This window comes from Globicephala melas, chromosome 3 (genome assembly GCF_963455315.2).
Source record: "Globicephala melas chromosome 3, mGloMel1.2, whole genome shotgun sequence".
Lineage (NCBI taxonomy): Eukaryota > Metazoa > Chordata > Mammalia > Artiodactyla > Delphinidae > Globicephala > Globicephala melas.
In genome coordinates, this window is record NC_083316.1 from 114,367,964 (window position 1) to 114,512,142 (window position 144,179).

At 43.6% G+C, this 144,179-nt stretch overlaps 2 protein-coding genes across 6 annotated transcripts; both read right to left on the reverse strand.

Moving 5' to 3' along the window:
* Nucleotides 1-2,842: 2,842 nt before the first annotated feature.
* On the reverse strand, nucleotides 2,843-112,891 carry KLHL3 (kelch like family member 3). Of its 5 annotated transcripts, none has more exons than XM_030869540.2 (15): nucleotides 112,441-112,889; nucleotides 100,670-100,789; nucleotides 84,487-84,593; nucleotides 72,470-72,591; nucleotides 63,452-63,614; nucleotides 49,506-49,615; nucleotides 37,385-37,501; nucleotides 33,564-33,713; nucleotides 20,556-20,673; nucleotides 19,946-20,143; nucleotides 18,349-18,450; nucleotides 14,982-15,110; nucleotides 11,524-11,664; nucleotides 9,278-9,421; nucleotides 2,843-4,308 (listed from the first exon to the last, which is right to left on the reverse strand). In XM_030869540.2, the coding sequence occupies exons 1-15, from the start codon at nucleotides 112,494-112,496 to the stop codon at nucleotides 4,280-4,282; spliced, it is 1,806 nt and encodes a 601-aa protein (XP_030725400.1). In that variant the 5' UTR covers nucleotides 112,497-112,889; the 3' UTR covers nucleotides 2,843-4,279. The 5 variants fall into 5 exon arrangements, with proteins under 5 accessions (XP_030725400.1, XP_060152230.1, XP_060152231.1 ...); XM_060296247.1 differs by having other exon boundaries at nucleotides 100,624-100,789; XM_060296246.2 differs by lacking the exon at nucleotides 2,843-4,308 and adding an exon at nucleotides 7,937-8,095.
* An 18,566-nt stretch (nucleotides 112,892-131,457) lies between these two features.
* On the reverse strand, nucleotides 131,458-135,378 carry HNRNPA0 (heterogeneous nuclear ribonucleoprotein A0). Its single transcript, XM_030869539.3, has one exon. The coding sequence runs from the start codon at nucleotides 135,056-135,058 to the stop codon at nucleotides 134,150-134,152; it is 909 nt and encodes a 302-aa protein (XP_030725399.1). The 5' UTR covers nucleotides 135,059-135,378; the 3' UTR covers nucleotides 131,458-134,149.
* Between the last annotated feature and the right edge of the window lie 8,801 nt (nucleotides 135,379-144,179).

Below are 144,179 nucleotides of genomic sequence, written 5' to 3' on the forward strand. Positions count from 1 at the left end.
GTATTTTACACATCACATACGAATTAAACAAGAAATTCAACAAGGGTCCTTATTGCCACTAAAAAGGGGGGAAAATAATTTGAAATCTCATAACCAAAGGCAAGAACACCGCACCAGGGCACTTTGTTGCTCCAAATGCCACTGACCCATGCATTACTGCCTTGGCAGATGCTATAGCTACAAGTCACTGAGCCCCACGATGGAGGCTGCACAGGGGCTCTGAGGTTGTGATTATCCACTACAGAAGAGGCCTCAGGCACTCCCAAACGTCAGAAGTGCTGCCGGCTCTCCTGCTTGGTCAGTAGATACACAGCACAGCTGAATATGAGGGGCTTAGGACTCTAAATAGTGCAAACACTTAAAAAAAAAAAAAACACATTCCAACCTCCTCGCTTCTCCAGGCAAACAGAGAACCTCCAGCTAACTGGATTATGAATTTGCTCAACTTCCCAATTTGATCTGTCAAGGTGCAAACGGGGAGCAAGCGTGGAGGCAATTCAAATGGCACCTGTCCCAATAATAATAAAAATAAAGATTTTTTAAAATGAGACTAATTGGCAGATAAATACACAAAACAGAACCTGGAGTGTAGACACAGCTCAAGAAACAAGTAAGCTGTAAGTGTAGCATGAACATCTGCAAAGCACATGCTGATCACATTCTTAGTGGGGAGCATGAGGAACGAGCCCTCTTTTAAAGTTCATCGACAAGATGCTTCCAGAAGGGACATCATCCAGCAGCAAAAGCCTTAAGCCTGAAGCTCCGAAGAATAAGGAGACAGAAAAGAATGAAGACTAGTCAGCTCGATCTAGGAAAACTCCCGGGACTATGCGCTGAAGGGCAGGCCTTTCCCTGGGCTTCTCCATGCCACAGCATGCCAGGCTCCGTGCCAGGCTGTGAGAGATGCCAGGAGATGGGCCAACCAGAGTCCCCCCTGCCTCACCCTGCCAAAAACAGACTCCAAGAAAAGCAGATCGGCAACATAGATGTGGAAGGGCTGAGTCAGGCTTAATGTTAGTCCCTAAACAATTCAGTAAACACCAGTGATTGTGTTTTTTCAGCAATCTCCCTTGAATGTGGTGTAAGAAAGAAGCTTCCAAGTCAACCTGGAGCTACTGAAGTTTGGGGAGGGTGAGAAACAAAGGGAAGATAGCTACAGGCATGAACGATGTTTGAGAGTGAATGATGCATAGAACATAACATTTCATTATCATGGACAATAAAAAGCAATTCAAATATCGTGAAAAATTACTTTATAAAAATATCTACATTAAAATTTTAGCCTGAAAGCTGTAGCTTCAGTTTTATAAAAAGGCAATCTTTGAAAGGATCTGGCTCAGGAATATACAAACATTATACAACAGATATCAAAGTAAGACAGCTCAAAAAGCATCTTAGGGGATATTGCAACTGGTCTGTCATGAAATAGAATTAAGTATTCTTATTGCATAGCAGAAAATGAGGTCACTTTCATTTGCATAATACTGCAACTTATTAGACGGAGAGATGCCATTGGGTACTTATGAGAAAGAACTTTGGAATTCAGAGTCTGACTTCTCTGTTGTCCAAATCAGAATCCAAGTGGTGTCTAAGCTGCTTCTAACCTTGGGCTGCAATTCCATTTCATCGCTGTGATCAGACTTCAGATATCCCACAGGCAAAGCTGCATTCACAAGCAGGTGTGGCCACCAGAAGAGGGGATGCAGGGGGGTTCACCTACCACATGACCAGCACAGACGTGAAAATAAGTCTGTTGTGCCCACTGTGGAGACAGAATTGTACCTGGTGATAAAGGGACAACAGGTTTTGGATGGCATCTGTGGGCAGCTAGAGGAGATTGGCTATTTGGTGATGACGTACCAGTGTTCTAGTCCCCGTGAGAAAGGACACATGAGGATAAAACGAACATGGCCTCAGCAGCACTACCAGCAGGGACAGTGCTTCCTGGGAAAGGGGACGTGAGGTGGGGTCAATAGCAAAAATCCAAAAGCAGGAAACACAGCTGGCTGGCTCTCAGGGAGGGGATCCTTTCTGAGAAGATGACACACAAACAATAGCCTCCCCCCACATAAGCATGATAAGCCTGGAAGTTCAGCTTCCAGGTGTTGGGGGGGAACTTCACCTTTCGTCTGAAATCAGGAGCTGTGTGATGGCACACATCAGACCCCAACCCCATCCCCCACCCCACCCCCCCACACACACCCTGAAACAAAGTCCCAAACCTTCCTCGGAGAGGGAGGAAGAACATTTGGAACAGAAAGCGCATTCCATCAGCTTCCGATCCAGAGGCAGGCAGAGCTTTGAGACCACAGTCACCTCCATGCCAGGTAAGAGCAGAACAAACCAGCTAACAGCATGTCTTGATCCCTTTGGAGCTGTTCTTCCAGGTCCACCAAAGCTGGATATTTCAGCCTCTGCCCAAGGTTACTAAAAATTCTGGGTACCTTGGTATTCTCCAAATGTCTCACTGAAATAACATCTGCTCAACATCAGAAGATGTTTCCCCCTCAGGGGAGTTGAGTGGTTCACGCACAATAAATATACAGTAAATACACAAAGTGTCCAACTCACTGGGGAAAGTCCTGGGTTTATAACTTCAGGGTGAAGTGGGGAGAATGACAGTCTCCTATGAAACCTGCTTGGAAGTTGCCCAGTTGTATGAGAAGTCCACCATCAGAGTTCATAAAGCCCCTTGGCTCCCTAAAGGTGGACCTTGACATCAGGAAGGGTCAATTCCAGCCCCCAAGTTGTGAGACTCTTCTCCAGACACAAGACTTCCCCTCCTTATGCTGGAAATTCCAATATAAGCAACTTGCTAGTTCAGGAACAGTACAGCTTTAAGGTTCTTTTTTTTTTTTTTTAAATGCAAATGACTCCCTGAGCCCTCAAATACCCTCCTCCGGATGCCTGAAGATGTGTCATTAATCATTTTTACCTGTGAATTAGCAAAGCTTTCTTCAAGCTCCTCTCTCAAAATGCAAGTACTCCTGAGAGAGATCACACATTCAGGGCCCACCACCATGTCCTCCCTCATGGGGGAAGATAGGAGGGGGAAGTTCTGAGGATTGGCGAGAGAGTACAGGCCTGGAATGGGGGAAGAGCACAAGGAAAGGAAGACAAGGATGTGAGACAGACTGGACCGACTGCCGAGGGCCAGGCCCAGGGTGCCAAGTATACACCCCTTTGAATTCATCCATGTCCATGTAAATCACATGTGACCCCATCCAGTGCAGGGACAAACCTATCTTTGGGTTTGGAGGTGTGGTGATCTTTTACTTAGCCTCCAAACCAGAACACTTTTGAGAGTAAAACGGGATGCTCTGAAAAATTAAACCTGGATAATAAGTATAAACAGGGACTGTCCTATCCCAGGAAAACCCAGAACTAGGATTCTCTCTGGGACCACTATGGACAAGGACTGAAGCCTTACCACTTTGTTTTCTTGTGTTTTTGTTTTTCATGTATTTTTTTCCTCCAGTGTGTTACTCAGTGCTTCTCTGAAGAGCTAGTTTTCCCAGCTGAAGAGACATGAAATCTCCCAAACCTGGAATCCTTGACCTCAAAGACCAGTAGCCCAGAGACTGGGCAGTTCTGATAAGAAGTTCCAGGAGAAGAGCCCAAGGAAGAGCACCCAGCTGAGGGGCTAGAGAACCTGTGGTCCTAGTTCTAGCACACAGAGGACACGGGGCAGCTTCGAGAACACCCCACTCTTCTGCAGACAATGCGAGTAGTCTAGGCCAGTACATGGGCCTGGTCATTTCTGGACATTCCCGGTATGTCCAACTGCACTTCCAGTAGACAACAGCTCTAGTAGTCTCAAGGTCCCCATGGGGCAAATCCGTAAGAGAGGTTTCTGTGATTTGATTTTTAGCATAGCGGAAGGATCAGTAGTATAGAAATGGAGCAGACCATCACCACCCCCCAATTTAGTGAATCACCACGTTCTGCACACACACACACACACACACACACACACACACACACACACAGGTTCCAGGTTCTCTGATGTCCCTGTAGAAACACACAAAAGAACGTTCAAAGGTGCAGCCGGAGCTATCAGGAACCCATTGCTCAGGGCAGAGGACGAAACACCTTGCGGGAGCAGGAGGTGGGTCACTGTCTTCCCACCCTGACGACACTGCCAAGTTGGAGGAGGGCGGTCCCCGCTCCTCTGCAGACTCCGGCAGCGAGTGGCACCCAGCCAGCGTGGTGGTCCCACCGTGCCAAGTCACAGGCAGCACCCCTCCCTTCCTCCACCTCCTGGCAGCGGGAGTTGGGGTCACAAGGGCTTGTGAATCACAGCAACACCTAAGACGAAAGGGGGAGAAAGTTACCATCTTAGCTTCTCCGAACTTATTCAGGATCACAAGGAGTTCGTGACCCACAACACCCCAAGCCACAGCCAAGGGAAATGGGCGCGATTTGTACCCAAACACTGAAGGGTCCGTGGACTCAGGCTGCCAGCAGCCGGCTGCTTCCCGCTCTAACAGCCACGTCTCCACACGATGGTTAAACACAGAGCACAGTCCCTCAACACCACAGGTGAGTGATCTCACCCCGCATCATCACACCGACTCACATCATATCGTAGTGACTCCCCTTCCCAACCCCAGCGCTCACTGTAATGACACTCGGCACCCGCACTGGAAACCTCACAGCTCTAGATCTGTATCACTTTAAGAGAAGTGATGAGTGATACATGTCTCCTTTTAGAAGACACTGAAATGAAGTAGAAAGAACAATAGACTGACTTCATGGTAGCAAGAACAACTGAATTCCCATCCTAGCTCTGCCACCAGTCAAACTGCATTGTGGCTTCAGGCAAGTCCATGTACCTCTTCAGGCTCCATTCCCATATATTCAATATTTTCTAACTGAAAGACCCCTCCAATGCTAAATTCTATACTTGGATAAACAGTCTAGACATGTCTGTATGTGTTACTGTTTTGCCCAGGTTGAACCATACTCAATAGCTAACTTATGAGCCTAAAATCTTGCTTGTAAGGGGTTACAGTTATGCAGCAGATACTATAGGCTGATTCATCCAACATCCCTTCTATTTGCTGTCCTCTGCTATAGAGACCAGCAAGTTATGAGGTCAGCTTCCCAGACTACCTTGCAGCTGGAGGTGCTATGTGACCCTGGCCCATGAGATTGTAACTACAAGTCTGCCAGTGCTGCAACTTTGGTTTTCTTCCTCGTCCCGCCTGGAAGAAGCTCACGCAAGGTGCAAGGGGCAGCAGCAGCAGCTATTCATAAAGCTGGCAGAACAGAAAACACAAGAGAAACCTGATTCTTCGATGACACTCTGAGGCACCAGGCCAGCCCTGGACTCCTTTCTGCCTGGGACAAATACATACATACAAAAAAAGATACTTCCTTATCTAAGCAAGTATCTGTCAGTTTTTCTGGTACCTGCAGCTGAACCAAATTCTAACTTATAGTTAAGGTGTAACTAGGAGCCTTATTTTAACATATTACCACCACTATCAAATCTTCTGGTTGAAAATGAGATTGAGAGAACGTTGCTAAAAGAAAGTCCAGGACACCCCAATGGTGACATTCTGCTAAGACATGCATTTCATGTTAATTCCTGGATAAAGTCACAGACATAAAAGATTAGAAGTGGGGAGAACCCAAGTCCTCAGACCCAGATGTGTGCTGCCTGACCTTGAGAACATCTTGCCTGCACCTGAGGCTCCTCTTTCTCAAGGGAGCATGTCTTTAAAAAGCAGGCTCCTGTATTGCTTCTTATATAAACTTTCTCTTCTGATTCTAAAAATAAAATATTCTCATTATGGAAATTTTGGAAAACACAGAAGAACACCAAGAAAAAGAACTTTAATCCCTACATACAAAGAGAGTCACCGTTAGCTCTTTTGGAATATTTCCTGGCTTTACTAATAATAACCACAATCATTGACTGAGTGGTTTCTACCTGCCAGGCAGGCACTGTGCTAAGTGCTTTCCACGTATTATCATGTTTCATTCTCACTACAGCCCTAAGAGACTTGATATGATTTTATTCTCATTTTACAAATGAGAAAACAGAGGTTCGGTCAGACTGACTACCTTGCCCAGAGTTCCAGGGCTAGTGGCAGAGCTGGGACTCAAATTCAGGTGTGACTCCAGTATCCATTTCTGTAAGCAGGAGCTACTCTAACCCCCATGACCCAGGACTGCTCGACTGAGTTCACGCGGTACATACATTTTGCATCATCCTCTTCTCAACCAGTCTGTCACAAACATCTTCTCATATTAAAAACATGTCCACTGTATAAATATTCCACAACTTATTTAGCTATTTCCCTCATGTCAGACATTAAGTAATTCTCAGTTTTTTGCTCCAATAAATAACTTTGTCCATAAGTCTTTGCATTTTAGGCCATATCCATAGATTCTAAGAAAAGAGATTCACTCAGTCAATGGGTTTGAACACAAATCGCACCTCTGCTCATCTCCTTCCCACCTACTAATGGGGTGGGCAAACAGTAAAGAAATGGACATGAAATATTCAGCACTTACACAAAATTCTAACTACTCACACCTGCACCTTCCCCTCTCATGAAGGCTCACGTGGAGGCAAGGTGGGATCGCTCACTGGCCTCGCTGCCTCATACAGGAAAATGCCCTGTACTTCCCACTTCAGCTTTGGAGAGAAAATGACAGTGCTAGTTTTTAATAATTAACCATGAGAACAGAATCACTCTAGGACCAAAATGCCTCTAAAATCTTTTCTATTTGATTGAGAAAAATCCTAAATGAGAAAAAAAAATTAAATAAGTTCATTAATTGAAGCCTTGCACAGACAGAATGCGATACAAACCCCTTTGAGCCTGCATGGCATAATCCTCCTTTGCACTGAAATCCAAACAAGATGGAAAACGGAATAAGAGTACCATTGGAGTTATGACGGAGATTATCCATGATAATGGTCATAAATACTTAGGATGATGCCTGGCACATTGTCCATGCTCAATAAATAAACTTTAGCTCTAATTCTTCCAGTTTCTGGAGAACCAAATACAAGGAGCTGAGTTCTTGGGTTGGCCAAAGAGTTCCTTCAGTTTCTAAGTATAAATAAAAGACACATTTTTCATTTTTACCAAGAACTTTATTGAACAACGTATTCACCGTTTTGTTCCACTACCTTCTGACATTTTTCAGGCAACCGCATAATTCCACCTTCCCAAAACCTTGTATCTTTTGAGCAAAGGACTGCTCCAGGTGCTTTTTACAGTCTTCCAGGGAATTGAATTTTTTTCCATTAAGAGAATTTTGTAAAGACCTAAATAAATGGAAATCCGAAGGCGCACTGTCTGGTGAATATAGCGGATGAATCGGAATTTCCCAGCCAAGCTGTAACAGTTTTTACTTCGTCACCAAAGAAACATGCGGTCTTGCGTTATCCTGATGGAAGATTATGCATTTTGTGTTGACTAATTCCGGACGCTTTTCATCGAGTGCTGCTTTCAGTTGGTCTAATTGGGAGCAGTACTTGTTAGACTTAATTGTTTGGTTTTCCAGAAAGAGCTCATAATAGAGGACTCCCTTCCAATCCCACCATATACACAACATCACCTTCTTTGGATGAAGACCGGCCTTTGGTGTGGTTGGTGGTATTCATTTCGCTTGCCCCATGATCTCTTCCGTTCCACATTATTGTAAGTATCCACTTTTCATCGCCCATCACTATTTGTTTTAAAAACAGAATGTTTTCGTTATGTTTAAGTAGAGAATCGCACGCGGAAATACGGTCAAGAAGGGTTTTTTTCCCCCCGCTTAATTTATGTGGAACCCAAACATCAAAGCGATTTACATAACCAAGCTGGTGCAAATGATTTTCAGCGCTTGATTTGGGTATTTTGAGTATGTCAGCTCTCTCCCACGTGGTATAACATTGCTTGTTCTCAGTTAATGTCTCGATTTGATTGCTATCAGCTTCAACTCGTCTATCCGGCCAGGGAGCATTGTCCAGCGAGAAATCTCCAGCACAAAACTTCGCAAACCACTTTTGACACGTTCGATGAGTCACAGCACCTTCTCCATACACTGCACACATCTTTTTTTGCGTTTCAGTTGCGTTTTTTCCTTTCTTGAAATAATAAAGCATAACATGCCAAAAATGTTGCTTTTTTTCTTCCATTAATATTATAAAATGGCTACACAAAAATTCCCCAGTTTTGATGTTTTTTTAAAACTACACGCTGATATGACAGCTGTCACAATACAATCTAACAAAATTGTTTCAAATGATATTAAAGACAACTAACTGCTACTAGAGCCATCTTATGGGAAAAAACGAACAAACTTTTTGGCCAAACCAATACCTCATAGATATCTATGTTTGCTTGTCTCCCTATAGACCCTCAACCTCAGCCCCACTGACTCTGATCCTGTCCCCCACACCTCATCAAAACCATCACACACCCCACCAGGAATAAGCCTCTATAGCCACCTCATTCCTCCTTCTTCCCTCCAGCTTCTTGCTTAGAATGCTTTTTCCCCCAACCCTGAGCTAGAGTAGCACAAAAGGCATGGGCTTGCGACTCAGACCTGGGTTTCAATTCTGACCCTGACATTTTTTTAGCCACATGGTCTTGGGCAGATTACTTAAACATTCCAAACCTCCGTTTCATCATCTATAAAATGGAATGGAGTCTCATTCAACCACAGGGTTGTTGAAAAGATAAGAGTGTATGTATACACTGTACCTAACAGACTGCTTTGTGGCCCAGGGAGTGGGCAGCTGGCAAAGGGCAGCTACCTCTATGACTGTGACCCACCCTCAAAGTTTAATCAGGCTCCAGCTCTTCCAGGAAGTGTTCCCTGGCATGTCATGTCCTAAAGCCTGTGCAGTACATTTCATTTAGAACTTACATGTACATCATCTTGTATTTCCTATTTTTGTAGGTAGGTCTTATCTTTCCATTTAATTTCTGGAAAGCAAGAACTGTATCTTATTCCACCTAGGGGCCCAGCACAAAACAAATCAGGAAGGGCAATGAAATTCTAAAACCTCTTATGACAATTCAGATCAGGAAGTGGCTCCCTGGAACACTGTGTCAAGAAGAATTCTATGGCTACATTCAGCTTCGCTGGGGAAACGAGTGCTAATTATGGGTATCTGCTGTGGGCGCAGAATGAAGGAGTGGTGACATGTGACAATCATCTGCCATGCCTGAAGGAGGCACTCAGCCCCAAGTTAAGCAAGCTAACCTGGCCCCCACCTGCCCCACCCCACCTGGGCCCCAGGATGGGGGTGGAGCACACTGACCTGCATAGCTCCGCCCTGTGCTCATGTTGCTTGGCAGCAGCGTCCACTTGTCAGCGACAGGATTGTAGTACTCCACCGAAGCCAGGTTACAGGATCCATCATCCCCTCCAACCACATACAGGAGCCCATTCACTGCACAGACCCCTGGGGATCAAACAGAGGCCAGAGAAGGCATGACAGCAGGAGCAGCAAGGGGATGGACCAGAGACAAGTCTGGATGGCCCTGGAGGCGCTCTTCCTCCCCTTCCTGCTAGAATAACAGACAATTGGCTCCTAGGGTTTAAGTTTGCTCAACGGAGGAACACACAACAGCCACTGGGATCTAAGGATCCCCCTTCCTAACAAGGTCACGTCTCTGACCAGGGAGCTTTCATGACGACATAGCCCCACAGGTGTTCCCTGCCCTTGACCCTAAGAATAGGCAGAGCACTGTAGGTACAGACCCCATTCTACTGCAGCATTGCCCACTGGTGCATGCAGGCCTCCCACGCCCAGTCTGAGCTACGTGTGGAAGGAGACAACTCAGGAGATTTCATGTACACTACTACTCTGCTTGTTAGCTGTTCCCTGATAAACCATTTTATCCACACTGTGGGGCACTAATGGTTGTGTCTGTGATCCCTTTACACAATTGGGGTCTGAATCCACATACAGTTCCCGGGGAAAAGGCTTCCTACCCACCCTGATCTCAGAGTGAGCTGGTTTGGAGGCACGGTCTCATGTAGCAGGGACTCAAGAGTAGGAAAATGTAAGTACTGCTCATCAAGATTTAAAAGGCTGTAGTCCAATATACTGTGTATTTTTTCAAAATTAGACTCAGGGATTAACGATGCTCAAAAAGTAGTAATTATCAGTGTTGGTGAACATACTCTCAAATACTGGTGAGTATAAAATGCATCACCTTCCTGGGTGGTGTCAAAAGTACATATACTCCCTCTGATTCAAAAGTTTCACTTCTGGTCTTTTATTCTAAGGAAATAATTTTAATGTGTGCATTAATTAGCTATAAAGACTATTTATAATAACCAAAGCATTACTTAGAGAAAAGATGGAAATGACCTAAAAGTCCAATAGTAGCTTGGTTATTTAAATTATGTTATAGCCATTTAGAATAATATTATGTAAATATGTTTAGTGTTATAATAAGATATTCATAAAAGATTGTAAAATGGATTAAAAAGGCAGGTTATAAACCAGTATTACAGTATGATTCCATTTTTGTTACAAAAAATAGAAATATCTATATGTGAATGTGTGTATACACATGCATTTACATCTAAACCTACTTCTTGAATTAGCTGCTTGAAGGTTCTGTAATTCCTCACTTGTGTGGCTCAAGGCCAAATGCCAGGTTATATCACAGCAGGCTTAGACAATGACCAAATTAATAAACTCCCCTCTTTTTCTTGTTTACGCTTTCAACAAGTCAGCTGCAAATGGGTTTAGCAAGCAGGTAATTTGAGTATAAAGGAAATAAGTCTGCCTGAAAGTCACCTGCTTGTATTTTCAGCCTGGGAAATTGGGCTAAGCCAACACTATGATAGAGTAAGAAGGCATAAAGCAAGATATACCAACATAGGACACAACCCATAGGGCAAAGTTCTAAAAGGAAATGGTTTAATAGGGGTGTCAGGCTCCAGGCATAAAAAACCTAAACACTCTAAGGAAAATCATTCCTACAGGAAGGAAAAGGGGAAGGGAAGGGAAGGGAAGGAGAGACAGAAAATACAAAGAAGGGAATAAGGAAAGTGGTCCTATCGGAGAATGGATCACGAATCCTTTCATGGATACCCTTGAAAGGAGGGAAATTGGTTTCTGGTGGGAGGTGAGAGGTTCTCATAGCCAGACACTGGCAAAGAAAAGATAGAACCAAGTATGATTGTCTGACACTGTCCACACAGCCCTATGCTTAGCTACCCAACAAAGCCACTGGGCTGGGGGCACAGATGGCAACCAGAGGCTCTTCTGGGTCTGTGTCCATCTATGTGCAGTGAAAGTCATCATCCTTCACTGGGAGAGAAGGAACCCTCTGCATCTAAGAGGGGGCCCTGTGAGGCGCCCCGTGGCTAGCTTTGTGGGTTCCAAGCTCTCCCCTGCCCAGCAAATGGACACTCCCTACTCAGGGTACAAGCTCAGCCCCAGGCCATGGGAGCCTCTCCCCTCTGCCTCTCTTTTAGAGCTAGTGTTTGCAGGGAGAAAACACCCACAACCTCCCCCGGAAGGAGAGGAGGGAGCAGTCATATTACCTGCATTGCGCCGGCACATGTTCATGTCTGCCACCTGCTTCCAGGTGTTTGTTCCAGGATCGTAAACCTCGACACTCTTCCTCACCAAGGGCCCATCATGCCCCCCTGTGGCATACAGCTGCCCGCTGAGGACCCCAACGCCTGAAAGGCAGAGCACAGAGTCCCAGCCTCAGGCTGGCTGCAGCGACCAGAAACCAGGAGGCCTGGAGTCCAGTCTTGGGCAGCCATCGCCGGCAGGGTGACAGGGGGAGTGCTGTTCTGTCTCCCTGGAACTCAGGGTCCTCGTCTATAAAACAAATATAATGACACCTACCTGCCTTATAAAATCAACTTGAAAACCGCCAAATATAAAGCAAACATAACCTCATTTCTATTCAGACACATAAAAATAAATATTATATATATAATATATATAGGCGTGTGTTTGTGTGTGTGTGTAGTAAAAAGAGTTGAAATGGAAACTACACAGCAGGTGTGCTGAGATCATTATTGCTGAGGCCTCCCTGCTTGTCTTGAAGCAGAAGCTGTTCTTTCTGCCCCCGTGCTCTCCTCCTTAGATGGCAGAGGGGCACTGAATCACTCACGATGGTGGTAAGCCTGAGCTGAGGGCCAGGACTGCATCATTTACAGGTTTTTACCATAACCTTTTAACATCCTCTGATACAAGTCAAGGAAATAAAATCCAGAAAGCCCGAGTGCCTAAAAAGAGCAGCTGATGTGGTGGCCAGGACACCTGGGTTCTGGACCTGTGTCTCTAACCTGCCCGCCAGGTGGTGCTTCCCTTTCGGGGCCTCAGTATTCCAACTGCATAGTGAGGGAGCTGGACTAGATCGGTAGTTCCAGTGGACCACAGACTACTCCACTGCGTGGACAGCTCAATTAGCTGGGGAATTTTTGAAAACACAGATTCCACAACCTCACTCCCAGAGACACTGGTCAGGAATCAGAAAAGGTACCTCAGGTGATTGGAATGTGCAGTCAGGTTTCAGACCCAAGGACTAGATTTCCAGAATATAAACTTCATATGGACAAGAACCATGTTTGTCTTATCATGACTGTTTCCCTGTGCGTGACGGTACGTAGTAGGTTCTCAACAAATACTGTCTGAATGACAAGATGTGGAAAATCCCACCAGCAATTATGCAGGTGTGCAAATGGCTCCTCGCAGTTGCCCTAAACTAACAGCAGATGGTGGTGGTGTATCGACAGTGGCTATCTTACGGACCTGAGTTAAATGAAATTCAGTGTGTTCCCAAGCTGCCTCACCTTCCTCACCTCCATGTGCAGGAGGAACTAGCACATGCTGGGACACAGAGATGGCCTCTTTTCCTCACAGCCATCTGCTAGCACTGCCCACACCCTGCTGAGGAAGCAAACAGCCTTCCAGGCATTCAGGGGCACCAGTGCCCTTCTGCAGCCTGCTCTGCCAATGCCCACACAGAGCTTTCCTGGACCTAGAGCCACAGGAGCCCCTGCTGCCAGGGTCTCTGGGCCTTTAGCCACCAAAGAACACCTACCAGGACGAGTATGTGGGTTCCCAACTCCAGATGTGAGGCTTCTCCAAATCTTAGGGATGTGAAGCACTAAAGAAAGGCTGCCCTGGGAGCCTGAGGCCAGAGCACTGACAGTGACCGGAGGAAAGAAGCCACCTCCGGGAGAGATACCACCCCTTAAATCAAGGTCACTGTGCCTCGTGAGAGGCTTGAGCAGCCCCAGTGATCTCCGCTCAGCAATAACCCCTGGGCAGCCTGACAGAGACAGAGCAGCAAGGCCTCCAAAGGCAGCTCCGTCCACAAGATGAGCCTGAGCTTTCTAAGGTGGGTCTGTGCTTGTGGCTCTGTCCGGAGCTGGCCCTCCACACTTTCTGCTTGAGGCACTCCTAGAAACAGCCACAGACCTCAGTGTGCTGCTCCACTCCTGCTGAGCTGTCCCTGCCTCCTTGGGCTTTGAACACTTTCTTGCACACCTCAAGTCACACACAGGATTTCCAGGAAATACAAAGAAGATTCTACCAGTACCGTAAACCAAAACTACTAAAAGAGTCCTATGATGGCAGGAGAACCAGAGGATCTGTGAATTGAACTGGGCCCTAGGCAACACCTATTGCAACCCATTCATTTCACATCTGAGGAATCAGAGGCCAAGACCACAGGGACATTCGAGCAGACCCAGAACCAAGATCCAGCCCTCCTGACTTCCATGCATTTGCTGCACGTTCAGGAAGGGCCAACCTGTTCAGATCAGCAGAGACGAGCTCCCTAAAAATAGCCTTCCAAACACAAATGTTTCTTAAATGGAATCATACAGCATTTTCTTTTCTAACCAGTGAGCATACAGTGGTTCTTGAAAAATATTAAAATAGCATAATTTTTAAGGAATACTAAGGAAGTGGTCATGTGTTTGGTTGTATAAAATGAGATCACAACTCAACCTCCAAAAATACAAAAAGAAAGATAAGTAATAACATGGTGGGAAAAAGCTCCCAGTTGTGGCTTCCCTTCCCAGAAGTCACATGGCCTTCCTGCCAGCCAGGTTGGTCATCAGTCACCACTCCCACAGGAACCGCGAGCAGAGAGCCAATGCCCGGCCTCCAGCGCCTCCCTCTGCCCTCCCAGACCCTTTCCTCTGGGCCCCTAGATGATGGGGCAGACAAAGCAGGGAAGAAGGGGCTGTTGCTCCACTTCCTGGAAAATCCCAAAGGACCACACAGCTCCTGGCCTTCCCACAGGAGGCGGAAGTGGGCCTCATGTGGGGATTTATTCTCCTCCCATGCGGGGGAGGGGGCTGAAGTGAAGAAAAGTTGGGGGGAGACATAAGTTTATCTCCCGATATTAACACTAATAGCTTGGCTTTCAGCCCCCAAGACAGAGACAGGCGAGTTTAGCTTTTCCAAGGAAGACTGGGACAGCCATGCTTGTCACACTACTTCATGAGAATGAGACTCTGATAATCTGGGGTCCAAAAAATCTAACTTCAAAATGCAACAAACCTGAGTAGGAATCCCAACTTTGCCAGTGACTAATGATATGACCTTGGGCTAATTACTCAACCCCTGGTTGACTTACTTTCTAAATCTGTTAAGTGGAGTTACGTCGTGTCTACCCTGCAGGGCTGTGAAGAGGATTAAATAAGATGAGGCATAGAAAGTGCTTATTAGGACAGCACCTGGCACATAGCAAGCTTCACTTTTCAAGAGATGCAGACACCTCCAAAGAAACGGAAGAGATGACGATGAAGGGAATATGATCTCATCTGTTCTCTACCAAAGGGATCCCCCTGAGAAGGGTTAACTCCTAAGTGCTTGTGTCAGCTGCAAAGGTGCAAATGGGATTATATACACTGAAAGGAGAGAAGAGGGAGGGAAAATAAGGTAGAATGTTAAGCTCTTGGCCTCCAGACCCACCTGTGAGATCAGACACAGCCTGCCCCCTGACCTTGCCCCCCCACACACACCGTACCTGCGCCGCTGCGACGAGTGCTCATGTCTGCCACGTATGTCCACTCATTGGTCGCTGGGTTGTACTGCTCCACGGTGCTCAGGCACTGGCGGGAAGCCCCATCATAACCCCCAACGGCATATAGCTTCCCTGGAACAGACAAAGTGGCTGAGGGTGGTGCTTCAGACTCGCATAGAACTGGAGCGTGGCGGAAACTCCACTTGTAACCCACTGGGGCACCCTCACCTCCATCAGGATTCAGGACACTCTCCCCCAGGAAGACCACGACTCCCTCCCCAACCATGGTAAGCATGCTTCACGACTCTGTCTCCTACTTCCTCTTAAGCCCTGAGTTCCTCCTCAAAGCAGTACTGACTGAACCTCTTTCTCAAAAAGCACACCCCAAACAGCCAGTGCAAAGCGATGGCCTGCTGTCACTGGGGCTCAACATATTCTTCCTAGTGAACTCATTAGATCTTCTCCAGAACAAGGCACCGGAGAGACGGAAAGCTTGAGGGCCCCAGGTGCAGCCAGGCAGGCAGACTTTCTGGGTAAAGGCTCACAACAGCAGACAGAACAAATAAGGAAAAATATTCTCCAACAAGAACCCAAACATTGTCTCCTCCATGTTTTGTTCTCTGTCCACAACCCGGGCAGGCAGAACGTGTGAATGGAGTGCTCTGTGTGCACTGTGGGATGGGTTGGCTGGAATTTATCTGCAGACCCCCTTGCAATCTCTGAGCCATACACAAGACCCCTGAAGCACCATCACCTATTTTAAAAATAAAATACCATAAACGGCTATCAAAGAGCAACAGTTTGTTCTGAGGATGCTGGTGAGGTTGGGCAAGGGGGAAGGAAACTGGTATTTGAATGATCTCAGAGAGAGATTCAAACATTTGGGTTTAACATGTAGTCTTAGAATACAGTGGGAAGGTCTCGTGTGTGTGTGGGGGTGTGTGTGTGTGTGTGTGTGTGTGTGTGTGTGTGTGTGTGTGTGTGTGTGTGTGTGTGTGTGTGTGTGTTGGGTGTGGGTGTCCTACCTCACCTGGGGTCTCAGTCCTATGGGGACCCTGGAATTATAATAAGGATCTTAAACACTAGCTACAGACTAAATAAACACCACCAGATGCAAATCTACTTAACAGGGTTACTCAATCAAAAGATTTTTTTGGTCACTATGTGCTTTCTTAATGGAGAGGTACCAAGAGTACCACCAAGTATGTGAAAAATCTACAATCATTTTAAGTTAGAAAGAGATTCTCAGGCTCAGAACTATGTTGTACCATCAGGACGTTTGCTGCATCAGATGTAAAATTATTCCTTCTTCTATCATTGAGCCTGGGTTTGTGTTCTGCCCCCACAGCCCTCTCAACCAGCCCTTCTAGAAGAAAAGGACACCTCCTCCTGACTCTGCCCTCGCCTAAGCCGGAGGGCAAAATCCTGACTCAGAGCTCCCCCAGGACCCAGGCTACTCTCGTGGTGTGTCTGGCTCAGAGGTAACCACCTGCCCAGCCAGCTGTCCCTCACTAGGGAGGAGACAGGCCTGGGGCGTGGAGGAGAAGAGAAGCTCCTGAGGGCAACCCCAGGCTCTGTAACACACGACCTCCGCTCTGCAGGGAGCTTCTGCCTAATCTCCCAGCCTCACTGTCCCTCTTCCTACATAGAGATTCTTCAAGGCAGCCAGTAGCAGATGATCCTGATTTTCTTTCTTTTTTCCCCAGTGTTATTTAGGCTATGTAGCCATGGTAAGGAGACGATGAGAGGGAGGCGGGTTCTGTGCAGACAGCGTGGGGAGCTGTATCTTCAGGGCCACGGGGAAGGAGCCTCCACTTAAGACCCTCCCTGGACATTCTCACCAAAGCTGTCCATTGGACTCTGCTGCCCCAGGGTGACTCCCAGCCGAAAGAGCTTCAGATTCAGGTTGGACAAGATCAATAAATCCCCAGTCTGTCCTCCGGGTCAACAGGGCGTGCTACCGCACGGCACTTCTGCCACACAGAACGTGCTCGCAGAAGGCTCTGTCAAGGGGAGTATTTCAGATGAGTACCAGGAAGGTATCTCCCCTAATCCACCCCCATCCACCATTCCAACTCTGCGTCAGCTGAAAAAATACCCACTCAGTGTTTCTCCTTTCAGGGATATGCTATTTTTAACCCCAACTCTATTGTTTGATATTCCTGGCTAAGGAAAAAGGGGGGAAATGGGAAGGTGGCTAGACAAAGCACTTGCATTTGGCAGACAAATCAACTTCTGTTCCAACGGGAGGATGAGATTGCAAGAAACAATTTTATCTCGGTAGGAGGACAAAAATCCTTGCACTCACTAAGATGACTCATTCAGTATGTTAGAACAATATACTTTTAAATTAAAATTTAAACTACATAATACTGGTATGGACCAAGAAATGCAGCGAGAGAAAAGAATCCTTATATTAATGTCTAACTCACCGCACATTACACTCTCCCCGAAGCATGTGTATGTGTTGTGTGTGCACGTGACATAGAAAATGCCTGTATACATGTGTGAATGCACAGATTTCCAGCTAAATTCCCACTTCAGGACAGGTTAATGAATCAGTGTTGTCCTGCAAAGTATAGCATTTTAGTCCAAATAATACTCTATGCTTTAATACGTTGAATTCATACATATTTCTAAAATGTCTCTCTATTAGCATTTGCTAATGGTCTGAGTTGGGAGTTAGAAGACCTGGGTTCAAGGAGTGGCTGTGCTATTTACTAGCACAGGGCACATTGATTACCCCTCTGGGACCAGTTTCCCTTTCTGGAGAACAGAGAAAATCTAAGTCCTGCCCATCTCCTTCAGGAGAGTTTTAGGAACAAAATGAGAAATTGGAGATGAAAACCGTTTAAAAACTACAGTGCACTGTCTAAACAGGCCCCAGACCTCACCATTCGCTCCTGTCTCACCGCACACACCTTTCCTGACTAGAGCAGGACCCACCAACCTGTCTTGTAGTGACTAATCAGAACCGGGGAAAGGTGCCCACCTCACTCGGGGCTCTGTTAATAATGCTTAACATGTGAACATGAGGACAAAATTAAACAAACAATTGACTCTCACCCCCTCCACATTATACTCCTGGGTTATATCTTGACTCTGGATTCTCCAACTCGTAACAGAGACAAGTGGCCAAAGCAACAGGCCAGCATCTCCCCTCTAGGCTCCTCCCACGCCCCCCAACCCAGCTCACCCACTTTCTAGCCTTGGGCCAGTAGCTTCACCTTTCTGAGTCTCAATTCTTCTCATCTGCTCATCAGGATACTAGTACCAGACTCAGCAGTAACGGGAGGAATAGAGTCAGGACACCAGGAGAAGGCCCAGGGGCCAGGGCAGGAACAGGCCACCACCCACTGCCGCTCCTTACCCTCTACGACACCCACACCCACACTGCTCCGCCGTGTGTTCATTGGGGCCACGAAGAACCACTCGTTGGTCTTGTAGCTATAGGCTTCCACTGACGCCAGGCCTGGGAGACAAGAGACTCATGAGGTTTCTATGGTGCCAAGCCTCACCCTGCTGTGCGAACAGTGAGGATGGGGGAACAGTGCAGACCTGGGGGCTGGAAACCTGGGTGTATGACTCAGCACTACCTCTGCCTCACTGTGCAGCCCGTGGCACCTCCCTAAACACGTCTGCACTGTGTCTGCCTGAGGGGACCACTAAGACCTGACCTAGAGGGTGGGCTGTGAGAGGCCCAGGGGTATAACGTAAACCATAAAACCGACAGAATGGAATAAATACCTGAGGTTGCCTCGCTGAACACCTATTCTATCCCTCTTTTCCCTTGTCTTCCTCTATTTTAGAGGCTGGAAGTCTGAAAACGTACCTTTCCAGAATCCCTTGGAGCTGTGGGTGACCAAGTCAATGCAATCTAAGCAGGATCTCTGAAACAGACTTTGCTTTTCTGATAAGCCCCCACACCCCTTCCTGCTTCTTGCTACCTGGAACACAAATGTGTTGGCTGGGTATAACAGCCATCTTGTGACCATGAGGATAAGTCCAAAAGACTCTTCAGGAACTTGGCCCCAGTATCCTTGAGCAACTGGACGAAGGTGGCAACTGCCAACCTCTGAATTTCTTGTTTCATGAACAAAGCAAAAGCTCTCATTTGTTTAAGCCACAGTTTAATCAGGTTTTCTACTGTCAGCCAAAAGCAATGCCTAAAAGAAACAATGCCCCACTATCCTTTGTTCTCTTTATTCCCAGTTCCCACTCACTAGAAGCAGCCTCTGGAGGGGCTACAGATCTTGGCATTAATGAAACAGGCAAAGAGAAGGCTGAAAAAGGTTACCAATTGGTGAAGACACAAATGAAATTTCAGGGAGGTAAAATATATTGTTTTTCCTGTCACTGGGGGCCAAAAGATGTCACTTTAGTTTAACAGAGTTGCTGTCAACAGAGACATCCACCTGGAGATAATCTCTCCAAGTCCATGTCCACTAGTAGTTTCTAATGCTTATTTTGGAGCTAGATGAAAGCCAGGAGCAAGGGGACACTTCTGCAGTGGCACAACCTTGCACAGCTTTGGTGGGGCAGTAGAAAGGGCAATGGGCAAAGACTGTGTGACCTAAGCCACGTCTCTTCCCATAGCTGAACCTTAGCTCCCTCATCTGTTCAGAGGAGGGTTCAGACCACAGTTCTGAGACACCATCCAGCTGAGCTTGCTCTAAGCCTCATCTCCACAATAAATGGGTTAACAGACACTGGAAAGGAGAAAAGGGCCTCTTCGGAGGGTGGGGTCCTTCCTAGAGCCCTAGAAATGACAGCACGTGGGCAGTCACATATTCTGTGTGTAGGAAGGTGTGCCTCTGACACGCAAGCTGGGAGAGGAGGAAGGATGGGTATGTTCTCGGGGCAGTAGCTACAGAGGGACCAGCGGTTGGCCCAAGAAATGGCTGACCAAACCAGGGTTGCATGGAAGGTGTGTCCTAGGCTGGATGGGGACTGAGTCCGGGACCTACCAGTACTGCCATCAAAGCCCCCGACGGCGTAGAGCAGGTCGTTGAGCACAGCTGCTCCCAGCGTGCTCCGGCGCTCCTGCATGCTGGCGATGGACGTCCACTGGTCCTTCACCCCGTCATACACGTCCACTGTCCGCACACGCAGTGAACCATTGAACCCGCCCACAGCGTACACGTGGCCAGCCATGAACACCACACCTGAGGCACAGGAAACCAAGGCATCAAGGTCATCTCAGACGGCTGATGACTCACGTTAATGAGTGACAATGGGGGAACGAGGCAGGCATGTAAATAATTCACCACAGAAGGTGATCTCCAACTTTAGATATTTGGGACTCACTGGATTTCTTCTCACATTTGCATTTCTAGTTTTGTTTGATTCAAGCAAGTACTTGGATTAGCCTGAAGTCCCTAAGCACATGAGAACTGACCCCAGAAGGTGCAGCTAGAAACTGTGCAGGTGGGGAAGGGAAAGGAAGGGAGTGTGGAATGCACAGATGCTTTTGGAAACAAGGAGCAGGACTGTGGCACCCAGTAGAGACCTGCGGTGGTGGCAGGGGTGGGGCGGAGTGGAAAGGCAGCCTGCACACCGGGAGGCAGTGCGGCTCACCTGCTCTGCATCTCCTGGAGGGGAGCTCAGCAATCTGATCCCACCGGTCCTCCTCAAAATCATAGCACTCCACACTGCGGATGGCCTTGGGTGCCTGGCCGCCAACCACGATCATGACCTCCAGAAAGACAAGTGGACATTAGCTGGGTCTCCCCAACATCCAGATTCATGGGTCATCAATCCCTGTTACGTCCACATGCTCACTGCCCAGGGTCCGTGGATGATCTGAGATGCCAGTTTACAGAGCTACGTACGTGAAGGTGCTGCCCCTAATCACCAACAGGTCTGAACATTCAAGAAAAGTCTAACGAGCATCTTCCCACAGAAACACAACCATAAAGTCTACGTTTCCCAAGTGCCCCTGCTCAGGGCTGTGTTGGGGGTATAGCCACTTGGGGCATCTTCTGCAATCTGAGTGTCCTTAAGCATTGGGGGCAAGGGGACTAAATTTTAAATCAAAATAAAATATTCCCATATATATATCAAAATATGCATATATTCTGGAATAGAGTACAGAATTTGGATGCATTTTAAGATAAAATTTATTCAAAAATATTTCTGAATGCATAGATTATAGGGAGCACTTATTCACTGCAGTATGGGAAAAAATTTGTAAAACACAGCTTTGTGGTGGTCACCACAAAAATGCATGTAACTGATGATGTACTGAAAACACAGTGCTATAGTGTTATTTCCACAAGTAAGGTAGTAGCTACCACTGCCAGTCATCTTGTGAAGTATGTTGTCATTTGTTTGTCACCACAACTCTGCAAGGTAGATATTATCTATCGTCCACATTGACAGGTCAGGAAAGTAAAGCTCAGAGAACATAGGTAAATTGCCCAAGGTCACACAGCTAAGCGCAGCAGAAGAGAGACTGAGAGCCAAGTGCACCTAACACAGGAGTGAGTGCAGCCCCACCTGTCTCCTGCTCCAGAGACAGGGTCTATGCCAGGACAGCTCACTACACCGTGTTTTTCAAACTGCAGGTCACATTTCATTGGTGGGTCACTAGATCAATTTAACGGGTTTCAACCAGCATACTTTTTAATAGAACAGCACAGAAAATATAGTACGGATGTTATTTCATGAAATATTTGTTCTGGTTATACACACATGTATGTATCTCCTAGAGAGCAATTTAAACACATTTCTTAGCGTAGGATGTAGTATTTTAAAAAACAATGAAAGCCACTGTTCTGCCTGCAGCAACAGAACTTCAGCAGTTCACTGTGGTATCCCCATTGCTGTGACTTTTGTCATGTGTTATTAATAAATAAAAATTAAAGCACCAAAGTTAACAATAGTTTACATATGTCAGTAAGTCTACAAATTCATGGCTGTCGCCACAATGACTTCACTCTCACTCACTCATTCCAAATTGCCTTCTTAAGTGGAGAGAAAGGGATAAAGTCACAGGCAGACAATCAACGTAAGTCACAGGATCTTCTCATTATCTGTGGCTTGTCTTATTTACCACAATGGTTCTCAAACTTCAGTGTGCATCAGAATCCCCTTGAGGGCTTGCTGAGACACAAATTGCTGGGCCCTACCCCACAGAGTTTCTGATTCAGTAGGTCTGAAGCAGGACTGAAAATATGCATTTCTAACAAGTTCCCAGTTGATGCTGATGCTGCATTTCCAAAGTCATACTTTGACAACTCCTGTTTTAACCCACAAACATAGAGATTTCCTGATGATGTACCATCAACCATTTCTGCCGTTATAATTATCACAGTGATCCCTGCTTCCCTGCAAAGCATTTCTGGGGAGAAAAGTGATCATCAAAATCTGTGAGTGCAGCTGAACATTATCCACCATATAGGGAGACAGGTATAGGGCTGACAATCATTGCTCAAGATCAATTATTTATGACCCAAGATTCTAGATTCAGGCTCACCTACTGCCCATGTGGGTGGTCACTGGTCATCAGAGTTAGTCTATAGCGCTTCTGTGACCGAATGTAAGTGACCAATGTTCAAAAACTCAGAATTCCGTTCTGACCTCTGGAACATGCCAAAGGAACCCAGGACACATAGTCCAGACTTAGAGCTGTTGGTGCCTGCATAAATAAATGTTCTGCATTTGACTTTCCTCTGCTCAGAAGGTCCACTGCCCTGTGTCAAGAGCAGCCTTTTTCAGAGAGATGCAGAATTCTACATTCCTTCCCATCTGTAATTCTTTGCTTAGATAGGCATCCATGAACAGTTCAAGGGGGATGTTAATGAACACAGGCCTCTTGGCAAACTTCAGACAATGCCCAACTTATTCCTCCAGGGCTGAATGACCCGCATTCAAAAACATACCTAGAACTTGTACTGTCTTTCTGGTTTTGAGTTGGTAAAGTTGAAATGAAGTCAAACCGTTACAAGGATTTTCTTTGAAATCTGATTTTGGGGCTAACTGGGAATAAAACTAGTTTTTAGTTTTCTTTCTGCAGTGACATCAAGTACCCAACACCCTCTCCTTGAAACACTCTTCCCCCATCTGATCCCCCCCAACAACTGCTTATCTTTCAGGTCTCAGTTTACACGTCACTTCCTCCAAGAGGACCTCTCTGACCTCCAAAGCTGAGTTACAGGTCCTTCTCTGAGAACACATATGCCCTGGGTTCTCCCACTAAAAGTGCCCCACGTTGTGCTGTAACTGTCCAGTAACCTTGTCTCCCTTCTAGACAGTGAGCCCTGCCAGCGCAGAAAAATGTACCTGCCTCAATCACCAAGATAACCCTAGGGCCCTAGGGTACCAGGTAAAAGTGATGACTCAAATATTTATTTGGAATAAAGAATAAATGAATAGTAAAGACCACATGCAAAGAGTTAAATGAAAAAATACATAGTTACAGGGCTTCCCTGGTGACACAGTGGTTAAAAATCTGCCTGCCAACGCAGGGGACTCGGTTTCAAGCCCTGGTCCAGGAAGATCCCACATGCCGTGAAGCAACTAAGCCCGTGCGCCACAACCACTGAGCCTGCGCTCTAGAGCCCATGAGCCACAACTACTGAACCCACGTGCCACAACTACTGAAGCCTGCGTGCCTAGAGCCCGTGCTCCGCAACAAGAGAAGCCACTGCAATGAGAAGCCTGCACACCTCAACGAAGAGTGGCCCCCACTCGCTGCAACTAGAGAAAGCCCGCACGCAGCAACAAAGACCCAACACAGCCAAAAATAAATAAATTAAATAATTTTTTTAATTAAAAAAAAATACACAGTTAAATAAAAAAAAAAACACACAAGCTAGAATGTCTCTTTCTTGGGTTAAAACATGTTAGATACCAGATTACAATTCTGGGGACAGAATTTGAGGAAAACAAACAAAAAGAGAAAGAGAGCTTTTCCCATCTTTTGACTCAACCACCAGAAGGCTGTTTATTCTTTGCATAAGCTATCAAGACCTCTTCTATAAACAAAAAAGGCGAAGCTTCAGGGGACTTAACCATGTCCCAGAAACCATCTTCCGCCAGGGTAGGGAGGTACATTCATACTGGAGAAAATCCAGCACTCATCTCTGAGAATTTTCATAGTAACACAGAAGCGATATTATAGAAATGCAAAAAATTTAATGTTAAAGTAAAACCTGCATAGAAAGACAAAAAAGATACAGAACAAGGTTTTCAAAATAAACTTGCCTTTGAGCTTATAAAACCACTGGTGAGAGACGACTTTTAAAATTCCAAACTTGTACAATAATCTGGGAAGAGCAATTATGAGGTTTCGTGGGGGTAGGACCATTGGTTTCTGAAAATGTAGAGGTAGCTCAAGGCAGAGGGAGGAGTAGGTATACTTTCTCCTTCTCTCGTAGACATGAGAAGTCCAATTTCTATGGCAGGTCTTACAAAAAGCCATCATACAAGGAGCACTACGGTCATCACTGTGTAATTGTACAGCATAAAAAGAATACATTTCCTATCTTGACTACTAACAGATGGTTGTTTCCATAGATACCTGATTTTAGCAACCAATTAGACAAAAACGAGTATTCCCCAAAGTCTACATGTATTACATCTCTGAAACTGTAAACCTCCAGATACTCAAGTCTCTTCTTATCAGGGCAAGAAGAGACTTGAACCATTCTTTCTTGCAAGCCCACATTTGACATTTCCAGAAAAACTCAGGCCCAAAGACTTCAATAGGCATATTTCTTTCTTCCCCTGACACCCCTAAGTCCCACTTTACTAAAGATGTGTAATGTCTTTAATAGAAATTACTGAGTCAAATCAGCTTATTAAATGATCACTATGTTTAACATTTATCCTTCAAGGTAACTCTGAGTAAGAACTACCGGTGGTCATATGGGAATCATAAAATACTAAAGAACTAGTTTCAGGCTAACAATTATGCTAGACCAAACATAACCTCATCACACTCAAGGACAGCAATGTACTTGGGAGCCCTGCAGGGCACCCAGGGTCCTGACCCCAGTCTCAGTCATCACTGTGTTAAAGGCTGCAGACCTCTTGGTGAGTGGAGAGTTCTGGGTGACACAACACTGGTGAGCCAGACTCAACTGTGTGGGACATGGCTACTGGACCACTCCCAAGGAAAACACTCTCATTTTAGAAAGTCAAATGGCCATTTACTTTAGGGACATTAGTGAGACCATGTAAAGACTACCTGAGTCCTTGGGAAGGAAATTTCACTCCCAGCATAACAAGATGTTTTTTAAAAAAACATTTAACACTGTTTCTTTCACTTGGATGAGTCTGAACTCCACCAGCGTGACTGTGTCAGTGCAGGCATGTTGGTCCCTCCTCACAACATGACAACTGCTCTGTGTCTGAGAGCCATCAGGTAGCAGAGACTAGCCAGGAGGAGGGCAGGAAGTGAACAGCGCAGAGCTTTCCAGCCCATTTGTGCATCAGGACCCTAACCCTAAGTCATTAGACTCGGCACTCAGGGGAGTGGAATGACCCAGGCTCTGCACACCTTGTTCATCAGGCAAGAGTAGAGTGTGTGTCCAAACTCTCTTCCATGACCGGTGAACTGGGCAGAAGGCAGGCCCAGCCAGTCGGTCCCTCGGGCCAGGGCAGGAAGCAAGAGTCTCTCTTACCCTGGTGCGTGGGGCCGCAGGGCTAACACCAAAAATTCATCCGAAGGAGCATGTTGAGGTCGAGGCAGAAGACTTGTCCCAGCAGGTTCTGAGCAACAGGTGCTCCAGGCAAGGACTGACAGCCAAGGTGCACGGACCACGAGAGGTGAAGAAGCAGCAGCACGGGAGCAAGACCCACGGAGGAGAGCAGGAGTGGGAAACGGACTTTGGAGTCAGACACACCTGCGCTCAAATACCAGCCCCGTCACTAACTAGCTGTGTGAACCTGGGCAGGCACTTAACCTTGCCAAGCTCGCTTCCATCACCTAAAATATCAGGATAATAGGATGTTTCTCCCATGGGTGTCAGGAGGCTTAAATGATATAAAGCATTTAGCACAGCGTTCGGTAAACAGCACACAGTAAATGTTAACTTCTATTATTAGATCAACACCAGCATCATTACTACCATTTAAAGCAGCTGCTAAAACAGATTCCCAACAAATGGTAGAAAAGGACGCTTATGATCTGTGAACGGGAAAGTGAGCGCCAGTAATTCCAGGGATAATGACGGGGGGTTTTCAGGACCCCAGGGTGTTTCCCAGGGTCTTGCCTGGGTCCATTTAAAGGACCGAGATGCGGGAGGAGCAGTGTCCATCCGTGGGCCTGGCCCAGGTGAGAAGTCATCCTACCCACCCTGCCAACAGCCTTGTTTCCAACACTGTCTTCTGAAGGCAGGACAGACCAACTCAGGAGGAAGCCACCCACTTCCAGCCCAAATGGCTTAATGGCTTTTTGGTGTCATTTTAAAGAGTTGAATAAAGATGTCAACTGCACTGAAATGACAGTGAAAAGTGCCAGATTCAGTACATCTCCAAAGGGTTTATTTGCATCTTCCCGGAACCTCATTTCTCTGCTGCCATCTGCAGCACAAGGTAATGCAGGAGTATCGTGAGTGGCTGGGAGTCAGCCCCTGGTTGTCCATGGCAACCCAGCCTCAGGGAAAGTGCTGGGTGGTGAACGTGTGGGAGCCCAGATGATGCTATTAGCTGTTCTGGCTTGAATATGTCAGTATGATCAATGCATATATGGCACAAGAAAAAAACACCCTTCTTAGCCTCTGCAGCTATCTCAAGGCAGAATCTTGTTTCTTTCAGGGAGGAGGTTTGGCTGGCAAACAGGTTCTCTGCTGAGAATTGCTGAGAACAATGTGCAAATCTCTCTCCACCCCTTTGTTTCTCAAAGTCAGCTCTGTCAGAAAGCCAACTTGGACTGAATTCATGAAAGCACAAGCCAGCTGGCCCTTGGAATTCCTGTGGCCACTCCTCCAAGTAGCCCCATTGTCTCTCAACGTCTCTTCTTCCTCCTTTTATTTGGCCACTTGTATATTTCTACCTTACTTTCTCAGAGGGACTTCTTAAAAGTCCTCAGAGGGTAGGAATCAGGTTTCTTTCTACCCAGTACTCAGCTAAAATGCTTTTGTGAAACGTGGAGGCAAGGTCTGAAGTCAGTCACCCTGGACTTAAATCTCAGCTTAGCTATTTACTAGCTGTGCTTCCAGATACATCGCAAATTCTTTGATATTCCTCCACTCAAGACATGGAACTTAATCACCACCCCCTCCCTTGAGTGTGGGGTAGACTTGCTGACTCGCACCCAGGAAATAAAATACAGCAGATGTGATGGGACATCACTTTGAGAGAAGGTTATTTAAAGACTACAGCTTCTGTCATGGGCGTGCTCTCTCATTCTTTTGCTGTAGAATCACTCACTCTGGGGAAGCCAGCTGCCATGTCATGAGGACACCCGAGCAGCTTATGGAGAGGCCTGTGGGGTGGGGAACTGATACCTACAAGCAACCACAAGCGTAAGCTTAGAATCAGATCCTCCCCAAACAAGCCTGGGGGTGACTGCAGTCCCAACCAGCAGCTCAACTACAACCCCACCAGAGGCCCTGGGCCAGGATGACCCAGCTAAGCCTTTCCAGGATCCCTGCCCACAGAAACTAAGATAACAAACGTTTGCTGTGTCAAGCCACCAAGGTTAGGGTAATCTGGAATGCAGAAACTAATACACGGCGAGTAGGTGACATAACCCGAGATCCAACTTCCCCATGTGTAAAAGGGGGATAACGACAATTTTGAAAATCTTATTAGATAATAAATGTAAATCACTCAGCTCAGCGCTTGGCACGTGCTCAGCAATTAGACCTGCTACTATCATCTTTGTGGGGTTAGTATCATGTGATGGTCAAAAGCAAAGACTTTGAGTTGGCCAGACCTATAAAGAACTCTTACAACTCAATAAGTAGAAAATAATTTTTTAAATGGGGAAAGATTTGAACAAAGACTTCACCAAAGAAGACAAACAAATGGCAAATAAGCACATGAAAAGATGCTCAACATCATTAATCATTAGAGAAATGCACATTAAAACCACAGTGAGATACGACCACATACCTACTAGAACGGCCAAATTTTTTTTTAAATAGATAATACAAGGAGTGGTGAGACAGTTGAGTAACAAGAACTCTCATACGTTCCTGATGGGAAAGCACAATGGCACAGTCATCTTGAAAGACAGTTTAGCAATTTCTTAAAAAGTTAAACTTACAGTTACCATTCAGCCCAACAATCCTACTCCCAAGAGAATTTAAAGTATTTACCCAAGAGAAATTAAAATACTTGTCCACACAAAAATCTGTGAGTGAATGTTCAAAGCAGCTTTATTTGTAATAGCCAAAAACTGAACACCCAAATGTCCATCAGCCAGTAAATGGATAAACAAATTACAGTCCATCCATACAATGGAATATTCCTTAGCAATATAAAGGAATTAACTCTTAATACATGCAACAACATGGATGAATCTCAAAAACATGATGCAAAGAGAAATAAGGCAAGATCAAAAGGCTACATATGGCATAATTACAATACATTTATGACATTCTAGAAAAGAGAAGACTGTAAGGACAGAAATCAGATCAGTAGCTGTCAGGAGCTGGGGGTGGGAGAAGGCGCTTGACTACAAAGCAGCACAAGGGAAATTTTTGGAGTGATTAAAATATTCTATATTTTGATGAGGATGGTGGATATATGACGGCATGCATTTATCAAAATTCATCAAACTGCATCCCTTTTTAAAAAGAGCAAATTTTACTGTGAATAAATTATTGTACCTCAATAAATAGGAATTTTAAAAAATATGGGATGTTGATAATGAGGAAAGCTACGCATGTGTGGGGGCAGAAGGTATATGGGGAATCTCTGTACCTTCCCCTCAATTTTTAAAAAAATAGTTATTGGGGCTTCCCTGGTGGCGCAGTGGTTGAGAGTCCACCTGCCGACGCGGGGGACACAGGTTCGTGCCCCAGTCCAGGAAGATTCCACATGCTGCGGAGTGGCTAGGCCCGTGAGCCATGGCCGCTGAGCCTGCGCGTCCGGAGCCTGTGCTCCACAACGGGAGAGGCCACAACAGTGAGAGGCCCGTGTACCAGAAAAAAAAAAAAAAATTTATTTATTTATTTGGCTGCGCCACATCTTAGTTGCAGCCCACAGGATCTTTGTTGCTGCATGCAGGATCTTCATTGTGGCACAGGAGATCTTTAGTTGCAGCATGCAGGATCTTAGTCCCTGACCAGGGATTGAACCCAGGCTCCCTGCACTGGGAGCGTAGAGTCTTAACCACTGGACCACCAGGGAAGTCCCCCCCTCAATTTTGCTATGAATCTAAAACTGCTCTAGAAATATAAAGTACTAACTTAAAAAAAAAAGAAGTAAATGTATTAGAAATGCATCTCAATGAGATGAATGAGATATGATAGAGCTTTAATTAAAGAATATTTTGATGCGAAAGAAAAAAAAGAAAGATGAAGAGAAGGAAGGAAGGGAGGGAGGGAGGGAGGAAGGAAGGAAAAATAGGGAGAGGGAAGTAACAAGAAAGAAAAGAGAAAAGAAAAGGAAGAGAAAGAAAAGAATCTTTTTTTATCTGCCACCAAAACGTGAAAACCTGTCCCTGAAGGCAGTTTGGTACAAGACTTTGGAGTGGAACAGACCTTGTTCAAACCCCAGCTCTGCACTTACTAGCTGTATTACTGGGCAAGTTACTTAACCTCTCTGATTAAACTCTGTAAAGTAAGCATATGACTAGCACTGGCCTATTATTATCATGATTTAAAGAGATAAGGCACAGTCCATAATCCTCAAAGTGACAGCTCCCCTCAGCACACCCCACTCCTCAAACCCACAGTGGAGATCTTGTTAATTCAAGTGCCCACACAATGGTGACAGGAGTAGAGGCTGAGAAGCAGCATGGACAATATAACCTTAAATCATTTAAGGATTAAAGCTGGGGGAACAATGAGGCAAAGAGCAGCAACGCCTTTTTTTAAATTCCTTCAACAGATTCAAAGGAAGTCATGGTGCCAGTCGCCTGCAGAAGGCCATGTGCTCAGAAACCTAAACATTTTCATTTGGAAAATAAATGGTTCCTAAGGAGTAGAGGCGACAGGGGGACAACTTTGGCCTCCTGAAACAGGGGGTGGACTCTTCTCAATTATAGAATCAATATCTGGGAAGGGACACAAGGTATGTTGCAGAGGTGGGGAGCGGGGGGTGGGGGGAGGGTTGTCTCAAGCATGCTTAGTCCAGGCTCAGATACAAACTTGGCTTTGATTTTCAAAACTGTCTTTTCATGGGTGTGTGCTGTAAAAGCCAGACATGGAGCCTAGAAAAGGAGAGGCCACTGGGTAGGGTCACCACACAAAGAAAATGGGCCAGCTCTGCACCATTTCCTTAGCTCCAGAATACACTCCCCAGGAAAAGACGTCATTAACCTGATATTAGATAGGATGAGAACCTCAGTTTTCAAAGAGAAAAGTCACAGACAAGCAATAAGGCCAGCTGAAAACCCGGGATATAAAAAAACCGCCTGCACACAAAACAACAGTGCACCTTAGAATCAATATTCTCCAGACACAAAGCTGGTAGAAATTTAGATCATAATGAGGGTGATATTCAAGTCCATGGGAGAGAGAGATTATTTAATAAGATAACTTTGAGGCAACAGCCTCATGATCTGCAATACAAATAAACCTGAATTCCTACCCTCACTCTTTACACCAAAACAAATTCTAAGTGCATCAAAGATTCAAACATAAAACAGAAATCATAAAAGTACTTGAAGAAAACACAGAGTATTTTTTTTTTAAATCTCAGAGCAGAGAAAACATTTCTAAGCAAAACCTAAGCTATAAAGCAGAAGATAGATTAATTTGACTACTTATTATTTTTCGGGATTCAAAATGTTACAAACAAGTTTAGAGACAAACTACAAACTAAGAAAAAAATATGTAAAACACATACAAGGGCCTAAACTCTTTAAAAAGAGCATGTAAAAACCATTAATTTAAAAAATACAGTCTAACAGAAAAATGGGCAAAGGACATGAACAGGGAATTTCCACACCTCCCAAATATACAAATGCCAATAATCCTTTGAAACCAAGATTAATCTTACTCACAATTAAAGAAATGCAAACCAAAACAAGATGCCATCTTTTAAAGGATATTTGACACATATATGTTTAGATATTTTAAAAAATGGAAATTATTGCAAGGCCCATCAATAGATGACAGTTACATAAATAATAGCACATAAATATAATTAAATGCCATGCACCTATTACAATTTAAATGATGTTTTTACCCATAGTGATAACATTGAATGCAGTCTGTAGCATCTGGTTGAGTAAGAGAAAAAGATTTCAATCTGTGTAGCAAGAGTCCATTTATCTAAAAGTGTACAGTTTGACCTATTTGTGAATAAGTGCACAGAGATACATCTGGAAGAAAATTCATCAAAATGATAGCAGTGACTGTCCCTGGGTGGAAGGATTTCAGGTGATTTTTACTTTATTTTGAAATCCTTTTAATAATCTACAATGAGCATACATTTCTATAATCAAAGAAAGCTAAGTTATTTTCATTTTGAAAAAGATGAAGAAGTTTTGATGCAATGTTCCAACAAAACAAAACGCATCGGGCTTCCCTGGTGGCGCAGTGGTTGAGAGTCCGCCTGCCGATGCAGGGGACACGGGTTCGTGCCCCGGTTCGGGAAGATCCCACATGCCGCGGAGCGGCTGGGCCCGTGAGTCATGGCCGCTGAGCCTGCGCATCCGGAGCCTGTGCTCCGCAACGGGAGAGGCCACAACAGTGAGAGGCCCGCATACCGCAAAAAAAAAAAAAAAAAACGCATCAACATGCAATAAGGCAAATGGTCCCAGGGCTGAGACCCATGCCCTGTGGCTGACCCTCCTAGCTGGCACTGTGCAACAGGAGGCAGACAGGTAGGTAAAAATCAGGTTTACAAAGGTGGAGCAGGTACAGGATGGTAAGGGTTCAAGAACAGGTTTGGAGCGGGAGAAAGACTCAATTCAAAACCTGATTCCAGGGGGCTTCCCTGGTAGCACAGCGGGTAAGAATCTGCCTGCCAATGTAGGGGACAGGGGTTCGAGCCCTGGTCTGGGAAGATCCCACATGCCGCGGAGCAACTAAGCCCATGCGCCACAACTACTGAGCCCGCGTGCCACAACTACTGAAGCACGTGCACCTAGAGCCCGTGCTCTGCAACCAGAGAAGCCACCGCAGTGAGAAGCTCACGCACCACAACAGAGTAGCCCCCGCTCACCGCAACTAGAGAAAGCCCACACGCAGCAATGAAGACACAACGCAGCCAAAAATAAATAAATTTATTAAAACAAAACCAAAAAAACCCTGGTTCCACCACATTAGCTGTGTTTACTTTGGGCAAGTCAGTTAATCTCTCTGATCCTCAGTTTCCTCCTTCCTGAACTAGGATAACTGCCTCTACTTTCTATACGATATCTTCAGCTCACTGCTTGGCACACAGTAAGTACTCAATAAATGTCAGCTGCTTATATTATTATCTGGGACATTTGTAACCTTTGTTCACATTGCAACCACTATGTTCTCCATGATCTGGGGTCACAGAGCAGAGTGGAGAGAAGCAAACCTCGGAAAATCCAAATATCTGGTCTTGGACAACATGCTTCTCTAGCCCCGTGAAACCCTTCCTGGAAGCAGCAGGTGGGAGTAAGGCAGCCAACCGCAAAGAGGAAGAGAAGGACAAGGCAAGGAATCCCTGGGTGCTGCCTAATTGTAGTGGATGAGCCAACACGACTCATTCCTCTCCTCTACCCTTCCTCCTGGGTTGGCTGGGACCTCCCCCTAGACTTCATGTTAGGATCCTGGAAAGACGACTCGAATGCCAAGGTAGAAAGGCCTTGAGAGACCATCTAGTGCAGCATCCTTCATTCTACATGTGAGGAACCTGAGGACCAAGGAGGGGAGGGGACTTGCAGGGAACCAGAGAGCCAGTACCCAGCACAGACCTTCCATCATGGTGTCCCCTCCTACGCTCATCCTTCCCTCCCCCTGCCTGCCCCCTCACACGCTCTCATTTCCCCCATCTTTCCCCCACTTCCTTACCTGTAGGACTCCTTAAGGGCCCCTTTCTCCTCTGGCAGCCCTAATTGTCCTTTGTGGCTCTGTGATGAGGGGAGAAACCAGACTAGGACTGTTCTGACTCAAAGAATGGCCTAGAAAGAGGACTGCTGTGGCCATCACTACGTCAAGACCCACCCAGCTACTCCTCTGCTTCCAAAAGAAACAGAGCCCAAACCATGGTGTAAAACAGGAAGGGAAGAAGAAAGAGACCTGAGTTATTCACAATCCTTCCTGGTGACAGTGAAGGTTACCTTGAAACCCTTAGGAAAGGAAGACCCCGGAAGAGAGAGGTACCAGCAGATTCACGAGGAACCAGCAGACTCCATCTCCTAGGCGGTAAATACAACCGAGATGCAGGGCAGCCATGGGTGAGGAGAGACTTGGAGACAGGAGTACAAGGCCATTTTCCCAGATCACAGTTCCAACTCTTGGCAGTGACTGGGCTGGGGCTTACCTTGGGCAGGCTAACTGGAGTCCTGGGCTTCGTCCTTGGGTTTTTAATCAAGAGCCTCTGATCCAGAGGGAGAAGATGATATTTCATGGCCTCGATGAGGAAGTCCTTACAGGTGTTGTTATTCTTTATCAAAGCTTCTTCTTCAACTGTCTAGAGGTAATAACCCATAGGTGATCCTGGTGCAGAACTCGGCCCCATTTCCCAAGCCATCTCCCTGGGCTGAGTCATTCCTGTACTCTCATACTCATTCGTTCCCATACCACACCATCTCAGACCCTAAGACAAAGGTCCACAGAGTTACAGCTTAGTGCCCACCTCCTGCATCTCAAGAGAACAATGGAGCAGGTGATTAAGCTCTGGCATCAAGCAGGCAGGGATACAAATCCCAGCTCTACCACTTAACTCCTCTGATCCTCAGTTTCCTCATCTGTAAGATGTAAGATGGGCATATTAAAGTCCCCCACAACCTCATAGGTTGTGTTTGTTTGTTTGTTTATAGGCTTAACGAGATTATGCAAAACAAAGACAACTGATTGTCCCTAAAGCTTCTTTCCACATGCCTTCTGGTTAGAATGTATTATAATGTTTAAGGCAAATGGCCAGATATTTGAGAGAAGGAGAGGGAGGGAAAGAGGAAGACGGTGGGATGCATCGGCCAACCTTTGGAGGCACTGGGTATAATAAGGTGATATTCAAGAAGAAGAATTCATATTCATTATCTTAGAGTGCAAGCCTCAGGGAGAAGTGTCCAGTGAGGCACTCTCCAACAAAGCAGTGGTATCAGAGCAGAAAGAATGTCCTACACAAAAGTCCCACCAACTGACCTCCACTTGGACTGCATCTAAGCTGGGGCTGTGGCTTCTTCATGCCTTATTCTAGAGCCAAGGACTTAAGCAGGTGCTCATCAAGTGTGGGCCTAAATATTTCATAAGCAAAGCTAAGGATGAACCATGCTGGTACTCTGACTCTCAAATCTCCACCCTTGGGCACAGGTCAGATTGCTACGTGGCATAACTGTAAGGGGTAGTGTGGTCTTCAGAGGCTACTTCATGTCTTCTTTGCTGGAGTGTTTGGGAGCTGTTGGCAAGGTCAATTCCATTCAGCAGCTAACGGTGATTGAATGTCTCCTGGCTGGGCAGCTCAGTGCTGGACCCCGGGGAGAAAATGATGCACAAGACAAGGGTTCTGACCCAGAGGCCCTCAGGTCCAGTCAGAGAATGAGAAGGGCCTCCCCACCTCAATTATCTCAGTCCTCAAGCTGTCATGCACAGGCCTGGCTGAGCCGCTCCTGGGTCCCCCACCTGTAACTAGGAATGGGAATGCGGCCAGGGCCATCACCTGCTGGGTAGTGTTGGAGATGGCAGGAAAAGAAGGATCAGTGAGGGCGCCTCTGTTACCTCTGGACACCTCCTTCCCCACAGACTATCCCCAGGGACACTCCGTTTTCTTGGAAGGTTTTTTTCCCTCCTACTGAGGGATTGAGGCAGGTAGGGACAAATCATAAACGTTTGGGGTCAGTTAAAAATGAAAAAGGGTGGGAGAGGATCTCTTTAAAAGCTTGGGAAGAAGGAAAAATGCATGAGTAGCTACTTCTCCCAAAGAACTCATTCGGCTTGAATGAAAAGCTCCCTGAGAGAGTTAGTACTTCATGGGTACAGAGTTTCAATTTGGGATGATGAAAAAGTTTTAGAAATGGGTATGGTTGTACAGCACAGTGAATGCAATTAATGCCACTGAACTGTACACTTAAAATGGTTACCATGATGAAGTTTATATTGTACATATTTTATCACAAGGACAAATTTTTAAATAAGATATGGCATGTTATACACTTGGCACAATATTTGTAAATATTTAATAAAAGCCTAAAAAAGGTTAGCTATTAAAAGAAAACAACAACAACAAAACAACTCCCCCAGAAGTCAGTGTTGGTACAGGTCTTCCCAGAGCTTTCCTTCCTCTCAGCCTCCTCCTCTACCATCAGCCATCCCCAGTGGTTAGACTAGTTTGACGTTTCAAGGTCAAATGAATGGTTTTTTGCGGGGAGGGGGTTGTTGTTGTTTTTTAACATCTTTATTGGAGAAAATGAGTGTTAATGAAACATCTCCTTCCAGAGGTGTTCTGAAAAAAAAAGTCCCACACAACAGTTCTCATGCACATTGTCTCTGAGCTCCTCCTTCTCCAGATCTAAACCTGACCTTGCCCTAATAACCCAGGAACTATTTCCTAAAGTCTTCATTAAATTTCCATTGTGGGTACCTGACGGAGGTTGTGCGCAGGGGTATCTGAAGCCCCTTTAGCTTTCTTCGGAACCCAAGTCCACAAGCCGCCCTTCCTCCTTGTGAAAGTGAGACTGCACTGGAGGCCAGATGTCCGCCTTCACCAGTGGTCAGGCCCCACTCAGGATAGTGGGAGGTTTGGCTCTGACACGGGGAGCTCAGGTGGGTTCGGTGCCTCTGCTGAGGGGGCCTCTCCTACACGAAGGATGTGCGGCCACCAGGTGGCAGTGGTACCATCCAAAGTGTAAAACGCAGGACATGTATGAAGGCTTGAGAATATACGCCCCGGCCCCTGAGAAGAGGGCTGAGGTTCAGAGATTCAGAGACCATTCCACTGACTCCTGAGGCCTGTGATCAACAGCACCACAAGATGAAGACTATAAGTGCTGGTAAGGATACTCTCTCCCGCTACTACCAACGGTAGCAGTGGTCGTGAAGACCATAGAGACATCACTGAACACAGGGTTGTAGGCTTTTACATGGTTTATCTCATTCTATCCCCAAATGACCCTATAAGGGCAGGGGCTATTTTCACCAGATGAGAAGACAGAGGCTTAGCAAGGCTGAGGATTCGCCCAGGGTCTTACGGTCAAGAAGTGACGGAGCTCAGCTGCTGGGCTGCTGAACCTACTCTTATCCCGGCTTCACATCTGCCATTCCTCCCAGGGACTTCTTGAGGACGGCTGAGGGCTGGCCTACTGCCTTGGCACTTGTTATTTGTCTATTTAAGTTTTATCCTCTGCCTGCCTGGAAAACATCTAATGCCACTGACACTACAAAGTTAAGTCATGTAAAATATACAAACAGAAGAGAAAGTATTAAAGGTGGCGCCTGCTTAGGGAAGGTGGGTGGTCTAGAGCCAGACAGACTTGGATTTGAATCCTAACCCTGCCACTTACTAGCTGGTGACTCCAGATAAATCCCAACCTCCGTAAGCCTCAAAGCCCACATTTGTAAAAAGGGTATTTTAACCTCTGCTCACAGGGTTGTTACAAGGATTAAATGAGAAAATATGTGGCACCATGTTTTAGAGGAAGCAGACGCAGTATGTATTCCAGGCACTTGCGAAGAGCTGGTTTTTACAGTCCTGAATTGGGCCCCAAGTTGCCTAACACGAAGGCAAGAAGGGAACATAGAAACATGATGGAAATGACCCTTCTTGCTTCAGTTCTGTACAACAAAAACAGCTAATAACTTCTGTTGAACATGTGTCATCCCCAGCTCCATGCTAACACCTGAACCGCATCCTTACAGCTCCTTTGGTCCTCACAACAACCCTGCTGGGCTCTAGTATAATTTCCCTTCTAGGGAAAAAGAAACTGAGGCTTAAAGCTAAGAAGTAGAAGAGGAGGAACTAAACCTTAGTGTCTCATCCTCAAACCTTACACTACCATGCCTCACACTGAACCCAGTGGGTTGGTGCCCTCACTCCACAGAAAGGACCCAGGAAACTCACCACTCCATACAACCGGGGTTGCCCACTGCTACTCCTAGGAGGCCTGGGTGAGCAGGGAAGCGCTTGGTTCTTCACATAGCACTCACCTGGACAAGGTAATCCCTCGGTAAGAGAGGGAGACGGACGTGTTCCATCAGCTTTGCCATGTGCTCTAAACGGGTTTCTTTCTCATAATTGATCCATGAAATCACAGCTTCAAATACCTGTAAGGAAAATCAACATAGGTAACTTTTGCAAAGAGGCATTAACTTTAAACAGCTTTCAAACAACTTCCTCAACCTGAAAAAAGAAAGAAAAGTTACAAGTCATCCACAAAGGTGTTTAGGCTAATGTAAACACCTTTAAATTTAATACTTAAAATAAAACAAAAACACAAAGTCTCTACTATCTGACGTCAGAGAGTGCTCTCTCTCACACACACACACAGGTACGCTAAGAAAAACCTGCTACCCCAAACACAGAATCATCAAGGTTCATCGCAAAACAAAAATCAATTCCAATAGTTACCTCAGGGTAGAAATACAGAGCAGTAACTGAACCAAATTTTACAAAGACCGTCCAAGAGGACCAGAAGCCCTGGGGGCAATATCATCATACCCATCACACACCCCCGTCTCTTCATCTATCTCCCATGTTCATTTAATGCAGAATAAAAACAATAAAGATATCCTCTGCAAAAGCTGGCTGTAATGGTGAATGTGACACTGAATGACAGAAAATGGCAAAAATTTCTCCTTGGGTCAAATCTCTCCTTTGAGGAGAGATTTCATTTCTATACAAATCAAAATGGGGCTTCGAAGCAAAAAGGGGAATCTATGGTTTGGATGTTTGCCTTACTCAAGGTTAAGTTCAAATTCAAACTCTGTACCACCATATACACAGAGACACATAAACTTCAATGTTGGTAAGACAGCAGGGAAACCACCACTGTTAATGGAAACTTAACTAACGCGGCTTAAGAAGGGAAGGAAGAATTTGGCAATATCAATCAAAAATTCAAATGTGCATATCTTTGACCTAGAAATATCACTTCTAGAGCTCTAGTCAACAAAAACATTCACAAAAGTGGTGCAAGAATATGTGTTCCAAGATGTTTGCTGCAGCGTTTTTGTAACAGGATAAAAAAGGAAACAATCCAAAATCCACTAGTGGAGAAATTATTAAACTAGTATCGATACCATGGGATATTTTCAGCTCTTAAAAAACAATAATAACAATAACAAGTAGTAATAAGACAAAACACTTTCTTGCGCCAGAAAGCAAGAAAGTGCTCAAAGATTAAGGGGGACACGACGAACAGACACAGAGCGAGCTAGATGGCGCTTTTTCACTGCCGACGTCTGGGACAATTTAAACATCAAAAAGAAGAATGAAGAAATCAGTTCTGCGCTGACTGGGAAGGGGCCAAAGGAAACTTCTTCTGGTAATGGATATGTTCTTTATCTTGATAGGGCAGGAGCTATGTAAGCACAGGCACTTGTCAAAATGAATCTAATTTTACACTTAATATCTATACATTTCACTGGGTGTAAATCGTACCTCAATTTAAAATACTTTTAGTTAAAAGAAAAGGATAGTAATGAATCATAACCCAAAGAATAAAAAAAGAGTCCATGAGTCCGTAAGGACACTTTAGAAAGTGTGGGAAGGGCTGCTCTTCCCAGAAAAATGTCTTCTAATAAGGTAAAAGGGATGACAGAATAAGAAAAACATTGTTTTGCAACCACCAATGTAATAACTGATTCAGCAAAGACCGTCCATAGATGCTGAAATCATTGGGTGAAAAGTTGTTGGGAAAAAAGATATTCACGGTTCTCAAAGTGTCACCTGACAGATTACTTATTCATTACATGGGGAGAGTGGGGGTGCTTCAAACGGGTATATCTGACAGATACCACCTTTAACAAGTGGTCAAAGTCAGCACCACTAATAAATAGGACAAATTTATATTATTGTGTTAGCCAAAAAGTGCCTTCGGTTTTTAAGTAAAAAATAAAAGACACATTTTTCATTTTCACCAATAACTTTATTGAACAACATATTCACCGTTTTGTTCCACTACCTTCTGACATTTTTCAGGCAACTTCATAATTGCATCTTCCCAAAACTTTGTATCTTTTTGAGCAAAGAACTGTCCCAGGTGCCTTTCACAGTCTTCCAGGAAATTGAATTTTTTTCCATTAAGAGAATTTTGTAAAGACCTAAATAAATGGAAATCCGAAGGCGCACTGTCTGTTGAATATGTCTGATGAATCAGAACTTGCCAGCCAAGCTGTAACAGTTTCTGCCTTGTCATCAAAGAAACATGTGGTCTTGCATTATCCTGATGGAAGATTATGCATTTTCTGTTGACTGATTCTGGAGGCTTTTCGTTGAATGCTGCTTTCAGTTGGTCTAATTGGGAGCAGTACTTGTGAGAATTAATTGTTTGGTTTTCCGGAAGGAGCTCATAATAGAGGACTCCCTTCCAATCCCACCATATACACAACATCACCTTCTTTGGATGAAGACCGGCCTTTGGTGTGGTTGGTGGTGGTTCATTTCACTTGCCCCACGATCATTTCCATTCCACGTTATTGTACAGTATCCACTTTTTATTGCCAATCACAATTTGCTTTAAAAACAGAACGTTTTCATTACATTGGAGTGGAGAATCACATGCAAAAATGTGGTCAAGAAGGTTTTTTTCACTTAATTTATGTGGAACCCAAACATCAAAGCAATGAACACAACCAAGCTCACGCAAATGATTTTCAACACTTGATTTGGGTATTTGAATAAGTCAGCTCTCTCCCACGTAATACAACATTGATGGTTCTCAATTAATGTCTCAATTTGATCTCTATCAACTTCAACTGGTCTACCCAACCGTGGAGCATCATCCAGCGAGAAATCTCCAGCACAAAACTTCACAAACCACTTTTGACACGTTCGATCAGTCATAGCACCTTCTCCATGCGCTGCACAAACCTTTTTTTTGCGTTTCAGTTGGTTTTTACCTTCCTTGAAATAAGAAAGCATAATATGCTGAAAATGTTGCTTTTCTCCTTCCATCTTCAATATTAAAATGGCTACACAAAAATTCACCAATTTTGATGTCTTCTTTTTTTTAATGCATGCAAATATGACAGCTGTCACAATACAATCTAACAAAATTGTTTCAAATGAAGTTAAAAGACAACTAAGTGGGACTTCCCTGGTGGTCCAGTGGTAAAGAATCCGCCTTCCAATGCAGGGAATGTGGGTTCGATCCCTGGTCAGGGAACTAAGATTCCACATGCTGCAGGGCAACTAAGCCTGCGTATCACAACTACTGAGTTTGTGCGCCTCAACTGGAGAGCTTGCGTGCCACAAACTACAGAGCCCACATGCTCGGGAGCCCGAACGCTACAACTACAGAGCCCACGCATCTTGGAGCCCGTGTGCCACAACTAAAGAGAGAGAAAAAAACCCACATGCCACAACTAGAGAGAAGCCCACGCGCCGCAGCAAAGAGCCCACATGCTGCAATGAAAGATCCCGCATGCCTCACCAAACATGCCATGTGCCACAACCAAGACCCGATGCAGCCAAAAATAAATTTTAAAAATAAATAAATAATAAATCTTAAGAAAAACAAAAAACTAAGTGCTACTAGAGCCATCTTATGGAAAAAACCGAACGAACCTTTTGGCCAACCCAATACATTCCTGAATGTGATTTAATGAGAGGGAATCAGCATCCCCTAGGTAGTATTCTTTCTAAAATGTTTAACCTGAATCTTATAGTGAGGAAACAATCAGACAACTCCATGTGTGGAACACTCTACAACACAGGTGTCCTGGATTCTTCGAAACTGTTAGCATTATGAAAACCACTTAAAAAAAAAAAGGCAGGGAGATAGTTCCAGATTAAGGGGACTTAGAGACATGAGAACTAAATGGGAGGCATGATCCTTGTTTGAATCATGGATTAAAAAGAAACAACCATGAAAGACTTTTTCTGAGACTGTTAGGAAATTTGAATGCTGACTAGATATTTCTTTGGTATGATAATGGTTTATGGCTAGAAAAGGGAATTTCCTTGTTCTTAGGAGGTGCAAGCTAAAATACTTAGGGGTAAAGTGTCATGATGTCTGCAATTTACTGTCAAATGGTTCAGCAAAATAAAAGATTAAATAGAGAGAGAGAGAAAGAGAAAGCCAGTGAAGCACAACGTTAACAAATGGTGAATCTAGGTAAAGAGTATATGAATGTTCATTCTTTCCAACTTTAGTATAGGTTTGGAATTTTTCAAAATAAAAAGTGGAAGGGAGAAGAAAAGGACACAACCAAACTGGTGTAAATGATTTTCAGTGCTTGATTTGGATATTTTGAGCTATGTCAGCTATCTCCCGCGTGGTATAACGTTGATTGTTCTCAATTAATTTCTCGATTTGATCTCAATCCTACAACAAAATTTACAATTTCAAAATTCAAAGTTGAAAGCTATATCTCCCGGGGTGGGTAAAAAACCTCCAATTTTTCTTACCCTAACTATATTTTTGTGTGTATTGATATGTTAATAATGCTTTGGCCCTATTTCCTAAACATATACTTAAGTCAGGCTAAGCATACTCAGATTGAACAAGATATCAGGAAGGAATCCGTCAGAAAGGGAAGGGAAGGGAAGAGAGATGAGTGGAATGGAACAGAAGGGAAGGAGCAGTATGTATGTATAGTTTGCTACCCTTTCTATATAAAATAACCTATATGTGTACAAACATAGACACACCATGGAAATTCTCCTTGTCTAGTTCATTTTTTTTTAATTATTAACTGTCACAGAGCTATGTGTCTCACCCTTATCACATTATTTTGTAAACAGCTGTGTGTTTCTTCAAGTAGCCCTTAAGATCCCTGAAACAGGGACCTTGTCTTACTTGCTGGCGCATAACACACACTCAAATATGTTTTAATGAATGAATGGACAAATGAGTTCAGAATAAGCACGTAAGCAGGCTGGAACAGACAGCAGGACTGGGGAAGCAGAGGCTGGTATCTTGGTGGGGAGGGCAGAGCCAGGCCACAGACCAAAGGATGCTGGAGACTCCTTGCTTTTGCTGTGTTAGGAGGTGAGCAGCCATGGTTCTGTCCTGCCCTGCACTGTGGTTACCCACACTTCCTTCCACTTCCCTTTACTGGACTGTAACTCTTGCAGGGTGAGAAGTATACCAGCTCTGTCTCTGCACTTCCTGCCGCTGAGCACAATGCCAGGTGACTGGTTGAGAAAGCTTTCATGAAGAATGAACTGCAAGGCCTTGAGTAGGTAGGATTTACTGATCACGCCCTTCCCTGTGAACCAGCTTAGTCTTTGCTATAAAAGCTGCAAAGCAGGCTGAGTCTAATGACGTTGATATTTAACCTTATCTTTATTTTTGGCTTGACTTGTCTAACTGGTTCCACTCAGTTGCACTGTTTACCTACTCAGCTGTGAAAGCCACAGCACTCGGCAGCAACGGTGACCTTCTCAGCAGTTAGAGAAGGCCGCATATTTTTTTCATTTAGACGTCATGCTTGGAAAATAAGCAAATAAACTTCCAACTAGCCTATGTGCCTAAAATCGCTCCCAACGGCCCCTGCCATCAAAGGACTGGCCAAGGCAAAGGGGCAACAGGTAGCAGCAGCAGCAGTTCATGTCCATGCTGTGTCAGGCCCTGAGCCACACTCCCCAGAGACACTGTAACCATGGACTCTCCTGACGGCCACTGAGTAGACACTCCTGCCCCTTATTGACTGACTCATCCAAGTCCAGAGGCAGAAAGCAGCAGGGCTGGGCCCACACAAGCCCATCTCCAGGGCTCAGGCTCTTACCCGTTATTCTCAGCAGCTACCCAGCTGGCAAACCTCAGCCAACAGGCCACATGCACCTGTTTTTGTAAATAAAATTTCCCTGGAACACAGCCACACTCACTCATGACAAATCATCTATGGCTGCTTTCACACTTCAACAGCAGAGCTGAACTGAGACTCTGTGGCCCACAAAAGCCTAAAATATTTACTGTCTAGCCCTTTAAAGGAAAACTGTGTCAACCCCTGGTCTGTAAAATCTAAGCAGAGACCCTGTGGCCTCAATCATGAGACAGGGTGATGTCTACTCAGATGACAATACTTTTCATGGGCCCCAGGATGAAATAATTGGCTGCCCACACGGCACGCTTAGGGTTTCACCTTTAGACCAAGAAATAGCATCATTTCCTCACCGCTTCATGTTCCAGAACCAATTTCTTGAGTGCTACGAGGTTGCTATGTGGAAAGGAGATGGAGGAAATTGGATTTCATCGTCCTCGGGTCACACCTCCAACATAAGCACAAGCCTTGGCCAGAAAATACCAGATGAACCTGATCCTTCTACCCCACCCCCTAAGTCACTGAGACAGCCAAGCCAGATGTTCCCGCACACTGAGTAAAGGGGGGAGCCCACTGGCAAGGGGAAAGGTCCAACAGCTCACGGGATCCCAACCAGGGATTCAACCCGGGCCATGGCAGTGAAAGCCCAGAGTCCTAACCACTAGGCCACCAGGGAACTCCCAACAAGCTCTTGAACAGTAATGAGTAAGGGTCTCCCCATCGGGGTGGGGGTTCATTAATAAAGACCAGGGGCCTGGGTGGCAGATACAGTCACCTTCAAATCACAGAGCTGTCTATTGTCAATAAGCCTTAGTCTCCTCCTCTCCAAATGGCCTTGAGAGCCGTTGTATGCATTAGAAATGATATGCAAAACAGTATGCTGGGTAAAAGAAGTCAGGCACAAAAGCATGCACACACCAGGATTCCATTTATACAGAGTTCAAAAACTGGCAAAACTGATCTACTGAGAAGTCAGAATAGTAGCTTGGCGTCTCGGGATGGGGGGCAGTGACTGGGAGGAAAGGCCTGGAGCTCTGTTCCTTGATCTGGGTGCTGGCTTTGTGGGTGTTGCACTTTGTACAAAGTTGAACCGTGCACTTTGCATTTGCTCATGTCTCTGAGCTTACTCCAAGCTCACTTACTCCGAGCTTTTTTTCAACGATGTGTGAAATAGTCACAGTGAGCAGCCAAGATAGATTTTTGGTCCTAGCGTGGTGGTACTCCCGCCCGTCATAGGCACTTACTGAACTGTGCTCTCCAAAGGAGAGCAGTAAGAAGGGTAACACTGACTCAGGGGCCCAGGCCACATCATTGTCTGCAGGCTGAGGATTTGGCAACTCGAATGCTGACCTCAGAGTGTGGCAGGGCTGCCAACAGCTCGGCCTAAGCACGGGATGTACTTCTTTGGGCGCTGGATGATGCCTCAGCAGCAAGCACTGAAGCCCAGCCTACCGGCTGAGGAGCTCCTGCCCACACCCCAGACCGACCACCGGTGCTGGCGGGAGAGGCTAGGCATTCAGACAGGAGAGCCTGCAACACTAATGATCCCAGGAGACAAGGTCCAATCCCTTCCAGGAGATAAAATATCAGAATTTGTCCCCTGATGAGAGTTTTAGGAGATAAAAGTACATAAAAATGTGATCATGCAGAGAGAAACTAACCTGTTCTTCTCATTATAACACATACTTGGCACTAATTTAATTTTTTGAAGAAACTCAACCAATTCCTTCCTGACCTGTATCTAACATGTGGCCATTTCCCCGTTAGTTCTTACTCTGAGAAGCCTCAATAGTGTTTCATAAGAAGGCATGGAATTCTTGAGAAGTAGAAAGATATTTACCACCTAGGAAAGCAAAGATTCCGAAAAGTCCAATAACCAGCAACTCGGTGGCAAAACTGCAGGAGAACGTAGGAGTCATATCTCTTCTCCTTGCAGTGTGTTTGTCCTGGAAGGTTGCTTATCCTGCCCCTGGGTCAATGAGGCTGCCCATGGTGACAGCTGAACTTCGTGTCTCAAAGCGTATGCAAAAAACAGGCTTTCTGCTCACAGGGTTAGCTCTAACCCTGCGACACCTCCCATAGGAAAGAATCGGGTGCCTGGGAGGGGCTTGCTTCTCTGTGTTTTCCCTCTCACTGGGCAGGGGTAAGCAGGGGAGAGGGGAGGAAAGTCCTAACCAAAGAACTAGTGATTTTGTGATTCCTACCACATCCACTTGTCCTCTCTCAAACAACAGGAATTTTAAAACAAAAACCACACGGAGGAAAAACAGGAGAGAAAATGGCAAAGATCCATGCCTCCCTCCGACCTCTAGTTCCCACATTTCTCCTTATTCTCTGGAAAAATATTAAAATTATCCCCATAATATCAGCTGGCTCAGGGCAGAGCCCAGCCCCAGTCTGCCTCTTCACTCCCTCGGGGAACGTCTGCTGAGCACCTCCTAGTGCCTCCCAGGGCTCTGTGTCAGGACTGTGCGTGACACAGAGATGGCTAAGGTACCCTCACAGCCCTCAAGGAGCTTGAGCGTAGTGAAGGGGATGAGTCGTGGGCAAAAGCAAGTGCTCTTGGTGGAAGAACAGCACCTGAGCCCTCAGAGAGGCCCAGATGGTGCTGGGGGTGCTGGCGACCCAGAGACAGCTACCACCTCAGCTCCTGCCTGGCACAGAGCCGCAGGTCACACCAACCACCCAGACCAATATGGGACCCGGGAAGAGCTTCCCCTTGAGAAAGGCCCCAGTCAATGGTTACATGTATCACCTCATTTCATCCTCAGAAGAGCTCTATAAGATAGATACTACACTATCATTACCCGCCTTCACAGATGAGAAAACTGAGACTTAGATTCTTTTATTCATTCCTTCAACAAATATTTTTTGGTATCTACCATGGACCTGACACCACTCTAGAAGCAACCATAAGATAGTCAAAATTCCTGACTATACATGGTGTATACATTCTGGTAGGAGATGAATAACTGGCCCAAGATCACTCAGCTTGTTAAAGTAGTGGAGCCAGGATTGAATTCAGTTATTCTGGCCGCAGAACCCATACTTTCAAACTTCCAACAAGCAAGCTGCCTGGGCCCAGCCACAGACACTTAAAGTCATCATTAATAGTAAGATACTACATTTCCTCTATTTTAAGATGCATAGTTTTAAGATGCATCTGAAACCTGGCTGCATTTTATAATATACATTGAAAGAAACCTGTGGGCTGCTGGTAGAGAAGTAAGTCATAATATAACTGATACTGTGGTTCAAGTGTAAATTTCGCTGAACACAGGTCATTTGACTGCCGACGCAACTGAATTTTCTGCAAATGTTAACATTAAATCAGTTGGATTTTAACTTAAATGAAGATTCCCTGATACTACTTCAAATACACTCAAAAATTTTCACTATATCGCAAGAAAAAGCTATTATGCATGCAAGCGATTATGCCTATCACACGCAATGTAATTAAAGGGAGTAGAAATCACCAAACCTCTTGGAACAGATCACAGAATTTTCAAAGCCTTAAGGGCTAGCGTTCAAATGACAAACATCTAATTGTCAAAAGCTTCCAGCTATTTAACTTCCAGCAATATGTGAGCAATTAAGGGGAAAAAAAATATATGGGTTTTGCCAAAGAGAAAATGCAGGCCAAACCCTACTATTCATTAATAAGACTCAAAATTACATAGCTAACCTTAAACATACCAAAGGGTTCAAGATCATGAGTAATATACTTTCTGAAAGCATCACATAACTCTGAATTACACATAACTTCTGAGAACCAAATATGATACACAACATCAATAATGTGAAAAATACCTACACTCCAAACTGATTCTACAGAAAGAGGAACCCATATGTAAGCATATGAATAAATGAAAGTCACTATAGACAAGTTTTAAGAGTGTACATCTATTGTCATGTTTCTTTGTTTCTGGAAAGATGCAATTAACACCATGCTTTGTTTCACCATTACCAATGGCAAATCAATACAATTACCATTATCACTGGTACCTCCAAAGAGAGAACTGTGATCATTACAATGATAGCTGCCATTTATTGAGCACCTATCAAACACCGTATTTGATTTTTTTTCACCCATTATCTCTAATCCTCGTGACAACTCTATAAGGGAGGCACTCTTAGTATTTCAGTTTTACATGTAAGTAAATTATGGTTCAAAGAAACCAGTGACTTCTCAAGGTCATACGGTCAGTAAGCTGAGTGTGGAACCAGTCCTGCCCAAGTCCAAAACCCAAGTGGTTTCCAGGGCACTATACTGCCCCTCCCTACTAACAACCCACCTCCACCTCTGTCCTGGCATAGCACGCATAGATAAGCCCTCACCTAAAACTTACTATGATCTCAGAGAAGGATGGGCCAGGATGAATTTAAGATCGAAGGGTCTCCCTCTCAATCCAACACCCTAAGTTGATTCAAATCCTGCTACTTATGTGCCTGCTTCCATTTTCTCAAACTACACTTGAGGACATGATCAAGCAGACCCTAAACTGGCCAACAGCCCAACATTCACAGAGCCAAATGACTGGTTCATTCCGTCAAATTGTGCCAATTTGGTAGCACAGTGCAGAGAAGAAAGTACACAAGCTTAGCAAGAAGCGAGGAAAGCCTGTCCATTTCTGAGGCTGGGGCAGGAAGGGGCCTGTGGCCTGGCCAGAAGCATCCTTTCCCCTGGAGGTGCTGTTTCACATCAGCTAATGGAAGCAGAGACCTCCCTAAGCCTACGGGAGAGTCCAGCTTGTGCCAGTCACCTTCTGGGGATCCCCCTGAAGTCTCAGGATAGCCCATCGTTCCAACTGACAACTGCTTTTCTTCTTGATCAGACTTTTGCAGGACAACAGGCAGGGGCTTGTGAATTTCACACCCATTCTCTGGACATGTACCTTTGGATGCAGTTCTCATCTCCAACATAAAATCCTTCTCAAGGGCTTTTCCTTGAATATTCCCTCAGGAAAGGGCCTCAAGCTTGGATGCTGAGATTGGACTAGGACAATTCAAGAAACATTTATTGAGTATCTCTGAGGCTGCAGAGGTGAGTAAGGTGTGGTCCCTACCATCAGGGAACTCACAAGTGAGTGGAGGAGGTAAGACCAGCTCAGAACTAACTACAATATAAAGCAGAACAAGGTTAAGTGTTATCCCAGAGGCAAAAGGGATTAATTCCAGATGCACAGTCAATAATCAATTCAGCTAACACTGACTAGGCACCCACTAGGCAGCAGGTACTGTACTAGGCATTTTATATACCTTATCCCATTCAATCCCCACAACCACCCTGTGGAACATGTTCTATTACTACCCACACTTTACAAAATGAGGAAGTAGATGGAGAAGCAAAATATCTTGCCCAAGGTCACATAACTGATTTGTAAATACTAGAGATGAGATTTGGACCCCAGTGGCCAACATGGAAGCGTATGTTATTTCCAGTATAGTAGACTGAATCTCCTGGAGTAAAGAAATTCTTCCTGGTAGAAGAAAAATCTGAACTGTTTGGGAATTCAACCAGGTGAAGAGGGAAGTAGAGAATATTCCTAGCATAGGGTCAGAGATGAGGAAGGCTGGGAAGTAGGATAGATCAGCAGTCACAGATCAGCTACAGCAGGGGCAGAAGTCAAGCTTCTAGCACAGAGGAAGAGGTGTGTGGTCAGTGAGTCAGGGGACTGGGGTCAGGAGATCTGGGTTCTAGTCCTGGCTTGGCCACCGAAAAACTGTGTGTGACCTTCAGCAGTTTCTATCCCCTCTCTGGGGCTCGGTTTCCTCATCAGTAAAAATTCCAATTCCCTATCGGAGTAGATGTTCCCCAAAGGTATGCTCTGGCTTAAATGCTCAGTGATACTCACAAGAGGCTGTGTGGGACTATGGTTAAGACCAGATGACATGCAAACCAGCTGAGTGACCTTGAACAAGCTAATTAAATCCTCTGAGTCTGTTTCCTCATCTGTAATGTGAGGACAACAGTGATGCCTGCTTCACCTCACAGGCTGAGGTGAAAGCTGAGTGAACTGAAGAACATCAAGCACTTAGCACAGGGCTTGGCAAACTATAAACGCTTAAGAAAGGGAGGCAAAAAAAAGAAAAGGGAGGCAGCTTTGTTGCCATCATCATCATCATCACCATTACTCCTTCTTTAAAGGGTCCATAAAGTGAATGTAGCAGTCGTGGGCCAGAAAGCCTTTTTTTTTTAAAAAAAAAAAAAAAAAAAAGGGACAAAAAAATAAGATCTTTTTTTTTATTTGAAAAAGAGAAAAGGTCTCATTGAACCACAAGTCCTTCCCATGACCACCTCACGAGAGGACTCCTGGTTCAAAGAAGGGCCATGTCATACCTTCTCTTCTGAAGAAACGGTCAGCTTGTCACTGGATATCAAGCTGCACACCTGGTCCAGACTTAGGCTAAGAAATTCTTCCCCCAGCATCACCTCTGGAAAGTGCTGCTCTGTTCCAAAGAAAGCAGAAGTTCAGAAAACAAAGTTATAACACACTCCTGCCCTTCCATGAACCAAGGCCATGACAATCTGTGGGATTCAGAGCAGAGTCCTGGGAGCTCTGGGGGAGGCAGGAGGCAGAGAGAAAGGCAGACATCCTGGCTGGAGGGAAACCAGCCTCTTAATTCAGCAGCAAAGGCATCCCCCTGCGTGACCCTCTGTCCTGAACATCATCACAGAGGAAAACGGGGCAGAGAGATGCGAGGTTATATTTTTTCCATGCTCCATGAGATTAATAATGGTGCTGCAGAGAAGCCTCACAGGGGCCTGCCTACTTAATCGAGCTCATTTCCCCTCAAGGCACAGGCTGGCAGAGTTGCAGACGGTGCCACCTGCAGCTCAGCCAAACAAAAGTGGGTCAGAACTGCTGTGTGGCTCAAAGTCTCTGGGGGTTCTGGTAGGAAGTCAACATTAGAAGGCTGGCAGAAGGGTTCATCCCATCTTGCCCAAGTCAAGCCTGCTATAGTGAGAATCTGGTTCACAAGGAGGCTCAACTAAGCTTTTGTCCAGGTGTGGCACCAACATGGCTGGCACCACCACCACTGGGAACAGTCCACAGCGGCTGAGCCTATAGTGGCTATAAGATGGAGGGGAGTTCGGGGACAACTAGAACAAGATAAAACTCACAGGCCCGAGGACCACACAAGGGAAATGCCAAGGACAATTCCTACCCTGACATTCGCCCAGGCCGCCATCCTGCTACTACAGAGGCATTTGCCAGTGAAAGAGCATGCACTTCAGAAAGAAGGACCTAGATTCAAGTCCTGGCTTTGTCATTTATGAGTTGTGTCTTTGAGCCAATGGCATCTCTTCCCTGGGTCTCAGTATCCCCATCTGTACAATGGAGGTAAAAACCACGTCTCACTCCCTCCCATGCTCTGATGAGAGAGGAATTGAGAACGTGTTTTGCAAGTTCCTTCCAAGTGAACCAGCCCAAGGGCTGACAGTTCCTGGTGTAGCAGACTCTGGAGGTCACAGCGTCCTTTGTCATTTGCCCCATACCTTGCTCCTTCCTCGGTTCTCACAATCCTGCACCATCGCCCCAGGAGCATCTGTGCTCCTTGCCCTCCAGGCCCCTCCCCTTCCTTCTGTGGTGGTCCCGCTCTGCCCTGAGAGCTTCTTGGATAATTCCAGAAGCTCCCCAACCCCCACTTGGCCTGGCTGGCTCCTGGAGTGAGATTCTGAGTCCCTCCATGCCTGGGAGGCTGCTGAAACATCAACTCTGCTGCAGCTGCACAATGAAAAGGAAAATCAGAGCATGCCAATCACACTCATCAACTTCTTAAAAACCAAACAAATGAAGAACTTAAGGTTTAAATAATTTTCTTGCAAAAATCATTTTTAACTTTTTATGTTGTAAGAATTTCAGATCCAAAGAATTCCCGTATGCCTTTCATCCAGATTCCCTAAATGTTAATACTTTACTCTCAATGACTGAGTTATAAATAATCTTTTCCATCTTTCACTGGACAAAGAGGGCTCCCCACTTTCTCCCCACCAGCCTAATGATATAACTGAAGCCACTATTAAAGCTCACCCGTCCTGAGGCTCAGGGATGCTTGTACAAGACAAGACAAATTTAAAAGTCAGATCTTTTACAAACGGAAGCAGCTGTCAAAACGTAAGAAGCTGGTCTTACTTCTCTATATGTCAACAGAATAAAGCCTTTAGTTAAAGCATAGATTTTAAGTATGACATTCAAAACACCTCCCTAACTATGGGAATATTTAAGACTAGATAGTTATTTTTAAAGTGTCCATTACTAAAGATTTTAAAATAAAAGCAAGTAAACAATCTTCTTTGGACAATGGGAATTCATTCTTGGCCTGGAGGCTTGGAAAGTAACAGGATTCTCCCTATACACTCTTTCTAGCCCAAGAAGTCTTTGGACCAGAGTCTCCCAATGTGTTGGCAACACCCAAGAAACAGCAGAGAGAAAACTGACAAAGTATAAGGCAGGGAGGCTCTGTGGACCAGCCTCGGCTGAGCTCAGCAGGTGAATCAGGCAAACCAGTGCCTACATCCCTGTGGCCCAGAGCCATACCTGGTCTTCCCACCTTTATCTTTGGTTGACTGAAAAACCTAACATTTGGAGGAGTGAAAAGAACAGGAGGAGGTGAGAAAGTAAAATTCTGAGCTGTAAGGAATTCTTCCTCAGAGCTCAGAAAGCCAAAAGTAGATGAGCTTGGGTTTTGAAAAGGAAGAAAATAGAAGTGCAGTGATGTGTACCCTAGGTGACTTGGTGAACAAACCAGAAGTCCTCAAAGATAAACCAAGGCAGGAAGTAGTCAGCCCCCCACACCTCCCCATCTCTCACACTCTGGGGCATTGCAGGATGTGAATCTGGGTCCCTTCTCTCTGAAGTCAGCTGCTTATTTGCCCATCAGGAACCTCCCACTGAAAACCTTCAGAAATCCTCCCAGGAAGGAGCATCTGGTGGGGAGGAGGCAACAAGGGAGGTATTGGGCAGGAGCTTCTCACCCAGGGCTGGCACCCCGAGATCCAGGAGATTTGCGAGGCATGAACAGGGGGACACAAAGAAGGGGCCCAGACAAAAACTCCTTCCCTTCCCCCTTTGGTCTGAGGACACAGGGCCCAGAGTCTGGGGACCAGAGCCCCCTTTCTGTTAGCAACACTCAAGACACAACAGGACAGAAAAAACAGGAACAGGATGCTCTGGCTAACTCAGTTTCCTGGGAGACAGGAGCTCCCCAGAAGACTTTGTACTCAAGTCAGCGCTCTTCCCAGCCTCTTCCTGGAAAGAACCCACTATGCTACCAGAAGATACCGCCCTGAGAATCAGCTTCTACCTTTAACACTTGTTTGTTTGGAGCTTTTTTAAAATTTGTTTTGCTTTGCTGTGAATGTGTTAAGGGAGAATGTAGTGACAAACTGTGGCTAACAATCAGAAGACCTGGGTTCAAGTCCCAGCTCCACCTCTTACAGTCACTTCTTTCCAGGCTTTGGCTTCCTGAATCATGAAATGGGGTGGTAATGCCTGACCTCAGTCTCCAGGTTGTTTTGAAGTTCAAAAATGATACTATGTATTAGCCCATTTTGAGATCTATAAGAAACTCTTTAGAAATGAAGGAGGAATATTATGCGCCCATGTTCCTGAGTCACGAAGTCCAGTTCTGTGGGCAGGACTGCTTTCCAACAGAGAAGCGTTTCTGCAGCATCAGAGTCATCCTTTGAGACTGCAGGTCCTGCAGGCAAGGCTGTGGACCTCAAAGGTCTTAAGAGACCCACTTTATTCCACTGAGTTCCACAAACTTTCTAGTGATATAAGTTACTCAATTTCTTCAGATGAGAATACTGAAGGCTTCAGTATTCTCATCTATTAAATAGAGAGAATAATAGCACCTATCTCATAGAGGTGTTATGGGCATTAGATAAGCAAATATATGTAACTCACATTTCCTGAGACCATTGTAAGTGCTCAATAACTGTTCATACATGTGCCAAATACAGTGTTTCTTCAAAAATGAAGAAAGCAGAGCCGATGCCTACAAGGAGGCCACTGGCTTACAAAAGGGTAAAACAAGGCACCAGCAACTTCAACCCAAAGTCCACAGGGCCGTGACTGGGAGAGGCACTCCAAGTTAAATAAAAGCAGGCAAATTCAGAGCATGACTAGAGAACAGCAATAGCTCAGTCTAGCTAGAGGGTAGGCTGTGTCTTCATTCATCCAACAAATATGTATAGAGCATCCTGTGCCAGGCTCCCAGAGATGCAGGAGAGACAGGCAAGGCTCAATCTTGGGGGATGGGTGAAATATGCAGGGGTGTAGTATCTTTCAACCATGGGCTAGCCCCTTGAAGGGGGACTCTCCAAAATAAACTCTAACTTTTCTTGTCTTTTTGCTTTTTTTTCCTTTAGGGAGGAGTATAAACAGGAAAAAAAAAAAAGTCAATTAATTAACCATTCTGACTGAGAGTCCCAATTAACCAGGCTTCACTACAAGTAGCAAACACTGTTTAGGATCCAAGTTTTGGAATGGAAATAGTGAGTTAAGTTATTAGGTATTTAATTTTTCTCTTCATTTGACTAAGTTTTTGCTTATGGAATATAAAGGGAAAACATGATTTAAGAGATTATAATAATAACAAAAAATCATAACATTAAGAGAAAATGCAGAATACAAATTTATAGATACTGTTTGGTCACAAATATGTAAGTCTAGAATTTCAGGATTAAAAGATAGCTCTTTATTTCCCCTCTGTACTCAAATAAAAAGTATTATTATAAATATTTTAAAAATCCAAGTTTTGGAAACACTGCTTTGGGAAAGATCTCCAGGGTTCTCCCTACTTGCTGCAAATAATAATAAAGCCTTCCTTCTCCAAAAAAAAAAAACAATCCAAGTTTTGATTAATGAAACATTAATGGATCTGTTCCTGTCCATTTGGATGAGAAATTTTGGAGAAGGGGAGGGGCACCAGACAACTGCAAATCCTTTCCCTGGCAAGCAACACACGCATATCTTCCCAATGTTGAAAGGAAGAGGAAATTGGGTGGCACATTCCTAGGAAAGGGGGCATATTTGGGTCTTTTCAAGGAAGCAGGCCTGGAGAAAGTTAATGGCTTTTCCTAAAAACAGCTAACACTGTACTAGGTATTTTACATATATTATGTCACTTATATCTTCCAAAAGCCCAGCTGAAGTGAATATCAATATCTCCATTTTACAGATGGAGAAATGGAGGCTTGGAAAGCCTAAGTTATGAGCTTAGTATCATACGGCAGTAAAGTGGTAGAGCCAGGTTTTGAAATTAAGGCTATCTGAATATAATAACAACATTCTGATAAGTATTATAGTCCTCAAGATAATAAAAACTTGTCCTGAGCAGGCCATTTTGGTAAAATTCAATATAGACATCAGAGCACCCTAAGAATCCCTCTTAGGGATACTGCAGAGAGAGAAAGAAACAGGAATCTAAAGATATTTCTTTAAAAAATATCTTAGTAGTAGTGTTCTAAACATTTTGGCATCAGACCTGGATTCAAATCTCAGACCCAACCCTTGGATTGAAATCTTTCTCTAATCCACCTGTCTTCCAGGCTAGATGCCGTGATATTCTTCTGTGTTCCCAAAGCCACCCAAATAGGAAATTAAAATGTTCATACTGCTAGTCAACCTGTCTTACCACCTGAGGTCTTCCTCTCATACTGGGACTATGAGTCCCATGAGGGCAGGGTCTGTCTCATTTGAGTCTGTCTGTGTGAATGTGAATCCTCAGTGTCCAGGACAATGTCTGCAGATGTTGAGCTCTGCAATTACTGCGCTTCCTTGTCCATTCTTCAGGACTGCCTAGGGCTCAGGCAACCTCTCAAGCAAGTCCCAAGTCCATTTCTCCCTCTTGATGGGATGAAATAAACCTAAGCCTTTGATCAGGTTCAACTAAGCTACAAGCCCAGACAATAACCCATCTATGACTTCTTTGACCTGCAGAGACGAAATGAACCCAGTTATTCCAGGGCCAGTGGCCCCAGCATAAAAGGTATGAGTGCCTCTGAATGGAACCACTGATCATGCCCCCAGGAATGAATGGCTGACACAGGTGGACACACAAACAGAATCAAAACATTTTAACAGGGTAAAAAAAGAAAACAGCTGATTTAAATTTCTCTCTCCATTATCCTATTTTGGGAGGGCAAAGGTAAGCTTTCTTGAATCAATATTTGGCTTTCAAGGCCCACAGTTTCCTTGCTCCAGGGAGAAGGCTCAGCTCCCACAGAGAAGTAACACAGATCTACCTTGACCTCTTCCTACAAGGGGTCACGACCACCAGCCCTCAGACTCTAAATTTCACTGACTCCACTCTCCCAGGGATGGTGGGATACAAGCTCTCTTTCCACGTCGACCTAATTCCAGAAGTATATATGTTGTACCTCCCCTTTCTCTCTATCACACACACACAGAGCAAAGGGCTATATCAAAACTACCCAGTTATCAGTGCTACTGATTCAACAACAAAGTTCCCTGTTCTCCAGAGTATGGAAGGAACAGGGAAGTTTCCTAAAATCCCAACAAGTAGAACAACTAACAACAGAAAATACCTGCGTCTGCACTAATACTTCACTTGCCACCTTCAAGGTAGAAGCAGAGGTAGGAGTGAGGCAACCGCCATGGACAGAGAGGCTGAACTGGCCTGGGAAGATGTGAAAATAAACAGTGGGCTCAGAGCACAGGCCCTGGAGACAGCCTCATTATGAATCTTGGCATTGCCACTCACAAACTATGTGATCTGGAGCAAGTTACTAAACTTCTCTGGGGTTTCCATTTCTTCATCTATAAGTTGGGAAAGTAATAACTACTTCTGATAGTTATGTGGCCTCTTATAGTGATGAAGTGTGTAGCACCATGCCTGGCACCTTGCAAGTGTTCAGAAATGGTAGAAACTCCCACCATGATCATCACCACCATTATTCCTTTATGATGCCAAGTTGGAAGCAGCAATTTCACAAGATGACCCTCAGTGAGTCAGAGGTTCGTGTGTTTTAAAATGCTTTGTCAAAGTTTTTTGCTGCCCTTAGTTTAATTACTTCATTCCATGGTCTCAAATGACTCCATCAATCGAAAAAAAAGGCCATTTCTCTCCACAAACACGTGAAATTCGATGGCTTTTCCATCCCATGGCTGGAGGGTTTCAGCTCAGCTTTGGCAGACTGATGTGAACAAAATGTCCAAAGAATTTTAATTGCCATTTCATTAACAGGGTCCCATTAATATCCCTCCCAACCAGCTCTGCTGATGGTCCAGTGCATGGCCATCCAATTACCAAACAACAAAGTCCCCATAAACCTGGGCCCAAGCCTCTGAAGTTAAATATTAAGCAGTCCCTGGAAACAATAACAGTGAGATATAAGAAGTCGCAGGATACAAAATTAATACACAGAAATCTCCTGCATTCTTATACACTAACAACAAAAGATCAGAAAGACAAATTAAGGAAACAATTCCATTTACCACTGCAACAAAAAGACTAAAATACCTAGGAATAAACCTACCTAGGGAGACAAAAGACCTGTATGCAGAAAACTATAAGATACTGATGAAAGAAATCAGAGATGACACAAACAGATGGTGAGATATGCCATGTTCTTGGATTGGAAGAATCAATACTGTGAAAATGACTATACCACCCAAAGCAATTTACAGATTCAAATGCAATCCCTATCAAATTACCAATGGCATTTTTCACAGAACTAGAACAAAAAATTTTACAATTTGTATGGAAACACAGAAGACTCCGAATAGCCAAAGCAATCTTGAGAAAGGAAAACAGAGCTGGAAGAATCAGGCTCCCTGACTTCAGACTATACTACAAAGCTACAGTAATCAAGACAATATGGTACTGGCACAAAAACAAAAATATAGATCAATGGAACAGGATAGAAAGTCCAGAGATAAACCCACACACATATGGTCGCCTAATTTATGACAAAGGAGGCCAGAATATACAATGGAGCAAAGACAGCCTCTTCAATAAGTGGTGCTGGGAAAACTGAACAGCTACATGTAAAAGAATGAAATTAGAACACTCCCTAACACCACACACAAAAATAAACTCAAAATGGATTAAAGACCTAAATGGAAGGCCAGACACTATAAAACTCTTAGAGGAAAACACAGGCAGAACACTCTTTGACATAAATTGCAGCAAGATCTTTTTTGACCCACCTCCTAGACTAATGAGAATAAAAACAAACAAATGGGAGCTAATTAAACTTAAAAGCTTTTGCACAGCAAATTAAAAGCATAAACTTAAAAGCATAAACAAGATGAAAAGACAACCTTCAGAATGGGAGAAAATATTTGCAAACGAAGCAAGTGACAAAGGATTAATCTCCAAAAATACACAAACAGCTTATGCAGTTCAATATCAAAAAAACAAGCAACCCAATCAAAAAATGGGCATAAGATCCAAATAGACATTTCTCCAAAGAAGACATACAGATGGCCAAGAGGCACATGAAAAGATGCTCAACATCACTAATTATTAGAGAAATGCAAATCAAAACTATAATGAGGGGCTTCCCTGATGGTGCAGTGGTTGAGAGTCCCCCGCCGATGCAGGGGACACGGGTTCGTGCCCCGGTCTGGGAGGATCCCACATGCCGGGGAGCGGCTGGGCCCATGAGCCATGGCCGCTGAGCCTGCGCGTCTGGAGCCTGTGCTCCACAACGGGAGAGGCCACAACAGTGAGAGGCCCACGTACCGCACAAAAAAAAAAAGCTACAATGAGATATCACCTCACACTGGTCAGAATGGCCATCATCACAAAATCTACAAACAATAAATGCTAGAGAGGGTGTGGAGAAAAAGGAACCTTCTTTCACTGTTGGTGGGAATGTAAATTGATACAGCCATTGTGGCAAACAGTATGGAGCTTCCTTAGAAAGCTAAAAATAGAATTATCATACGACCCAGCAATCCCACAACTGGGCATATACCCAGAGAAAAACATAATTCAAAAAGATACATGCACCCCAGTGTTCATTGCAGTACTATTTATAATAGCCAGGACATGGAAACAACCTAAATGTCCATCGACAGATGTGGTACATATATATACAATGGAATATCACACAGCCATAAAAAGGAACGAAATTGGGTCATTTGTAGAGACATGGATGGACCTAGAGACTGTCATACAGAGTGAAGTCAGTCAGAAAGAGAAGAACAAATATCGTATATTAATGCATACTTGGAATCTGAAAAATTGGTATAGATAATCTTAGTTACAAAGCAGAAATAGAGACACAGATGTAGAGAACAAACATATGGATACCAAGGGGGAGGGGGTGGGATGAATTGGGAGATTGGAATTGACATATATACACTATTGATACTATGTATAAAATAGATAACTAATGAGAACCTGCTGTATAGCACAGGGACCTCTACTCAATGCTCTGTGGTGACCTAAGTGGGAAGGAAGTCCAAAAAAGAGGGGATATGTGTATACATATAGCTGATTCACTTTGCTGTACAGTAGAAACTAACACAACACTGTAAAGCAACTATACTCTCATAAAAAATTTTTTAAAAAGAAAAAGAAACAGGCTGTGTAAAACACTAGGGTCCTTTTCCCAGTTACCCAGGAGAACTATGATACCATCAGCTGGGGGCAAGGGTCTGAGCAGTCAGCTTCTAACTATGGGACTCACCCTCCCCCAGCCCAGAATAATATATATCACAGCAAAAATCTGGGGGCATAACCCTGAAGGGGAAACTGGACCCAGAGGAAGCAGAAGGGACTGCCACAGCAGGAAGAAAAAGGCCCATTCCAAACAGGAAATCAAATAGGGTGGAAAGAGGTCATGCTCCAGCCTGGCAGAGGCATGCTGTGTCCACCTTCGCCAGGGGTATGAAGACTTATCAGAAGGCCATCGTCGACCTTAAAAGTAGGTCCTCTTTTAGACAGCAATTTGGCAGTATCTTTTTTTAATGCTCACTCTCTTTCAGCTACTTTATGCTGCTAAGATGGTACCCTACAGGTACAAGCTCACTATTACTTACAAAGCAGCAAGTTTACTCCAAAATATTACATAAAGTAATTCTTGCTAAAGCATTAGCAAGTAAAAGAAAAAAACTGGTAACATTAATGTTCATCAAGAGAGGACTACTTAAATAAATTGTAGTTCATTACAGTTCATCCCTATGATGCAGTAGACAACAAGAGTAAGATGTAGCCATACACAAGGGTCTGCCAAGAACTCCAAGATATTGTACTAAGTAAAAAAAAAATTTTTTTATGTATAATGAGTACAGAAGGCTTCTATTTGTGTAAGTTAAAAAGCGTAATATATACATATTTTGTAGGGATACCCAAGAGAGTGCCCTGCTCCCTTAAGAGGGCCTGGGAGAAGATCAGCTGAGCATTTTATACCTTGTGTCCTGTTTGAAACTTTTATCACGGGTACAAGTTGCTTTTATTGAATACATTCTCTAAAGTTTTAAAATAATGGTATAGAAATATGTCTGCTGACACGGAAAGTTGTTCAGAGTATACTGCTAAGATTTTTTTTAGGCTGGAAAACATACACGTGGAATGAAAAAGACTGGGAAAGCTATATACCAGGGCGCTGCCCGTGACTCCCACTGGGTAGGATTGTGGCGCTTTTCCTGCCCTTTCTGCCTGTCGGCTGCTTCTGTAATAATCACAGGTGGTTTTGTATTAAGATAGCAATAACAATAGCAATAATAACAAAAAGAAAGCTCATCTTAGAGAAGGAAGAGGAATGGAATTGAGGCACAGCTTGGGGCTATGGACAGGTGAAGGCAGAGGCCAGCTGGCCAGAGACTAGGGAAGAAGGGGAGGCAGGACATACCCAGCTGTGTATCTGCATACAGAGAAACCACAATCAGAAGCTCTGGAAATAGTCCTCCTCCCCCAAAGTGCAAGCAGTCTGCAGCAGGGGCAGTGGTGGTGACCGAGGAGTCCCATCTCTCCACCAGGTCCCAGCTCTGAGGCTCTCTTACTACAGATGGCGTGAGTGGCAGGGAGGCTCCAGAGCACGGCCCTGGGTGGCACCTACTTCTGCAGGGGGCTCACCTCCCTGTCCCCCTGACCCCGAAACCATCCTGGAAACAAGGCAGGATGAACTACCCCCATCAGAGAGAGAAGAAAACAGGCCTAGGGCCACTCAGCTCCAAAGTGTTGGCTGGTGTGACCCCTGGTTCTGATCTGGAGGGTCTCCTCGTAGTCTGTGGGCTAAAATACCTCCTAACTCGAGGCATCGGGCCAGGGAAGCCTGTGACCGCAGGGGCTGACGCTGCCCCTTGTGTGCGACTCTGGCCGGATCCACACCCCCACAGTTAAAAGGGGACGAGGTGGCTGCTCTGTCTCAGCAGGCAGCAATGGCAGAGCCGCCAGGTTCCATCTCAAGTCAATCGGTGCAAGATCAAAGACACAAAGCAGGTCCACAGCAGTGGGTGGGTGCAAGGCAGTGAGCACAGATAATCATTTTTTATTTCCTTCTCTAAGCACTTCACCGTGTGAAGTCTTACCTTCACACTGCTTCTTCTGTCTCCTCATCACGGTCTCATCAATCTCTGCGTTACCACACTACCTTAAAAATATGACTTTTATTTTCCCTGCTGCGCACAGCTGACAGCTGCAAAGAAAACTATCCAGGAGCTGGTCCCAGGCTCCACAGAAGGCCTGAACGACAGGCAGAAGGCTCTCAGCCCTAAGTCACGCTGACCGAGACAGGGAAAGGAGGAGGACTCATGCGTGCAGTGAGGGGGCTGCCTCCACGTGCTCCTGGGAGGCAGCCTCCCAAGGGGGAGGAGAAGATATCCACGTCTCACTTCTCCACCCCAAGATGACTAAACACCCCACATCTAGCAGAGACAGCTGGCCGTCTGTCTACACTACTTGGTTGTTGGGATTTGGTAATTGCATGGCACAGACTTCAAGGCTCACACTTCCGATGGAAAATGCCAGCTCTAGCCACCAACACTCCACAGTTACTGATTCACGGAGCCACCCTACGTCCAAACTGGGCCTGGAAGCCACAGAATGTAGCAGTTAAAAACTTGGCTCTGGAGTAAACACTGTCTGGGTTTGAATCCTGTCTGTCTCTTCCAAATGACCTCAACAAATTACTTCACCCCTCTGTGCCTTAGTTTCCTCAGCTGTTGTATGCATTAAATGCACATAAAATGCTTAGCCTAGGATGTGACCCAAAGTAGAGCTCAGTAAATGCTAGCTAAAAGTAATTCACCAGGACACTGCCTACACACACCCACAGTGCTGCAGAACCCAATCACCACACCCAGATCAGGACCTAGGAGCACCAAGACCACGATATGTTCCCAACTGCATCCTCCCCACTCTCCCACAGGTGAGTCTCACCATCAGACAGTGAAAAGGGCAAAGGGAGAAAACACAGATTTTGAAAGTAGGGGAGAGCCAAGCCAGAAGAACCTGGGAGCCTTTGTTAAAGGTGGGGTTCAGTACACGGCCCAAACCTCAGACGACCTTGTAAGCCAACTACAAAAGGATGCGATACCTGCTGTGTGCATGCAAGCACGTGCACTCTATAGAAGGAGAGGGCTGGGGAGGGGAGACCAGGAAGAGACACAGAGACCTTCTGGCGTCTAAGCACTGTCCCTTTGCCACTGCACCAGCAGATGTCCACAAGCTGACCTGGGCCTTGGCCAAGCTCTCAGATCCTGCTGAAGCAAAGTCTGAACACATTCCTCAAGAAAGTGGCTGGACTAGAGAGGGCTGGACTAGCGACGGCTCCCTGAGAACAGAAAGGAAGTGGGGTACAACACTGGGAAAGGCAGACACAGGAGGGACAGCAGAGAAACAGGAGAGTCAAGGATTAGGGCCAGGAAGAGTGAGAGGAATTCAGAATTGGGGTGACTGGGGAACGTCCTTCACAAAAATCATCATCACTGACATCATCCTAACAACTGGTCCCATTTGTGTCCTCAGAAACAGACCTCAGGAAGAAATGAGAGTCTGTGTAGGCTCCTGGGGTCTGGGGCTTGATGAGAGCAAAAAAGGATGCTGAAAAACAGAAGAAATGCTTGTTGACTTGTGGATCAAGGGGCTAACACAGCACAGGGAGCTGGCAGGTGGGCAGCCAGCAGGTCCTCAGTTAACTTCCAGACATTAGCTGGACATGAGACACAGAACAGACAGCAGCTATGCTGGCGTTTGTTTGGGCAGGGGGAAGAATGAGAGGCTCTACTGCAAGGGAAGGAGGTGGCCATGACTGAATCTATTGATTCATATGACCAGATCCGTTTCCTAGGTCACTCATGACCTTCGTCCTCAAGTTGAAATAAATACCAATGAAGACTTCTTTCCAGCTAAACATGGTGGGCTGAACATTCATGTTCATCACTACTCCCTCTGAAAACCCCATTAAAATAGCAAGATGACAAGCTCTAGCAGGGAGAATGTCTCCAAGAAAAATAAAATGGACTCAACAGATTATCTGATATACTGAGAAGACTGTTCAGTGTATCTGTCTTACAAGAGTTAGCAGTTGTAGCAGTCACTGTGTAAAAGAAAAAGCATTTTATTAACTGCCTTACTGAATAAAAAGTTTTCCGATAAAAAACTAATTATAACTTATCTCAGCTGTAGAAATGATGTTAGAAGAATAAAGAGAGGGGAACAGTGTATGTATATGAGGGGGACGTCTATGAAAGCACAATTATTCTCCTGTGAGAAGTCAACAGATAACATCTAAAACTAGTAAGTCCAAAAATAGTGGTACAAACGTTTTATTTAGGTAAATAGAGGTAAATATCAGACAAAGCAGCTTTTAGCTAAATCAGCACATGTATTTTAATTCTTTTAGAAATTGCAAGTGAGTGGTTCTAGAGAGCAAGACTTCATGTGGAAAAGCAGAGCAGGAGACTCTTATCATTATAAGCCTTGCAATAGTATTTGACTTTTCCAAATCGTGGTCATAGAACACATTGGTCAAAATAGAAATTTTCCTAAATGACAAAGATTTATTTCAAGACCTAGGCCAAATTACTCTTCCCCCACGAAGTCTTCTCAGATCTCCTTCCTCTTCTCTCGTGAAAATCACCGTCTGCACCATTCACCCGACAATTAATCACATTCCACTTGGCAATGAGCTGAACTCTTCTATTGTTAATTATCTTTCCACCTGTGTCTTGTCTCCCTGACTAAATTATAACTTGTTCATAGCAGAGCGCACTTCTCATCATCTTTGAGGAGTCCACCACAGACCAGGTTATTAAATCCACAAGTTCAGAGAGGTACAGCCACCCCACTCCCCATTACCTGCATAAGCGTTGGCCTGCTGCAGGAGGTCGGTACAGGTGTGCACGTCTGCAAACGCGCGGATACCCAGGCAATTGGTGGGATGCAACTGAGATTGCAGGAAGTCACAGCAGTTCTGGCGAACATCCATGAGCTGCAGCAAGCTGGCTGCTGGGAGCAGCACCTGGAAGAGAAGGTGACATTCTGACTTGCAGGATCCCACCGCCAGGGTCTCATCTCCCCAAAGCAGTGTTCTAATCAGACCACACCCAAGCTCAAGGTCTTTGCACGGCTCTCCACTACCTGCCCAAGTAAGTCCAAACTTCTCGGCCTGGACTTTGAGGCAAGCCCAGCCTTAGTCCCCACTACTCTCCACTTCATGGACCCTAAGCCCAACAGATTCTCTGTCTCCCTACAGACCAGCAGTGCCTCCCAGTGGCTAATGTGTATATGAATTCCCCTTGGGATCTTATTAACATGCAGATTCTGACTCAGTAGGTTTAGGGTGGGGCCCAAGAGCCTCCATTTTGAATGAGTACCCAGGCTATGCTTGCAGCTGCTGGTCCATGAACCACACTTTGAGTAACAAGACCCTTATAGGCTGAGTGTTTGTGTCCCCCGCAAAAGTTTATACGTTGAAGCCCTAACCCCAAATTTGGGCGGTATTTGGAGATAGGTTAAAGAAGGTCAGAAGGGTGGGGCCCTAATCCATCAGGGCTGGTGCCCTTATAAGAAGAGAAACAGATACCAGAGTTCTCTCTCCCTCTCTCTCTGTCTACCATGCAAGGACACAAGGAGAAGGTGGCCTTCTGCAAGCTAGTAAGAAAGCCCTCACCAGAAACTCAATCAGCTGGAACCTTGATCTTGTACTTGTAACTTCTAACACTGTGAGAAAATTAGTTTCTGTTGTGTAAGCCATCCACTCTGTGGTATTTTGTTACAGCAGCCCAAGCTAAGACAAACTGGTCCTCCTACCTGGAGAATCACCTGGAGAATTTTTAAAATACTGATGCCTGGGTCTCACCCCCAAAGATTCAACTTAATAGGAATGGGGTGTAGCCTGGACAGTGAGATATTGCTAAAGTTCCCCAGGTGCTTCTAATATATAGCCAAGTTTAGAACCACTGCCCTACAGCCTTTAGCTACTGTCTTCACTCAAAGGTCTTTATTGACTTGTTCACAAGCTCATTCACCATTTAATTACTGAGCACCTGTGGGCCTGCCTTTGTGATTCAGTGGTAGGTAAGCAAGAGAAATCAGACCCCTGATCTTATAGAGTTTATCATCTACTGGAACAAGAGCATCATCCCCAAATCCACTGGGACTCAAACAGATACACTCTACTCTCCCATCCAACAGATAAATAATAAAGAACATTTCTGAGTACATTCTCAGCAAAAGGAGAGCTAAGTTTCCTTTTAAAAGGCCATGAGACACATGAGTATTTATACTGTATCCTGGAAGACAGAAATAGTTCCTGCTCAGGTGTGTGTGCATGTGTTTTTCCTAAAAGCCAGGGAAGACTAGCTTGAACAGGCCAGATGGGCGCTCAGACTGTCAACCCTGGTCAAGCTCCCTAGGACTTTGCCACAGCTACCAAAGCCTGCCCTCGGATCAAAAACCATGATCATTGTCAGAGTCCTTCTTGACACCAGCTCTGCTACCCCTCCCTCCCGACCCTGTGGGAGGCGTAGATGTTCTGAGAGTGACTTAACAAAAAGAAATTCAGAAAAAAAAAAAAAATCAGAGCAGAACAGTTTGGCTTGAGACTGCATCGCTCAGGGACCCCCAGCATCCATTTCACCCCAAAACAACCCCTGTGTCCTGGGCCTTTGCTCTCAGCTGCCCCCCTGACTCTCAGGGAGAGTGTCTAGGCCAGCCAGACTCCAGGTATTCCCAACCACACGGGCTTGCCCAGGAAGACAAGGGCTGCAGATGCATTTGATTTCTTGACTCAGGGCAGTACAAACTTTTTTTTTTTCTTTTTTGAGTGATTTAAATTCTGGAGGCTGACGGTCTCCCAAAACAGCTCTGAGCCTCATCTCTAGCCCTCCTCACCTCCATGGGCTAAGGCCAAAATCTCTGCCCCACTTCCCATTCTTGGGCCTTGTCCCACCACTAGGGTAACCAGCCATCCAGGTTTGCCCCGGACTGAAGAGTTTCCCAGGACACAGGACTTTCAGTGCAAAAACTGGGGCAGTTAGCCACCCTTCCTCATTCCTGCCCGCACACAGATGCCACCAAGAGCCTCCACTAACAGTGGTCCTGCTCCCAAGCTTACAAGCCTGCTCTCAAAGGGAAGCTCTTCCTACCTGCAGGCTTAAACCTCTCCCTCACGATAGCCAAAGTCTAGAAAACATCTCCTCTCTCCTTCCTCTGCCCTCTCTCTTCCACTACCCTATGTCCCCAGCAATACAACAGTAAATTACCATCCTGTCCTTGGTATTTTCTGAACCACTGATTCATTCCAGAGAAGGAAGAAGATAAGATCACCCGTTCTGGAGACTTTGAGACCGTAAGTGAACATAGCCAGGCTCCAAATCTGACCACCTGAGCTCCATCCCCACTAGACAGCCATGTCCCCACGGAGCAGCCATAAACTGGGAAACTCAATTAACCTGTGAGCTTGCTCAGCCTAGCCAAACAGATTCCAGGACCAGATTAGTCTCTCCCTGAGAGTTAAGTGGAGAACCATTAACCATTCTTGCTGAATACATACCAGGAATGGAAAGTCGTGTTCCAAACCCCCAAATGACCTCATGACACCCGCCCTGACCAGCACCAGCTATAAACCCTAGAGTTAGGGCCATAGGTTGACCAACCATCCTGGTTTGCTCAAACTTTGCCAGTTTTAGCACTCAAAGTCCTGTGTCCCAGGAGAGCCCTCAATCCTGGGCAAACTGGGCTGGTTGTTCACCCCAGAGACCAGAAACGCGTATCCAGTTACACTAAGAAACCCTGGTGGAGAGGAGTAATCCAATGCTGTCCAGCATACACCCTACTTCGGGCGTGGCAAGCCCCCAAGGGTCAGGTGTGATTAGAGGCTGCAATGGACAGCAGCCCTTTAGGTCCGCAGAGGAGGAATTTCTGAGAGTCCAATCCGCCCCCAGATTGCATACCCGCCAAGCCAAGATGCGATCACGCCAGGGACACACGCCTCCTCCGCCTCCCTGTCCTCTTCTCCCCCACAAAGACAGCCGCAGTTTGGGGCTTAATTTTTCAAGCTCGTGACAACCATCCAAAGAAATGAAATAATAAATACTTTCTGAACACATTCCTTAGATTATACTTTCAGTTTTTAGAACCTCCCTGGATAGAGCTACCCACACAGCTTTCAACTTTCCTACTGTTCACAAAACCCACTTCGCAGACAAAAATGATCAGGCTTTCCACCTCTCCATACACCCTCCTCCCATCCTCTTTGGGTCCACTTCTGCCCGAAAGCATTCCCAAGGTGACTTCCCAAAATGAGCGGGGCTGGTGGTTTCTCTAATTGCCCCTTCCCTCCTTTGTCTTTGATCTTATGCTGCGATCCACTTGCTTCATACAGGAAGGCATGAAGAAAAGCAAAGGGATTCAGAATGCTGAGGAGGGTTTAGAGGCTGGAGGATGTATCACTGCTCAAATGCTGAGTCTCAGGGATAAACAGGGGTCTGGTCCAGTAGGGCTCTAGGGGCTGCACACAAGGCGAGTCAACACAAATCCCCACAGGCTACAAAAGAAAAGAGAGTGAAAAACGTCCAGGAGGTGGTCTTTGCTTCCCTCTCCCACAACAAGGGCTAAAAGAGGATTTCCTCTTCTCTTATCTTGCCTGCAACTCGACTCCCTCAAGCGGCAGCAGTAACAAGATTAGGAACAAGAGGCCAAACTCAGGTCCTCAGCTTGGAAGCAAGACTGTCCTGGTGGAATCAGTAGGGCCGTGCTGCTTGGCCCCTGGAAGAAGATTGAGACCTGAGAAGGAGCAGTTGGCTGGAATCGCTGCAGGAAGAGAAGACGACCCTGGGTTAAAAGCTTTCAGCTTGGCTCTCGCCGTCTCAGCATTTTGGTGCTGGGAAAACAGGCCCTGGAATGACCCTCAGCAGAGAGTTTACAGGTTCCCTTCCAGCTTGCAAATGGCTTCCCTCCATTTTTCACATGCAGGCACTGTTTTGTTTTTTTTCCTCTCCCTCGGATAACATGAAAACACAGCAGAGGATATCCCGTCACAGAGTTTAGTTTCCTTTAACAAAAACAAAAGGAAATGCCCTGCCTCAGAATGCACCTACTCCTGGAATTTCAGAGAGGCAGGGCCATGCACAGAGGGAGGGTACCAGCCAGAGGGCCAGGTGGCAAGGCTGCCCAGGGCCTCTGCCCACACCACACAGCAGGGGGTCTGCCTCTGCCAGCACCAGGCATGAGGCCTGGCACAGAAATAGTGCTAAATAAAAATCTACTGAGAGAAAGAAGGGAGAGAGAGAGAGAGAGAGAGAGAGATGTGTACAGATAGATGAACAGGAGAGCTAGCAAAAAGTACTGTGATTAAATGTGTCACTTAGAATAATTTTTTAATTTTTTTATTGAAGTATAGTGTCACTTAGAATATTGACTTCTCCACTTACCAGCCATGTGACTAAAGGCAAATAACCTCTCTTACCTCTGACTCCTCAACAGTAAAATGAAAATAATAGTACTGCCTTAAAGGCTTGTTGTTGGGCTCAAATGAGATAATACATTTAAAGCAGCTAACCCAGTGTTTGGTGCATAGGAATTCGTCAGTTAAACTGGTTTTTATTATTATTAATTATTACGAGCTGAAGTCAAGATTCTGATCATTCATTTAACGAGAAACTCGAGTTGACCACATCAACAGGGCATAGTGAGCTGGAGAGAGCTGGATTCAAACCCCAACTCCACCCCTTACTACCTGTGTGACCGTGGGTACTACCCACTTAACCCCTTGGAGCATCAGTTCCTTCAACTGTAAGAGAAGAATCATAGTAGAACCTTCTAGTGATGGTTACGATAATTAAATGAAATAATGCATGTGAAATAATCAACACATGCTTGTCTTACAATGAGTATCAATAAGTAACAGTTACGACTTGTTACCTCCACCATAGAAGGGCAGCTCAGACTCTCCAAGGTATGTGTGGCTGGGAAGAGATTTAGGGCATCATCTCCCAGTCACTTAACCAAGCCCCAAGTCTCTGACCCTTGTTTCCCCAGGTGCCTCCATGCTCACCGCCTCAGTGCACCAAATCCTCAACACACACTGTCCTCACAGCTTGTGAGCAACTCTCAGCAGGTACATCAGAGCAGTAAGAAGCAACCACATTTTGATCTAAACTTTCTCTTCTCAACTTTTTTTGTTTTGTTTTCCCCCAAGGTCACCCCTGACCAAACCATAGTTTAAAGTGAGGGATAAAAAGGAAAATAGTTCATATATCTGACTGATTCCAAACAATGCAGTTTCCTGAAGGTTCCACATTGTGCTTCTCAGGAGAGCCCCTGAACATGCAGCCCCCTCCCTACTCCCACATACAAATGAATGCAACAGGCCCCTCCAGGGGCTCACACGCCAGCAGGGACACAGACAGGTGGAAGAGGAGGCAGGCCTGACCTCCCAGACCTTCCTTCAAGACCCAGCACACAAAACACTTCCTCAGTGAGGCCTGCCCTGACCATCCTCATCAAGGGGGTGATGACCATTGCCTGCTTCCTGGGTACCTCCACCCTGGCCCCTACCACACTGGAGGGCATGCATTTGCCTGGCCACCTGTCTCCACCTTCAGACTATGTGCTCCTTGATGAAAAAGCTTCTGTGTTCACAGTGCTCTCTGTGCCCATACTGCCTGTTGGCACAGGGTGGCACTCCTCTAAGTGCTTTACCTATAGTAATTCATTTAACCTTCATGCCAACCCTATGAGGTTAAGTACGATTATTATGCCCATAATACAGACAAGAATACTGAGGCACAGAGAGGTTAAGGACCTTCTTGGGGGTCACACAGCTAGAAAATGGTGGAGTCAAGGTTTGAAGGCAGACAGTCTAACTCATGACCACCCAACAGAATGGGTACTATTATGATTCCTGTTTTACAGATGAGAAAACTGATCCTTGAGGCAGCATGTCAGGGAGGGTATCAGAGAAGCTCTAGTAGAAAGGAAGCAGAACAAACCAGAGGCTGGCAGAGTAAGTGTCTTCTCTGATCAGAGGTCACTGAGTCCCATGCCCTCACTTTACAGTCAGGAGACTGACCCCCTGCAGTGGGAAAAGGCAAGAATAAGAGTACTGTGTGAATGAACGTCAAAGCTGAGGCCTGGACCCAGGTCTCCATTCAGACTTGATTCCTGCCTCATCTTTAGTTCTGCAAGCCCTCTGAAGCTGCACGTCTTCACGCTGGCTCCCTCCCCACGACGCTACAAAGTAGTTTTTAAAAGTAATGGTGACGCCATTTTCTCCAGAGTCCTCCGATTACGCTATCTGTTGCTACCTGCCTTAAGGTAACTGGTGCTGTAGAGACCACCACTGGGTTAGACCAAAGTTGCAAAGATAAATACCCAGCCAGGCAAAAAGGATCCAGAATGGAACATCTTCTAACTACCTCAGCTTTTAAACACTTTGTACTTTACAGGGAAAAAAAGCTTATTAAATAAACACATGTAGAAAACAGAGAAAAAAGCTGGTTCCAATTATACAATTCTACAATCTCCCCTAAACAGTGTTTTAAGTTTGTTTGTTTTTGTTTTGTTTTAGTGACCTAAAACAACAAACAAATTTATTTTCTTACATCTGGAAGTCGGAAGTCCCAAATGGGTTTCACCAGGCTAAAATCAAGGTGTCAGCAGAGGTGAGCTCCTTCTGGAGGTTCTGAGGGAGAATACGTTTCCTTGCCCTTCAGGCTTCTAGAGGCACCCACATTCCTTGGCTCATGGCCTCCCTATCTTCAAGGCCAGAAACATCAAACTGAATCCTTGCCAGGTCACATCGCTCTAGTTCTCTCATTCCACCTCCCTCTTCGATTTAAATACCCCTAGCTATTACACTGAGCCCACCTGGATAATCCAAGCTAATCTCCCATCACATGTTCAGCTGATGAGCAACATTAATTCCATCTGCAATATTAATTCCTCTGACATTCACCCTAACATATTCACAAAATTCCAGGGGTTAGGACACGAACATCTTTGGGGGCTACTATTCTGCCTACCACACTGTATGATTAATGAGTTACTGATATACCCTAATGCGAGATTTTTAAAAATTATTTATACCCCTGCATATTTTTAGGTTGACATCTAGCATTATTCATTAGAGTTGAAAGGATGTAATTTCTGGCATTTTGTGAATCTCAATATTTATATCAGTCTCAAAAGTACCTAAATGAATTTAAATGTCATGGTGATTTGAAATCACTATCACCCATTAAAAAATTTTTTTCCATGCCCTATACATACATGCCCTATACATATTTTATACTAAATTACTTTGCACTTACCGTTACTGCCCAAAAGTCATTCAGCTGTTTAAATTCCGCTGCTAGACCTAGTATGTAACCATGACCTCGCCCACTCCACTCTGGATGGGAAAGACCAGAAATAATGGAATGGCTATGCATTTTACTGTGTATAAAATAAACCTCAATTTTAAAAGGGCAGGGGAGGATTATACCAGATCACTGTAGAAACTATGCCACCCAAAAGTCTGTCTAGGGGCCAGAGACAAAAGCAGTCTGTACCTTGGGGCAGGCTCTGCAGGCCCAAATGCAGGGTGCCTCAGACCCTCAGTCTGCCTGTGCCCTGACACCCCCAGCAGAGTACCCTTCACCACACCAAGCTAACTTCCATTCATCCTGCAGTCCTCAGCTCAAATCTTATCTACTGAAACAGCCCTTCCTAGATTCCCTCCTTCATCCAAATTGTTCCTTTCCTTCAAAGGACTTATCACAATTTGTGCATAAACATTACTTGTGTGCTTATTTGATGAGTGTCCATCTTCACCCCTAGACCACAAATTCCATGAAAGCAGACAATGGAACGACCTCTGCTCACTGGTACAAACACAGTGCCCAATAAAGTGTCTGGCATGTAAGAGGCACTCAAACATCTGGGCCAAATGGAATCAATACACGATTATCAATTCGGCCTCCCAAATACCTCAATCCTAGAAGAGGGGATGGTGTTCTGGAAAAGGGAAATAGGTATTTTGGTCACCAGAGAGGTATCGGCCTATTCACCTAAATAAGGTGGAATTTTGCTTTAAAAAACAAAAGAAGGAAGAAAAAACCTCCATATCCCACACAATTTCCATTACTTTAATTAAACAGTAAAATCCTTAATGACAAGAAATAGTGTATCCTGCGTCTGTGTTTGGCCTAGTGACTCATAGCGTTCCAGCGTGGGCCACACCCTCAACCATCTTCCCTTCTGAAGCATGACGCTGATGTCTCACGTCCCCACAGCAAAGATCCACACCTTTGGGTGAAGCAGTGTCTTCACTGGCTCCTATTTCAAGGCTCCAGATGGCTTGGGATGAGGGCAGGGCGGCGAAAGGAGGAAAAGGCACAGACAACATGTCTCAGAGCAACATGCCCCTACTGACACTCAAGCCTGGTGCTTGGCACCTCCACAGGCTCAGAGGCATTTCGCTGACGAACAGTTAGACAAGAAAGACTTTTAACAGCCTCACAAGCCAATACTCAAAATCCCTGAGATGAGATAATGACTGAGGAGAAAAGGGGTCACCCAGGCTTCTAATTCTTCCTTTACCAACACTTTAAACCAGCGTGAGTTAAAGACTTTCTGCTCTGGAGCCCAAGCTCATTCAGAGGGATTTTGGCCTAGTGGTTAAGAACGTGGGTCCCATGGTCAGGCAGGCAGGAGTCTGACGGTCGTTCACCCTTGCCATGTGACACAGGGCAAGTCACCTACTCTCTCTGGAGCTTCAGTTTCCTCTCCAGTTACCAACTGAGTTGTTGTGAGGGTTAAATGAAATGATGATGTAAAACAGTGGGCCCTGAATATATAATACACTGTGCTATTAGTTGGAGCTGAATTTACCTGGACGTTCTCTTCAGTCACCTCAATCTCGGCCGTATAGATGTAGTCAATCAGCTTACTCAGGGTCTGCCCATCCACATCCTTGATTTCTATCTTCTTGGCTTTACTCTCAGACATGTCACCTACAGTTCAAAACAAAAACAAAATGGACATGAACTTGGTGCCTAGGGTGTGCTTAACGTTCACATGGCCTCCTGTCCTGTCTTGGCAACATAAAAGCACTGTCTGTGCTCCCGGAGGCAGCAGAAGGGCTCAGGCACAGAGGAAGATAGACCAGCTGACATCAAGGTCACAACAACTCTGGGTCTGTGATCATCTACAAACCCAATTTCAAGCATTCCCCACTCTATCTGTTGCCCATTTCCACTCTGAAGGCAAATCTATATGTGATAAAGCATTCAACCAAGTTACTGCAAACTTGTACACAGGGGCCAGGGAAAGTGAACGAGATATGCACCTGTCCTCAAGAAGGAGCACCTGTTCTAGTAGGGCAGATATATAAAAATATATGAGATGATAAGAGCTTAATAGAGGTATATGCAAAGTACCAGTAGAACAACAATTTCTTAAAAAAACAATTATTGAGTGCTAACTATGGCCAAGCACTGTGCTAAGCACTTTAAACTGTTGCCTATTTTAATCAACAACCTATGAGTGTTATTAATATCATCCCCATATTACAGATGAAGAAACTGAGGCACAGGAGTGTAGGTAATTCATTTTGCCTACAGTCATACATCTAGGAAGGGGCCAGGCTGGGATTAAAAGCAGGGAGTCTGACTCTAGAGCCCCACACTTGTAATCACTATGGTGTATTGAATCCCAAGAATGCAGACGAAAGAGCAACAAACCCTGTCTGGGGAATCCAGGAAGGCATCCTAATAGGAGGTCACATTTGAGCTGGGTATTCCACATGCAGCAGAGGTGAGGAAGGACGAGCTGGATGCAGGAATCATCAGTGCAAAGATAGAGAAGTGCCAAAAGTATAAATGTGGGGAACAGTGAGAGGGCAGCACAGCTGGTACGTGGGGTGACAGTGAGAGGAAGGAGGCTGGAGAGGTAGATAGGGGCCAGGACTTGCAGAGCCCAGCAAACCATGCAAATGAGTTTGCACTTTATCCTAAGAGTAGCACCACTGAAAGGTTTTAAACAAGGGAATGACATCAACAGATGGGTGTCTTTGAATGAAATTTTGGATGTACTGGTGGAAGCTGGATCAGAGGCAGGGAGAACAGATGGGAGGCCCTGACAATAATCCAAAAAAGAGAAGACAGAGGCCTGTGAACTAGGGCAGCAGTGGCACATGTGCAGTCCTGAGGCCCCTGACTTCAGCCTGCCCTCTCTATACAGCTCACAGCTCTATCTAGAGCCAGGCTCCTTCAACAAGGGCTGCTGATTTCAGAAGGAAAAGACAGGCAAGACATGTGTCTTTGTAGACTGAAATGAAGGGCAACATGACTACTAGAAACAGGGATTCAGAAGTCCTTATGTGAGTGTGAAAACTGAGCCTGGGCGGTTGTTTTCTCTCTGTGGAATCTGTGCACTGGAGCCAAGAAAATAAAGTACAGTACAGCCTGTGGGCTGCAGACGCCCACCTCCAAGCTGCATGGACTGCACATGATTCCTCCACCAATCCCCAGTTCCCACCCTGACACAGTTCTAGATATGAATGACTCTGAACAGGGAGGAAAGGTGGGGGTGGGGGACCTATTCCAGACGTTGCCGGCTCCCACTGCTGCCAGATCAGGTAGCCCAGAGACCCCCAGTTGGTTCTCTCTGACTTTAGTAGAAGCCAGTGAAAAGTCTTCAGCACAAAGAGCCCTGAGACAAGACGAAGAGGCAAAGAGGAAACAGGAAAAGACGGTGGGTTTCTCCTCTGCCTATAAAACAGGCTCTCACAATCTCTTTCTTGAATTTACTCTAAGACAAACAAGAACATACACGCGGGTTTCCCTGGTGGCGCAGTGGTTGAGAGTCCACCTGCCGATGCAGGGGACACGGGTTCATACCCCGGTCCAGGAAGATCCCACATGGGGTGGAGCGGCTAGGCCCGTGAGCCATGTCCGCTGAGCCTGCGCGTCCGGAGCCTGTGCTCCGCAACAGGAGAGGCCACAACAGTGAGAGGCCCGTGTACCGCAAAAAAGAAGAAAAGAAAAAAAAAGAACATACACGCAAGGAAATCAGAAGTTAAATTCATCTCTCCAAACAGCTACTAAGACATTCACAAATAAAGGTCCAGTTGGTAATTATATTGCAAAAGATCATCAAAGATAGCCAATTCTTAGTTTAAGAACTTGGACCTTAGAGGGACTTCCCTGGTGGTGCAGTGGTTAAGAATCTGCCTGCCAACACAGGGGACGCAGGCTCGAGCCCTGATCCGGGAAGATGCCCCATGCCGCGGGGCAACTAAGCCCGTGCACCTCAGCTACTGAGCCTGCGCTCTAGAGCCCGTGCTCCTCTACAAGAGAAGTCACTGCAATGAAAAGCCCGCGCATGGCAACCAAGAGTAGCCCCCGCTCACCGCAACTAGAGAAAGCCCACGCGCAGCAACGAAGACCCAACACCCAAAAAATAAATAAATATATAAATAAATTTTATAATAAAAAAAACTTGGACCTTAGAAAAACGAGCAACCAGCAACCTGACTGCAAGAACCAAGAGACTCAGAAGCCCTTAGTGAGTGTGAAATCAGAGCCTGGCCTGATTGCTTTCTCTCTATGGAATTAGAGCTTGGGAGTCAGCTTAGGGTTTTGTAACCTGGGGGTAAACAAATGGAAACTCCTGAAATTGCATGAAAACATTTGTATATGTGGGCAAAAGTTTGATTTTCTGAGGGGATGAACAAATCATTTTCATCAGTCTCAAATGTCCAAAAAACGTTAAAACACAGTTTTCTAGATGGTGGGACTTTGGGAGATTTTTTTTCTTGCTTCTTTATGTGAATCAAAAGTTTCTAATTTCTACATTAAGTACTTAAAACTCCAACAAGCAAGGAAAAAATGGAAAAAAAAAAAGAAAACCTAGGGCCTCAGAGACATGTATTTTCTGAGAAATCTACCTTATAGGAAATTGGAGACCTATATAAATCATAAGGACTCATAAAATGCAATTTAATATCTCTGTGAACCAGTAGAAATCACTGCACCAAACTAAGACATCAGTTTAAACAAACACTGAAAGTGGCAGTAATAATAGTTGCTACTACATGCAGGCCCTCAGGGTTTACACACATTATTTCATTTAGTCCTTGCAATGACCTCAGGAGGTACTAGATATTACTTCCATTTTACAAATTATAGAACTGGCATATCAAGAGGCACTTGCACACAGCTAGTAAGAGGCAGGGCTTGGATCTGAACCGTGGCCTAACTCTAGATCTCATGTCATTTCTAATAAATCCCTCTATAATTTAAACCTGACCCTAACTAATGGCTTTGATAAAAGTATTCCCAAACAAAACCTATGTCCAAATTCTGAGCCAACTTATACTTATTACCCAGTAAGCAAGAACGAAGAGAGATGGGATCTTGTCCTCAACACCTAACAGAGTGTGTGACATATAACAAGCACTGAAAAAATATTTGTTGGTACAGGGAAAGAAAGAAAGAAGAGAGGCTATCTTTTGACATCTCATAAATCCACAGACTCTGATAATTCTAAAGAGGGAGAAATCATCAAAGGCTTGGTCATTCTTACTCCTTCACTCACCTCCGCTACTTTGACAAATATTTCTAGAGAACAGAACATAAGCCCAATAAGTCCTTCTCTATTCAAGGTCAACCCAAGAGGCCCAGTCCAGCCACTTCAGACTCTGAACTTTCAGAAAAGAGGAAATGCAGATGGCCAGCACACACATGAAAAGATGTTCAACATCACTATTCATCAGTGAAATGCAAATCAAAACCACAATGAGGTATCATCTCACACCTGTCAGGATGGCTATCATCAAAAAGAACACAAATAACAAATGCTGGTGAGAATGTGGAGAAAAGGGAACCCTCCTACCACTGTTGGTGGGAATGTAAATTGGTGCAGCCACTGTGGAAAACAGTATGGAGGTTTCTCAAAAAACTAAAAATAGAACTACCATATGACCCAGGGATTCCATTCCTTGGTATACATAAAAAAAAAAAAAAAAAAAACCCAAAACACTAATTTGAAAAGATACATGCATCCCAATGTTCACAGCAACATTATTTACAATTGCCAAGATATGGAAGCAACCAAAGTGTCAATCAACAGATGAGTGGATAAAGAAGATGTGGTTTATATACACAATGGAATACTACTCAGCCATTAAAAAGAATGAAATTTTGCCATTTGCAGCAACATGGATGGACTTGGAGGGTATTATACTAAGCAAAATAAGTCAGACAAAGACAAATTCTGTTTGACATCACTTATATGTGAAATCTAAAACATACAACAAATTAGTGAATACAACAAAAAAGAAGCAGACTCACAGATACAGAGAGCAAACTAGTGGTTACTACTGGGGAGAAGGAAGTGGGAAGGGGCAACATAGGGTAGGAGATGAAGAGGTACAAACTATTAGGTATAAAATAAGCTACAAGGATATATTGTACAACACAGGGAATACAGTCAAATTTTATTTATTTATGTATTTATTTATTTATTTTGGCTGTATTGGATCTTTGTTGCTGCACGTGGGCTTTCTCTAGTTGCAACAAGCAGGGGCTACTTTCGGTGTGGTGTGCGGGCTTCTCATTGCAGTGGCTTCTCTTGTGGCGGAGCACGGGCTCTAGGCACATGGGCTTCAGTAGTTGTAGCATGCGGGCTCTAGAGCACAGGCTCAGTGGTTGTGGCGCACGGACTTAGTTGCTCCGTAGCATGTGGGATCTTCCCAGACCAGGGCTCGAACCCATGTCCCCTGCACTGGCAGGTGTATGCTTAACCACTGCGCCACCAGGGAAGCCCAGTCAATATTTTATAATAACTATAAATGGAGTATAACCTTTAAAAATTGTGAATCACTATATTGTACACCTGTAACTTATATAATATTGTACAGCAACTATACTTGAATTAAAGAAAGAAAAAAAAAGAAAATGTCTGTTTGTTGCACATCTTTTGTCCTCTGTTAACAACATATCCTGTTCTTCCAGATAGATCATGATCTACTCAAGGGCAGATATTTGTTCATTCATTCACTCAACAAACATGTAGCAAACAGTCCCCATGGGCAAGGCCCAGAGGACACAGTGGTGAACAAGTCATGTTCCCTGCCCTCATGGAGCTCAGTCTAGTAGAAAGAGGGATAAGTAAACCAACAATTACAAAGTATGTTAAATGCTAGAAAAGGAGGTTCAGCTTAAAAGGTTCTTAAGCAGGGAAGCCTATACCCTGAATTGTATGCAAAATGATGAGTACACAGGAGCACACATTTACTACTTTTTGTGGAAAGAATCCATTGTTTTCATCAGACTGATTCGTAATGGTTAAGAACCACTGATCTAACATGAGATCTGGAGGAGTCATGGTTGTTCAGAAGAGCAGTGAGTATGAGGGAAGAATATTCCAGGCAGATAGAATAGTGTATGTAAAGGTCCAGAGGTAAGAAAGAACATGACCTATTCTGGGACCATAAGAAGTTGAGTCTGGCAGAAGCACAGCATGAAAAGGGAGGAAGGGGGAGAGGAGCTGGAGATACAAGCAGGGTCTGGACCACTTGAAGGCCTTGTGGGCCATGCTGAGAAGTTTATACTTCATTCTAAGGGCAATGGGGAGACCTTGACAGACTTAAAGCAAGTAAGGGATACATTCGATTTTTTCTTTTGGAAAGCTCACTAAAGCTACAGCATAGAAAATGGGTTTGGGGTGAGGGAACAAAATAGGAGGCAGGTTGACCAATCAGAAGGCTGCTGCAGTAAATCAGGTGAAAGATGATGGCAGCCTGGATTAAGGGTCTGTGTCTTGAACTTCTTTAAATCCTCAGGCTCTACTTTAAGACCCTGCACGTAGAAGTCTCCAAGAACCGTAAAGAGCCCAGGAAAGCAAGTCATGGTTCTCGATGTAGCAAGCACACCACATGCACAACAGAGCTCTTTTTAGGTGGAAGATTGCCCAAGGGGGAACAGGAGGGAGGAGGTGCATCTTGAGGAGCCAGGAGGGACAACCTTTCACCATCACAGAAGACTTAGGAAGGCTATGAAATCACTGGCTCATCCTCTAGATCACAGTATAAACCCAACCCTATTATTCAGCCAAAGAAGCCTCAAGAGTGAGAAAGGAATGGTAGAGTGGCGGCGAAGTCTTTCTGAAGGACCAGACATAGACCACCAACCACCCCTACAAAGCTGTATGGCAAAGGGAAGAAAAAGTGCATTCAGGAAGCCTTGTGTCATGGAACTCTTCCTCACTCCTCAGCTGAATCCTTACTGTTTTAATTTAATTTCATGATCTGGGTAAAAAGAAAACAGAAGGTCCTTATCCTTTGCACAGTGATCCTGCATGGGTGTTAAGGTGGCTATTAAACTCTCTTACCACGAACCTTCATCTGTCTAAGTCCTAATATCTGGCTTGCCAACTCATTTGGCTAAAGCTGAGACCTATGTCACATGTTAACATCACATGAGAAAAAGAAATACCCTGTCACGTCCCTGAATCCCAGCTAAACCTCCTGCAGGTGAGCAGTCTATGCCATTTAACTGCAAAAGGCTGACCTCTGTCTCCTGTAAAGTAAGGACATTCCCGGCCCTGCCTTTAAGCCAAGGCTATGTGAGAGTCAAAGGAGATAATGAGAGTCTGAGAACTGTGGCAGCAGGATTCAGCAGAGCTGCAATGATGGATATCACCCCAGCACCCAACCTCCCTGGAATCTCGTCCTTCCTCCACTTGGAAAGGTCTTTCTGCTCAGCTAGGGGCACATGGAGCACCAAGTCAGGAAGGAAATGCCTTCCTGATATGAAACAGAGATGTTTCATATCAACCCTAACCACCGTCAGGGCAGCTGGTATCAGAGCCACCCCACACATCCACATGAGCTCTGTAAACTATGATGTGCTCTACACATAATAAGAGTAAACTTTATTAAGTACCTATTCTGTATTGGGTGCCTTATTTCCCTTACCTGTATCTGTTCCCTGGTTATTGTTATTATTGTTTTATTGTTGTTATTCCAGTCTCATAAACAAGCAAACAGGATCATAGAGGTTAAGTGAATTCCCTACAAACCGATCAGGTGCTGGAGTCAGGTCACGATGGCTCCAAAGCCCTTTCCAAGACACCACACCATCTCCCAATGCAAGGTGGCATTACCACCCCTGTGTTTAATCCTCAGCAAAGAGGCCTCTGCATCAATAACTCCAAACCTCCTCTATGAACATTCATAAAACATTTCTTACCAGTGATCCTCCCCAGTGATGATCTAAATTTCAAGGCTGAGCTACTCCAAGTCCAGACAAGTCTACCGCAGATCATCTTGGTCAAATCAGTTGCACCTTAATGGGTGCTGGTGGGTGTCTGAATAGTGGTCTCTTTTCCTAGACACTACAAAGGCCTATGTTGAACTACATCCAAATCAATTCCTGAAAAACTCACCATTTCCTTAGAGGCAAAACCCTCAGAAACCAGACCCTATCTACTCCGACTAATCTCTCAAGGCCCTCTTTATACAAAGAAAGGATTCTACTCCCTAGTGCTCCCTTCCTCCCTGCCCCACTGCCTTGGATTAAGTCTTGCTAAACTGCATGTTACGCAAAGATCTTCAAAAACATCAATACATCATACAAACACTCAGAACACAGACATAGGCCAGGGCCTGGCAGAGTCAGGCATAAAGAAAGGGTGAAACAATGGTTCTATGGGATGAGTGCATGCCTGGAGGTAAGAGGGCCAGGCCCTAATTTTTCTGCTTGAGGCTAGTTGGTGCTCACATTCCAAGCCCCTTGCCTCTTACCTCCAGCACATTCCTGACTCTCCTCCCTATTTCTGTTCACCATATATTCGAAGACACCAGTTGAATATCAGCCTACATCTAATAAAAACTGGACAGTAACTTTTCTTTAAAAAAACAAAGCTGGGGCTTCCCTGGTAGTCCAGTGGGTAAGACTCTGCACTCCCAATGCAAGGGGCCAGGGTTCAATCCCTAGTCGGGGAACTAGATGCCGCATGCGTGCCACAACTAAGAGTTCACATGCCGCAGCTAAGACTCCGCATGCTGCAACTAAGAAGTTCCCATGTCACAACTAAAAGTCTGCATGCCACAACTAAAAGATCCATATGCCACAACGAAGACCCAGTGGAGCCTAAATAAATAGAAAAATAAAAACAAATAAAAAATTAAAAAGCCAATTTAATCAGCCGCTGCATGTAGCACAACAGAGCCAGAAGATGGGACAGCTCACTCCCAGGGCTTCTTTTGGGATGGAGTTCAAATGTCTTTTAGCCATGGTGATGAGCCTAAGACACTTAGTCCACATATTCTTTAGAACTTGGTTCTTTTAACACCATAAAATGGGATTGTTTTCAAAGTTTTGGATGACATGAAGGGATCCATATGGAGTACAAACACTATAGTACACAGAACACATAGAAAAGGGCATGATAAAAAGAGGGAAAAAAAACTGACTGGGCTATTTTGGGGAAATTATCTTCCCCTGGGATGGAGGTGCTAGATGGGGGGATGGGATCAGAGGGAATTTTAAGTATTCCATATTCACAGAGAAAAGGAGGACAAGACCAGCCCTTCTGGCCTCTCCAATCACACTATGCTGAAGGAGTGGAGAGCAACTCAGGTGACTGCCCATCCCAGACCTTCTCACAGGTTGGCTGCCTTTGGACACTCTTCTGTGGGCACTCAGACCTCAGTTTCACACTTATTACAAGTTATTCTGGGAAGGATATGGTCAAGGAGTGGAGCTGGTATTTGGAACCATCACAGGACATTTGGGCAATATGAACTCAGAGGACAAAAAAATAAAAACACTTTAAGCCTCAGTAAAAGATCTTAATCATACCACTCAAGTCAGAAGAAAGTCACATGTATTTCCTTTTCTTTGGGGCCTTAAACATGCTGATAGAAATGGACTCAACGAGAGTCAGCTGGGCCTTTTCATTACTAATTTTATGCATTTTGAAGCTGAACCTGATAATTAGAACAAAATTTTGCAATGTTACTTTTTTTTTTGTACCTGTTTACCAAGGTTTAAGCAAAACCAAGGGGCCTCAGAAAATACACGAATCTGATGTACTGCCGATGGAAGCGTAAGCTGGTACAACTGTTCTAAGTGTTGTGGAACTGAGGCACGTGTCTCACAAAAATTCAAAATGTGCACACACTTTAACCAAGTATTTTTTATTCTAGGGATCTAAGGAAATAATCAGGAATGTAAGTAAAGACTAAGTTGCAAGGATGCCCATTTTAGCATTATTTACAATAGCAAAATATTAGAAAGAACTATAATTTCCAACCAATAAGGAAATGGATTTTCAATTCGGATACATATGATGGAATCTTATGAGGCCATTAAAATAATGATGTAGATGTGATTTCATTGCCATGAAAATATATTGACAATATAGCGCTAAGTTCAATTAAGCAAATTTTCATTGAGCACCTACCGTATGTAAGATCACGCTAGGCAGCAGGGACATAGCAGTGAATTTAAAAGGTACAGTTTTTACCCTCATAAAGTTTATGACTGACCAGGCAAATCAGACAGTGAGGAAGTAATGAGATAAGTAGTAATAGTAAAGAGAAGCATAAGCTATCACAAGATACATGTATTACATGTATTTTTTTGGCTTGCCCACATTTTCTAATTTTTATTCTGCAATGAACATATGTGAATAGTGTTTGGATGAGGAGATGGATAGGTAGGTGGGTGGGTGGATGGATGCACAGACAGACAGATGATGGATGAATGGATGGACGGATGGATGGAAGGAAGAATGGATGGTAACCAGATTCAGTGGAAAGCTTGGGCTAGGCAACATATTAGACTGCTTTCTTCTCTTGATTCCCTCTTCCCTTCAATTACTAGAATCCAAGACCTGATCCAGAAGCACCTTTTCTCTCCCTTTTTAAAATCACCTTGTTTTGCTAGGCACTTCCACTACCCCCAGAGGCAAGTTCATGAGCAAAAAGTGGAGCCAACAGTACAATTTACTGTAATTCCAAATAGACTCCTCTCTCAACACTGGACTTTCCAAACCACACAAACAGAGAAGAATGACTGGGAGAACTATTTACTGAAGTTGCAGCTAAATAATTATTGTAGACAAGATAAATTATTTTAAAAGAAAGAGACGGATGAAGGACAAGGACAAAAAAAGAAATAAAAACCTTACTACTAGAGTTTGAGGCTACTCCAAAGAGAATGTGGCTCAAATTTTCCAGGTAGTGAAATTAGCTGGTTTTCCAGGCTGCACTGTGGAATTCCTGGTCCAAGGCTCAAAGTGAGGTAAGTGTGGCTTGGTCCACTTAGCAAAAGCACTGCTCCAAGTTGAGGCCAGGTCCTTCACATGATGAGCCAAGGGAGACATACATGTGAGGAATTCTCCAAACGCCAAGTGCTAAGTACTCCCCGCCCCACCAAGAACCACTCCTGCCCAGCACAGGCTTTGTACTATATTAGGAAAAGGGCAAGAGCCTATTCAGCAAAGATGTGCCTGCACTCACCCATCCTTAGCAGCACCACATTCATTCATTTAACCTTCACTTATTCAGCCTCCTAAACATCAGGCCCTGGGGTGGGCGCTAAGGATTCAACAGTGACAAGACATAAGACATAATCCGCAAGCACCCAAAGCTCACAATCAAGGGTAGGAGACATTTTGTTCATTAAAATAATATTTTAGTCCTATTATGTACCAGGTACTCAGGGTACAGAAACAAACAAATCTAACAAGATCCCTGTCTTCATGGAACTGACACTCCAGTAAGGAGACACAGGTAAAAAATATATAAACAACCAACCAATGTGATTTTCAGATAGTGATAAATGTTATGAAAAAAATAGAATCAAGTTATGGAATAGAAAGAGACCTAGTGGGGAACTACGGCTCAGGTGGTCAGAGAGGAGGCAACATTTGATACAGGGTGAGAAGCAGCAGGTACATGAGACCCCAGAGCATGACCACCTCAAACCCCAGGAAACAGATGAGCATTTAGAGTGATAGTGACCACACTCAGAGGAAGCACAGGGTACAGATGAGTGTGTAGAAGAGACACCTGACCTCATCCAGCTGGCTTTCAGTCAGCAGTGATGGATACAGCACTGCCTGCACCTGGCTCAGGGGAGGTGCTGTGAGATACTACAGACAAGAAGCTCAGCCCATGCGTTTCAGGGAATTCAGTCTTAGAAATAATACATGTGCAATAGTTGGACAAGGCTATTTGGCATGTTCAGGAAACAGGGACTCCCTGGAAAGTTGGCAAAGGTACTGAAACTGAATGCAGATGGTGAATATACCTCTGTCTTACTCTCCCCACCCCAAGCCCCACCATCACTTCTGCCAACTCTACCGCATTCCTATAAAGGTTAGAGGAGACTCAAGGTCCCTGCCTGGAAAGAACAGCTAAGGAATAATAAGACGTGGGCCAGCTAGGCCAGCCAGCCCTGGGCCAGGCATCCAGAAGCCAAGTTCCTCTCATTCACCGTGTGACCTCAGGCAAGTCCCTTCCTTTCTCTCAGCCTCAGGATCCCCCATCTGCAAAATGACAGCTCAGAAGCCTGGGGATGAAGCCAAGAGTCTACATGTCTAACCAGCTCCCTGACATGATTATGATGCATGACAAAGTCTGAGAATTCATAGACTATATGATGCTCCAGAGTTAACTGCAATAGGGGCTGCATGCTTGACTCGCCTGGCTGAGGGCCTGTCACGGTGCTTTGCATCTCCATGGTGCAAAGCAAAGAATCTGGCACACAGGAGCTCCTCAGGGTGGGCGTCACAGCCTTCTTTCCTCCCCCCTCTCATGCCACCACCCTCAATATTCTCCCAGTGGGGCTGCAGCCCCACAACCATAGGTTATTGTTTGCCCCTCACCATACCTGTGAACATCGCACAGAAGTAGGGGCTGCAGGCTGCCAGGACCACACGGTGGGCTTCTATCTCAACATCTTCTGCCACAATTACCACGTCACACAATAGCTGTTTGCTGCAAGACACCAGTGGGAGAAAGGATGGGTCACAGCACCAATTCCCACCCCCAGCCACACAAGGGTATTTTTTCTCCCCCACCCTCCACATTCCATACTATCACCACGGTTGTCATACAGACCTACCATATCTTAAGTTAGGCAGGGAGATGGACTCATCAACTTTTCCAAGTCCCTAATAAGCCCCACATTCAGGCTTTCCTAAGGCACTCGACTCTGTAGAGATCTAACTACTGTGTAGCTGCAAATTCAGGGCTCCTTCATTTGTCTTCACATCTCTGCTCCGCAACTCCACAGGCTATGACTGAGAAAGGGGGACAGCAGTTCAAGGAGCAGTGGGAAAAGCTTTGGGCTGTTAGCTGAGTAACTGAATGAATGCCAAGGAGCATGAGCATGCCACTGAGGTGTGCCACCAGCTAGAACAGGTATTAACTCTTCCCCAAGGAGTCCATTGCCTGTGAAACACTGGTAAGAGACCAGCCAGATCTGGAGGACTCAAGTATGTTTCTTCCCACCCAGGTTTAACACTAACATCAAAAAGACTCCGCCGGGGCTTCCCTGGTGGCGCAGTGGTTGAGAGTCTGCCTGCGGATGCAGGGGACATGGGTTCGTGCCCTGGTCCGGGAGGATCCCATGTGCCATGGAGCGGCTAGGCCCGTGAGCCATGGCAGCTGAGCCTGCGCGTCCGGAGTCTGTGCTCTGCGACAGAAGAGGCCACAACAGTGAGATGCCCGCTTACCGCAAAAAAAAAAAAAAAAAAAAGACTCCGCCGGTACACACAGTGCTCCCTAAAGATCCTGGGCAAACTCCAATTACTGCAATTATTAAGAAAACTGTAACTACATTTTTACTTGTTTGTCACCCCCATACACTATGAACTTTAAAAAGGACTTGTTTACTGTTATATCCTAGACACCCGGTTGCATGCATAGCACACAGTAGGTCCCAAACTTTCACTAAATAAATAAAGGAATGAAATTTTAAATAGGATCAATCCACACTCAGAAACAGAATGAATATTTGACTACTTTGAAGACCGAAAGGGTACGACAAGCCCTATCAATCCAAGAATTTTTCCTCTACCAGCCTTTCAAGTTCTTATCCTGGCTATTATCAATACAATAGTCAACATTTTATGAGTTACATGTGCCAGGCACTGTTCTAAGCACCTTTTTTAATACATATTATTTCATTTAACCCTCTCTACAACCCTATGAAGTATGACTACTGTTATGCCCCATATTACTAAAAAAGGAAACTGAGGCCCAGAGAAGTAACTTTCCCAGGGTCATACAGAAAGGGAGCAGTGGATTCAGGATTTGAATATAAGCAGCTGAACCCAAGAACCCATGCTCTTAACTTCTATAGTATCGTGGTCACCACTAGTCCTTGCTTTAGATTGAAGCACTAGAAGTGGGAGGGAAGACAGGGAGGATAAACACATTTCAACTGTGATCCACTGGTAGTGGTTACTTAGCACACTATAGTGGATTGAGAAGTCTGAGGTCATGACTGGGTTCCACGAGACAGTGATGAGATAAATATAATGAGTATGTCATGGTTAATAGATGGAAGAGAAGCTACATATTTGCTCTCCCTGGTATAGCATATTAAACCATTGCCAACTATTCAGACATTAGTCCAGGTTCACTTTTCAGAGAAATAGAGTCATACAGCCTGGGAAGGCTAGAACCACAAATGCCCTTAGAGATCACCCTATGTATGAAGCTCAGAGAGGTGGCCCAAAGCCACAGAAGCCTTAGTCTTGAATCTAGTTCTGACTCCAGGTACAGTACCATAATGCCTCATGATTGGTTGACACTTAGAATGGGAAAAAACAGTAGCTAGGTTATCTCCAATGGGGAAAGGTGACCAGGAAAGGTTCAGCATATAGAATAAGGTACCAGTGAGGAAGCTTCTGGGAAGGGTGAGACCCCTGAGCACCAAAAGGCAAAACCTGGGGGTGGGACCTCATGCTGCAGTGAACAGCACACCTTACACACGAACTTTATCAGAATAAATCAGCTCAACTGGGAACAGAACTGGCTCTGCCCCAACAGGCTACAAGAACATGGACAAATTGACCCCATCAGTTTTCTCATCTTTCTTAGCTGCCTTGGGACATATACCGTGGGGACCAAATGAGATTGCAGATGCCACTTGAGAATAGGCTTGTTTAAATATGATTAAAATATATTGTAAAAATGTATTCCCAACAGTATAGACTCCGCTTGGACATTTTCATTTCTATTAAAGATTCTGGGGAGAAAACAGAGTTATCACTGCTATTTAAAAGTACAAGTAATTTTTTTTGGTAACCAGTATTTTAATAAGGAAAGTGTTGACACAGATGGGTCAGAAATGCTGAGCAAATTTTCAATGCCAGGTGATGGGCAAGCAAATGTCAAAGTAGGATATCTTACACAAACCCAGAAGAGCTGATAATTCTTGAACAAATGGGAAAGAGACCAGAAGGAATGAGGAGTAAAGATGGAGAATCCAGTCAAGCAAATAAATGAGAGCAGCTCTGATAGGTGGGAAGTGTATCTCAAGGCCACAGAAACTCTAACCTGGGAGAGTGACCAAGAAAAACTTGCCACAAAGTCAGGGTAGGCTTTCCCAGCTGGTGGGAAAGCCTGTCTACACACTGGAGACATCTCAGTCTCCACTATGCAGGGAAAAGGGAAGAGGCAGCTCTACAAGCACTGCATGGCTCACAAGCACTCCTAATTCCAATTACCAGAGATCCTGTGAGATCCTTTTTTCTGAAGTATCAGACACTACTCCAAAGGACAGTCTTGAGGAGAGAAAAGTAGGGCTATACACACTGTGATTTGTAGGAAATAGAGTAGAGCTGTTAGGAAGGAGCTCAGGCCCTGGAATCAAACTGACCAGGGTTCATGTCCCCTGAGTATCATAGAACTGACATGTGTTGTAAACAAGATAATGAATAGCACTAATAGTAAACATTCAGTAAATATTTATTTCTTTTCTTCCTTTTTTCCACAAAATACTTCAATCAAGATTAGAGTAAGTTTTGGACATGGTAAATTTGAGCTGCCTTTTGGACATCTAAGTGGGGCTGTCAAGTAGGCAAGTGGATACCAGGGTCTGGAGTTCAGAGGTGGGAAATAGTTAAGAAGTTGGGGAAAAGGGGAAGAACCAACAAAAGAGATGAGAAAACAGCCAGTGGGATAGGAGGAAAACCAAAAGGGTGTGATGTCCAAGAAGCCAAGTAAAGACAGGGCTACAAAAAGGAAGGAATGATCAATTGTACCAAATACTGCTGATAAGTAAGATAACATTAGGGTGGCTAGCCAGGGCAATTAGGCAAGGAAATGAAATAAAGGGCATCCAAATTGGAAAGAAAGAAATAAAACTATCTCTATTCACAAATGACATGATCTTGTACATATAAAATCCCAAGGAATCCACTAAAAAACTACTAAAATAAATAAATGAGTATAAGGAGGTTGTAGAATACAAGATCAATATACAAAAAATCAACTGTGTTTCTGTACACTTGCGGTGAACAATCCAAAAATGATATTTTTAAAATCCCATTTACAATAGCATCAAAAAGAATAAAGTACTTTAGGAATAAATTTAACAAAAAAATTCAAAACCTACACCCTAAAACTATAAAACACAGTTGAAGTAAATTAAAGACTTAAATAAGTGCAAAGACCTCCAGTGTTCATGAATTGGAAGATTAATACTGTTAAGATGGCAATTCTCCCCCAAAATGTTCTACAGATTCAATACAATTTCTATCAAACTCCCAGCTGGCTTCTTTGCAGAAAGTGACAAGCTGAGCCTAAAATTCAAATGTAAATGCAAGGGACCTAGAATGGCCAAAACAATCTTGAAAAAGAACAGAGTTGAAGAACTCAGGTTTCCCAATTTCAAAACACTACAAAGCTAAAGACAGTGTAGTAATAGCACAAGGATAGATACATAGATCAACAGAATAGAATGGAGAGTTTAAAATAAACCCTCACATTCACAGTTAATTGATTTCTGAAAAGGATGCTAAGACCATTCAACCGGGAGAGAATAATCTTTTCAACAAATGCTGCTAGGATAACTGGATATCCACATGCAAAAGAATGAAGTTGGACCCCTACCTCACACCATACACAAAAATTAACTCAAAATGGATCAAAGACCTAAATGTAAGAGCTAAAACTATAAAACTCTTAGAAGAGACATTGGGGTAAATCTTCATGACTTTGGATTAGGCAGTGGTTTGTTAGATAGGACACCAAAAGCACAAACAAAAAAAAAAGATACATTAGACATCAAAGTTTACAACTTTTGTGCTTCAGGACATCAGGAAAATGAGAAGAAAACCTACATAATGAAAGAAGAACTTTGTAAATCATATGTCTGATAAGAAGCTTGTATCTAGAATACATAAAAACTTTACAACTCAATAATAAGTAGACATATAACCCAATTTAAAATAGGCAAAGTATCTTAATAGACATTCTCCAAATAAGATACAGAAATGGCCAACGATCACATGAAAAGGTGCTCAACATCATTAGTCATCAGAGAAACGTAAATCAAAACCACAATGAGATAACTCCTCACACATACTAGGATGGTTATAATCAAAAACACAGAAAATAACAAGTGTTGATGAGGATATGGAGAAATTGGGAGCTTCATACACTGCTGATAGAAATGTAAAGTGGTACAGCTGCTGTGGAAAACAATCTGACGGTTCCTCAAAAGGTTAAACACAGAGTTGTTATTTGACCCAGGAATCCCACTCCCAAGAGAAATAAAACATACATCCACACAAAAACTTGTACCTGAATGTTCACAGCAGCATTATTCATAATAGCCAAATGGCCTCAAATCTGTATATCCATACAATGAAATATTATTCAGCAATAAAAAGGAATGAAATACTGAGACATGCTACAGCATGAATGAACCTTGAAAACATTATGCTAAGTAAAAACTGTTAGTCACAAAAGACACATTATATGATTCCAAAATAGGCAAATCATAAAGACAGAAAGATTAGAGGTTGTCTAGTACTGGGAGGTGAGTGAATAGGGATAACAGGGGGATTACTGCTAAAGTATACAGGGTGATGAAAATATTCTAAAATTGATTGATGGTTGCCCAATTCTGTGAATATAATAAAAGCCATTAAATTGTACACTTTAAATGGGTGAATTGTATGGTATATGAATTATATCTTGATGAAGCTGTTACCAAAAAAAGAAAAACAGCATATACATCTGCAAAAAATGAAAATTCTAAATCGAAAAGATATATGCACCCCAATGTTCATAGCAGCAGTATTCACAATAGCCAAGACATGGAAGCAACCCAAGTGTCCAGATGATTGGCTTAAGAAGATGTGATACACACACACACACACACACACACACACACACACACACACACAATGGAATACTGCCCAGCAATAAAAAAGAATGAAAAATCTCCATTTGCAGCAACATGGATGGACCTAGAGAACACTATGCTTAGTGAAATAAGTCAGACAGAGAAAGACAAATACTATATCACTTACATATGAAATCTAAAAAATAATACAAATGAATGTATATACAAAACAGAAACAGACTCACAGACACAGAAAACAAATTTATGGTTACCAAAGGGGAGGGGGGAGGGGCAAATCAGGAGTATGGTATTAAAAGATATAAACTACTATACATAAAAGAGATAAGCAACAAAGATTTACTGTACAGCACAGGAAATTATACTCAATATCCTGTAGTAACCTATAATGGAATATAATCTGAAAAAAAAATGAATCAGTATGCTGTACACTTGAAGCTAACACAATATTGTAAATCAACTATGCTTCAATTTTAAAAAGTTATACTAAAAGCAAGAAGGAATAAAAATTTTAAAGGCTAAAAAAAAATGATACACTTCAAAAGAAAAGAAAAACAAAAAGCAGTGTGCTAAAATGGCTTGTTACTAGTAATAAAGCCATACTGGAAAACAATCTAAAAAAAAAGATGAAGCAGAGAACTTTTTGCAATGGAGAAATGAGAGATTCAAACTGTAAAGATAAGATAGAAGATTGTCGCTCCTTTTCAGGCCTGATGAGGGGGTGCTATTCCAACAAGGACCACGTGCCCACTTGCTGGTTGGCTGGTAAGTCAGGAGACAAAGAGCCATTAGGGCTCTGCTGCCCAGAAGCAGCTGTTGGTCTGACCAGAGCAGAGCGAGGAAGTGCAAAAGTAGGAGGAAAGCTGGTTGGTTACCATGTCAGCAGCCCATTTTCTACAATGCAAGTATAAAGAACAGGAAACACGTGAATTGTGTGATTCATAAATTGCAAAGAACATGTGTGCTTGAACTAAAATAGCTTAAAATTGAGGGAGGGGAATGTGAAAATAATGCAAGAAATAACCCTAGGTCCCTGGAATATCAGGTAACATTTCATTAGCCTGACCCCTGAATGGCAAGGTGCTTCACCCCGGCCTTCATCAAAACAAAGTATGCCTCTCTCCAGTTCCCATTAAACTCACCCAAATCAATAAAGTGTCTATTCAGGCGCCCTTTCTCTCCCTGCCTCCCCCATTCCACGCTAGTTTTTTAAGTTAGCCATTTAAATACCTTGGAATTTGATATAGTCTTTGAACACCACTAGAATGCAAGCAAGATTGAGGGCAAGACTTTGTCTCACCTACTGCCATATGCCTGAAGCAAAAAATTGCCATCAGGGGACTTCCCTGGTGGTCCAGTGGTAAAGAATCCGCCTTGCTATGCAGGGGACACAGGGTCGATCCCCAGTCGGGGAACTAGGATCCCACATGCCACAGGGCAACTAGGCCTGCATGTCAGAACTACTGAGCTCGCGCGCCTCAACTAGAGCCAACGTTCCACAAACTACAGAGCCCAGGCCTCCTGGAGCCTGCGTGCCACAACTAGAGAAGAGAAAACCTGCACACCACAACTAGAGGGAAGCCCACGCACCACAACCGCAACAAAAGATCCCGCGTGCCGCAACTAAGATCCGACGCAGCCAAAAATAAATTAAATAAATAAATAAAGACATCTTTTTAAAAAAATCACCATCATAATAACAGCTGACACAGAATGTTCACTATGTTGCAAGGACTCATAAAATATCTAAGGAATAGCTATTATTATTATTATGCACCATGCTGTTTAAATTAGCAATTCTACTTCCAGGAATTAATTCTATAGAAATAATTGTAAATATGCACAAGTACTTAACAACAGTAATATATGTGCTATCACTGTTCTAAGCACTTAACTTATTAATCCTCTTAACAAGCCAGCAAGACTGGAACTATTATTAGCCCCATTTTATGGTTGACAAAAGTGAGGTTGGGGATATTAAGGAACTTGCCCAGGTTCACAGCTAGTCAGCACTGGAGCCAAGATTTGAAACCAGGCTGCCTGGCTCCAGAGTCTATGCTTGTGACCACTGTGCTATCCTGCTCCACACATAACCACTGCAGGTATTATTTATTTGAGGGATTGGAAAACCTAGACACCCAACAACAGGGAAGTGTTTTAAAAAAAACAAAAATAGAATATCATTCATCCACTTAAAATGAAGTTGTAGGACAGTAACACAAAAAATTTGTTCAACATAATGTTAAGAATAAAAATCTGGTTGAACACATACACTACTATATATGAGACAGATAAACAAGGACCTACTGTATAGCACAGGGCACTCTACCTAATATTCTGTGATAACCTATATGAGAAAAGAATCTAAAAAGAATGAATATATGTATATGTATAACTGAATCACTTCGCTGTACACGTGAAACTAACACAACATTGTAAATCAACTGTACTCCAATAAAATTAAAATATTTTTTAAATAAATAAAATAAAAATCACCCATAGGAAAAAAAATCTGGTTGAGACATATATATTAAAGAAAAAAAAGATCTCCTAAGGGTTAACAATGGTTAGCACTGTGACTTTTTGCTCACCTGTATTTTCTAAATGTTCTATAATATATTCTTTTTACAAAAAATTTACAAAATTTACAAATTTTTAAAGAAAAATTTAAAGGTTTTAATTTAAAAACGAAAGGGAAATCCATGCCTAAACCTGAACTAAAATTTTCCCAACCAAAACATAAACAGATTGTGGTCCATTTGAAAAAATCAAAATCAATTTGAAAAAATCAAAAGGAAGAACAAGACTGTGATGGTTAATATTATATGTCAACTTAACCAGGCTAAGTGATGCCCAGATAGCTGATAAAATATTATTTGTGGGTGTGTCTGCAAAGGTTTCTCTAGAGGAGATTAGCCTTTGAACTGGTAGACTGAGAAAAGATCTCTTTCACCAGTGTAGGTGGGCATCATCCAATCCACAGAGGGCTTGAATAGAACAAAAAGGTGGAGGAAGGGTGAATTCTCTCTTTCTCTTCTTGAGCTATACTGGCCATCTTCTCCTGCCCTCAGACATCGAAGCTCTTGGTTCTTGGGCCTTTGGACCGCAAGACATACTCCACTGGCTCTTGTTTCTCAGGCCTTCAGATTTGGACTGAATTATACCACTGGCTCTCCTGGTTCTCCAACTTGTAGACAGTGGATTGTGGCAATTCTCATCCTCCACTATCATGTGAGTTAAACTCCTATAATAAATCTCCTCTTACATATCTGTGTCTATATATCTGGTTTTCCAGAGAAACAGAAGCAATAATATATATAAATAATATAATAATAATAGATATATAAATAGATATATTATTGGTTCTGTTTCTCTGAAAAACCCTGACTCATACAAAGATGATTCACTTAAATTTCAGCAAAGGACAAGTGTTTTCCAAAATAAGTTTCACAGAACACTCGGTCTATCCATAACAACAACAACCAAAGAGGATTCAAAACCATGTGGGAAACCCTCAGTTAGACAAGTTTATTGTATGACTTCTCAGAGATTTTAATATGCGTATATATATTATGAATCTCAGGGGGTGGGTATAGCAGTTTTATATAACATTTTTCAAACTCATTTTGTTACAGATCTCTTTTTTCCCCACAGAGCATCTTGAGGAAATGTTCCTCAGAAGAGCCTTGGCAAACGCTGACTTATACAAAAGAGAAGCAGCAGGACTGTTGGAGGAGGTTAAACCCAAGTTGATGCTTTTGAGGAAAGATGCAAAAATGTGGTAACTTGCAAAAGAAGGAACAGACATAACAGGATTTTTTTTAGGTATTTAAGAAAAAGAAAAAATGCTAATAATATAAAGTGAGGGTTCGGGGAATTCTGTGTGCATGTCTATTTCCTGAGCTCTACCTTTAAGCAGTTACTACAGTTGGCTAAAGCAGGCAGTCTTTTCCCCCCAGTTTTATTGAGCTATAATTGACATATAACATTGTGTAAGTTTAAAGCGTATAATGTGATGATTTGACATATATTGTGAAATAATTACCACAGTAAGGTAATACATCTATCATCTCACATAGTTACCATTTATTTTTTGTGGTGAGAACATTTAAGATCTACTCTCTTAGCAACTTTCAAGTATGCAATACAGTACTGCTAACTATAGTCACCACATCGTACATTAGATCCCCAGAACTTATTCCTCTTAAAACTGGAGGTTTGTACCCTCTGACCAACATCTCCCATTTCCCACAACCCCCAGTCCCTGACAACCACTAACCTATTCTCTTTCTGTGAGTTCGGCTTTTTTAGATTTCACATATAAATGAGATCATACAGTCTTTGTCTTTCTCTGTCTGACTTACTTCACTGAATACAATGCCCTCGAGGTTCATCCATGCTGTTGCAAATGACAGGATTTCCTCTTTTTATGGCTGAATAATATTCCAGTGTGTATATATACCACATCTTCTTTATCCATTCATCCACTGACCAACAGTTAGGTTGTGTTCATGTCTTGGCTACTGTGAATAATGCTGCAATGAACATGGGAGTGCAAATATCTCTTCGAGATGGTGATTTCATTTCCTTCAGATATATGCCCAGACGTGTGACTGCTACATTGTATAGCAGATCAATTTTTTTTAATTCGTTTATTTAATTTTTGGCTGCATTGTATCTTCACTGCTGCATGCGGATTTTCTCTAGTTGCTGAGAGCGGGGGCTACTCTTTGTTGTGGTGTGCAGGCTTCTCACTGCGGTGGCTTCTCTTGTTGCAGAGCATGGGCTCTAGGCGCACGGGCTTCAGTAGTTGTGGCGCACAGGCTTCAGTAGTTGTGGCGCACAGGCTCTAGAGCGCAGGCTCAGTAGTTGTGGTACACGGGCTCAGTTGCTCCGCGGCATGTGGGATCTTCCCAGACCAGGGCTCGAACCCATGTCCCCTGCAGTAGCAGGCAGATTCTTAACCACTGCGCCACCAGGGAAGCCCACAGATCAATTTTTAATTTTTTGAGGAATCTCCATATTGTTTTCCATAGTGGCTGTACCAATTTACATTCCTACCAATAGCACACAAGTGTTCCCTTTTCTCCACAGCCTCACAAGCACTTGTTATCTCTTGTGTGTTTGTTTTGTTTTGTTTTGTTTTGTTTTGTTTTGTTTTGCGGTACGTGGGCCTCTCCTGTTGCGGAGCACAGGCTCCAGACACGCAGGCTCAGCGGCCATGGCTCATGGGCCTAGCCGCTCTGCGGCATGTGGGATCTTCCTGGACCGGGGCACGAACCCACGTCCCCTGCATCGGCAGGCAGACTCTCAACCACTGCGCCACGAGGGAAGTCCTCTTGTGTGTTTTTTATTTGTCTGTTTTTGTTTGTTTGTTTGATAATAGCCATTCTAACAGGTGTGTGATACCTTATTGTGATTTTGATTTGAATTTCCCTGATGATTAGTGATGTTGATCCCCATTCCATGCACCTGTTGGCCATTTGGGTATCTTCTTTGCAAAAATGTTTATTGAGGTCCTTTGCCCATTTTTAATCATTTTTTTCTACTGAGTTCTAAGCATTCCTTTTATGTTTTGGATATTAACCCTTCATAAGATTTATGGTTTGCCAGTATTTTCTCCCTTTCATAGGTTGCCTTTTCATTTTGTTGATGATTTCCTTTGCTGTGAAGGAGCTTTTCAGTTTGATGAAGTCCCACTTGTTTATTTTTTTCCCCTGTTTTCTTCCAGGAGTTTTATGGTTTCAGGTCTTAACATTTAGGTCTTTAATCCATTTTGAGTTAATTTTTGTGAGTGGTGTAAGATAGGAGTCCAATGTCATTCTTTCACATGTGGATGTCCAGTTATCCTAACACCATTGGATGAAAGACTATCCTTTCCCCATTAAGTATTCTTGGCTCCTCTGTCAAATAGTAGTTGACCATATACATGTGGGTTTATTTCTGGACTCTCAATTCTGTTCCACTGGTCTACATGTCTATACCATACTGTTCTGATTACCATAGTTTTGTCATATACAGTTGACCCTTGAACAACATGGAGGTTAGGGGAGCAAACTCCTCCTTCCCCACGCAGTCGAAAATCCACATATAACTTTTCCATATCCACAATTCCACATCCAGGATTCAACCAACCACAGATAGTGTAGTACAATAGCAGTTAATGAAAAAAATCCAGGTAAGTGGACCCTTGCAGTTCAAACCCATGTTGTTCAAGGGCCAATTGTAGTTTGAAATCAGAGAGTGTGATGTCTCCAAACTTTGCTCTTCTTTTACAAGATTGCTTTGGCTGTTTAGGTTCTTTTGTGGTTCCATACAAATTTTAGGATTGTTTCTTCTATTTCTGTGAAAACTGCCGTTGGAATTTTGATAGGGATTGCACTGAATCTACAGATGGCTTTGGGGAGTATGGACATTTTAACAATATTAATTCTCTCAATCCATGAGTATGGGATATCTTTCCATTTATCTGTGTCTCTTCTTCAATTTCTTTCATCAATGTCTTATGGTTTTCAGTGTACAGATCTTTCACCTTCTTGGTTAAATTTATTCCTAATATTTTATTGCTTTGACACTATTGTAAATGAGATTGCTTTATTTCTTTTTCAGATAGTTTGTTACTGTATAGAAATGAAACTGACTTTTGTATGTTGATTTTGTATCCTGCAACTTTACCAAATTTGTTTTTAAGTTCTAACAGCTTTTTGGTGGAGTGTTTTAGGGTTTTTTATATATAGGATCATGTTATCTGCAAACAGAGATGATTTTACTTCTTCTTTTCTAATTTGGATGGCTTTTATTTCTTTTTCTTGCCTAACTGCTCTGGCGAGAACTTCCAGTACTATGTTCAAAAAGAAGTGAAAGTGGGCACCCTTGTCTTTTTCCTGACCTCAGAGAAAAAAGCTTTCAAACTTTCACCATTATGATGTTAGCTGTGGGTTTGTCATACAGGGCTTTTAACATGTTGAGGTATGATCCTTCTATACCCAATTTGTTGGGAGTCTTTTATTATGAAAGGATGTTGAATTTTGTCAAACAGCTTTTCTGCATCTATTGAAAGGATCTTATGATTTTTATCCTTCATTCTATGAATGTGGTGTATCATATTTATTGATTTCATTATCTTGAACCACCCTTGCATCCCAGAGATAAATCTCACTTGATCACGGTATATGATCCTTTTATCAGATCATACTTTACCAGATCATACATATACTGTTTGCTAGAATTTTGTTGAGAATTTTTGCATCAATATTTATCAGGGATATTGGCCTACAGTTTTCTTTTCTTATAGTGTCCTTAGCTGGCTTTGGTATCAGGGTAATGCTGGTAATGAGTTTGGGATTATTCCCTCCTCCTCAAGTTTTGGGAAGAGTATGAGAAGGACTAGTGTTAATTATTCTTTGAAAGTTTGGTAGAATTCACCAGTGAAACCATCTGGTCATGCTTTTCTTTGTTGAGAGATTTTTGATTACCAATCCAATCTCCTTAATCATTACTGGTTTGATCAGATTTTCTACTTCTTGATCCAGTCTTCATAGTTTATATGTTTCAAGGAATTTATCCATTTCTTCTAGGTTATCCAATTTGTTGGTATATAATTCTTCATAGTGGCCTCTTGTAATGATTTGTCTTTCTGTGATAACAGTTGTAACGTCTCCTTTTTCATTTATAATTGTGAGTCCTCTCTCTTTTTATCTTGGTTAGTTTAGCTAAAGATTTGTCAATTTTGTTTATCTTTTCAAAGAAACAGCTCTTAGTTTCATTGATTTTTTTCCTATTGTCTTTCTAGTCTCTATTCCATTTTATCTAATCTTTATTATTTCTTTCCTTCTGCTAAATTTGAGCTTAGATTGAACTTCTTTTTCTAATTCCTCGAGGTGTAAAGTTAGGTTGTTTATTTGGAGACCTGAAGTCTTAAATCAGACAAAGGACACAAGCCATACTCAAGGGAACTAAATGAGGAACTTCAACAGTGTCTAGGGAACACAACACAAATTCTTTAGTGACAAAAGAGAATTAGGATTGAACGTTAGCACTGCCCACTGCCTAAAACAACTATGGATGGAGCTTCTAGGAAATCTGGCAGGAAGCCTAATAAAAATTGATCAGTAAGGCTTCCCTGGTTGCACAGTGGTTAAGAATCTGCCTGCCAATGCAGGGGACATGGGTTCGAGCCCTGGTCCGGGAAGATCCCACATGCCGCACAGCAACTAAGCTCATGCACCACAACTACTGAGCCTGTGCTCTAGAGCCTGTGCTCCACAACAAGAGAAGCCACCGCAAGGAGAAGCCCATGCACCACAACGAAGAGCAACTTGCCGCATCTAGAGAAAGCCTGTGCACAGTAAAGAAGACCCAACGCAGCCAAAAATAAAATAAATTAATTAAAAATTTTTTGATCAGTAGGGCATAAGACAAGTCTAATTTAACTTGGTTTTTAATGCCAAAGACTAGGCCTTGCAGAAAGGAGAAATGAGTAAATGAATATAGAATTTTTGTTTACAAGTAGTTTAAGCCCCTACCCAAAACACACACCTTCAGCTATATGTGCTTTTGCTCATGCCATTTTCTCTGGCTGGAAGACTTCCCCCTAACCTTACCACTTTTCATTTCTCTAACTCTTACTTGTTCTTCAGAATTTAGCTCAAGCACCTTCCCCTTTAGGAAGTGTCCTCCAAAGTTCCGGTTTGACACGCTTGCTTTCACGACACCCTTAAAGAAACTAACAATTATTGCATACCTACCACCTGGCAGGCACCTGATGCAGTTTTCCTTCATAACACCTATTTGCACTGTAGAAAGACCATTTTTATTGACTTACTATCATTTTTTACCTTGTACCCTCACCCACGCATCCCAGAGCCTAGCCAGTATGTCTGGGCATCTTTGGTGGATAACTCAAAGCTCCTATGAAGTACAAGGTGCTAGAGATTAAAATGATTCAGAAGTTGCCCCTGCCCTCAGGGAGCGCATGAACTACAAAGAGGGTATAAACAGTTACAACTCACAATAGGATGAAATATGCGGTAAATAATGGCATGGGCACAACAGAAACATGAAAAGATGCTCAACATCACTAATTATTAGAGAACTGCAAATCAAAACTACAATGAGGCATCACCTCACACCAGTCAAAATGGCCATCATCAAAAAATCTACAAACAATAAATGCTGGGGAGGGTGTGGAGAAAAGGGAACCCTCTTGCACTGTTGGTGGGAATGTAAATTGGTGCAGCCACTATGGAGAACAGTATGAAATTTCCTTAAAAAAATAAAAATAGAGCTACCATATGATCCAGCAATCCCATTCCTGGGCATTTATCTGGAAAAGATGAAAACTCTAATTCAAAAAGATACACGCACCCCAATGTTCATTGCAGCACTATTTACAATAGCCAAGATATGGAAGCAACCTAAATGTCCATTGACAGATGAAGGGATAAAGAAGATATGGTATATATATACCATATATATATATGATACAGATATACACCATCATTTTTTACATATATATATAAATATATATATAACGGAATACTACTCAACCATAAAAAAGAATGAAATAATGCCATTTACAGCAACATAGATGGACCTAGAGATTATCATACTAAGTGAAGTAAGTCAGACAGAGAAAGATAAATATCACATGATATCACTTATATGTGGACTCTAAACTAATGATCCACATGAACTTATTTACAAAAGAGAAATAGACTCACAGACATAGAAAACAAACTTATGTTTACCAAAGGGCAAAGGGTGGGGGAGAGACAAATTAGGAGTTTGGGATTAACAGATACATACTACTATATATAAAATAGATAAACAAGATTTACTGTACAGCACATGGAACTATATTCAATATCTTGTAATAATCTATAATGGAAAAGAATCTGAAAAAGAATATATATATATAACTGAATCACTTTGCTGTACACCTGAAACTATCACAACATTGTAAATCAATAATTTATTGTATTTCAATAAAAAAGATAACTAATAATGCCATGGGCAAAGGAAGCTTCTGAGCTCTCTGATAAAGAAGAGATTGTATGCACAGCCTTCGTACAGAAAAACATGTTCAGTGCCCTGAACCTGTCTTGCAAAAAAGCTCAGCAAACATGCACATTGGTATTACAAATAGCCTGCACACCGCTCACTGTTTAGCTCAGTGAGGATGAGTGCTTCTGCATTTCATTTCTCTCTTTATAGAGTTAAACTGCATTTTAGAAGCTAGGTATTCTTCCATTCATGTGGTTGTCTTGACAAAGCCAAAAGTTCAGACCAAAGCATGAGAGAGGGAGGCCCAAATAAAATGCCTGGCATCCACAATCTTTAATCTGCAGTTGTGTGTAGGTGTTGCAATCATTCTATTACTGGCCTTCATGCAGCTGGTTCAGTTGGAAATCAAGTTTATGAACAGAACTGCTGTAACCAAAATGGATTTTTTTCCCCAGTGATTAAGCACTGAAACAATAGGTGTTAAATAAATACAAAGGAAAGAGAGAAATTTGAGGAAGCCATTCTGTCTCTATCAGAGTTTGAAAGGGAAAGCCAAGTGACAAGTGTGGGTGAGGAAGAGTCAGACTTCACTAGTTGGTGGTGTTCTGACCTCTGTTCTCAGTCCCTGATGATGCTCACCCAGCAAGTTCCTTCCAAAAGGGCACGAGCAAAATAGGAAAAGTACCTCCGCAGTTCATTCATAACCTTGAACGCCTTCCCCATGTGGGCAGGGTTGACAGTAATCGTCCTCTGGTTCTTTTCGTCATCCCCAGCCTGTATTGGGGGCTGGGAGCTCAGCTTGATGCTGTGAACAGGAAGGGAGTGGGAAGGGAAAGAGAGGATCACATGTTGGTAAACTCGTTCATCCAACTGCCACAAACCCATGCATTTGCCCACCCACCAGGGGCATCTCTGTCAGCCTGTTCTCTTCACCACAGACCCAGCAGGGAAGGAAATCACTGGGTCAGGAATTTCTTCAGGATCTTCCAGTGCAAAATGCACCCCTCAGAAAATGTACCCCTCAGATCCGAGCTCAGCTTCTTCCATCAAGCACAGGTGTAACTTTGTGGGAGGTCCTTATCCTCCATCTTTCCATCCCTAAAAGGGTAGGGGGTGAGGAGAGATTAAGCACTACACCACTCACTTCACAGGGATGTTGGTTCATTCAACGAACATTTAAAGGAGTTTACTATGTGCCAAGCACTGTATTTAAATTCAAGAGAAACACAACAATAAGGAAATCACAGACCTTGCTTTCACAAAGCTTAGAGTTCAGTGACAGAGAAAGCCAGGAAAACATTTCTCAGAAGCACAAAGGATAGGCAACTATCCCAGTGCTGGCAGGTTAAGGAAAAACTTACTAGAAGCTGAGGAAAAACAGAAGTCTTAAGGAAGAGCAGAAATTAGCCAGGTAAAAAGGACGATGGGAAACAGCAGAGGAAACAATATGAACAAAGACCCAGAGAAAAGGAGTCAAGTATGTTCAAAGCACTGGAAGTTCAGTAAAACGAAGAGTATCAAGAGAAAAGCCTAGAAGACTGATCAGTCTTTTAAGTGTCATAAACAAAGCTAAGGAGTTTGGATTTCATTCTAAAACAATGAGAAGCCATCAGAGTTTTAAGCAAAGAAGTGGAGCAGGAAGTAGGTGAACACATTTGTGCTTTAGAAAGATCACATTGGCTACAGCGTGGAGAACAGTGGCACAAGAGTGAAAGCTTTGGCGAAACCATAATCCCATAGAAAGACAAGGGATTGTAATTGTTATATAAAGACTAGCTATGTGGCCTAAATGAGCAGGTGGTGACTAGCAAGAGCCACCCATAATCTCAAAGCCCTCTATACCAAAGACAAAACACTCAAATTCCTATGGGATGCCAGCCAGATGCCCAATCACTCCTGAGCAACAAGTCTCAACTTGATGGTGGGGTGGGAAAGAAGAATCCAAAAAATGAGCAAGGAAAGGACCTTCTCCCCAAACTGGTAAAACTATTCAGCTCCAAGTCAAGTCCAGGACATTGGAGTTAGGTCTCTTTGGACCAGGTTAAGCTCTGCTTTGCTAGTAGAAAAACAGAACGTTCTCCACTTGTGTAGATTTGGGGACCCACAGTTCACTCCAACTCTAAGACACTGAGAGTAGCTTCCTTTGCCTTCCCCTAGTGGGCCTCCGTTGATGCTACCACCTAGTCTTGCAAACTGGCTCAAGACAGGCGTTGCTATGGTTAAGAAAAAGTTCCGGAGACCTGAGAGTCTCTCTCAATTTCACACTGGGATTGGTAACCACTGAAACATTCCAATATAACCAGCATGCCAGACCCACAGCTTGTCTGACCAGGACAGATGCCTCTTCTGGCTTCCTTCCCACTTTCACTTCAGCATGAAAATGTAAGCTACAGACCTCTGAACTTGGGAACTGCCTGCATTCAGGGTGCAAAGAAGTTAGTTGAGCACAGTATGATAAATATCAAGACAGATGATTAGAATCATGTGTTTAAAAAGGTGAAGAAAATCTCAAAACAGAGAATGTTATCAAGGAAGGGGAGAACCCAGTAAAGATAAAAAACTTCATATTAAAAATCCCACAAGTTGGGCTTCCCTGGTGGCGCAGTGGTTGAGAGTCCACCTGCCGATGCGGGGGACACGTGTTCATGCCCCGGTCCGGGAAGATCCCGCATGCCGCGGTGTGGCTGGGCCCGTGAGCCGTGGCCGCTGGGCCTGCGCGTCCAGAGCCTGTGCTCCGCAACGGGAGAGGCCACAACAGTGAGAGGCCCGCGTACCGCAAAAAAAAAAAAAAAACCCACAAGTATAATTTCTTTTGTAGTTAGTGTCCTTCCCTACTCCATGCCAGACAGATATAAATTTCTATTTTATACCAAAGGTTTAACATTTTTGCTTTTGATATTTAAGCCCTTATTTTATCTGATGTTGATTTTTATGTCACTATATTAAATAATGGATCTAATTTTTTCCTGTAAGTTCCATTTATTGAATACTTCTTTTTCCCACTCACCTGTTATGCCACCTTTAGTCATATATCACAGAATGTTGAACATAAAGTGTGCTAATGAATATTCCTGTCATCTTCCTGCTTTTAAAAAAGATGTTTGTAGTGTTTCCTCACTGTGTGTTAATTTTAGGATTTCTGCAGATGGCCTTTATCAAATTAAGAAAACTCCCTTGTGTTTTATTTTTTAATCATAAAGTTAAACTGAATTTTATCAAATGTTTTTGTGAATCTAATGAGATGATCATACGTATTTTTCCCTTTAATCTTTCAATGTCGTATATGACATATATTTTCTAATACTACACTATACTTGCATTCCTGGAGTAAATTTAGAAACTGTAAAACACTGCACAAATATTCACTACAAATGTTGTCTTCAAACTGTAGAGAGACTTAAAAGACAGGAAGAGAAAACATAATCTGGTACTGATCAGGAACAACTGAAGGTTTCTGACAGAGAACTAATAAGATTAGAGCTCATAAAAGCCCAGGGGACAGAAATTATTAGTTCTATTTTACATATATGGAAGAGATGTAGACCAAACAGAGCCATTTTGGAAGCACTGACAACAACCTCCACTGTGACTAGTAACTGGGAAGCTTGCTCTCCCTTGTTGTGTTGGACTTTGCACTTTCCAGACTTGCAGAATGGTCCAGTGAGTTAAGTTTTGCCTCCTCTATGAAGCCCTTTGAATACTTCAGTCCTAAGTGATCTCTGCCTTCCTTAAACCACGTAGTATTTCTGGCCTGTAACTCAGTTGGCACATAGGACACTGACCTGTGTTTGAGTGCCTTTTCATAGCACGTATTTAGCCACCCAGCCCCCTCATGCTAGATTTGACATTCCTGGTGAGCAAGGACTGTGTGTCCAAGGACTCTCATACGGCCTAGCCTTCCCAGCATAGGGCCATGCCCACAGCAGGTCTTCATTACATCGTTCTCATCAATGAACTCTGATCTGAAGACCTCTCACTGTCCCCACAGTGGTAGAGAGCACAGCAGAAAGGGATGGTCTGCCCCAACCACTGCCCCCAACCCAACAATTTAAAAAAATGAAAGTAGAGCTGGTCTTCAGAGTTAAACTACAAATCAATACACACAAACTATTAATTATAGAAGTTATACATAAAAATACATAAACTCTAAACATCAGGCCCTCTTCATGGCACGCAACCTCCCACAGCCTTTTCTCCCACCCTCCCCTCTCCTCTAAAGTCCAGAGCCATATATCCAGTGTCTGAATCAACTCCGCTACTTAGATATTCACAGTAACTTATACTCAACTTATGCTCCCCACCCTCCCTCAAGCCTACTCTTCTATCTATATTCTCGATCCCAGAGGTATAACCAACTACCCACTCACCTATCCGAGAAACTGGGATATCATCCTTGATATCTTCTTCCCTCCCTCTCTCTCTCTCACTTCTCATATAACCACAAGTCCCATCGGTCCTAGGTCCTTTACTATCTCTCCACCTCATTCCCTTCTCACGGTCACTGCTACCACGACTTCAGTCCAGGCCATCAAGATCTCTCACCTGGGCTACTACAGTAACTTCCTCACAGACTCCAGAATGATCTTTACAGAATGTCATTGTGCACATGGCACGTTCTATGTGAAACATCTCACTGGTTCCTCACTGCATCCAGAATAAGCCTCAGAGACCCATCCTGGCCCTGCATAATCTCATCGTTGTCCTGAAGACTTCTTGTTACTGAGGTACTAAAATACTCACAATTGCCTTAATAAACCAGGCTCTTTTGCCCTATCCCCACCCACTGTCCCCTATGTCTAGCTCATTCCCACCAGCGCTTCAGACTTCTTGCTGAAGGCCTTCTCTATCATCCTCCACTACCCTGGACTAACTTCCCCTCTTCTGTGTTCCCGCAGTACTCTGTACTTCCCTCTGTATTATACTGTAGTGACCTCTTACTTCTCTGTCTCCTCTTACTTCTTCTCTCCCCCACAGAATGTGTGCTGGTAAATGTGTAAGAGCTGGTTACAAAGAAGGGAGCCCTGGTTTGTAACATTTGCCAGTTTCCTTGGTGTAAATACCTCCACCATGGCAGATTTCAAGCCACCAATGGGATCTCACTGAACACATGGAGTTGGGAAGAGATGTGCATTATACCACCATATAGTACTTCCACTACACAAGTATAATAGACATAATCTAAAGGGCATAGATATTAGCAAAATAATTAGAAAGTGATGAGTCTGTACTATACTTGTTTTTAATATAATTTATTAGTAAGTTACATAATTTAATTTTTAATAAGGGCTGTATTTAATAACTGACTCACAAAATTCTTAAAAATTTAACAAGCAGCTCCAGCAAGTGGGTGAGTGCTGGCTCTTGCACACCACTGCCCACCCTAGATTTTGAGCTCCATGAGAACCAGGATCGTGCCTTATTTCCCTCTATAGTCTTAGCCTCTGGCACATGACATGTGCTCAATAAATGATTACTGAGTAACTGAATGGATGGATAAGTAAATGAGGTATAACGGTCAATTATTCCATCTTTCCTCACATCCCCTCATTAAAGTAATTATAGCTTTATCCCTCTCAACTTCCCCCACCCTCCTCCCCATAGGAGGTACTGGGGGGAGGGGAGGGGCATCCTTAGCCAGTCTAGTCCCCTGCATTGGTGATACAGTATCAGGAGGATGTGGAGGCGGGTGGAGAAGAGAAAGCCAGACTCAACTAGAGTAGAAGGAAGAAAGCAAGAAGGGTTGCCGCTTACTGTGTCAGTTCTCAGGCTCTTTCCATCACTAAGGAAAATCCAGGCAATAATGGAAAGGAAAGGACAGTAGAAGGCATGTCAGCAAAGCAGGAGACATAAAAACCGCTGAGCATCCAATTGTGCAGAAGTGTTTGGGGGATGTGCCAAACGAGGAGCTCCAGAGCGTCCAGGGTGTGAGAGAATGGGGAGGAGAGGAAATGGGAGTCTAAGAAACACTGCTGAGGGTTAAAGACTGCATCCCCACTACAAGTCTTCAAGAGATGCAAATAAAGTTCAGGCAGCGTGGGCCACACACACAGAGCCCAAGCACGTTATGGTCAGGCTATAGATGAGACACAATAAAGAGAGTCAAAGTCACCTAAAGAGGGCAGCACAACTCTGAGTCGGAGTTAAGACTATGCCGAATGCATTAAAATCCCTCAACAAAAATGTCTTTTAGAAAGGGAAATTGAAAAAAATCAGACTGAGAAAGCCCTTGGTCCAGCTCATCCAACACTATCCATGAAAGATACGATTTAATCATCAGACAATCATTTGGTTCAGCCTCAGGTCAGATCCCTGTTGTGGAACTTGAAACCTATAAACACTCAAATGCCCTAACTCAGTCCCCAGCTCGCAATGGAGCCTCTTGATCAAGTTGGCCTCCCCCATGGTTCTCCTTCAGGAAGCAAGAAAGTGGTAGCAGGCTCTCAGGAACGTTGTGCCAGTAATACTGTTCATCACAAATTAATAAAGTGACACTCTGACTGCTGTACCTCAGTCATGATGAGTTCATCAGCATGACTCCACTTCTCCAAGTCTGGGCAGCAAAGGAAACTGACAAGAGAGGATTTCAGAACCTACCAGGCTCTGGGCAAACTGCAGATCTAGCTTATTTCTCAATCCTAAAGTTCAAGGCCAAAATGACCAAATTTAGATGTCTGCATCTGGATGAATGAAGGACCTGGCACTTGAAGACACCCAGGCTGCAGGATTCAGGGTGTGATGGTGCAGTCCTGTCATCAAGAAACACCCCCTACACACAGGCTGCTATAGAGCTCCATATTCTCCTGCACTTTCACAGTGCCACCTCAATTCACAGCAGCAGCTGATTCCCTGCAACGGGACACATGGACACAGAGAAGATATGTATCAGTAAGCTACAGCTCCTGGGTAACAGTAACAGTTAACATTTACTGAAAGCTTACTTTACCTCTACTATCTCATTTTATCTTCAGAACAACCCTATGAGGTATTATCTCCCGAGGCACTGAGATAAAACTTGTCCAAAAGTCCCACATAACTACTAAGTAGAGAACTGACACTCAAACCCAGGTCTGACTCCAGGGTCTATGCTCTTAATAGCAATGTCCACTGACTTGGGATAATGTCCACAGCCCATCGGCCAATGGGAGCTCAATCCTTATGATCCACTCTCTGAGGTTCTTCATGGTATGGCCAAACCAGGCTAAATGAAAAAGACTGAATCTCCTAGGACCTGTGACATAGCACTGTTTCACTCCACTGATTGTGGGGAACTGCATTACGTACGGGAGCTGATATTATTAATTATACGGAACTTAGAATTTCCACACAAGCCCATCATGATGCATCAAAGCTGGCCAGCAGCTGCTGCCATTCTTATAATGTGCTCCTTCATAAACAAGCTCAAGAACAGGTATGTTACTAATCACATTCCTAGGAGTCCAATTCACAGATAGCTTCCTTCAAAACCAAGGGGGAAATCTCTTAAGCGGGCTGCATAAAAAATGTAAAACATAAGAGAAACACTTGAGTTCGGACAGATAGAATGAGACAAGGAGAGAGAAAGGCTAAAAGAAAACGCAGTCTCATTATGTGGCATTTTTGGAAGCTAAGCTTCTATTTGGTTTGACTAGGAGAGCTGAGCTCTTCCATGTGTGTGGTTTTGATAGAGGCTACAATAGACTTTCACAAGTTAAAAAGAAAAGTCCAGGAAAGTTGGGCCGAGAGTCTGAAAATCCTTTTAAATTATAAAAAGTTAGATTTCTAACTTGACAACCATTGAACTTATTTGATAGGGAAAAAAATATCTAAGAACAAAACATGTTCAAGTTATTTTTTACATAGTACATTAATGCTTTTTTAAGTCTAACCTAGTTTTAGGGTTTATCCAGAATTTGAAAAAATTTAGGTCATTCTACAATGGCAAATTTCATCAAATAAAACACTTGCTTTAGAAAACTTACCCCAAAATGTTCTTGTCAGGATGTGTCTTAACAATCTAAAACGTAGCAAGAAGGAGAAGCCTAAAAACCCAAATCTGGGTGTGGGGAAATCAAGAGGTTTCTTTCAACTGACTTTGTTTTCTTGCAGTTGAAAACCTTGCTTCACCAAAAGGTATTTCCAAAATGGAAAATTTGGTTTCATTTATCATGGTTGAAATGCACATATGCTTCAGGCAGCAGTGATGCCGAAAAATTTCTACAGAAGTTTCCACCCATGCTTTCTAGGGGTGGGAGAGGGCTGACAGGAAAAGAGAAAGGCTAGGACACTGAACATTTGCTCTTCCCTAGGTCTTGCCAGTGTTACACCTGGCACTGCAAAACTCAGCGTTTGGAGAGCATTGGCTGTGTATGTCATGTTCTTTCAAAAAATATGCTCTATCTGTTCCTGATCAAGAATGGAAAGATAAATTCTTGGAGTTCCAGGAGCAGGCTCTCCTCCATAAGGACGAGCCATTCTCCCTCTGAGGACTGCTCACACAAGTTCACAGCACACTGCTGGGCGCACCATGCCCCTCACAATCACGGGCATCCCGACGCTTCTGATGAAGAAAACCACCACAATTTTAAGAAAAATGGACAACCAACTTCCCCTTTTTGTGATGTTTCTTCCAAAAGTTGTGGTTCTCTGCAATTCTTGTGGATATGCCAGAGACTTTGCCTGTAAATTTTTGTAACTGTGGTAAAATATATGTAACTTGAAATTTACCATTTTAACCATTTTTAAGAGTGTAATTCAGAGGCTTTAAGTACATTTATGTTCTTGTGCAACCATGCATTTCCAGAACTTTTTCATTTCCCCAAGTTGAAAGTCCATGCCTATTAAGCAATAACTCCCCATTTTTCTCTCTCCCCAGCCCCTGGCAACCACCATTCTACTTTCTGCCTCTATGAATTTGACCATTCTAGGTACCTCATATAAGTTGGGAATTTATTGTAATCCATCCACAAGGCTGATTTCCAGAACTTAAGTCCCAGTAGCCAGAGCTACTGTCATTTTCAATGTCTATCTGCTCTATACACACACACACACACACACACAATTTATCACTGTAGTGGCTGAAAGCTGGAGACCCTTTTCCTATGCAAAACAGAAGACAAAGTCATCTTCCTCTGACTGATCAAGGCACAATGATTCTTCACAGAGGGAGATGGGAAACTTGGCATCAGAAGGTCCTGTAGAGAGCTAGAGCGCTTAGGGGATACTGCAAAGGTGAGTGTAAATTCACAGTTTCTTCTTAAGATTTTGGCCTGAACAAAGGAGTATCCAGTTCATGGTTCCAAACCACTACAGCATCCAGATGCCTCAGGGTGTCTATAAAAAGGAGGACAAAGGTAGGTGCTGGTGAATCCTACAAGAGGAAGTGCCACGCTCTGTGTGGTATCTTACTGTGAGGAGACAAGTTTAGGTGGATGGGAGATGATGACCTGATAAGATCTCTCTAATTTTCTCATGGGAACGGTCCCACAAAATCTTCTTTGGATTATAAATATAGGAAGGCCCTAAAATAAGCCCTGGGTACTATCCAAGCACAAACCATGGAGTACAACAGGGCAATAGATGAACACCAACAATAACAGCAACTACCATTTACTGAGTGCTCACGCTGTGCCTGAAAAACTTACTCAATTGCCTCCTTTGATCTTCACAACAACTCTATGAGATATGGAAACGGTCTCTCTACACTGAAAAGAAAAATTAATTCTGAAAAAATGTGACACACTCAAGGTCATACAGTTTATGAAATCGATTTACTGCAAGCTCTGTGTTACCCCAAAGCCCATGATTTTCGTACCCTTATGACAAAGGAAGAAAATTGTTCATCAGAAATCTCTAGGCTGAACATTTTTAATGCTTAAAAACAGCCCCAATTAAGCTTCAGCGGGTTCAGTGTGGAAGAACCAGACTCAGGATCCCTCCAGTCCCCAGAGGTCTGACATGTGATCCTAGGCCAGTCACTCAGCTTCTCTGGCCCTGAGTTTCCCAGGGAACTTGTGAAACAAGGCTACTTCCCCCTCTTCTGCCCCCACCTCAAAGCATTCCATGGGGTCAATTACCCGTGCTGAGATAATAAGGCTGATATCCAAGGATGAACCTATTGGCCAAAGGTTTCAATCACCTCTCTCACAAGCTTCCTTTTTAGTTATCAGAGCTTCCCACAAAAGTTATCAGCTAATCAGCAAATAATCATCTAACGCCTACTATGTGTGCAGCCACACAGTAGTTAATGTGGAGTATTCAGAGATATAGGCAGCATCCTTGCCCTTGAGGACCGATCTCCCAGTTTGGGGACTTATAGGAAACAAAAGCACAGAAACATCTTGTGGGTGGGCCTATTATTCAGTACCCAACTATGGAATTGGAATTAGCAGGAACATCTGCCAGAACCAGAAAAGCTTAGGTTTCCAAGACAAAGTGGAATTTTAAAACAGCCTTGATAGATGAATAACTTTTGGAAAAGTAGAAGCAAAAGGCATTCCAGGCAAAAACAAACTCTGGAAGCTAAGGATCTGAGACTGGATGGAGTACTGTACAGGATGGGTGATCACAAAAGAGACCCACAGATCTCTTGGTAGCAGTATGGGTGAGCACTGGGAATGGAGACTGGAGCCAGATTTCACAAGACTTGAATGCCTGGCAGGGTAAGCTGGTCTTGGAGTGGGAACAAAAGGTAGTGAGCTTGGTGACCTGGTGAACACTGGAAGCTGCAAGGTTTAGATTTCTCTGCCTTTGATAGGAAAAACTAAAAGAACATGTGTGAAAACTAGGTATTGTAATGCCAAAGACATCAGCTATCCCAGTTGAGAAGCACCAGAGTGTTGAAGAACAAGAGAGCTCCTGGGGGCAAGGACTCATTACATTTCTGAACACAAAACTGAGAACACAATAAGTACCCCAAAATGCTTGGGAAGCAGTACTTTGATCTGCTGCTGCTAGTTTGAAATGGACCTTTCAGCCCCAATATGTAAGCAAATCAAGAATCTCTAAAGCTCCATTCACATCACTGCTGCCCTCTGTTGGCTACCAGACCAATAAGAGAAGGTGGGGACACTGTGCACCTCTGTCCCAAGGAAGCAGGCTTTCAGATGCTCTGTCGGCCAGTGGCCACACAGAGTCCAACACTAAGCTCCTGTTGCAAAGGGCACTCAAGGAGAGGCTGTACCAGCACCACACTCAGTCTAAAATGTCCCAATCTCTTCCTGGGAGTCACATCAAGAAACACAATCCCTGGGGGCCTCTTCAGACAAGAGGACACCAAACAATCATGCCAGTTCTAATGGGGTCTAGAGATGTTTAATGACATCATTCTGCCCCATGAGATGGGGCAAGATTTGGGACAATCCATGCAAAAGAAAGTGTACTGAGGTGCTCTCCAGTGTTGACTTAGTGGAACCTGTTATCATTTAACCAGCTGGTTACCATCTGAATCAAACTGGCAACTCAGAGCAGCAGCCCTCCCTCCTCGGCTGTCCACTGCCATGGCCTGACCGCTCTTGCAGTCTTCTCACCTCAAGGAAAATGGCAAGCCTTGTTCTCTACCAGCCGCAGACCCACAGAATGAAGAGGGGACGTTTTAGCACACAGAGGAATGACCCGCCCCTGCACCACACTGAGCAACTTCACGATGAAAGAATCAGATCCTCAGATAACAGCTTAAAATTTATTAAAATGCATGTGCCTGCCAGGAAACAATCCCTCTCTAGTTAGATCCAGCTCAACAGAAATACTTAAATTTCCATCTGTTAACTTCTATTTCATAAAGAAACTCCTGATGGAAGGAGCAAGAGTTTCTCTAAAGAATATAACTTCCAGTATAATTTGTAAATTTTTCAATGCAAATGGAAGTCAGTTCAGAGCAAGTGTCACCTGAATGGATTTCTCTCCTTCTCACTTGAACTTGTGTGTGTATACAGGTACACACACACACACACACACACACACATACACACACACACACACACAGAGTAAGGAAAGACATCAGCTTGGCATGCGTGTTGACAACTTGAGCACTTCAGAGTGAAAATGCAAGCACTCTATGTCAGGCCAGACCTGCTATGATACCAAAAACCCCCCACCCAAGAAAAACCACCCCGGGAAAGCAGCCAGGAAAGGGAAACGCCTCCTTGAAACAGCCTGATTCAGCCCATGCTGAAACTATTCCCGAACACCAGCCAGGAAGTCCCATCTTTCAGGGTGCTCCGCTGCCCAGCAAACCCAGACCCGCCTCTGTGGAAGCCAGATCTCTGGGGAAAGGGGCTTTCCTGCTCTGACTCTGCTGCCCGCTGGGATCCATCAGTGACCAGGTCTTCCAACCCTGTCTAACCAATGCCAGCGCAAAGCTGGTGGCTGCACCGCGAGCGCACACAAACACACACACACACACACACACACACACACGTACACACTCAGGCGCGCGCACGCGCGCGCGTGCGTGCACGCACACACTTATACATAACATACCTTTCACCGTCCATTGTGTGAGGCCCAGCCAGGGTGGCAGCCGCTGAGCTGTGCATGCACTGGAGGATCCTAGCCCTGTTCTCGTTTCTCCCAGCCAACCAGCGGGAGATCTGATCAGCAACAGTGATTCAGCATGGCTGCAAATGAAGCCTCCTCCCCTCTTGATCCTCCTTCCTCTGACTTACTCGCGGCAGCTTCTACCGCAGAAGCAGCAGCAGCAGAAAATGTCTTACCCAGAGCTCCCTGCAGCCCTTTCAGCTGCTAAAAGCAGCAACCCACTTGCTCCCCCTCCCCCACAGGCTTGCTGCTCCTCCGTCTCCTAGGAACAGCGCAGCGCCAGCAACCCAAGTACACTGCCACCTTTCCAGCCGCTTCCACATCTGCCCAGGCATCCCCAGCCCAGGCGACTAGCCCACCCCAGTGCCTCCTGCCTCCTCTGCCTAGACTGAAAAGACTCAGGCAGTTCCTCACTAGCCCAAGAAATACGGGCCCCCACCTCCTCCCCTGCCCCCACAGACTACGAGTTCGTCAGCCTGGTCAGATTGCTGGAATGAGGAGGCCCCGCTGTGGCTTACAGTGGACTTTATCCACCTGGGGAAATTGACTTGTAGGTCACATCTCATTTTCCAATTCCTCCTCCCAAAATCTACAGCAGCTCTGAGAGTCTGACAGATGGAGAGAAGTTAGGGCAAAAGAGCCTGACAGAACTGAGAAGAACGCAGAGAGAAATTAGAAAAAGGGAACTGAAACAAATACTATTTTACTACAAGAGGCTAAACTGCAGTAAAACCACCACAATGGTACCACGTACATTTATTTCCCCAGGCCATACCAAAAGACCACAAGTTCTACAGCACAGCCCTAAAGTACCTTCTTAAAGTCTGTCGTGTTGAAATTTAACTTAAGCTGTGGCTCCAACCAGTAAGTCTCCCACTGAATCCCTATCTGCACCCACAGATCTCTCGCACCCTGTAATCTCTAGCTGCTGAGCCTCAATTTTGACCCACCTAATGCAAACACATAATCCTGGGGCACGCTGGAGGCCAGTCTGTACCTCATAGCCACAGTCAAGGGACGTAGAGGAAATGGGAATGGCAATCAGCCACTGGTGTTTGGTTAGCCACAAAAATGGGTTAAGAAGCTTCCTTGATGCCTCAGAAAAATCATACATGAGCATCTATATTCTGGGAATTCTCTGGGTCACATCTGTGCTTTTCAGGACCCGTACTGCCACTAGCTGGTTGAGCGACTTTCAGTAAGTCTTTTCTCCACTCTGGACCTCAGCCCCTCATCCATAACATAGGGTCAGACTCTAGAGTCCCTTTTGGCTCTAAAATCACATGATGCTAAAAATGTCTTAAATGTTCCATTTTTCTCCTCATTAGAGTAATCTGTAAGATTGTTTAAGAAGAAATTTTTACTGGACTCCAATGTTTTGAGAGGGCTTCAGGGAGGATAACGTGATGTATGTGAAAGTATGTGGGATGCTTAGTAAACCTATTATAGTTATAATTTTGACCTGATAAATGTCTTCACTGCCAGAAAGCCCTGAAACCAGGGAGGGAGGCTGGACACTGAGGTAACAGAAACTAAGAGTAACTTAAACTTTATACAGCCTCCTGAACTCAAAGTGGCTAATGTGTTACTCTTAAAAATAACCCCCCGCCCTTGACACCGCAATGTCCTCTTAGATGAGGCCATTAGGCCACTACCCAAACTCATTCTTTCTCAAGTGAGAAGAGGCTCGGGTGATTTTATTTACAACCTACAGCCCTGTATCACAACTTCTTCCTTTCACAACAATATCCCTCCTATCTTTCTCCCTCTGCCCTTTCCTCTTCTAATCAGCTTTGTGGCGCTGCTCCAGATATTTCCTCTTGAGGTGAATCACAGGGACCAGAAGCTGAACATCACAAATAAGGAAACTGAATCCCAGAATCCGTGCCAGAGTGCAGACATCCACCAGGAAGACGAGTGGGTGATTCATAAAAGGGACATGAGAATGAGTCTCTCACAACTTCATACCCTCTTTCACAACTTCACCATATAGGAAAGGACGGGGGGAGACTCCTCTGGTGTCCAGTGGTAAAGAATCCGCCTTCCAATGCAGGGGATGCGGGTTCAATCCCTAGTCAGGGAACTAAGATCCCACGTGCTGCAGGGCAACTAAGCCCACATGCCACAACTACTGAGCTTGCACGCCTCAACGAGAGAGCCCACGTGCCCTGGAGCCTGCGCGCCACAGCTAGAGAGAGAAAACCCTCACACCACAACTAGAGAGAAGACTGTGCACCACAACTAGAGAGACAACCAAGCAGACCACGGGCTATAAGGAAAAAAGATCCCACATGCCTCAATAAAGACCCCATGTGCGACAACTAAGACCCGACGCAGCCAATAAATAAATAAAACAAATATTTTTTTAAAATAAATAATCCTGTTTATTAAAAAAAAAAAGGGAGAACTGTCACATCTAACAAACCAGAGAGAAAATTTTTAAAGATCAGAAAATACTGAAAGGCTGAGCATATTCAGGTTTTACAATACAACTATTAAGAGCCAGTATAAAATTTTTACACAATTTCCTTTGCAACCTACTTTTGCCAAGCTAACCAACATCACTACAACGTATGTGTTGAAACCATAGTGCTACCACCTGCTCACTTTATTCCCCATTCTATCCATGAGAAGTAAGCTGAACAGAGACTACCTAGAGAAGGACATTGAGAAAAGAAAGGCAAAACCAGGGTCAGAGCTGAACCAAGAATCAAAGCCTCCAGACTCCTGGCACAAAGTTGCCACCTAAATCTTCTCTACTATCAGAGCTACACTTTACACTTTCTACATTATTATCGAAGTGTTCTCTGGGCCACAGCCTGAACCTGCTTGCTCTAGGCTAACTTTCCTAACTGGACTTCAGATTAAGGAGAGTCACTATTGGATTCTTGCAGTAGAGGAAAGTCAGAGGAACCAAAGTAATCTCTACCTGGAGGAAGAGGTCCCATCCTTGAATTCCCAGATGTAGTGTATCACCTCCTTGCTAGCCCTCCTCCCCATACCCAAAGCTTCTCCCACAGCTTACCAATAGTACCCACCTCTCCATCCCAGAGCAATTTACCCAGCCATGTACACCAACTTTGTTCAGCATCCTCCAGCTCTATGTGGCTGAGGAAGAAGCCATGTGAGGAGAAAAAACTTTTAAGTGGGTTTGGTCTAGAGAGTTCTCTTCTCCACACCCCATCTCTCTACAAGGAGCCTGTACAGCACAGCTTATCTGGAGGTAGCAAGGCCCATCATTCTTCCTTCTAAGTGTCTTTTTCTTCTTTTCTTGCTTTTATCCTGCTTCTCCGGAGCCTCAGTTCCTCACATGTGCAGGCACCATAACACATACAGTAGCCCCACACCTGCATCAGAACCATCTGCCCAGTGGGTTAAAATTGTAGGCATCAAAGGATCAAAAGATGCAAGGAAACTTTTCAGGGTTATGGAAGTGTTCCATATCTTGACTGTGATGATACTTACACAATTGTATACAACTACTACATTTTATCAAACTAGACACTTTAGTGGGTGAATTTTATTTTACGCAAATTATACCTCAATAAATCTGGGAGAAAGAAAATACTACAGTACCAGGCTCTACCACACACCTACAGAATTGGGGCCCAAGGAGCAGGAATTTTAGTGAACTTCATAGGTGACTCTAATACACAGGTAAATGGAAAGACCACAAAGAAAAGAGCTCAGACCAATAGAATCAGACAGACCAGGGTCTGAATATACTTACCAGAAACATGACCCTTAGCAATGTACTTTACAAGTCTCAATTTCCTCATCTATAAAAAGAAGATAATAATAGTACCTACCTCGCAGTGTTGTTAGGTTTCAAGACTATAAAGCACTTAGCAGACAGCCTGGCCTGTAATAGGCACTGAGTAACCATTAGCAGCTATTATTTGCATTGCCTATGCCAATGCTACCAAACTATAGCTCTGTGAGTCCTTAGTTTTGAGGTCAAGAAGAAAGTCAACCAGGGTAACTTGTGCCAGGAAGCCCAGCCCTGGGCCTCTCCTAGAGCCATTCAGTGGTCACTATTACCAACAGGCCACCAAGAGCCAGGCAAGACCAAAGCTAAATCAAGACCCACCCACACCTGTATCACCAAAACTTTCCCTCAGATTCTGGACCACTTGATGAGAGTAGACTCCCCCTGTAGCTGCTTAGCATGCCCCAGCACAGGAAGCCAGGCAGAAAATGAAAAGGAATTTGAGGTCCAAAAAAGTCAAAAGGTAAAGAGAACAGCATATTATCCAGAGAGATGCTTGGCTTCCCTCAGGACTCCTCCCGTGAAGTAGAAGAACCCATGCCCTGAACATATTCAAGACAATAATTACCTGTGGCATCTGTGTTGCACTTTAAAGCTCACAAAGTTCTTCATGTCCCTCATCTCCTTGGACTTAAGATAACATCCCCTGAATAGTAATAACAGCTCCCATCCCTTAACATTTTACTCTGGGCCAGACTCTGTACTCAAGACTATACATATACCCCTCTCATTTAATCCTCACAACAACCCTGTGAGAAGGGACTATAATCCCTGTTTTAAATGTGAGGTGTACAGAAATGAAACAGATTTTTGTATATTGACTTTTTATCTTGCAACTTCACCGAATTTTATTAGTTGTGACAATTTTTTGAGAGAGTCTTTAGGGTTTTCTATATATAATATCATGTCATCTGCAAATAATGATAGTTTTAATTCTTCCTTTCCAACTTGGATGCTTTTTACTTTTTTCTTGCCTAATTGCTTTGGCTAGGACTTCCAATACTATGTTGAATAAAAGTGGTGAGAGTGGGCATCCTTGTCTCGTTCCTGATCTTAGAGGAAAAACTTCCAGCTTTTCACCTTTGAATATGAAAATATATGGCCTTTATTATATTGAGGTACGTTCTCTCTATACCCACTCTGTTAAAAGTTATTATCATAAATGGATGCTGAATTTTGTCAAATGCTTTTTCTGCTTCTATTGAAATGATCATATGATTTTTATCCTTCGTGTTGTTAATGTGGTGTTCCCCAATGATTGATTTGAAGATGTTGAACCATCCTTGCAATCTTGGAATAAATCCCACTTGATTATGGTGCATGATCCTTTAAATATATTGCTGCATTCAATGTGTTATTATTTTGTTGAGAATTTTTACATCTATGTTCATTAGGAATATTGGCCTATAATATTTTTCTTGTGGTGTCCTTATCTGGTTTTGGTAAGAGGTTAATGCTGGCCTCCTAAAATGAGTTTAGTAGAGTTCCCTCCTCTGTTAGAATTAATAAATTCAGTAAAGTTGCACGATACAAAATCGGTACACAAAACTCTATTGCATTTCTATACACTAATAACGAAGTATCAGAAAGAGAACTATGGAAAAAGACCACATTTACAGTTGCATCCAAAAAAACCCAAAATATCTAGGAATGAATTTAACCAAGGAGGTGAAAGACCTGTATATTGAAAACTACAAGACATTAATGAAAGAAATTGGAGAAGACACAAATGAATGGAAAGATATTCTATGCTCGTAGATTGGAAGAATCAATATTGTTAAAATGTTCATACTACCCAAAGCAATCCACAGATTTTATGCACTCTCTATCAAAATTTCAATGGCATTTTTTTACAGAAATAGAACAAATTATCCTAATATTTGAAATAGAACAAATTATCCTAAAATTTGTATGGAACTACAAAAAATCCCCAAATATCCAAAGCTATCTTGAGAAGGAAGAATAAAGCCAAGCCATCAAACGCCTTGATTTCAAACTATATTACAAAGCTATACTAATTAAAACAGTATGGGGCTTCCCTGGTGGCGCAGTGGTTGAGAGTCCACCTGCCGATGCAGGGGACACGGGGATCGTGCCCCGGTCTGGGAAGATCCCACATGCCACGGAGCGGCTGGGCCCGTGAGCCATGGCCACTGAGTCTGAGCATCCAGAGCCTGTGCTCCGCAACAGGAGAGGCCACAACAGTGACAGGCCCGCATACCGAAAAAAAACAAAAAAGATGGGCAGAACATATGAATAGATGTTTTTCCAAAGAAAACATACAGATGACCCACAGGCACATGAAAAGATGCTCAACATCATGGAAATCATGCATCATCATGAAAACGCAAATCAAAGCCACAATGAGATACCACCTCACACCGATCAGAAAGGCTATACCAAAAAGATAAGAATGGTACTGATGAACCTAGTTGCAGGGCAGGAATAAAGAGGTAGACATAGAAAACGGACTTGAGGACATGGGGTGGGAGGGCGAAGGGTGAAGTGAGAGTAGCATTGACATATATACACTACCGAGTGTAAAATAGTTGGCTGGTGGGAAGCAGCAGCATAGCACAGGAAGATCGGCTCAGTGCTTTGCGATGACCTAGAGGGGTGGGATAGGGAGGGTGGGAGGGAGGCTCAACAGGGAGGGGATATGGGGACATGTGTATGCATATGGCTGATTTGCTTTGTTGTGTAACATCAACTAATACAGTATTGTGAAGCAATTATATAATAAAGATCTATTAAAATTTTTTAAAAAAAGATAAGAAGCAAGTGTTGGTGAGGAGATGGAAAAAAGGGAACACTTGTACACTGATGGTGGGAATTTAAACTGGTGCAGCCAATATGGAAAACAGTATGGAGGTTTATCAAAAAATTAAAAATGGAACTACCACATGATCCAGTAATTCCACTTCTGGGTACATATCTGAAGAAAACGAGGGATTTCCCTGGTGGTGCAGTGGTTAAGAATCCGCCTGCCAATGCAGGGGACACGGGTTCGAACCCTGGTCTGGGAAGATCCCACATGCCGCAGAGCAACTAAGCCCATGTGCCACAACTACTGAGACTGCGCTCTAGACCCCACGAGCCACAACTACTGAGCCCACGTGTCACAACCACTGAAGCCCGCATGCCTAGAGCCCGTGCTCCACAACAAGAGAAGCCACCACATGAGAAGCGTACACACCTCAACGAAGAGTAGCCCCTGCTCGCCGCAACCAGAGAAAGCCCGCGCAGCAACGAAGACCCAGTGCAACCAAAAATAAATTGATTCTTAAAAAAAAAAAAAAATGAAAACACTAACTCAAAAAGATGTATGTACCCCCATGATCATTGCAGCATTATTTACAACAGCCCAGATATGGAAACAACTTAAATGTCCATCTATGGATGAATGGACAAAGATGATACACACACACACACACACACACACACATACACACCCAGAGCGATATTATATAGCCATAAAGAACATTAAAATGCTGCCATTTGTGACAACATGGATGGACATCGAGGGCATTATACTAAGTGTAATAAGTTAGAGAAAGACAAATACTGTATGATCTCTCATATGTGGAATCTAGAAAATTTTTTTAATTAAAAAAAAATCTCACAGATACAGAAAAGAGATTGGGGGCTTCCCTGGTGGTGCAGTGGTTGAGAGTCCGCCTGCCGATGCAGGGGACACGGGTTCATGCCCCGGTCCGGGAAGATCCCACATGCCGCGGAGCGGCTGGGCCCGTGAGCCATGGCCACTGAGCCTGAGCATCCGGAGCCTGTGCTCCACAACGGGAGAGGCCACAACAGTGAGAGGCCCGCGTACCGCAAAAAAAAAAAAAAAAAAAGAGATTGGTGGTTGCTAGAGGCAGGGGGTTGGGGGAGGGAGAAATGGGTGAAGGGGGTCAAAAGGTAAAAAGAAAAATGTTTTTCTTTTCAAAAGTAATGCAGTAAATATAAGCTCGACTGGAACATATATAAACAAATAAATGTGAGGAAACTGAGGTTCTGAGACTTATAAGGACTTGACCACAGCCCTATAGGTTTGAGCCCAGGTCTCCCTGACCTCAGAGACCATTACTAACTACTGTGCTTGGCAGGCACTACCCCTATCTTACTACCTTCATTTTAGAGAAAAGCCAGCTGAGGCTGAGAGAGGGAAAGCAACTGGCTCAAGATCACTCAGTGAGTTGGTGGCCAAGTGGGGCGTGGGACCAAATCCTCAGATGCCTGGCCTAATGCCCTCTCCACCTCACCTGAAGATGGGGAACAACAGCATTTGAACCCCTAAAGATATTAACACAAGCTGGCATCCAAGGCTCCCAACACCTACTATTATAAAGTCCTTAACGCTGGATTCCTCTGGTCCCTTAGCTTACCAAGCAGGCCTAGCCAAAGATTGCTCTTGAGGAAAGCTGGAGGCACATCACTGGACCCCGGGTGAGTCAAAGAAAAGCCAGACCAACTATAGCAGCAAGCAGGGTGCTTCACACAGGCCAGCACATCGCAAACACTTGTCTTTCCGGGTCCCCCTAAGAATTCCATCCTCTCTCTAATCTTCAACCTGCAACTGGTGCCCTCTGCTGGTAAATATGTGCATATCTTTATGAGAAAAGCAAAACCTAATGACTACATCAATGGCTTAGGCAAGGTTCAAAAATCTGCTTCCTTCAAGAATAAGTATTAATTCCTACTTACAACTTTTTCATAGGTACTTGCAACTTTAAATTGACTGCATCGGTCCTCTATCTGCTGCCCCTGTCTCATCTCTCTAGTCCTTTCCATTCTGGTTACAAAGAAAGCTGAGCTGTTTTTTTACATGAAGAGGTAAAATACAGATGAGACATAGCCCCAAAGTCAAGAATACAGGGATGTGTATATGGGTGAGGTCAGGTCTGCCCATCTAGCAGGTACAGAGAACTGAGGCAGGCACATGGTTAAAGTAATGTAAAACCCATGAGAAAGTATGCTCAGACATTCTGGTCACTCTCTGCCTTCATACGACTGCATGCTTATAATTCAGTCTCCCTGAATATCTTACTCTGTCTATGTGATGGGTTGTACCAGGAAGCTGCCACATAAATTCTACAAGAATAGAATGCCAGAGAGCTTACAAACTGATTGGGGAAACTGCACATGGACACATATAAATAATGGTAGAAAACAAGAGACTCGAGAAATGAAGAAAAGGTACTACGGGAACTCAGTGGAGTAAGAGACAGCTTCCAGTTTGAGGAAGGAGGGAGTAGGACACAGGAGTAGATATAAAGTTGTGAATTTAGTAAATAATTCCATGGAGCTTTAAAAAGAGTATTCGTAAGTGTAAATAGTTTCAACTGGATAATTTCAATTTCTCATGATTTCACTTAAAATTTTTAAAAATAATTTAAAAGGGTTAATTGTTTAATCTCACTACTTTAATACACTGACATACTATATTACACTAAATACATATTATTATTGCATATTTTATTATAATTTTTATTGTGGTAGAATATACATAAAATTTACCATGTCAACCTTTTTTTTTTTGCCAACAAGATTATTTTTTTTGCAGGCATTTTTTATTTTTTTAATTAATTTTTATTGGAGTATAGTTGCTTACATCAGCATTTTTAAGGGCACAATTCAGTGGCATTAAGTACAATCGCAATGTTATGCAACCATTACCACTATCCATCTCCAGAACTTCATCATCCCCAAAGAAACTCTGTACCCAGTGAACAGTAACTTTCCATTCCCTCCTTCCCCAAGCCCCAGGTAACCTCTATTTTACTGTCTCTATGAATTTGCCTATTCTAGATCCCTCAGATAAGTGCAGTCATACTTGTCCTTTTGTGTCTGGCTTATTTCACTTAGCATAATGTTTTCAAGGTTCATCCATGTTGTAGCATGTATCAGAATTTCATTCCTTTTTATGGCCGAATAATATTTCACTGTATGTAGATAAGACATTTTGTTTATCCATTCACCTGTTGATGGCCAATGGATTTTTAATATCCCACATTTTCACAGAGCACAATTTAGTAAACATTTCCCTAATGTTTGACACACTTACATCAGTTTCCAATCTCTTGCTATAGATGTTATAATGACCATTTTTGTGCAATGACTTTTTCTTTCACTGAATTGTTTTCTTAGGTTAAATTCCTAGTATTGGAGGGCTAGAGAAAAGATATGGATACTTTAGTGGTTCCTACCAAATAAATCCATATTTACCCTCCTCACTCATCATCTTTTTCAGCCTGATGGAGAAGTTACTGTCTGCAATTTCAGTTACAAAAGTACAAAACTGTGATTAAACTCAACTGAAGACAAGCAAACAAACAGTTCCACCAAATGAAAATAAAAGCTTTCAAGCTCATGAACATATGGATCCAGAGATTTGAAGGGAACTGGTTGTGACTCTGAAGTCAGCAATAAATAGAAATTCAGAAGAGCTATGTCAAATGGGCATTTTTGCCACCATCTCCCTTCTGTGACCCACGTTTCATATTCTCCATACCAAAATCTTACTTCATGATGAGAACAGAATAACTTCCTTCCAAGGGGAGTAATACAAAGCAGTTAAATCAGACCATCTTGTTACACATTTCATTGCAGTGTATACAGGCAAAGTGTGATCCTTCTAACACACTGACATACCTACACCTGTTGTCAGATGCTGTTGCTTCTAGTAGCTGTACTTCCTACCTCCCTAAGGAATTATTTATGGTGCCTATGTCAACAACTGCCTTCACTAAGATTACTTTAAAGATCTTTACAAGGCAGTCCTTTTTATAAACTTGCTTACAAAGGATTTACATGGTGGCGGTGAGTCTCCACATGCTCAAAACTGCTAGAAGCTGCAATAATGAAAAGACCTAGAGCTTTCGGAAAAAACGAAAGGAATTAACAAAGCAGAAAGTGCTCAAAAGAGCTCTCCACTAGACACAGAGCTGACTGACCTACGTGATAGGTTTTCCAAAACTGCAACTTCTACCCGCAACCTGATGTTTTCCACTTAACTTGGTTACACACACACACACACCAAAAAAAAAAAAAAAAGTTAGCTGTTTCAGGGGTTCCCAAGTACAACACCAGGTTCAGAGATGAACTAAAAAGAACTCACAGAACTCAGTACTGCTAAGTCTTACACTCACAGATAAAGTTTACTACAGACACACAGTGAAGATACACAGTAGGATCATTTGGAGAAAAGACACAGACAGTCTGGAGGAACCCAAGTGCAGGCCTCTTTATGGTCTCTCTGACCATGAGGGGTCACACAGAATACACTTGTGTGTCATGTTTCTGTCCAAGGACTAAGTCCTCCCAAGTTTTATAGGTACCCGCTGCCTAGCACCTATCAAAACTCTAGAGTCCCAGAAGGAAGGCGGTATTTAGCATAAATCATACTGCTTGCACAGTCTAGACACTGTGAACCACCTTCATCAGTTAGGGAACAGTGGGAACACTCCCTAAATCCAAGTGCCCAGGCAAGGGCCAATCTTGCAAGTAGTTCCTTCTAAAGACAGCACATCACAATTAAAGCTTCATTTCAGCCAAAAAGAATAACCTCTCTCTCAAAAAAGCAGATGCCTATAATAGAATTAAAGAGACTGTGGGTCTTTTTACACCTTAATCCAAATTGTTCTGATTGCTTTTCTCATAAACCCTCATCGAAACCAACCATAACAACTAAAGGAATAGAAATTTTGTTCTAAGAAAATCAGAGAGAATCTTTTAAAATTCAAGGCAGATCATGATCCTCCTCTGCTCAAAACCGTGAAATGGTTCACCAATCATGTGGTAAAAGCCAAAATCCTTACAACAGTTTACAAAGCCCTTTCTTTTGTGATCAGCTACTCCTTTGCTTCTCTTCCCTCAACTCCAGCCACCCTGACCAACTTGCTCTTCCTCAAAAAGTCCAGGCACAATCCTGCCTCAGGGCTTTTGCTCTTCCTAAGCCTCTCCCTGGAATGCTGTTCCCCTAAATATCTACACTGCTCACTCCCACATTTCCTTCAAGTCTCTGTTCAAATGCCACTTTCTCAGAGAGAACTACCCATACCACCCCATTTTAAATTGCACTACCTTCACAAACATCCTGCCCTGCAGCACTCCCAGCTCCTTAGCCTAATTTTTCTATACCACACATCATTTTCTAAATGCCATATAATTTATTATGCTTCATTATCTGTCTCCCCCCCCACACTAAAATATAAGCTCTACTGAGGGCAAGGATTTTTGTCTCTTGTTCACTGCTGCATTTCCAGCTGAATCACGAAGGAGAGAAGTCATACATTTAACCTGACATAGTAGGAGACAGGGAGACACTGAATTTCAAACAATGTGGGAAAACTCATGACCGGTGGGGAGAGTAACTTAGTGCAAATAGCTAGATCCTCAAGTTTGGTGGTGCCTGAGAGATCAAGTCACTAGAAAACGTGGAAGGGATTAAATTTTTTTTCACTGAAAGGATGACAACAGATGGCACATTCAAACAGGGTTATTAAAGAGTTTTAATAAAAGGAACTATTTACAAGGATGTGGGCACAGTTAAGGAAAACCAACAAGGTTTGGTGAACCGTCTTGGGGCTAGAAAAAGGGAGCCTGAAGTAGCAATAGGATGGAGTGGTTACCAGAAGCCAGAAAAGACCCAGAGCTGTAAGGGAGGGCCACTGGAGCAGACCTGTAGCCCCCGTTAACCTGTTTGCTGAGTATGTGTACTTGGGAGACAGGGGGAACAAATATCTTGACCTCGCCTTTCTGTCACTCTCCAGAGCTCCTGTTGGTTTCTCCCACTGTCCAAACTCAACATGAAGCCAAAGAAGAGACTATACAGTTCTTTAAGAATCAACCTTCCGGGCTTCCCTGGTGGCGCAGTGGTTGGGAGTCCGCCTGCCGATGCAGGGGACGCAGGTTCGTGCCCCCGTCCGGGAAGATCCCACATGCCGCGGAGCGGCTGGTCCCGTGAGCCATGGCCGCTGAGCCTGCGCGTCTGGAGCCTGTGCTCCGCAACGGGAGAGGCCACAACAGTGAGAGGCCCGCGTACAGCAAACAAAACAAAACAAAACAAAACAAAAAAAAAAACAAAAAAAAAAAGAATCAACCTTCCAAGAACACAAAGCGAGAAATAGAAAGGTATGGAGTGAATCAGGAAGGGCAAAAAGAGAATATGCAGCAGAGATAACCATTTTGTAAAGCTATCTGCAAAACACACAATGCTTCAATGTGTTTACCAGCATCTTCAACTTGCTATGTTCAAACCTTCCTTCTAAATCTCCTCTTCCCATTTTCGGTGACATCACCATCCTCCTACTCACACAGTAATTCTGATTCAACTACTCCCTCTTCCTTATTCCCCCCCATATCCGATCATTTGCCAATTATACTTTCACAACTTCCCTCAAATTCCCTTTCACTCTATTGCCAGTACTACTTCTTTGTTCATGCTCTCATTTTCTTACCTGGTTAACATCAGCTGTCTTAAAGGCCTTACCACCTGAAACATCACTCAAATGCCATCTATTATACTCAGTGTCATTGATTAATCTTTCTAAATTACAGTTCTACTACCACTATTGTTTCTCAAAAACCTTTAGTGACTTCCACCGACCGCCAGATAGACTACTCAAAGACCTCAGTAATATGGTCCCAACTTTTCCCAATTTATTTCCCACAACTCTCCTTTACCCTTAATACAAATTAGCCACTTGTATTTGGAAGCTTCAATTGTAAAGGAAGTTTTGTGCAGACTATGGCCATTGGAATCAGACTTGGATTCAACTCCCAGCTCAATCATTTCACCAGCTGGGTGGCCTTGGGAAAGTTTCTTAACCTTTCTGAGATGAGCTTCAGCTACCTTACCTGTGAAGCAGAAGGTTACTGAATGGATCCAGTGAGAACATTTGCAAATGTACTTAGTACAATGTTTAGCACAGAGTAGGCATGCCAGTATCTCTGCCTATTTGTCCCTCTACCTGAAATTACCTCTTTCTCCCCTCACCTTCTCTATGTGGCCAATTTTTTAAGTGAAATACCGCACCTTCCTCAATGCTTTTCTTGATCTTTCTTCCTACCTGGAAGTCACTCTCAACACATTATTTATATCTTTCTTATAATAACAAATAAACACACACAGCTAACACGGTTCATACCTCTCCTACTAGAGGTGAAGCAGCAGAGGTATAGAGGGTTCCCACATCCAAGCTCACCCAGCAAATCAAGAGAAAGGCCTAGGTTAAAAACAAACCTCAGATACTGAGTGCTCTACGGACTACATACACATGTCACTACTTTTTTTAAGACAGTTATTCATTCACCTCGTTAACTGTGCAAATACCTTGTGGTTGAGGTGGGGGTGAAAAAATGTACACCTTCTGCCTGTCACATCCCTTATCAGAAGTATAATATTAAAATTACTATATACCAGAGATGACATTATGCCCTTTACATGTATTCTTTCACTGAATTCCTTCAACAACTCTGTGAGACAGGTATTAATAGTAGTCTCTCCTTTTTAAAGACAAGGAAACTGAGGTTCAGGCCAATTAGCTCAAGATCATGGAACAAGGTGACCGGGTCAAGAAAAGAACCTGTTCTACCTGATACCAAAATGTATGTCCTTAAGGACTATGAAATACTAAATCAGACGCCTACTGAGGCAGATTACATTTGCAACATAAGCATCAGAGAAAAAAATATACCTTTCATATGGTATCCAAATAACAAGTAACCAATAAACGAGTGAGACAATTTTAATCAGAGGATATATACTAAATGACAATGGGACTAACTCCAATTTGTTTGTATGGTGTGAACAATCTGAGATGATGCCACGATGCTGAAAAAGATGCAAGATTTCAAAAGAAACAGAATTCCCAACAGAATGCAAGTTACATGAAGACAGGAACCGTGTTAGTCTTACAGCTGTCTATCTCCAGATCCTAGATGTGTTTTGCACAAAGAAGGTAATCAATACCTAATGAAACTGACAGTAAACACTGGGAAATAAGCATACTGTCCAAATGGTACAAGTTCACATCAGATAATTTTAGAACAGGAGACCATGACACAAACCCATTACAGGTAGAATTTTTATTTTTTTAAGCAAACCTTACAAAGTGGTAAAAGAATCAAAGGGGCCAAAGAAAATCTGCCTGAGAATGGAGCACAGAACTGGGAAAAAAAAAAAAAAAAAAAGGAATCTTCTTGAATCCTTTTTTCCTCTCTGAAGATTCAAATCATTCAGCTCCAGGTGCACGTTTAAAAAGTATATGGAATAGGTCAGTACATAAGAGACTCAACTGCCCTTTTTAGCCTTCCTATTATGGGATTCCTTTCTCAAAAGCAGCTTTCTGATATCTTTTTTATGATAAATGTTTTATCTGGTAGCATTTAACTTCTCATTTAGGAAGAATCTGAAGCTCACCCACAAGTAGGCTCCAAATGTCAAAGACTAATTTTCCCAAACCAGTTGCGTGCCTCTCTTGAAAATGAGCAATAAGTCATATTTCCCAACGAGATACTTCCACAAATTATATTTAGGAAGAGGCTATATTTAAGCACCAAGAACATTCAGGATGTGCTAAGCTCAAATTCAATTTGAAGCTAATAATTCATGCCCACTTATTCTTCAGACTAACCTTGCCTCCCCACAAATTATAAAACTGTTAATTTTTAAAACAAAATTTACAGTACATATTAAGCTTTCAATTATAGCAAATTAAGTTTTATCAGAACTGTTTACTGCAAAAGTTACTAACAAAACTGTATTTTAAAATCAATAAGTCAAAATATAGGGAAGACATATTAAAGGAAGAAAATGGAGAAAGAATAGTGAGAATACTGTTAACTATGGCTTAATAAAGGGGGTCTCCAAACTATGAATTACACTCCTTACGGAAATATTCATTAATATATAGTGATCATCACTTCCCATTTAAGATCTCAACTGATTTGTGTTTCTATCACTGAATATGTCCCATCTTCCTTAAGCTGATTCTATTAATGCTTAGCAAAAATCGTGAGTCATAAAACAATGCAAAATAAAAATGGACGATGTGCTTCTAAAGTCTTCGTGGTTCAGCAATCTAAGAAAAAACTGTAAGGAGCCCAATACATCGCGCTCTGTGTTTTGGCATAAGTTGTGGAACACCCTTTGCAACTCATCTACCTAGTCCTAATGTCAAGACTAGTCCAAATGTTAACATTTTTCTTGACCCACAAAAAGTCATCACTACTGCTCATACCTATCTCTGACTAAAATGTTCATACTCTATCATGATTATTTAAATTCCCCCTACTCAAACAAAACCTATGGGTACCTTGTGAGCATGGGCTGATCCTCTTTGGTACATTGCAAATTGCAACACAAGCCCTGCAAAAGTAGTTTTAAATTATAATCAGAGGAAATATGGAAACATGCTAATCAATAAATTATAGTGCCTCTCTACTATAGAATACCAGTTATATGAGACAGAGCTATATGTACAGATATGGGTGTCTTTGAAGTTAATATATATATGTATGTATACACAAAATGACTCAATTCCTGTTCCTAAAAAAAGATAAATGTACCTCCCTGCAAATAAAAAGAACTAGAAGTAGACAAACTGTTAACATAGGTTATCTACAGGTACTGGGAGAAAACAGGAACAATACAATGGTCTTCATAGGCCATTAACTGTTTTATCATGTATAATATAGCTTTGAAGTTTTTCAGTAAAATCTTTTAGTTGAATATACCCTAAGGCTTTAACAATGCTGCCAATGAGCATGTATCCTTCCCTGAATATACATGAGAACTAAAAAATACATACCAGAGAACTGCTGCATTCTCATTATCTAGCGCATTTAACTCTAAGGTAGCCATCTCATCAACTAAGTGTATATGTGATGAGCAAGAACATGATGTGAAACAAGAACAATCACTGCATTATGTGTAACAGCAAGAGAAGGAAGAAGCCTCACGTCCATCAACAGCTATGGTACAGCCATGCTATGGAACATTATACAGGCATTAAAAAGGATGAGGAAGGTCTATCTGCCCTGATATAATGTCAATGATATACATACAAACTGCAAAACTATATAATCCTACTTTTAAAAACTAATGTATTTGTTTTCGTTTTTTTGCGATACGCAGGCCTCTCACTGTTGTGGCCTCTCCCGTTGCGGAGCACAGGCTCCGGACGTGCAGGCTCAGCAGCCATGGCTCAGGGGCCCAGCCGCTCCAAGGAATGTGGAATCTTCCCGGACCCAGGCACGAACCCATGTCCCCTGCATCGGCAGGCAGACTCTCAACCACTGCACCACCAGGGAATGGCCATCATAAAAAAAATCTAGAAACAATAAATGCTGGAGAGGGTGTGGAGAAAACACTCTTGCACTGCTGGTGGGAATGTGAATTGGTATAGCCACTATGGAGAACAGTATGGAGGTTCCTTAAAAAACTACAAATAGAACTACCATATGACCCAGCAATCCCACTACTGGGTATATACCCTGAAAAAACCGTAATTCAAAAAGAGTCATGTACCAAAATGTTCGTTGCAGCTCTATTTACAACAGCCCGGAGATGGAAACAACCTAAGTGTCCATCATCATATGAATGGATAAAGAAGATGTGGCACACATATACAATGGAATATTACTCAGCCATAAAAAGAAACGAAATTGAGCTATTTGTAATGAGGTGGATAGACCGAGAGTCTGTCATACAGAGTGAAGTTAAGTCAGAAAGAGAAAGACAAATACCGTATGCTAACACATATATATGGAATTTTAGAAAAAAAAAGTCATGCATGAAGAACCTAGGGGTAAGATAGGAATAAAGACACAGACCTACTAGAGAATGGACTTGAGGATATGGGGAGGGGGAAGGGTAAGCTGTGACAAAGCGAGAGAGAGAGAGGCATGGACATATATACACTACCAAACGTAAGGTAGATAAAGGTAGATAGTGGGAAGCAGCCGCATAGCACAGGGAGATCAGCTCAGTGCTTTGTGACCGCCTGGAGGGGTGGGAAAGGGAGGGTGGGAGGGAGATGCAAGAGGGAAGAAATATGGGGACATATGTATAAATGATTCACTTTGTTATAAAGCAGAAACTAACACACCATTGTAAAGCAATTATACTCCAATAAAGATGTATTAAAAAAAAACTGTTTTTTTTTAAAAAAGATCTAGCTGAACATATGCCTATTAACAAGGATTATCCTTCAGAAGAGTTTGCTCATATTGGCAGGGTTTTTACTCATTCTTTGTTTAGTTTGGTTTACAAGCAGTTATTTAAGTATTTAATTCTAATTTTTGAAAATACACCAGCCTCAAGAAGATTCAGTTACATTTGTTTCTTCTATTTCCTAGTAATACTGGTATTTTCTGTGACTTGAAGTACAATCCAAATATGCAGTATTATACTTTTTAAAATAACACAGAAGGGACTTTTTATTGGAAAAAAATTTACAATTTATGTTCACTTTTAATAGAAAGCATTAGACAAAGGCACAGCAATGTAATCTGCAATAAGACACTAAGGAAAAGGCATTGTCTTACACTGGTTTAGAGGCAATCTTTGTTGCCCTGCTTCAGAAAAAAATAAAGCCTTCTAAAACAGGGAAAAGAAATAATTTTTCCCAGTGACCAAAATCTTAACACTGACTCAGTAAGTTGGTTAAAATGGAAGAAAGAGACTTACCTCTTCTAAGTGCAAATACTGTCTTTTGGGGAATAATCCTTACATTACCCAGATGCAATTTTGCTTAAATCAATTCAACATCCAAATGCCCACTTTCAATCAGCAGAGATAAGTTTAAAATGCAAATTCTTGAATTTGAGAAAATTAAGCACACTTGGAAGATACATAAGCCTACAAATCAAATAACTGACACTGCCATTTCTGGTCTTGAGGGAAATAATCATAAATAGCAAATTCTTAAGTATCCTCAATCCTTTAACCTTGCTTAAAAACAAAAATTCATTGTGAAGGTTTAAATATGAAATTTGTGTTCTAAATCACTGTTACAGGAGGAAACAATCAGTATATCATCCTGTTTCGTTATCACTATGAACGTTAACCATTTGCAAGCTTTTTAATATCTGAAATTACTATCAATCTTTTAAACGACTTCCAACTAATGACTACCATTGACTTTATACTAAAAACACTGTAAATGCAAAGTTCTTCACGATAGGGAGACAAAAAAAAGGTTCATTTTTATTTTTCTAATCTTTCAAATTAAATTCAAGCATAGCACAAAAATTATATTCAATACTGATTAGGTTCTGTGCCACCTCCTCCCATGAAGTCTTAATTAAATTTGAAGTAGTAATGGTCAGACACTTCTTACAGGTGAAAGAAATCAAAACATAAGAATAAATAAGTCCCACATGCCAAAAATGCTTGCATAAAATTGACAAGAGGAATTCTGGGAAGACGAAATACCACTACTTTTACCTTCACTAAATACCAATCCAGAGTATAAATTTGTAAAGGTATATACATGACAATGAAATGGTAATATACCATGAACAGAATGCTGTCATTTTTCTAATTAAGAGAAAATCCTTTAACATAATTTTTTTTACAAGTCACTACGTTGGAAATACAAAATGACAGTAACCTTATTACACTATGAAAACCCTCCAAGAGGTGGACTATTCCAATTGAACCAGAAGAAACAGATCTTCCCCTTAAAACTGAGTAAAATACAAGCAGAGTAATAATTATGATAAAAAATTTACACATATCATTTTCTATATCTTAGAGGACCCCTCCAAAAAAGCTGAACCAAATCACCACATGAAGAAAGGCAGTATGATGCATTTTACTGAGAGTAAAAAACAGAAATTTAAGCAAATTGTAAAACCATGTGAGTGCAAAATTTGACTATGTTGCTTATTTATTCAATAGGCAAAAACATCTACCCCATTTGTTGCAGAGGTACTTAAGTATTTGTACCAAGTATCAGCTACCCTTTGTCAAAGTGACTAAGCAGCCTTAAGCAGCCTAGCAATCTTGACCGTTCTTCCTGTCTCCTGAAAGCAGAACCCTAGCAATTAGAAAAAAAAAAACTTTTGGCAAGAATTAAATCTTAATATACAGCAAGAAGAATTAAGAGGAAAAGGGTCAATATATTTTTTTACTTTAAAGCCCAGTAATCTCCCTTCAGAAAGCTTAATACAGCTAGCTTTGGGCTTTCAACCACAAAACTCCAGTTAAATATTTTACCATAACATTAAATCAAAATGTAGGTACTGGATTAATAGGTACTCTGAACCCACCCACCAGGTTATACATACTCTCACTCAATCATGTAAAGGATTGAATTCTTTATTTGTGATATCCATAAACGTTGCTATTCTATATGTCTATCCAGGAAGGCAATTTTCTCTGGTATCACTGTTCTGTTTTGCTTTTTATAAACAACAACTTGAATTCTATTGCATGAAAGGGCTACAAATATACATTTGTTAACCAAGCAGAAAACACAGATATTTTGCTTTACAACTTGCACCTAAGATACCAGTACATGAAGCTGGTTCATTTGTCGCCATAGCAATATGGGGCCACTGCCCAAGCTATGCATAGCAGTTTACATTTTCAAATCTCATGTAGAAAGGGCAATTGTGATATTGACTGTTAACTACATTCCTGTAAATCCCATCTTAGTTACAAGTAAATGTATAACCAAAGTCTGCACAGATTTTTGATGGCAAAACTTCTAAATCTGACGCAACTGTCCTAACAAGTTTTTAAACGAATTGTTTTGCAGATATACTGCCATTCTGCCAGTAGATGGTGCCACAAAGGTTGGGGGAAGGATTTCCATAAGGACAACAGTTCAGCTAGAGGGGGAAAAGAAAAACGTCTAAACCTGCTCTGAAAATACAAAAACGCTTTTAGTTTGAGGATAAAATATAACCCTTATTTGTAACCATTCATTACAGACAAACCAGTAAGAGGGATGAAACTAGTCCATCTGAAATTTTTTTAAACAATTCATATGAATGAAAACACATGCTTAATACAAACTATTTTCTTTAGAACTACACGGTACATACTTTGAGGTAAATTCTCATAGAAAGAAGTGACCATGTCAAGATGATAAGCAAATTACTTCGTACAAGAGATGGATGCAAAGAAACTAAAGATTTTAAAAAGCCACATCCACCACTTCAAAAGTTTTACCTGTAAGGGATAAAATTCAACACATCACTACCAGGGCAACAGCCAAGAAGAAGAAAAAAAAAAACCCACAGGACCTTTTAAAAGTTTCTCGAAGTACACATCAAGAATTAACAAGAAAATTTTTCAACTAACATCCCTTAAAACGGTACGGAATGGATCCTAGAAAAAAATGTTAGACATGTACGGTCAAACACAATGATTTATTAAAAATAAAACGTAAAAATGATTTTTGTACATATGCTTCCAAATTTCGGGCATGGGATCCAAGGAGATTTCATAGAAAACGCTGTAGCCAGATATCAAGTCCTTACAACAAAGTAAACTAACCCGCCCAACCCCCGCCCAGGTTTTGCTACAGAATCAGCAAGTTCACTCCCTCCCCCCAAAAATAACACAAATTAAAACAAGACATCTTGCTAGTATAAAAACGACCAAGGTCCAAGTAATAATAAAAAAATAGAGTCCATCAATGACTGTAACACAAAAATGTGTATGTGGGGCCAAGTCCATCTTCAGAGGGAGACAAGGGAGGTGGCAGGCAAACAGGGCAACACCCCCAAGGGTGAACAGCCTAAGAAGTGGCTTCCCCAAGGGCAAAACGGGGAAGGCGATGGGAGGGGAAAGGACTTAGGAGTCGACCCTAGTTGGGTGGTTGAAAACAGCTACCCCTATAGCCACTCCCAGGCATTAAAAAAATTTTAGAAGGAGCTGCCTCCATACCCACCCCCACCGCCATAGCCACCTCTGTAAGGTCCACTGTTACTGCGACCTCCCCAGCTGCTGCCTCCTCCACCGCCGCCGCCACCGCTCTTCATGGGCCCATAGGACGACTGGTGCTGGCTGTAGCTACCGAAGCCGCCGAAGCCGTTACCGTAGTCGCTTCCACCGTAGGACGAACCGCCTCCGCCGCCTCCGTAGGCGTTGTAGCCACCGCCGCCGCCGTAACCACCGTAGCTGTTGTAGCCGCCGCCGCCCTTAGACAGGCCGTTCTGGTCACGACCACCGCCCCGACCCCGACCGCCCCGGCCGCCCCGGGAGGAGCGGGAGCCGCCTCCGCCCCCACCGGAGTGGATATCCTCCTTGGGGACAGCCTTCTTCACCTCCACGCGATGGCCCTGGATCGGATGGAACTTGACCACCGCGGCCTTGTCTGCCGCGTCGTGATTCTGAAAATACACGAAGCCGAAACCACGCTTCTTGCCAGACTGCTTGTCGGCAATAATCTCGGCCTTTTCCACGGTGCCAAACTGCGAGAAGTGCTCTATCAGGTCGCCCTCGGCCACGTCTCCCTTAAGGCCCCCGACAAAGAGCTTCTTCACCTTGGCGTGGGCACCGGGCCGCGCCGAATCCTCCCGGGACACCGCCCGCTTCAGCTCCACCGTGTTGCCGTCCACGGCATGGGGCGAGGCGGCCATGGCGGCATCGGCCTCCTCCACATTGGAGTAGGTCACGAAGCCGAAGCAACGGGAGCGCTTGGTCTGGGGGTTCACCACCACCACGCAGTCCGTCAGGGTCCCAAAGGCCTCAAAGTGGCCGCGCAGGCCCGACTCACTCGTCTGCACGTTGAGGCCGCCGATGAACAGCTTACACAGCTGGGAATTCTCCATCTCCACGGCCCGGGCCTTCCCCCCGCCCTGCGAGCTCCGAGGTTTCGCCGTCGCCGTTATCGTTAGCTAAGGCTTCTTCACAGCTTGGGCCCAGCCGTCGCTGGAGCCGCCCCCGCCGGTCACCGACGGGGAAGGGAAGAAGGGAAGGGAAGGGAAAGAGGAAGAGAGGAAGGGGAAGGGAAGGGGAAAGGTGCCGGCTAGAGGGCGATCCGAGGAGAGTTGAAGGCAAGCGAGGACGCCGCTACCGCCACCTCCGCTCCCTTATCTGGGCACCACACAAAGAGGCCGCTGAACGCGCGCGCACCCTCGCCGAGGCGTGCGTCACCGCGGACGTACGACAGCCCAGGGCTGCCCGCCAATCCCCGCCTCGCTCTCATTAGTCCCGCCTACCGCGCTGCCGCGCCGCTCTAGGTCACGGACTCCCCGCCCTCCGCGGTCTATTCAAGCCCTCGGCCTGCGCTGCTCCCACCACCGCCTCTACCGCCCCGTTTTCAACCCCAGGACCCTCAGTTCACCCTGACTAGGGAGTCTCCCTGCCCTTAGCGAACCTTTGCGATTCATTTGCCCCCAGCCCCGCGGCTGTTCCCGGTGATTTTCCCCCTCCCCTAGCCGTGTCCCCTCGCCAAACTCCGCAGTGGCGTTCGCGCCAGCCCCTTGAGAGACGTGTCAGCTCAGCCAATCACGGCGATCCGCTCGCACCCACTTCCGTTTGCGGCAGCTGCTGGACGGGCGCGCTCCCCGGTGCGCGCTGGCCCCGGCGCCCCTAGCGTGCAGAGCTCGCTCGCCACCCCCACGCCTCCTCCCGCCCTGGGCTGGCCGCGGGGTGGGAAATGGGGGAGGGGTCGAACAGGGGACGCGCTGGGGGACGTTCCCAACGGCTGCGGCCTGGGGCGCCACGCGCGGGCTTTTTGAAAACTTGACTGTTGGGGTTGGGGGTCCGGATTTATTTGCCGTGTTTCGGCCGGGCCGCTACACCTGGCGTCCTCGCCCCTCCCGTCCGCACAAAGATGGAGGGAAGAGGCCTAGTCGGGGAAGGCAGTTATTAACCGTTTATAGTGGGCCAGAGCGGCGATTAGACTAAAACGCGGGCACGTGGCCCTGCGCAAAAGAGAGCCCGAGGCCATGTGAAGGACAGCAGCGCGCCTCCAGACTTTACGACCAAGGCGTGGCGCGAAACCCCCGCCACCCCTAGGCCGTCCGTGAAGCCCTCCGGCGACACTCCTCTCAGCCTCCCTTCACGCATTCAGACAGAGGACATTTTCATATTACCCCAGTGTACACATATATTTTTCTTTTTTCTTTTTCGCTGTACGCGGGCCTCTCACTGTTGCGGCCCCTCCCGCTGCGGAGCACAGGCTCCGGACGCGCAGGCTCAGCGGCCATGGCTCACGGGCCCAGCCGCTCCGCGGCATGTGGGATCTTCCCGGACCGGGTCACGAACCCGTATCCCCCGCATCGGCAGGCGGACTCTCAACCACTGCACCACCAAGGAAGCCCTGTACACATATTTTTATATGTTTACGTTATCTGTGCGAGCTTCCTTCCCAACTAAAACGTTAGGTTTTGGGGTTTTTTTTTTTGCGGTACGCGGGTCTCTCACTGTTGTGGCCTCTCCTGTTGCGGAGCACAGGCTCCAGACGCGCAGGCTCAGCGGCCATGGCTCACGGGCCCAGCCGCTCCGCGGCATGTGGGATCTTCCCGGATCAGGGCAAGAACCCGTGTCCCCTGCATCGGCAGGCGGACTCTCAACCACTGCGCCACCAGGGAAGCCCAAACGTTAGGTTTTTAAAGGAGTTTCCAATCGGACTGGGAGCCGAGGGAGTTAAACACATGAACACTGTATGTTAAGTATTACGCACCCCTGAGAACTGCCTTACGGACCCAGATGGGAATGCAAGAAAGTTACAGTGGCTTCCATTTATTGAACCTTTTGTGTGCCAAGCAAGATACAAGGAGTGCGACACGGTGTAAGACGTGTGACCGAAAGCCCAAAAACCGTGTGGTAAATTAGAAGAGGAATTCCTCACTGTATCCTGGAATGGAATGTATTCAGAAATGATTAAAGAGGTAGAAGTTGCACTGAATCGCAGAGTCAAAGGCTAGATAAGATTTCTATAGGGAGTTTATCTGAACAAAATCTGGAGGAAATTTATAAGCTCCCAGGGACAGAGTAGACCAGTTTGACTGGATCAGGAGGTTTTTGACATTAAAAAGTAAAATAAGGGTCTTGGTATTATGGAATGTTTTGAAATTTAGATTAAGGAGTATGAATATTATTTCAGAGGCATACAGATAGGCTTCAAAATTTGGGGACAATCTATAGTCTGGCTCTAACACCTACTAACCATGTGACCATCAAGTTGTGTGACTTCAGGCAGGTCACCTAACCTTTTTAAAATTAAATTATAAGTTTTATTATCTGAAAATCAGAACATAAAACACCTACCCACTGTGGTAAAAATTAAATGAGATTCTGCATGTAAACGCAGAGCACAGTGCCTGGCACATAGTAAGTGCTCAATTTATCCAATAAATACTATACCGAATGCTGGGAACAGGGCAGTAAACAATAGACAAAAATCTCTGCCCTCATGGAACTTATATTCTTGTGGGGAGAAGCAGACAATAAATAAGAATGGTATACAGCATGTTTGATAGTGATAAGTGCCATTGAAAAAATTAAAAGAGAAGGACAATAGGAAACTACTACCTTGTCATTACAAAACACAATTCAGGTATGTCAGGATTTGCTAACCAACTGATAAAGAATGAGGACAATAAAAGCATTCCAGTGTTTGAAATCTGGAAGCCAAAAACTGCAGCATAATAGTGTAAGGCCAACTGGCCCGAGGCAGGGGAACACAATCAGATTCACAGGTTGCATCAGACCGAAACTCTCCGGACCACCCAGTTCCAGGAACTGACCTGGGGACTTTGCACCCGGCCCAGCCTTCCCGCCTTTCGAGGGGCGGGACTAACGGTCCCCCAGGATACCCGAAAAGACCACCAAATAAGGAATACCCTGCGCCCTCCCAGATTCATCACACCCCTTTCCCTTCTTCCCCTATAAAATCTTGCCCAACCCTCGCCCGGGAGCGCTCCCCAAAAAAGCTCACTTGAAGCTTTCCTCTGTTTCGCGGTGCCGTTTGTTAAGATCCGACCTTACAAATAGAACTAGAAAAATCTAACAAAAGAAACTATTTTGGAGGAAGTGGGGGAGATAATGAACATTGTTGTTAATGTTTAAGGTGATACTGGGATATTCATGGGGCACTGTTTTCTGGGATGCCCAAGACTATAGCTCAGATGAGAGATTAGACCTGAAGGAATTCAGAGTCATCCAAATAAATGTAAAATAGTAAAAGGTGAATTTCTGAAAGAATAAAACCATAACTTATTTTTCCATCTAAACTGTAAATTCTAAAGTAACAGTTTTTTCCTACATTGTTTTGAAATAATCCTCCATACCACCTTATTGAGGACCCATTGTTGGTTTAATTTCTATTGACTAGGAAAGCTTCAAAGAAATGTATGTCTAGTATAAGCCTTACATATAGAAGGAGGGTAGGGATGGTGGGAGACAACACAAGCATGTTTGAGAGACATTTAGAAAACCAGGATAAATGCAAGGTAACTGGGATGTTAGATTCTTTTCAGAGATTAGATTGGTAAAGGTAGGGACAGTGAATAAGCAGTGTTATATACACTTAAATGATGCTGTCGCTTTCCTACCCCTCAGATCATTCAGGAGAAAAACATTTTTTTTTCTACTTTACCTTTTAGATCATTGCCTGAGTATGGTTCTTGGCTTTACCTTGCTTACAGGTATGTCAGCCTTCCAAAACAAAAAAGTTTAAAAATATAACTGAAATTTAGACAACCTTTGTTTTCCATCCCTCCTACAAATGTGATTACAAAAACCTAACTGAATATGGTGTTTAAACAACTCATAGAAATGCACAATAAAAAGGGCATATTTGGGCTTCCCTGGTGGCACAGTGGTTGAGAGTCCGCCTGCCGATGCAGGGGACATGGGTTCGTGCCCTGGTCCGGGAAGATCCCACATGCCGCGGAGCGGCTGGGCCCCTGAGCCATGGCCGCTGAGCCTGCGCGTCCGGAGCCTGTTGCTCCGCAACGGGAGAAGCCACAACAGTGAGAGGCCCGCGTACCGCAAAAAAAAAAAAAAAAAAAAAGGCATATTTTACTGTACCTAAATATACCCAGAAAAAGAACAAGAGAACTAGAGAAAAGGAAAAAGAATGAGCTGAAGAAGAGGGGGGAAACTATGGCCAGCTATATTTTCAGAAAGCAGCAACTCTGCTTTTTTTTTTTTAAGTCAACTTTTTATTATATCCAAGAGTTTCTTTTTGCAGTTAAAAGTTCTGTTGTGGCCTGAACTGTGTCCCCACCCTCCCCTCTATATTCATATTTTGAAGCCCTAGCCCCCAGTACTTCTGAGTGTAACTATAATTGAAGATAAGGTATTTAAAGAGGTGATTAATTTAAAATGAGGCTCTTAGGATGGAGCCCTAATCCATATGGTTAGTGTCCTTATAAGAAAAAGAAGAGACACCAGGGGCATATGTGCACAGAGCAATGACCATGTGAAGAGGCAGCGAGAGGGTGGTCATCTGCAAGCCAGGGAGAAAGATCTCAGAAGAACTCAACCCTGCTGGCACCTTGATCTTGGACCTCCAGCCTCCAAAAGTTGGAGAAAAAATTTCTGTTGTTTAAACCACATATTCTTTGGTATTTTGTTATGGCAGCCCTAGCAAACCAATACATGTTCCATTTTTATTTACTCAAGGTACTTTCCAAAAGGGCAGTCTGCCATTTGTGATGAGGTACAGTCTTTCTAATGGACTCTTTAGCAACTCACATCAACAGCCTTAAAATCTGACCCATTCTTCTGAACCAGTAATGATACTTCTGGAAATTTATCCTAAGGAAATAATTGAGGATCTGTGTAAGAGTTCAGCTACAACATCTCAATACTGTTTAAACTAGAAAAAAAAAAAAAAGGAAACTATCTAAATGCCTCCAAATAGCTAACTAATTAAACAAATAAGGAAATAATTAAGTAAATAGTTCAGGTAAGAATATTATGAAGCAGTTAAATTGATACTATATAGGAAAAAAAATGACTGGTACTTGGGTATGAATCTTACACCATTATGATGATGTGTGAAAGGTCACATTACTTATTTTACCAAATCAAATTAAGTCTAACTTTAAACCACATACTTGACAGAATGGCAATAATGTCAACATGTCATTATTGGGGCTCCTCTCATCTTTTTCCACTCAAAGGCACTTGCCTCTCTCCCCGTCCCCTCTTGGGCAATCTAAGAGCAATACCCTTGATAAAATGCTTTTTGTTTAAAAAAAAGAAAGGTGTGGGGGACAATGAGGACTGAACTTAAAAGACTCTCCTAAGGCAAAAACATACACAGACATATTCAATCTGTGTATATATTAACTGTATCTTGTTCCAGTGCCTATGTATTTTCTTGCCTCAGGTGCAAAATCTAGGCTTTTAGAAGGAATTTGTATTTGTTTCCTCCGCATGGGAGGGGATGTCAAAGGAGGAGGGCTTAGAAAAAGACAGTTTCCCAAGTCTAGGACAAATGACCACACAAAAGGTACAAACTTCCAATTATAAGTCCTGGGGATATCATGTATAGCACAGTGACTATAGTTAACAGTACTACATTGTATATTTGAAAGTTGCTAAGAGAGTAGATCTGAAAAGTTCTTATCTCAAGAAAAAAACTATATGAAGTGAAGGATGTTAACTACACTTATTGTGGTGATCATTTTTGCAGTATATACATATTGCAAATCATTAAGATGTACAGCTAAAACTAATACAATATTTTCTATCAATTATACCTCAGTTTTTAACATTAATTTTGAAACAAAAGACATGACCAGAAGCTTCTGGGTTTTTGTCCATGGGAGGAAACAGTGGCCCAGCCAGTGTACAGCCCATCATTCTACTTTACCCTCCCCTGCTACACACACACACACACACACACAGAGAGAGAGAGAGAGAGAGAGAGAGAGAGAGAGAGAGATAACAGTGCAGGCTGAACACTATCTTGAAAGCAAGGGATATCACCTTAGTCTTGGGACCAGATCCACATCTGTAGCCCCAAATCAACCTGGAATTCTTACATGTAAAACTCCAATAATAATGGATATTTAATTGCCAACCACTTGGGTGGGAGGTTGGGGAAGATTACCAGAATTAAAGGATGTTATGGACTGAGTGTGTCCCCCCCAAATTCATATGTTGAGGCCTAATCCCCAATGTGCTGGTATTTGGAGGTAGGGACTTTGGGAGGTAAGTCCTGAGAGTGGAGCCCTCATGAATGGGATTAGTGCCCTTATAAAGAGAACCAAAGAGCTTTCTAGCTCTCCTTCCATCATGTGAGGACACAGCAAGAAGACAGCCACTTATGAACTGGGAAGCAGGCCCTCACCAGATACTCAATCTGCCAGCACCTTGATCTTAGATTTCCCAGCCTCCAGAAATATGAGAAATAAATTTTGGTTGTTTATAAGTCACCAAGTCTATGGTATTTTTGTTATCTCAGCCCAAACAGACTAAAACAGAGGACTTAACAAATTGACATTTCTCAGGCTACCTCTTCCCTAAAAAACACACACCTAAGTACAAACATATCCACAGACTCACACACAGAATATGAGCCTTCTAAATTAAAAGTATTTAGAACATTCTATTTTCATTTATTCATCATTCCACTTCATTCATTCATAGGCTAAATGCTGTGAATAAAAGTCCCCTCCAGGAGCTCAACAGTCTTGGAAAAGAGGGAAAATCAACAACAGTAATACGTTGAGAAGACAGACAGATGTTGCAAATATAGTGTGTTGAGATAGAAATGGGCAGAAACCCAAAGTTCAGTAAATTCTTCTAATAGAAGGTAACTTCAGAAGTAGGTTTAAGAGTTAGTTAGGCCTACAAGAAGGTAATGGCGTTTCAAGTACAGGAAACAGTGTGTGTACACACTGTGTTTGGAGTCACACAGTAGATGATCAAGGGTATGACGCTGTATGGTATATTGGCTTGTTGCTGCTGTAACAAATTACCACAAACTCAGTGCCTTAAAAAACACAAATTTATTATCCTGTAGTAAGGAAATCAAACAGACGTCTCACTAGGCTAAAATCAAGGTGCTGGCAGGGCTGTGTTCCTTTCTGCAAGCTCTAGGAGTGAGAAAGCAGCAGTCTGCAAACCGGAATGAGAGGTTTCACAAGAAACCAATCCTGACGGCACCTTGATCTTGGACTTCTAGCCTCCAGAATTGTGAGAAAATAAAATTCTGTTGTTGAAGCCACCCAGTCTGTGGTACTCTGTGATGGCAGTCCTAGCAAACTACTACACCCACCTAGAAAAGAAGTGCTCTCAACGTCCATTATTCAGGGAGTCAGACCTCACTCATCTGTTCATGCAAAGCTTCCTGTACACATCTTGCCTAGATAAGATTACACCAGGGCTTCCCTGGTGGCGCAGTGGTTGAGAGTCCGCCTGCCGATGCAGGAGACATGGGTTTGTGCCCCGGTCCGAGAAGATCCCACATGCCGCGGAGCGGCTGGGCCTGTGAACCATGGCCGCTGAGCCTGCGCGTCCGGAGCCTGTGCTCCGCAACGGGAGAGGCCGCAACAGTGAGAGGCCCGCGTACCGCGGAAAAAAAAAAAAAGATTACACCAGATTTAGTGTTCTACCTATGAATTCCATAACAAGGTCACAAAATTACATCCTTAAAAATTACATAAATTATTCATCCTTTGGTTTTGAATTTTACGACTTTCATTTATATTTCTCTTAAAGTTTAATGGTACATGGGCCTGTCACTGTTGTGGCCTCTCCCGTTGCGGAGCACAGGCTCCAGACGCGCAGGCTCAGCAGCCATGGCTCACGGGCCCAGCCGCTCCGCGGCATGTGGGATCTTCCCAGACCGGGGCACGAACCCGTATCCCCTGCATCGGCAGGCAGACTCTCAACCACTGCGCCACCAGGAAAGCCCAAAGTTTATTTTTTTAGTGCACTGTTTTACTTAGTCCAGTAAGAACTTCAATTTTTTTAATTTTTATTTTCTTCAGCAAATTTTATACAGAATATTTTCCTCTCCAGGAGACATGTATCGGATCCACGTGAAAATGAAGTTTTTTAATCTTACCTGTTAAATCCATTTCAACTTCTAGTTTTAGCCTATAGTATAGTTCAAAATGTGTATAACAGCTTAATAAAGCTTCTTTTCCTCACACAGAAAAGGGAAATAATGTGCACTGATTGAGATCAAATTTCCATCAACCTAAAGAGTGGCAAATCAGAGTAAGATTTAATTTGTGAAGTATTCTATACTCAAACCTGTGAATAAAGTAATATTCATACTACCATATACATTTTGAGTCGTCAGGAATCTGGTCCTTCCTAATTTCTAAATATACACTGAACAGTGCAAAGAACAGGTTAGTCTACTCAGTGATAAGCTGTAAGAGTGGTATTTAGTTGTATTTAGTGGTATTTAGTGTATTTAGTGGTATTTAGTGTATTTAGTGGTATTTAGTGTATTTAGTGGTATTTAGTTCAGTGAGTTCAGATTATGTACAGAGCCCTTCTGGATCATTCGGGATCTAAACATTTTTAGTCAAATGATATTTATTATCATAATTTCAGCACATTAATACGAGAAAGGAAATTACACGCTTCTTTTTTTTCAAATAAAACTAGGAAAACAGTGGAAAAAAATAAAAATAATTAGCCAAGATCTATACAAGCAACAACAGTATACTAATGATTAGCAGCTATGAAATCAAGAATCAAATGCTTCCTGAGGAACCTATTCCATATGATAATCACTGACTGAGATCTCTCAATGTATTTAGCAGTGATTTGTTTGTTTGGGATTGACTATCTGTACAGCATAATTTACCTAAAATCTGTTTTACTTTGCTGCCCAGGATTCTAAATATGGTCAATTTTCCAGCTTCTGAAATAACATATAAAGCACTTTTCATTCATAGGAATCAAATAAAGCGATTTCTTTCAAGGATTAAAAGTGCATATAATTCAGTTCAAATTCTAATAATT

Excerpts from the sequence above, each read along its gene's own strand:
- KLHL3 (XM_030869540.2), bottom strand. The coding sequence starts at position 112,496 with ATGCACAGCTCAGCGGCTGCCACCCTGGCTGGGCCTCACACAATGGAC. Across the intron at positions 100,790-112,440 it reads CACACAATGGACGGTGAAAG|CATCAAGCTGAGCTCCCAGC; the intron begins GTATGTTATGTA and ends TCCTGTTCACAG. Across the intron at positions 18,451-19,945 it reads GGGCTTTGATGGCAGTACTG|GCCTGGCGTCAGTGGAAGCC; the intron begins GTAGGTCCCGGA and ends CTTGTCTCCCAG.
- HNRNPA0 (XM_030869539.3), bottom strand. The coding sequence starts at position 135,058 with ATGGAGAATTCCCAGCTGTGTAAGCTGTTCATCGGCGGCCTCAACGTG.